At 42.4% G+C, this 142,727-nt stretch overlaps 6 protein-coding genes and 1 long non-coding RNA gene across 14 annotated transcripts; 4 read left to right on the plus strand and 3 right to left on the minus strand.

Annotated features, from left to right (window-relative positions):
• Positions 1-22,896: 22,896 nt before the first annotated feature.
• On the plus strand, positions 22,897-47,701 carry jag1 (jagged 1). Its single transcript, XM_011484700.3, has 26 exons — positions 22,897-23,388; positions 23,525-23,836; positions 29,538-29,589; positions 32,499-32,756; positions 33,325-33,385; positions 35,046-35,176; positions 35,247-35,366; positions 36,779-36,892; positions 36,978-37,091; positions 37,163-37,276; positions 37,605-37,651; positions 38,084-38,257; positions 38,564-38,714; positions 39,315-39,479; positions 39,568-39,681; positions 39,767-39,880; positions 40,002-40,115; positions 40,565-40,681; positions 41,280-41,307; positions 41,593-41,678; positions 42,189-42,302; positions 42,384-42,493; positions 43,915-44,157; positions 44,676-44,807; positions 44,981-45,122; positions 45,892-47,701. Exons 1-26 carry the CDS (start codon positions 23,332-23,334, stop codon positions 46,365-46,367), a joined length of 3,660 nt encoding a protein of 1,219 aa, XP_011483002.1. The 5' UTR covers positions 22,897-23,331; the 3' UTR covers positions 46,368-47,701.
• Positions 46,944-91,289, minus strand: slx4ip (SLX4 interacting protein). Of its 6 annotated transcripts, XM_020709746.2 has the most exons (9): positions 90,958-91,133; positions 90,777-90,831; positions 90,654-90,696; positions 81,736-81,825; positions 81,470-81,596; positions 67,738-67,806; positions 64,591-64,679; positions 50,067-50,170; positions 46,944-49,983 (listed from the first exon to the last, which is right to left on the minus strand). In XM_020709746.2, the coding sequence occupies exons 3-9, from the start codon at positions 90,678-90,680 to the stop codon at positions 49,242-49,244; spliced, it is 1,248 nt and encodes a 415-aa protein (XP_020565405.1). In that variant the 5' UTR covers positions 90,681-90,696; positions 90,777-90,831; positions 90,958-91,133; the 3' UTR covers positions 46,944-49,241. The 6 variants fall into 6 exon arrangements, with proteins under 6 accessions (XP_020565405.1, XP_011483001.1, XP_004077600.1 ...); XM_011484699.2 differs by lacking the exons at positions 90,777-90,831; positions 90,958-91,133 and adding an exon at positions 91,151-91,289; XM_004077552.4 differs by lacking the exon at positions 90,777-90,831.
• On the plus strand, positions 77,290-86,040 carry LOC110016548. The gene is made up of 4 exons (XR_002291878.2): positions 77,290-77,535; positions 80,270-80,335; positions 80,458-80,532; positions 85,662-86,040. It is a non-coding gene; the product is annotated as an uncharacterized LOC110016548 (long non-coding RNA).
• Positions 91,290-91,409: 120 nt separating the features above from the next.
• On the plus strand, positions 91,410-94,410 carry mkks (McKusick-Kaufman syndrome). Of its 3 annotated transcripts, XM_020709743.1 has the most exons (5): positions 91,414-91,576; positions 91,829-92,489; positions 92,558-92,739; positions 93,519-93,629; positions 93,703-94,410. In XM_020709743.1, exons 1-5 carry the CDS (start codon positions 91,514-91,516, stop codon positions 94,144-94,146), a joined length of 1,461 nt encoding a protein of 486 aa, XP_020565402.1. In that variant the 5' UTR covers positions 91,414-91,513; the 3' UTR covers positions 94,147-94,410. The 3 variants fall into 3 exon arrangements, with proteins under 3 accessions (XP_011483004.1, XP_004077601.1, XP_020565402.1); XM_011484702.2 differs by having other exon boundaries at positions 91,410-92,489; XM_004077553.3 differs by having other exon boundaries at positions 91,410-92,489; positions 93,721-94,410.
• Positions 94,411-94,762: 352 nt separating this feature from the next.
• On the minus strand, positions 94,763-97,407 carry LOC100125532 (3-oxo-5-alpha-steroid 4-dehydrogenase 2). Its single transcript, XM_011484703.3, has 5 exons — positions 96,424-97,407; positions 95,866-96,029; positions 95,683-95,784; positions 95,458-95,608; positions 94,763-95,372 (listed from the first exon to the last, which is right to left on the minus strand). The coding sequence occupies exons 1-5, from the start codon at positions 96,822-96,824 to the stop codon at positions 95,306-95,308; spliced, it is 885 nt and encodes a 294-aa protein (XP_011483005.2). The 5' UTR covers positions 96,825-97,407; the 3' UTR covers positions 94,763-95,305.
• A 2,356-nt stretch (positions 97,408-99,763) lies between these two features.
• Positions 99,764-110,418, minus strand: memo1 (mediator of cell motility 1). The gene is made up of 9 exons (XM_023963096.1): positions 109,939-110,418; positions 107,854-107,935; positions 107,713-107,781; positions 107,441-107,553; positions 107,097-107,208; positions 104,791-104,933; positions 104,628-104,704; positions 103,492-103,596; positions 99,764-102,426 (listed from the first exon to the last, which is right to left on the minus strand). Exons 1-9 carry the CDS (start codon positions 109,997-109,999, stop codon positions 102,295-102,297), a joined length of 894 nt encoding a protein of 297 aa, XP_023818864.1. The 5' UTR covers positions 110,000-110,418; the 3' UTR covers positions 99,764-102,294.
• A 1,220-nt stretch (positions 110,419-111,638) lies between these two features.
• Positions 111,639-117,383, plus strand: spast (spastin). Its single transcript, XM_011484704.3, has 16 exons — positions 111,639-111,950; positions 112,023-112,106; positions 112,196-112,279; positions 114,426-114,580; positions 114,666-114,796; positions 114,873-114,966; positions 115,041-115,115; positions 115,209-115,280; positions 115,358-115,433; positions 115,862-115,953; positions 116,028-116,107; positions 116,193-116,235; positions 116,317-116,396; positions 116,471-116,541; positions 116,618-116,658; positions 116,731-117,383. Exons 1-16 carry the CDS (start codon positions 111,830-111,832, stop codon positions 116,854-116,856), a joined length of 1,425 nt encoding a protein of 474 aa, XP_011483006.1. The 5' UTR covers positions 111,639-111,829; the 3' UTR covers positions 116,857-117,383.
• The last annotated feature ends 25,344 nt before the right edge of the window (positions 117,384-142,727 follow it).

Genomic DNA, 142,727 nt, shown 5'->3' on the forward strand with positions numbered 1-142,727 from the left:
CAGTGAAAAAGGCAAAACTTACATTTTTGGACCCTTTTTTTCATTCATTCACGAATCCTGCGCTAGAACCACGTCTGATAGAAAAAGCCTCTGAGGAAAATGTGCCGCCGTGAGCGGGTCTAAAAAAACGGTTTCAGCGCACGGAGCTGAGACAGATGAAAGCCTCTGATCTTCAGAATAAAGCTTCCATTCAGGTGAGACACAGCTGACTCACCAAAACAGTCTGCAAATGACAAGCTGCTCTGGAAAACATTTACATTCTATGATCCAGTAATCCCAGAAGGATTAGAACCAGACCGTAACATTTAGCACAGGTCGGTGGCGGCAGATGAGCTTCAAATTGACCCCAGTCAGATTAATATTTCAATAGATCCTCATTCATTCCAAAATTATGAAAAAATACTTTTTAATCACGGATAAATCGGATACTTTTAAGAAATAAACTTTATTCTCTTGTTCTGTAACATCTTCGAATTTTTTTGCAGGATTATCTTTATTCTATGGACACTAACTTTTATTTTTCCACGTGTTTGTGAAGCTCCTGGAAAGCCCTTTTATTTTATTTTAAAACGGAAGAAGATGAATGAATGAAAATGAATAAAGATACATCCAGACTAGATCTGTCCTGAGTGGACGTGATTTATGCTTTTGCAAAAACCAAAACCATCAAAGGTCTGTTGGAAATTGATGGGATTTTGACAGGGTGGTGGACACAAATTACATTTTAGCACAGCTCCCTTTCTGACTGTTGCAGTTATAATAAAAAAATAGGTTTATTTATAAATGTCTACTTTACATGAACACAAATGGGAAAACAACTTTCTTGCCTGCGTCGCGTTGTTTCAGAGCGATGTGGAGAACTGTATCGCCCACTGATGATTACATGGTTTTTTTAACATGTTTGTCTGCCTTTTTTTTTTTATCTCGACACTTAATTGTTGCTTATTTTGGAAAGTCTTCATCAAAACAAAATTAAAATTCAGTCAAAGCCTGAAAATAAACCTTTGATTTCATCGCTGAGGTCCATATTTCTCGTTTTCCCTCTGAAGCTATTAGAGCTCAGAGAGGAAAGGGGGCGGGGCCGTCACAAACTCAAAAACTCCTTAACCTATATTTGCACACACCTTGTACCTGATGAAAATTCATTTTTGACATAGTGACATAGCTTGGAAATTATTATGGGATAGCCACAGGACCTACAGCTTGTTTTGTGTTAAAGTGTGACATTTGGCAGTTTTCACATTTTCCCACAATGTGGGAAAAGAAAAAATAAAATGTTTCCCACACACCTAAAGTCTACAACCACGACCGAAGTTTTGTTGACCTTTGACCTCGGGAAGAGGCTGCCATCTTGAACTCCTCCTAGGTATTTCGATCTAACGCCTCTTAACTCCTCGTGCATCAAGGGAAGCTACTTGTGAAAAAAATAAATGTTGGAATCGGTGGTTGTAGAATTTAAAATGGCGTTAGCGGGGTGGTGTTTTCCCGCTGTTCGCACATTTTTCCTGGAATATTGTGAAAATTCAAAACAGGATTTGTTGGGTCAAGCTGAAAAAAACAGTAAAACACATTGACGTATTAGGAAAGTGGGCGCGGTTAACAAAAAAACCTCTGTTGCCAAGGAAATCCAAAAGTTTATTTTTGGTGATTTTTTTTAAAAATAACCTGTCTGTCATCCCCAGGCAATTAAAACATAAAATGGTTGCTATGGAGATAAAACCATGATTTTGTCTCATGCAGCTCTGAGTAGGGTTGCAGTCACAGCAATAACAGTCATCCTCAAACTGTATTACAACCACAGGACAGCGGAGGGATCGTCCCGTCACCTCGACCTGAACACTCCCACTTCCTCCTAGAAGAACTGAGTGTTTCCTTTTGTTCCAGTCCTCAAACCTTTAACCAAAACCACAGTCAAATTCAAAATTACACTAAAGTGAGCGCACATTTCCTCTCTAACCGTTGTCGCTCACAGCGGAGTGCCAGCGGTGAACCTTTCCTGGGTAAACTGTTGGGCCTCTGTGACTGAAGCCTTGTTCGTGTCACTAAATCTGCTTGATTAACCCCAGGCCCTCACAGGATATGGCATGAATTACGTGCACGCACCGCACCACTTAGATTGTAATCTTTTCATAATATCCAGCCGATTTCCACACGGACAGAGGCGGTGCAGCAGCCTGCATCTTCTGCAGGAGGCTCCGTGTTGCTGGATAAACAATCAGATAATGAAGCTTTTCATCAAGACGCTTCACAAACTAATCACTGTTTCTTTTTTAATTAGGCGAACACAGGCCTCTGTGTACACAACTGTGCAGCTGTAATTTAGAGTTTGATTAGATTTTCACGGAGATGCTGCTATGTTGCAGTGAACGGGAGGGAGGGAGGGAGAGGGGGTGGGGCTGTGGCATATTTGCTGCCGAAAATGAGGGGACTTCTCTGTCTCCGGCGGTCTGTGAAACCGCTGATATGATTGGATCGTTCATTAATTCTCATGCTGTCATGTCCCAGCGTTAATCACTTTTAAGAGTGCCTTTAAACCGCCTGCCTCAACATCTGTCTGATGATTTAGACATGCACGTGTTACGCAGCGACTTGTTTTGCTGCCGCTGATGCATTTCAAAGCTTTTACGCACTTATTTTTTGTCAATTTGATTAAATTTCGGTCATATTCCGGCAAAAACTTAAATAATGTACTATACATTTTTTATACCTCTTAATATATGAAAAAATGTAGGTTATTGTTTCTTTGATACAAAATGCCAAACTGCCTATTATGACCTCAGAATGTTGACTTTTGAAGACCACAAGTTTTATCATCATTATCATTAGTTCTCCACTTCCCCTGTCCCTACCCTGACACCCCATGCATTCACTGTTTGGCTGTCGTTTCACAACATTGTGGCCACGAACCTCAGTGACCAAAACCCAGCTGACTGCTGGTCACCACTCCTAGAAGAAACACACCCACAGGACATTGTTTGTACCTCAAAATATTACAAATATCACCCAAATTTATGCGTTGGGTAAATAAGTATTTCACAGGCTTCAAAACTAAACTTCCCACAATAAGTGTGGGATGTAGTGAAAAATACCGTGTTTGTTTCACCCTGCAGATTTTCAGGGTAAGGACGCTGTTGTATTGGGGTGATCGACACGCCACGTGTTTTCTCTGTGTTCACAAATTCTTTAAAAACACATTTCTAATGTGGCATTGATGTCAACATTCTGTAGATCAGAGGTTCTCAAAGTGCGGCCCGGGTACCAATGGCGGCCCGCGGGAAGATTTTTTGTGAAAGAGAGCCCAAGCAGGTTCCTTTGTGGAAAAAAAATGTTGCATTGGCGAGGAGAAAAGGCAGTTTCTAGCTAAGTGAACAAATGCCTACTTTATTGTACCTCATGGGCTGGATAAAGCCATGTGCCTTATTTGCAAGCAGGTAAATGTAACGCTCAAAGAATTCAATATAAATCGTCACTATGTTACAAATCATAAAAACTATTACAAATTTACCGCCGAGGAGCACAACAACAATCTCCAACAACTACAACGAGGCTATGCTGCACAGCAGATGTTTACAAAAAAGGTTAAATCCAGTGAAGCTGTGACAGAAGCTAGTAGCTACGGTGTGCCTCTGGAAACGGCCCGGCAAAGCAAACCCTTCAGTGACGGGGAGTTTGTAAAAACAATGTATGCTGAAAGTAGATGACATCGTTTGTCCTGAGCGAAAGAAAAAGTTTGAAGAATTAAGTCTATCAAATGATACAATTACTAGACGAGTAGAAGATCTGGGCAGCAACCTCCAACTGCAACTGGGAGAACATCTGGAGGGCCTGGTTAACTGTACAAATGACACTTGGTCGTTAAAGTTATTAAAAACAACTTTTTCTGTTTATCCGTTTTTTTTTCACCAAAATTGGCCCCCAGTCTAATGTGGAGTTCCTAATTTGGCCCTCCGCTACAAAAACTTTGAGAACCCCTGCTGTAGATAAAACATCTGATTTAGCCAGTAAGTCATTCCAAGTTCATCATTCAAACAACAATGGCAGCTCCTCCTGACCACAGCGCCTTCAGGTTGGTAGTAGACAGTCAGGTGTTGCAGGTGAACTTGTCTTAAAGTGTCGTCAGCGCCACCAGTGGCGGACTACAACCTAAGAACCTTTGACCTCAGACATGGTTTAGCAAACGCCACACAGCTGCAGAGCCGTTGACCAGATGTGAGGGGTTTCCAGACAAACTGTTCACAACCAACTCAACCGCCATGAACGTTTGCAGTAAAAGACCATGTGACCTGAGCAATTCGTCCAGTTCAACGATGAGTGTCGGGTCAATGGGCACAGAAATGATGGCCGTCAGTGTTGCTGGAGAAGTAAGTGATATGACCAAGTCAACATGACCTCCAGGGTTCACTTTGGTGGAGGAGGAGCAACAGTTTGGACAGGCATCACCAGTCAGAACAAAACCCATTTGGTTCTTGCAGATGGTTCAGTCACTTCTTACCTCAGAGAGGTCATAGAACCATCATCATCTCCCAATTCCACCTGAACACCCCCAACTTTCTGTTCATGAATGTTATTGCTCCACCATAAAGAGCTAGAATTGTCACCGCTGGATTTCAGGAAGTGGGCGTGGCCTCTTAGGGTACAACCAGCAATGACCCCTGACCCCATAGACCATGTCTGGGACCAGCTGAAGCAGAGACTGGATGATCGGACCCCCAGGCGACCTGGCAGAACTGCATGTAGCACTTGTGGAAGAGTGGAACGCCTCCGATCATGAGGATAGTGGGGAGTAGGAGACGCCTCTCTCAAGCTGTCATTGCAGCAAATGGTGAAAATACTTTCTATTGATCTCAAACTAAAGGAAATTGTGTTTCTTCTCTTTCATTATTAGTAATATCAAGGAAGTCATTAAATGTCAGACCAAATAGGAAAAGCATTCAAGTAAATAACATCACTAATTGATTGTGAGTAGTGGACATCAGCCAACTTAAGTCGAACCCTAAACAACTTTTTCACAAATAGTTTAAGACAAATTTACAGTCCTGCCTGAAAAGCGTCTCTTCAAAATCTCAAAAGTTCACAAAAGAAGTGCAACTGTACACATTTGAAAACGTTTTTTCATGGGTGGAAGAAGAGGTCGCAGACGCCTTCTCAGCCAAACTGATGCATGTTCTTCAGACATGACGAAAGCTCCGTCAGGAAAGATGTTCTCTGGCCACGAACGTGCATTGGATCCTTTTTTGTCCTTTAGTTTGCCAAATTCAATAAAAATAAAGTCCAGCTTGAGAAGAAGCAAAAGAATACCGCAACACCGTGGAGCATTGTGGGCCGGCTCTGATGTGTGGGTCCAGACACATCGGTGGAGGAGACTGCGCCGCTGCTGCGAGGCTGCTCCACCTAATCCCAGGCCGCATTACTCACCCGGTCCAGCCGAGCAGCACACAGACGCAGGGACTTCCCCGCTCCCTACAAAGATGCAGAAGGATACGCTATTGCCTCATGCGCCGCTGAGGTCATAGAATGACTTCAACCAAACAGGGCAAAGTCTGACCTGAGAGTTTTCTGAACTTCTTTTGTGAAGTTTGCAGGAACGTGTTAAGTTTTATTTTTAGAGAAGAAATAGATTGTTCTAAAAACCATTTCACAAAGTTTTTTTCTGAAGAGATAATCAAACAGTGCTTCCAGTTTTTTTCGCATTCCCTCGGTAAAGCCCAAATCCAGTCGTCTTCAAGGGGAAAAATCCATCATGTGGGAGTTGGAAACCTCTGCAGGTATTGTGTTTTGCACGCAAACTCCAGAATTACTGACATTTCTGGCCCTCCCTTCACACCTTCAGGGTGCTTAAAAGGTGTCATTTGAAAAAAGAGAAGGACAGAAAAACAGATCCAAACAATGCAGATAACCATCTTCTTAACAGTCTTCCTTTCTTTTTGAACAGGGCTCATAAAGTCCACCGCCTCTCATCTTATGCCTTTTACGCAGGTATAATTGTACGTATACTGCACCTCTTTTATGTTTAACACATGGGAAGGATTACATTCTCCTCTTCAGTAGCGTAATAATGAGAAGAGGCTGTGCAACAAGGACAAGTCAGACATATTTCCCATGATAGATAAATATGAAGTTGAAGCAAAGCGTTGGGTCTGTCTCTAAAAACAAACAGGGCCATATATTTCCCTTGGAATAACAGCCATCAGCTGTATCAACACTGATCCTCCTACTGCAGGCAACCACCTCAAGTGAGAACCGAGCGAGGCCGAAGCTGTGCTCGCAGTGCTTTGGAGCAAGCTTTCGTCTGAGCGCATCGATGTTTGGTTTTCATTTCTGCGGTGAATCCTTGCAGAATATTTCCCTGCCGGCCCTTCAAAATGCTCAAAAAGACGTGGTAAGGGACGCGGCTGAGAAGCAGTGTTGGTCTGCTACAGTTTGATGGCAGTGTTATGACAGCGAGGCCTGCCTGAGCTTTCCTCTGTCTGTTGTTTGCACTGGCACAGCTGTTTGCGTTGCCTTTGTTCAGCTGTCTGAGCTCTCCCTCCCCTCTCCCACTTTGATAATGTAATACTCAGAGCATGTTTCCAGAGGCTCATAAAACGAGAAGGAGCCGCTATTGGCTCCACGATTGAGCAACAGCTGATTTAAAGGCGTCACATGACCCTGGAACATCCAACCATCCACTGTTTTCTCTCCTTCTGACATCCTGGAGACGCAGCAGAGCTGAAGGACTCACAGAGTTATTGACTTTGAAAGCCTCAAAGAGATTTCTATTGGATTTGCCTTTGATCTTTAATATTTGTCATTGAATATAGGACTGGAAACAGTCTTAGGTATGTACGATACTTTCGGCCAATCTATTATTATTTGGTATAAACTGGTTGGAAAAAAACACCCAGTTACTTTTCTAATCTTTCAGACCTTCCCATGATTGTTTCTTTTCTTTCAGAGCGTTTCCCTCATCTGATACACATATTTTATATATTAAAGTGGTAATAACTCCAATGAATCTGGTAGATATAACTATGCAAATCAAAACATTTTGTTTTTAGTACAAAGTTTGTCATTAAATAGCATATTTGTTTGTGGTTTTCAGAAGAAAAGCTCGTTTTTAACTTTCTTTTAAAACAAAACCAATAAAAGAAAAAAAGCTGTTTCATTTTTTAATATATTATGAGAGGAAGCGCTAAAAGTTGAGCTCAGAAAATACCACAAAGCATAAGCATCTAAAAGAATGCAGTGAAGAACAGCCGGTAAGTGTGGTTATTGACAGTAAAAGCTGGAGTTTTGACACTATCGACCACAGTATTTTACTCCATAGACTAGAGCAGGACATAGGGATCAGAGGATCTGCTCTCCACTGGTTTAAATCCTATCTGTCCGATAGGTATCAGTTCGTTAGTGTAAATGGCCATTCCTCTCAGTGCACTCGAGTCAACTATGGAGTCCCACAGGGCTCAGTCTTGGGACCGATCCTGTTTACGCTTTATATGCTACCCCTAGGAAACATAATCAGGACACACAGCATTAATTTCCATTGTTATGCCGACGATATGCAGTTGTATTTATCCATGAAGCCTGACCAGAATGACCAAATAGAGAAACTGAACGCCTGCATCAGTGACATCAAGACCTGGATGACAATCAATTACCTCCTCTTGAACCCAGAAAAAACTGAGGTCATTATACTAGGTCCTAAAAACCTCAGAGATACTCTATCTGCTCAGATAGTCTCCTTGGATGGCATAAGTATAGCCCCCAGTTAGAAACCTTGGGGTTTTATTTGACCAGGATTTATCATTTAAGGCTCACATATCTCAGGCGTGCAGAACTGCCTTTTTTCACCTGCGGAATATTGCTAAGATCAGAAATATACTTTCTAAGAGTGATGCTGAAAAACTCATCCATGCATTTGTTACGTCGAGGCTGGATTACTGTAACTCCTTGTTAGCAGCGTGTCCTAAGAGTTCCTTAAGAAGTCTCCAGCTTGTTCAGAACGCAGCAGCTAGATTGTTAGCAGGAACTAGCAGAAGAGATCACATCACTCCTGTGTTAGTTTCACTCCATTGGCTCCCAGTTGATTCCAGAATCAAGTTCAAGATCCTCCTGTTAACCTATAAGGCCTTACATGGAATGGCCCCGTCCTATATTAAGGACCTCATAGTCCCTTACCATCCAATGAGAACACTTCGTTCGCAAAACGCAGGACTGCTTGTGGTTCCTAGAATTAGTAAAAGTACGGTTGGAGGTAGAGCGTTTAGCCACCAAGCCCCTGTCTTATGGAATAAACTCCCAGCTCATGTAAGAGAGGCCGACTCAGTTTCTACATTCAAAGTTAGACTGAAAACATTCCTCTGTGGACAGGCTTATTGTCAGACTACTTAGTATTCAGAGATTATTTAACTTAATGTTAGTTTGTTTAAATTAAACTTAATAACTATTTCTTTTAAAAGGCTGCTAGAAGTTGAAGCTGGGGTAACTATGGTGCACTGGGGTTCTGTCCTCTTTTCTCTTCTACTTCTACCCTTCCTCTCCTCTATTCTTGACCATAATTTATCATTTAGTTCTCCATGCCTCTGTTTGGTGCAGTGCAATTCATGTATTGTCCCTCTTTTCCTCTCCCCTCCGGGGGAGTGGGAGTGCTTCCAGACTCCTGTTGGTTCATCCGTGCTCCAGTTCCTGACCGTTTACCTCGCCTTTGCTCGTGCTCCTACACCTGGCTGTGGTTCCTGTCTCCGGCTCGACTCGCGCCTTTGACTGTCCCCCCAACCACGGCTGGATGAAGCTCGTCTGCTGGACTTTATATATGTAGTTGTAGAGTTAGATAAGTTAATTCTTCTCTAAGAGTTCTGGTAAATCGCCTGTCCGTCCTGGGGGAGGATCCCTCCTTCATGTGGGCACCCCTGAGGTTTCTTTGTTTTTCCGGAATCCGGTTTTTTGGGAGTTTTTCCTTACCGCGAAGGGGGGTCTAAGGGCAGGGATGCCAGTATAGCTTAGTCAGTTTGTTAGTTCATTTTAGTATTTTACTATTGAACTCTTTGAATTCACTTTTGAGTTCATGTTTCACTTCGAAGCCCATCGAAACGACTGTTGTTGTGATTTTGGGCTATACAAATAAAATTGAATTGAATTGAGTTACAGATAAATTCAGAGTCTGCATGATGAGGGGGTCAAAAATGGCTGGTCTGTACTTTCAGAGCCGACCCGCCACCTTTGAGTGGCGTTGGGGAAACCGAGAGGTCAGGAGCAGCTCTGATAACCTGGAAAAGGTATATTGGAAGTGTCAGCCTTATGAAAGTGGGCAGGAAGCACTGCTTTAAAGTCCCACGTTGATGAAAATGGTGTTTTTAACCTAGAATCGAAACTCAAATAGAATTAGAATTAACAGGCCACTGGGAACACTTTGAAAGCAGATCAAATGATGATCGGAGTGAGACTTTAAGATAAACGGACACACAGCATGAGGGTAGGCTAGTGTTCATTTGACACAAAAGCAAGATTTTAAAAATAAGAATGATGAATAATTTGACTTTTTTTTGTTTCAAATACCTGCCTGAACTCATAAAAAGTGATGAACTCTTTTTGCTTCAATTGGTAAATATGTTGAAGAGATTCTAGAGTAAGAAGACTTCACACAGACCCGTGCTACAGATAAAGTTCACAAACCAGCGTTGTTCCCTTTAAGCAACTAACACAGATGTTCCTAAACTGTATATTGACACCTTACTGGACAGTATAGACAAAAAAATGGACTAAACAAGCTTAGCAGAGCATGTGATTAGGAACCATCAACACTGCAAATGGATCTTCTTCCTGCAAACACTGTTCTTCTGGACCAACAAACCAAGTGCTTTTGGGGCATTACTAGGCTCATATACATGACAAAATAAACAAGTGGGATGTATTTTTTTTAATAGAATAAAGACAGTTAAGAAAATAGTCGTGTGTGAAACACAACTGACTCCGAGAACAAGATTTATTAGGGGCGTGTCTCTCTTCACACAGGATTTGATGCGCATCGTGCCGATACGATACAGATCTATTGTTTTACCTAGTAGGATCAAATCTGGATGTTTATTATTCATTTGGCGTTTAAAACTAGAATTTTCTTTTGTTCCTAAGAATTATTTTGCTTGATGTTTGGTTCAAAACCTTGAGATGAACCTGGTTGTGAACTTTTGTGCTTCATAAATCAAATGAACTGAATCTGAATTGAAACACAAATCTAAATCTGGAGAAGGTCACGGAGGTGGAACCCTGCCAACCACCTTTGACCTCGCCGAATCACTGTCATTGTCAGGACTGTCTGGTCTTCTCATCATCAGAAAAAATTCTGACTGATGACTTTTTGTTGACTTAAAAACCTCCTTTTTCTTTCCATTTTTGGCTTCAATCGTTGAGTAAAAATGTGTGCAAAGGGCAACATTTTGGGGGCTGGGACTCTCAGAGGGTGATAGCGTCACAGCCTTCCGTCTGCAGGACTTTGTGTTTTATTTCAATCATCAAAGCTATTGGGTGAAGGGTCTCCCCTCGCTGACTATCACTCAGCAACACTCATGGCCACTCGGACACTGAAATCTTACTCCCGGCTGCAGAGAGGAGAGGGCGGTGGGGCTGAAGAGCCGTCTCGCTGGCCTTGCTCGGCTCTGCTGGGGGTCACTCGACCATTCTTTCGTTACACAAAAGGCTTCTTTAAGTTCCTGTTTGACAATGGCCTTTAGATCAGCAGAGCGTAATGATTACTGCTTAACGTGAATGCACCCTGGATTAATTGAGCCAGAATTAATATGAAGTTTATAAAGTTTGTGTCTACAGAAAGTTCATGTTTTGTTTTGTTGTTTAAAGATATAGCGGATGTGGTGGACGATTGTTAGCCTGGTTCCAAAAGGGGTTCATGCTGAGGCTAAAAAACCAGCACTAGTTTTCACTTTTAACCTTGAGTTAACAAAATGACACTGTCACGTTCCTCATGAAGAAAGTGCACAAACCACACGTCCACAAAAGCAGCGGAGCATGATTTCATCAAACAAGCCTGTAACTTCACACAAAAGGAATGTCAGATGTGCTGACACAAAAGATCTGCTCCATTCTTCTCCTTGATTTACATAAAGCATCACAGGGGGAGATGGGACGCTCAAGAATGTGCTCACCACATTAAAATGCGTTCAGGAATTCAGATTAGGTCAGAACGAAAAAACATTATCAAATATGATAATTGAAACAAGGCTGTGAATCTGCAGGCTGCTTTTGTTGAGCAGTCGTAAACACAGTTAGCTAGCTAGCTGCGTCCGTCTGTCCGTTCATTCTGGGCCCCCTTCTGCTGCGCCGACCTTGATGCTGCCAGACTCGCCAGCGCTTTGCTCTCTTTCAGCACAACTGGACGTGGCCAGTGACAGACGGGCACCCTCGTGTCAAAACACCGTCTGCCTCTGCCAGCCTGCAGACTGCATGCAGAGAGGGACATTTCCCGCCTCCTTCCTCCATATTTATGTATACAGCACATTCTTCTACATATAGCCACATCTGTAAGACATTAGGATGTTTCTCTGCCTCAGTGTAACTCACAAAAGAGGCTAATCCTTTTCAAAAGTCCATCTATTTCAACTGTTCATTTCTCTGAATAATTGAGTACAGATCTGCTCTGTCATTCCATTGATCTGCTTTTCAGTGTCATAGGGTTCTACTTTTTCTGATTTATTTACCAAACTCCTAAATTTATGTTAACAGGAAAACTCAAACTGCTGTCAATAAACAGCTTTTTTGTAGCTTATAGTTGAAGTATATTCTGTTTGTAAACTTCCTGCTTATTTATTTAATGCTCACGGTTTTTAAGTTTTATTTCTATTCATGTATCTGTCACTCCGGGGTCTAGAGATGGAAATCAACCAAAAAGTAAAGTTGTCTAGTCCAGATATGTTTATTTCTTTGAACAGTCTCCTCCATTTGTAAAAAGACATTTGAGTTTTGCTATGGTTTGCCCGACAAAAAGGTCTTAGTTCACCTGCAAGTGAACTTTGATGTAATTTATTACAGTGTGAATGCAGAGAGAATGTTCAGTAAACAAAATTCCAGAAGAACTGCTGTAAGTAAAGTTTAATGACTAGAGCCTTAATCACATGCACCTGAATGGGAGGTTGACCCCTACAGGTGCTGCAGGTTTTTGGGTGTCTGGTCCGTGGAGCGTGGTAGAGAGGAGCGGCTGCATCTTAAGGGGGTGTGTCTTGTAGTACCTCTAAGGCTTGTAGGATCACCGTGATAGGGATGTCAGAAAAATGGAACGTACCATTGTTGTGGGAGTGGTAAGTCCATCGCAATTTGTTTTCAAGGCTAATGAAAGTTACACAGACTTATGATGTTATGGTGACGCCGTTGTATGGTGTCCTTTCACCACACTCTAGTTGTTAGTATGGTGTGAGTACTGAGTCCTTACTGACATCTTGAAGTGATGCTAAATGCCTGTCGGATGTTCGCAGGAAGCCCATTTAGCTCTAATCAGAGTCTCGGTTTGGTCAAAGTTTAACCGGTTTAACTTTCAACGTGCGCTCATTCGCCGCACAATTTGTAGATAGACCACAAACTTGTGAAGCTACATGTGAACGTGAGAGGTTTGAACACGGGTGTACATGGACTTTTCACTGGAAGCGGTAGGTTAAAAGCGCAATGTTGAGGGCAATGTGAACGTGGCTTAGGTGTTTATTATAACCTGTCGCCTGCAGCATATCTGTAGAATACAATGCACCTTTTTTTCTACAATTTCACCGAAACCGGACGGTTTGCCCATTTTTTGGCAGCAGAAAGCCCACATCCACCCGTAACAACAGTTGGGACTAAGGTTAAAGGGGTGTGTTGGATCGTCTGATGTGAAGAAATTACAGGAGGGCAGAACCATTCAGAGATCCCATTTTATAAACCGACACCTCTTCAGAGGACTGAGAGTCCAACCGTACAGAGAATTCCTCTCCACAGCCGTCATACATAAACTGACACTGCTCTTTCCTCATTTTTGACCAATAATTTCATTCATACCTGCACACGAGCCCCCTTTATTCCACCTTTGACTTCTGGAACAATCTGAGGTTATTGTGAGCCTAAAGAGTCTTGGAGGTCCTGCTCCTGTGATGAAGGGGAGGAAAGTTCTGCTGCACTTTTTACAGAACCTGGAAAGAAAAGAGAATTTGGGATCCTTGGATCACAACAGCCTGCATCTAGATTCGCTGACCGTACGACTGCAACTGCAGTCCCAGCGTGTTGTGTTGTCTCCTGCATGACGCCCACACATGACGCCCACAACCCATGGAAAGTTTTGCTCACACAGACAGTTTTACAACTGCTTCAAAGCATCCTGAAAGTCATGAAAAAGGACATGACCATAAAAACATTACTCTGTGGAGTCTTATTGAAATTTAACTTCTTTATCATCGAGTGTTGCTTAATGTCAAACGTCTTTGTGTGAATAAAAAACACATAAAAAGGTTTTTTTCTAAGAAATTCTTAACAAAATATTCCGAAAGTAGGTCAACAACAAAAAAATCATTGAGCTATTTAGCCTGAACTGAATACGAAACATTTCTTATTTGTTAAATCCCTCTTCTGTCTTTCAGTCAGAAATAAAAAGAAACAGGTTTCCTTGTAGACTTTGTGTCTCTGGTGGTATTTAAAGTGTTTCGTTTTCTGCTTTTGGAAAACTACAGAAAATGTGTGCATTGGTGTGTTTGCATTTAGTATTTCTGGAGTGACTGTCAGCTCATCTAAAGGGATGATGGGAGACCAAGACAATGAAGCATTACAGAACAGTGGGAGGAGCATCAAACCATCCAATGGACAAGATGCAGATCTTCAACCAAAGAATGCATGAGTACTTCCGTTACACTTCCTTCTCACTTTCGATTATGATTATGCCACATCTGGCCCAAATAAAAAAGTGGAGTCGTTTTTCAGGACATAGTTTCTGCAGAGCGGCATAGGAAGTTTGCTCTCTCTCTACGCTACAGCCCGTCACACCCCCAACCTAACATTACAATATCTGGGCAATCCACATGTAAAGTTCTGATCCAGATGTCAGCTCAGAGAAGGGAAACAAAGATTGATCAGAATGGAGCAGGTCGCCCAGGAAATTTCCTACGTCCCAAATACGATCTTTGAAGAAACGAAATTGTGAGCTTAATTTTCATTACATATGTCCTCCATCATCAGAAAAAAAAACACCCTTTTCATCAGAGTGGGTCTCTAAGGAAGTCTAGCATCCAACAAATCCCTCCCCTTTCATCCGCCCTGCTGTGGAAAACAACGCCTACTGCAACGATGTCATATTTGGGTCTCTGTTTCACCTCCGCAGGAGGGCACAAAGATGGAGAACAGGTGCTTAGATTCAACAGCATGAAACCAATGCTGCAGTGATATATATAAGGTATATGAGGAGGTTCTTAAAGGACTGAATGTTTACATGTTATGGATGATCAATTACATTTTCTTCTTCAAAGATATATTTTGAAATATTTCTAAAAGTCTATTGTGATACGCAAAGGACGTAAAACGTTTTTGTGTTTGGATTAGGAGGTTGTGAACTTGGAGCACATGCATATACTCCTTGGCTGTTTTTATTGCAGCGTCTGTAGAAATGCTTTTCCGTGACACATTTTAAAGCTTCAAGCTCTGCAAACAAGTGTATGCATGACTGTGATGAAACGATGGACGCGGTTTTTGTCTCCCGCCCTCAGTCTGTTTCAGCAGCAGCAGAAGGATTTATTTCTGGGATCTAGTGAGCTTCTCATGACGGTTCCTGACTGAAAACACGACCTGTCCCGCATGGGAGGTGTGAGGCGTGTCCTGCAGAGTCAGAGCCAGCAAAAACACTTGTTTTGGTGCCTCGAAGCCAAGATAATAATAAAAATCCAAACTTAAGACCAGAAAGAGGATCAGATTAAAAAATAAAAGGCTTCCCAAGAGTTTTTTAAAATGTTAAATTAACTAAAGATGATTCAGATGAGTTACTTATTAAAGCAGAGCACCGTGAATCGGTTGCATTGTAATTTACCAAGTGAGAAGCATTTTAAACTGGCAACACATTTACAAGAAGAATGGCTCATTAGTTTAACATTAACAGATGGCTGATATGCTCCACTGAAGTGGACCTGTCCAGGATTTTTTTAGCTTGAAAAGGAGCTTTTCCCACATATTTCTGTGCCCACGTCTGTGAAGAAACCGCCAAACTTGTTGGTTGACACTAGAGCCAAATCTGAGTGTATTTCCTCGCTTTGTGTCGGCTCCACGTCTCAGTCGAGGATTTAATGCTGCAAAAAAAGCAAAATGTCATAAAACATTAACAGGGCTCTTTCTTAGTATGTTCTGATGGATTGTAGTGAGGAAAGGTGAAAGGTAAACACTCTCCAGGTGGAGTCAAATCTCTTCTGGTTGCATATATGTCAGCTCCACGGCGGCCGGTGGACTCGGTTTTTTGAGCGACTTTTAGTGTACAAACGCAAAAATGGGTCCAAGCTGTTTCCCTCCCAGCTGAGACGATTGAACATAAAAACACCTATCAGCCCGAGAACGCCTGCTCCATCTCAAGAGCGATTGCCGGTGTGCGCTCACACATTGTGTGGATTTTGTTTACTTGGAGCAAAGTGAAACGCTTGAGTCAAGTAGATCGAATCTGACAGCCCCATTTGGAAGCAATCATCAAATGTGTCACGGAAAAACCGCTACGTCATGTTGCTGGGGACCTCAACAGGCTGCCAGCGTCAATATTTTCCCTCAAGACGGGCACCGCGTGTCTTTTTAATGGGTCTTATGTTCCCCTCTGCAGCTCTGCACATTGTTTCGCCAGTTTTGGGGTGAAAATAAGCATTTTCCTCAGTGACAGTCGCTCTCATAACCCAAAGGCCTGACAACACCGTGGACAAAAGAGAGGAAGGGCTTTATCAGTCACCTCCTCCAGATAGGAAGTTCAGGTAATTAGTTGCTCTGAGCTCAAGTCAGGACCAATATCCTGTTTGGAGAGAGCACTGTTCTAACCCAGTGATCCTGAAGGCATCACAGTCCCATCTAACTTGGGGGAGACCACCTTGAATGGATGTGTAATGGGTCAAATCTTCCTTTCCTGAACCGTTTGCATCCTCCCACCTGAAGCTGCAAAAACCCTCCCAGTGTCCTGGCCCGCTCAGACCAGCCCCCCTCCTCCTGCGGCGGGGTCAAATGTAATCACATCCATATGACTCCACAGCGCAGGAACTCCGCTTTGACAAACCCAAACGGCGTCCTCGCATGACGACGGGGTCGGCTCAGCTCTGCTGAGGTGAAAACGCTGGAGAGAAGGCCATCGGAGGAATCTTCCCACCTCCACTCGGAGATCCAACACTTCTGACTATTAGGGATGTTAAAGGACACGCAGACTGATGATCCATTCACCAGTTCTTAACCCTTGTGCCATCTTAGATGACCCCACCCTTACATTGACGTGTTCTCCCTACCATGACAAAGGTGGATAAAGGTGGAAAGATTTCATGTAATCCATGGACACCAGTGAAGATCACAAATCATTGAAGAAAAAAGGTTCAGAGCACTGTCTAGTGGGTCTAGATGACCCAACTCCCAATGGTAAAGTGCCTAGGATAGCACAAGGGTTAACCTGGCAGAAAACCACCATCTGAACGACAAAAAAAGAAGCTGGAATAAACAATCACCAGAGGGACGCCCACAGGATTACCACAGCAAATTAAGCGCAGTGTGAACCAATGAAAATCCAATCCCCAGCTCTCAACCAAACTCGACGGCGAAATCTGATTTCGCTCAACCTCAGCGGAGCATCTGGACTCTGTACCGCTCCGACCGCACTGGAGGTGCTCACCGCACATACACTCAAAACGCCATCAGCTCAAAGCGCAGCCTTTGAAATAAATGTTGATAAAAAGCAAAGTGGATGTCTTTAGGAGTGGAAAATAACATTTGTGCAAGTGCTGGACGCTGATAACCATCTGCAACACGTTTCCTAAAGCAGATCCCATAAACACACCGTGTAAACACTGAGATAGTTTTGAATGGAAAAGCATTAAACCACAGAGAGAATTCCCCCTTTAACTGAAACACAATCTCTCAACCAGACGGATTTTCTCACTTCACACATTTGTCTCTGGGATTCACCAAACAGTATCTGTCTGAGCTGGTACATTTCTGGCTTCTCCGTCACCAAACACTGCGGCACACATCAGGATGTTCATCTTTAATAAGACTGCATGCATGCCAAAATCACCACTTCATTGCATTTGGTGGCAGAAAGCAAAGAAATAGACCTGATAAAGGTAAAGGAGCTCCCATTTTGGAGTAAAACTGTCTGAACAGGAGTATTTAGAGCAAATCCTGTTAACAAAAGAAAACAGGCCGTTTCATAAGAGCTGTGTTTCCAGAAGAGTCAAAAATCTTTTAGAAGCAGCAAAAACATTTTCTTTTACTAAACAGAAACGAGACAAAACATCCGTCTTTAGTAAACAACTCAAGTGTTTCTCAGAGCTTGTTGGGATTAGTTTTGCCACTTTTCTTTCATCTTCTTCCTGTGTTCTATTCTGATAATCTCACTCTCAACAGATTAAAGCTCATAATTATCCCACAGTCATTTCAAGGCTTGGCCATGGAACAGTCTCTAATCTGTTCACAGTTTTGTTCCCTTTTGATAGAAAAAAAAAAGGTTTTCTTTAAGTTTAAAGCAACACGTTTTCATTTTGATTGTTTTTTTTATTATTTATTTATTTTTGATGAAAAAAATGTACCAAACTTTTATTTAAAAATCTGTGAAAACAAAACTTTTTAAGTGCAATGGTGTCGGGAACTGCTGTTGAAATTTTCAGAAAGTTTTCAGAAAATTCTGTAGTTTCTGTCAGAAAAGAAATCTCAAATTTGTTTCTTTAGTGTCGGTTAAACAAAGATTTAAACTGATTCAATTCCATTCCATTTTGTTTATACAGCCCACTATTACAACAACAGTCATCTCAACGGGCTTCAAACCGGTAGTTGTGTAATAAACATGAATCATAAAAGAACATGATGTCATATAATGCAACAGGTAATGACTAAACTAACTAAACAGACTAAACTAAACTAAACTAAACTGGGTATCCCTGCCTTTAGAGCCTGCTTCGTGGGAAAGATAAACTCCTAAAAAAAAAAAAAATACGGATTCCAGAAAAAAAAGGGAGAAACTCTAACTCTACGACTACATGCTTGATTAAAAAAAATAGCTACAACTTTTAAGTTCTTGTTTTTATTTATTTATTGTTTTTTCCATTTATTTATTTATTTTGACCACTGATAATTGATAATACCCCAAACAAACAATCACATTGTCAAATTAACATAAAAAGCCCAGAGGAAATTCGGTCTTGGGTTCTCCAAGGTCGAAATAAAACTTTATAAGCTACTTTCCCTAAAAGAAAAAGAAAAAAAATGAAATTTCTTGACTCTGACATCACATCACGTCCTTAAGCAGAATGTGTGTTTATTCTCCTGCCGCTGCTGTTACTCATTAGACCTGTTTTCCTTTACATAATAGATGGATCATCTTGTTGGGGCTAGACAGGAAGTCTGGGGTGTGGTGGGAACGAGTGAAATCGTAAAACTTTTCGAAGGAACTTTTATCCCGAACCGTCCATCAATTCAGTACCTTCTGCTAAGTCATATTCCAGTTGGAGGTCAACGCTTGATGAAGTAAACAGAACCACATGATTATCTAAAAGCAGAAATTCTGAAGGGCCCCAAACAAGGACCCCTCTGTCCTTGAGCTTAAGAGGAAGCTTAAGGAGAGTTTTGTTCCCGCTTCTTTATTGTAGGACTCTGTGGTGAAATGAAGAAGATCCTCAGAGGACCTGATGGAGGTCAACAAAGCATTGCCCTCCCCGCTTAAAGCTCTGGAACGGTTGCCAAAATCGCTGGGAAGATCAAAACTCAGCGCCACTGTGAACCAAAATCCTCCACGAGGATGTAAATCCTCATTGGCAGCTCTCCCTAAAGCGTGGTTGCTGTTGTTGCTATGGAAGGCAGCTAAACCAGTTATTAAGGTTAGGTAGCCATTACAATTTTACAGGGAGCCGAGCAGGTTTGTACGCTTCTTTTGTTCCCAAAAATCAAATTAAATGTCAATTTCGTTTTTTTAATTGAAGTGCTTTAATGAAGCAACAGAGTTTGGTTACAGATACAAAAAATAAAGTAGAAAAAGAAAACAGAGTGTAAAACTTGCTTTCAGTTATTTGGATATTGTCCAATGCTAAAAATCCCAAAGTTCTGGATTTTTGCCTGAATAAGAAAGTGTTGGGTAAAAATGCAGATTCTGTTCTGATTAAATATGTAAATAAAGCAGCTAAAAAGGTCAGAAAAGCAAACAAAATGAAAAGAAGCTTTGACACAATAAAAACGTACGAGTCGGAGTTGAGGGATTTCTATCTTTGTCGTTACTGTCAACAAACCTCCATTGGAGGTTAGAACACGCAGGTAGCTGTGCCGGATAGCGGTCAGGTGACCTGCAGAGCTTTAATGAGGGTTTACCTCCGACGAACGTGTCACTTCCTCCTGGAATGATGCAGAACGCCGTCACACAGGGCTTTCTCTGTTGACCGTCTGCTGTTAAGCTGCTGAATCATCCCAAACATCACTTTCACCAATTCTAGAAACAGGAACAGATCCTGTTCCTGGAATCTGGATGAATCTAAATGAAACTCTGATGCACGTCTTAAGAAAATGGTTTTTGGTCAACGTGGGGGAGGAGGGAGCGCTTTGGGCCGCTAATCCACCTCATTCATGTCAGGAGTCTGAATTCCAGCAGGCCTCAATGCCCTGTACTGTGATAGGAGGGGTCGCAAAAGACTAAGGTAATTGGATTGGAATACGGCAGTGATTGGCAGACAAGAAAAGAGATAGCCATCTTTCTCGTGGCTATTCAGCTTTTTTGCGGTTTGACTGGTTGTTTCTCAAACTCAGAGGGACGTAGGGACGGGAAAAGCCCCAGCAGGACTGGTGGAGAGGGGTAGTTTCCTCTGGTGGCACATTGACTGTGTGGTGGAAGCATCACGATGCATGCATGCCCCCCCCCCCCTCAAAGGCCCAGGGGTCATTTGTGTGATCATTACCATAATCACATTAAGGCTGCAGGAGATTAGCGCCAAGGCCTCAGAGGAGAAACCACGCAGACTAAATGCCCAGAGGGAGCGGCGAACATTATCGTCAGATAGCTATCAGCTACATGATCGATGGGAGGAGACGTGGTGAAGAGGAAGAGGTCGAAGTTTTCCAAAAAGGACACCAAAAAATATGAAGGAAAGATTTTTGAGTTCATCTGCAAACCCTGGATGGATTGTTTAAAAAAAATCCTGAAAATTTCTCTCCCATTCAGACAGAAGTCTAACCTCTGGGCAGCTCTTGAAGGCAGCAAACAGGATCTAGACCCCCCCACACACACACACACACACAAACAGTAAACTGTCTACCGTGTCTAGACTCAAGGAAAGAGAGTGAAAGGGCAACAAAAAAAAGAGAAACCTTGCAAAAGGTTAAAAACGACTCTTATTAACCCTAATTACCCAAAGGCTGCATTTCAACGAGGCCTGTAACCTGAGATGTCTATCAGCTCAGAGACTGGGGGGGGGGGGCATCCTTCGTCTTGAAGTTCAACCACAGGAAATGTGACATTTCAAAATCGACTGCACTGATTTAAGATGGAGGAAACAATCCGATTTCCCCTTTGAAAGTGAAGAATAATGATTTTACAGCAGAGAAGAAACAAAGACTGATTTGGATCCGCGTTGAGCTTCTGGCTCATATCTCGAATGCATCTGAAGATCTTTTGTGGCTTCACTGAAAACAACTGTCTTTATTGCATAGTTTCACAGAAAAACCTGAGACAAAATGTGAGCGCTCTCTGCTTATCAGGTGTGAAGGCATACATCTGAGAGGCACGGTACCCTCATAAAGAGCTGTAAAGGGTGGTGGCGAAACGTTGCGTTGTTACTGATTGATTCGCCGTTCACCGTGCAATGCCAAAGTTCCCAACTGGGTTCCGTGGCCGTGACCCACTGAATGACCTGTGTAATTGGTCTGGCACAAATCACCGTTGACAGGGCGTTGTGTGTGTGGAGCCTCAATCACTGATCTAGATCACAGATTACCGTCTCGCAAGTACACCTGGCCATAATTGTCCTTTGACACCAGAGGAGGCGTATCAGTGACCACATCAACATAAAATGAATATTAATGAGTTCTTTCAAAGAGACATCTTTTCTGGTGCGTTATTCGTTTGACTAGTTAATTGGAATATAGTGACTTTTTTTCAACCACCCTTAGCAATAAGTTTATTTTATGAAGTACACTTGAGTATAAGTATAGCAAGGATACTATAGTATAGACCAGTGGTCCCCAGACCCCTGGTTGCAGAACCGTACTGTACATGGGACGTTTGGTATTCGGCCGCAGATGGGAGGAAAAACAAAACCTACATTTTTTCCATTTTGTTTTCTAATCTGACTTGGAAGGAGGTTTTATTTTGAAAAACTACTGGTAACCACCACATCCAACTCATTCTTGACACATGTTAAGTCGCTCAGTCACGTTTCCGAGATCCTTGGGGCGGCTGCACCAGCCGTTAAATTGAAACCTTCAAGCTACCAAAGTCAACAAGAAACAAACATATTTGGAAAGTTTCTTTTAGCAGAAAAGATCCAGCGAGGAAACAGAAGAAGACTTTGATGCCTTCAACTTCCAAATAGAAGAAAACTGCATTTAACAGAAAAAACATTTAGAAAATTGTAGCTTCCACTTTGACGGTCATGGGCTAAGGGAAAATTGATCTCACATCTGAATGGTTTCTACATGAAATCTAGCGTACATTAAAACCAGCTGCAGATATTTTACAGAGGATGAAGATAAGCATTACCCTCAAAAGTTAAGAGAAACAGAGCGGGAACAAAAATTAGTCGACTACTTTTGCTTATATTAGACTGAATCATCTTTGGTCAAGAGAAATCTGGGTGTTAATTATTGACTTGAACTTTAACCTTCACATCTATACCATCATTAGCACTATAATGGGATAAAAGCATTGTCAAAATTAAAGAGAAACAGTCTAAACCAGAACTAGAAAGACTTAACTATGCTTCATCTCCAACAGGTTCAATTCCTGAAACGTAGCTGGACTGATGAGCTGATGCTGCCATCCAGAACCAGGAAGTAGGACCACATCAGTCCTGAACTCAGGTCTTCACACTCCTGTTGCTCAGGGAAAACATTTGGAAACATCTCTGCTTGTGTGGAAGTTTCTCCTTGGTTTAGCACAGAGGAACATCTGTGACATGACGCTCCCATTGGATTGTTTTAATTGTGGTCATTTTTATTTCATCATTATTCGGGCAAGATTAGTTAAGAAAAAAAGTTCTTATTTTCAACTGTGGCCTGGCGGAAAATTGCGATCTTTTAAGAAAGAAAAATAACGTTTTTCTCAGAAACAATTGGGATCATATGGCAATAACAGATGAGCATTTAAACAATTAAAGTAAGAACCTTAGGATCCTAAATTTTTGTTTTTTGTTCACTTTAGATTTATTGTGTATGAATTTTGCAGATTTTCCTCTGCAGAGCTGATTCCAAACATTGAAACTTCCCCTTTTGCATTCCTACATTTACTGCATTTTTCCACAAGGACCAAATGCCCAGAATTCCCACATTCAGCATTTTTCTTTTGATTAAGTTTCTTTTCTTTTTTTTTTTTCCATCCAAGGTCAGTTTTCACATGATTCTACGGTAAAATCCTTGATGGATGCAGATTTGAAACCGGATTATGTAGAGAATGTAAAATATAGATGTTCATACTTTAAAGTTTTTACAAGCTGTAAATGTTACAAAAATGTCAATAGAATTATGAATTTAGATTTGGTAAAATGAGGTTTTCCTAAACTATCTTTTCTCCTCAGCTTTTTTTTAAGTCTTCAGCCTTGGCTGTGATTGTCCTGATCAGAAAGGAGGGGCGGGTCTCATGAATATTAAGGCCCGGGGCCCTCCGTGATCCCTCCCTGAACTTGTGAAGCTGAACTCCAGCTCCGACCAGCAGTCAGTCAGTGAGCGGTGGGATCGGCAGCCGCATGGCTTCTGCGTAAACTTTCCTCAGCAACAAGTGGACACTGTCGGATAACCGGGAGAGCAGGCGCGCGGATCGGCCGTGGGGCGCACGAGGAACAGGTCTTCTATGACTCCCGTGCTCCGCTTCTTGTGAAAGTGTGGTTTCCCACTTGTGCATGCGTAAACCAGCGGGGAGCTGTGGTGCCGTGTCCCGGCCAGAAGACTAGTACAAACGAGTGGCGACAGCAGTCCGGAGGCATGGTTTGGAGACGGGGCTCGGTGGCTGCCGCCTTTCTCCTCTGCTTCCTCCTCAAGGTACGTGAATCTGCTGCCGTGAGCGGCGGAGGTCACCCGGTTCAGCCAGGCGCACGGATGAACCGCTGCCTGCGCGCGCCCCCATACCTGCACAGATCAAAGTTTCCGCTGCGCTCACCTCTGTGTCTCCCTGCAGGTGTCGGAGGGAACGGGCAAGTTCGAGATCCAGATCCTGTCGATGCACAACGCCAACGGGGAGCTGCAGAACGGCCTGTGCTGTGATGGCACGCGGAACGCCGCGGATAGGAAGTGCACGCGGGACGAGTGCGATACGTTTTTCAAAGTGTGTCTGAAGGAATACCAGTCGCGGGTTTCCGCCGCGGGGCCGTGCAGCTTCGGAGTGGGATCCACGCCGGTCCTCGGAGGGAATACGTTTTCTTTCAAGAGCGCAGTGGGGAATGACATCACGGAATCCTTGATAGTTTTGCCCTTCTCTTTTGCCTGGCCGGTGAGTGGAGACATAATATCCCCCCCACAAAAAAATTTTTTTTTTAAAGAAAATAAAAGCCTTTTTGTATGACAGTTAGCTGAGAAGACCTGCCAATCACCCTAATAAAAAAGGTGCATAGAAATCCCAACTACCTCAAACTATTCAGTCCTTGATGAGAAAGGCCCCATGGCTCCTCATTACCTGCGCTAATCCACCAGGTGCAGAAACGTTCCCATCAGGCCTAGACCTGTCCACATACAGGGTGTCAAACCTGCCTCTAAACCAGGCTGTGCTTTACTGAGACCATCAGGTCTAAAGTGGTAGAAACTTCCTTTATGCAAACTGCTTGTTTTAAACATGTCAGCATTGCTTGGCTCCATGCAATAAGTGAGATGAAAAGTTCTTGCAGACTTTTCCTCCTCCTCATCAGTCTCCCAGGCAGCTGGTGGTGTTGCACAGTGCAGCAACTCCAGTGCGCAAACCAACTTTCTGGTTTCTTTAACTGTCAGCTCTTCTTGTGGAGCTGAATAAATGGGCCTGACAGGCCTGTGGGAGTGTTGGAGCCCTGTGAGGGAGATGATTTGCCATGCTGGAGCACATTTCTGTGCAGTGAAAAAAAAAAGGACTGTTCACAGACTGACTGGCCCCACAACTTGGCCCACAAACTCCTCCACTGTGCCTGATAGCTGAAAGGCAGGGTCTGCTGGTATGTGTGTGTCCAATTACATCAAGGCTATTTTTACCCCCTATCTTGTGGATGTTGTTGATGCGACTTTGAGCATTGTACTGGGCTGAAAAACTCCTAAAAGTTTCTGATTTATCCTCCAGGTTCATTTTTCTGAAGGAAAAAATGACTTTTTGGGTTTTTTTGTGAGTAAACTGATATTGTCAGATGTGGTATTGTATTCCCATTAAATGGGATCGTCTCACACATTTTTTTTTTTTAAATAAGGGTTTCTGTTTATGTTCGTGCCATAGCAACATAAAGCCTACTTGAGCTGGAGCTGGCTGACTGGTTTCATCTTGGATTTTGGGAATTAGTCCCTCTGGAGAGGTTTTGAAATTGACAGGACACTTGCATTCTAACCCCAAGAGTCGAAATTGCTTAGCTGTTGAATTTCAACCTTCTAATTCAGTGAGCATGCTTAAACAAAAAATGAATTGGGACGAGATTTGGGGGAAAAGACCCGGATTCTATGATCCTTCACTTCAAGTGCTCTACTTCAGTGCACATTAACAATTGTCAGGTTAGGTATGATATCACTCTTTGTCCTTTTCATCAGTTGATTGGTTGTTGTGGACAGATGGCGGTGTGGTGCAATTGGGCTGTTGGGTCCTCAGAGTTCATGAAGCCCTCCCCCTCCTCTACCCTTCATCCTCTCTTGTGAGCTGCATGAAGTTGGCCTCTTGTCCAGGCAAAGGGCTTTGTTTAAGTCATGCTCGGTTGGACCCCAGGCATTTCATCGCTTTAACCTTGCCACCCACCGTAACTGCTGCACTTAATGAGGCTGCACACATGCGCTTAGATCAGGTAGGGCAAGAGCCAAGCGTCCAGCTGAACTGAATGGATGGACATCTTTGACAAAAGAAAGCTGGTGTTTTAGGGACTCTGCTTCAGGCTTTTATTCTACAGAGGAGTGAGGGTCCCGGCTCCAGTGGCCCTCACAGTGTATCAAGCGGGAACAATGGCGTGCCCTCTGTGACTACAGTGAGGATTATGGAGCATAATGGAGGCAGTGCAGCTGTAATGCCAGCGTAGGACGAGCAACAGGAAGCAGTTGTCGTAGACTCAGCAGTGATGAAGTTGACTTTGTGGCAGACTGTGACCTTGCCTCTTTGGCCACCTCAGCGTATTTTCCCACGTGTGAAATAAAAACGTTGACTGACCGTGTTCTGTCAAAGCTGGAGCGGTTCCTTTCATCACAAGACGAGTCCACCCTCCTCTAATTGTGTCTCAGTGACACTGCGTAGTTTCCTTCTGCGTATGTTTAATCATAAATAATGCTGTCAGGCTTCTCTGTGTCGGGACGTCCTGATTGATTTGTTGATGAGTCTGAGAACTCAAATCAGGTGTGTCGCAGAACAATAGTACGCTCAGCCTTCAGGAAAAGTGCCGCCGGCTTATAGTGGAGTAATGACATGTTTGTTTTATGTACTCCTCTGATGTGGCAGTTAAGTGCCGATTACCAATGTGAAAAGGAGACGGAGGAGTGTTTTGTTTTTTTCTTCCCTCCTCTCCCTTTTATTTTTATTTTTTATGGGATACTTGTAGTGCCTGCCAGTGCGACGCAACAGAACTGTTTGTGGCTGCTTCGCTGCTTATCAGACTGGTTTTCAGGTTGCATAAAAGCACATGCGTTCTAAAACCATTGAATTAAAATAACCTGTGCCGTGTTTTGGTTTCCGTTAATGGTTGGTGACCCCTGTGCAGGAGAGTATACCACTTGTGTTGATTAATGCTTGATCGGGCTTTCATCCTTGGTTTGCCTGCCAGAAATCTGTTTGCAGTGTCCTGATTTGGTTGGCAAAAGGTGAGATTCTTCCATCCAGGGTGAGATGCTGGTGTATCCTCGGCTGACTTGACCCAACAGGTTATTTGATGAGCTTCTGATTGTGCAGAACACTTTCTCAAATTCTTGTTGTGATGGAAATCTCTGGGGAAACGATGCGTTCCTTCCTTTCAGTGGCTTTGGACTCTGGTCACGAGAGTTGGCTTTTCGTGACTGATCCTTGGGATTTAAGGCAAAAAGCTTGCGACGCTTAGTAGCCTTTGGTTAGATTGCAGATGGATACCATTGAAGTGGTTGTCTCAGGAAAACTGATACAGAGGGTCAACATCTCTTTGACTGGAGTGTTTACATTTCCTCTGTGCTGAGTGAAGGCCTAGAGCGGTCTAATCTGCTGCGCCTCGCCTTCATTTCAACCTTTGGCTTCTCCCTGTTATTCCATGAGACACAGCTCGCCTTTTGTATTTTGTTAGATTTCTTACTAATGGTACATACGACGGCTCAGTTTTCAGTGGAGGACAGGATGGGAGTGTGTGCTAGGAAAATTCCCCTACTGAGAGGATTCAGAAGTGTTCTTTGGCAAGTGCGTGTGACTTGAACTGGAAGGATCTTTATCACTTATGTTGCTTGTCTGTAGGACAGGGTCTGCTTGGCCAGGAAAGATAAAAAGACATATGGTCACACTTACTTACACACACATACACAAGTGTGGTGTGTGTAAGAGCGAAAGGGAGTGTGCTCTCTATAGTTCAAAGCAAAGGAGTGAGTCAGCTGGGAGCCTGGGAAACGCGAACCTGGCAATGGCAGACGGTTGCAAGCTGATAAGAGCCAAGAAGTTATGGAGTGCTAGTGAATGAGGAGGCAGACTGGAGCAAGCTTTCATCAAGCAAATATTTAGGTTGAAGACGAATGTGTGCCATTAATGATGAATGACCCTGTGAGCTGTTCAGGGTCTTTATGAAATACTCAGATAAATGCTGACCTTTTAATTTAAGGCATCTTTTCTCTTTGCATTCACACCTTTAATCGTCTTAAGGGAAGAATAATGCGTGTTCCTGTTTGCGAAGATGATGGCGCTGCAACGGCTCCATTTCAAGGCAAGTCCAAATCGTGTGAGATGAGGGCGTGTTTTCCTGTTCCTGTGGATGTGCAATTGTATGTGTTGAGACCTTAAGTGCCCTCTGAATATGGGTACAATCACACTCTGGTTGTAGGGGATACCAGAATTGGCTGATAATCTTTTCAACTTAGAACCTACCGCAGAGCGGGGCTTCAGTTGCGTCAGTGCCAAAGGTGAATCAGTTGTTGACATTTTCAGTTGGCCGGGATCTATTGCTGCTGCGACTGACTGCCATGTTTCAGCAAAGCAAAAACAGGGTGTTAACCGTGTGCAGATCACTGAAGGGATGTCACCTGAAGGGGAAAACCAATTAAACATTTTTAACTCTGCTACAACTACATTTGCTTTTCCATGTTTAGAGTAACGTCACAACTTTTAGGAGGCGGTTATGGGTGGGAATTCTTCTTCCTTGTCATCCCAACCCTGCAGCAGTTTCGAGCTGAGTGGTAGAACCTATTGTGACGACACAGCTGCTGAGGCTTGAAAATGAATCCCCAAAATGGGGGGAAAAAGCTGTTTTGCAGCTGTGGTGAGGGTTGAACAAAGGAAGCCAACACCAACGCATTGGTATAATGTTACTTAACAGTGAAAGCCTACAGACTCTGCTGCTGAACTAAACTAGCTGTAGGTTAGACCTTTGCAGTTGGTGACCTGTTATCACATCTTTGCCGAATCACTCGTGTTATGTCAGGATTTTCAGTCAACTTTGGTGCAGAGAAAGGATGCATTCCAGTTCTGTGAAATACTGGCAGGTGTTGAGACAAATGTTTCTGGAAAGATTGAAAGTTGAATGTCTGAGAAAACAAGGTGAAGGCATGAGGAGGAGGAGGAGGAGTGAGTCATGCTCCTTTCTTCGTTTGAAAGGCGATCAGGGGGTTTTCCTTCAAGCGGGTTTGTTTACATGAACTCGTAGCAGCAACCAGGACTTTGGTGGCACAGCAGAAATCCTGTCTTTCTGTTGGGAACTGTTCCTGGACAGGTATCTGGAGGAGGTTTGAGCACCGCGGCTGGATTATCCCTTCCCTCTAGCTCTGTCCTGAGCTGTCGCAGTTGCTACTCCGAGCCCTCCGGGCTGCAGCACAAAGCAGGGTCAGTGTGTAAACCGATATTGGTGTGAGCGCTACTGGCTTTGAATCAGACGAGGCGTTTTTGGGAGCGCTGAAATCCAGATAGGCCGTTGACACTGAGGCACTCATTCACTCACTCTAGGCTCTCCTCCTTTGTTGTCATTTTTCTTCATGTCTTTCACACATATATGAATTATTTTTCTGCATAGCTTCAAAAAGAATCCTGAAGTACTTCCTCTTCTGCTACTTTCACACCGGAAATGTGGCGTGCGTTCAAGAATGTACGTTCTTTAACACTTTTTTTCTTTTGCTGCCGTTTACTAGCGCACGTCTGCCGCCTACAGTTGGCCTACAGAGGTTTGGTATTCCGATGTATGAAAAACCAATTCCAACCGGGCACAAACCCTTGGTGTCATCTATACGTCCCTACACAATCTGAGTCCCTGATTGCTCAAAGTTCAACCAGGTTTCCACTTTCAACGCATGTTCAGTAGCCATGTATTTTGTATGTAGAGCCCAAAAAAATGCATTTACGCGCTTACATACTTTTCATTGGACGCTTGAAGGCGTGTTGCAGAGGCGGTGTGAATGCAGCTTCAGGCCATCATCACCAGTTTTTCCTAAATGTATCATTTGATAAAATTCTTCCATGCTCTGAACGGATGGACGGAGTGTGTCTTTCTCAAAAGACTAGAACTTCCCTCACCACATTTGAATCAATATTTGTGAAAAACAAATGTATGATTATTTTGTAGACCTAAATCTCTCTCTTTAAGGTAAAATAAACCTTTGAATAAATTCCTATTGAATTTTTCTTGACCTTTTTATAAGATGGTTCGTGGAGATTTGGCTAAATCAGACAATCTCTTGTTGGGTGGATGAGCAGCTGAACTGAAACTCTTTAGTTTAGATCAGATTTGTCATTACTTTCTTAGCAGAGTTTGTTTTGTCTCATCCCTTTTTCGTGTTTTCTGCTGCAGAGACCTTGTTCCTCTCTAACTCCTTGTATCTCTTTTCTCCATCAGAGGTCCTACACTTTGATCGTGGAGGCCTGGGACTTCACCAATGAAACCAGCGGTGAGAAGTTCTTCCTGTCTGGCATCTCTATCTTCTCTCTCCTGTCTTCTCCTTGTACTCAAAGCAGCAGTTATGCTGAAGGTCAGGAAGGAAGTATGCTCCCCCTGAGCTGCCTCCACTCCTCCATACCAGGGATTCATGTTTGTATCTCTTTAAAATGTGCTGACAGGTGTCTTAGTGGGACTTTTCTTTTTTAAACGCAGGCGGGAAAGAGTCATCTCCGTTTTTTTTTAAGGTGGTATTGGAGAGGAGGGCAGGCCAGCCCCCCACTAGCTTTTGAAAATGTTTTCATTGGGACAGTGACGGATGGCAGGGGCTGCTAGCTGGGGTCGGGGTTACATCGTCCTGCTGTCACTGAGGCATGAAACTCAAGAGTTCATGCCGATTCCAGGAGCCTCTGGCTGTAACCAGCCTGCAGGCTGCATGCATGCAAGCATGCAAGGTGTGCTGTCTGGAAAAGTTCTCACTTTCTCTGATGTGCAACACGAGGCTTTCGCTGTTTTTCCTAAAATTCTGGTTTTGGATTCGGATGGGAACCTTCTGGCTGAGGGTGAAGGTGGAGGAGGATGTGTTTAGATCCCAGGACTTCGTCTGACATGTTTGTCTGCTTGAGCTCAACATGGTTTCAGTCATTTATGCTGTATTTGCCGGTTCCTGGAGAACCATTAGGGTGGTGGTGTGAAGAGTTCCCAGAATGGTTGTGTGGTGTAAGCTCCTCTGAGCTCATTATGGTGAACTCTCAGCTCTGTTGTCATCTTGGTTCTCGTATTCATGCCCTGCAGCCGTCCTGGACTGTATGGATCAGTTCGTCTTCACAATTCTTCTGTCTCATTGTGCCTTTGAGCAAATATTTCCCACCGCCAAATATTCAAACTCACCAAAATGTGCACATACCTGCTGAAAACAAATTTTGGGGCATAGTGAACGACCCCCCCCCCCTCCCTCAAAAATGATGACATCAGAGCAGGAGAAACAGTCAAAAAAATGCATCTCTTACCACTAATGAAACCAAAGCGCACGTCGGGATATTCAAAGGAAATTATGATGGGATGGCCACAGGATCTACGGCTTGGCGGTCACTTTTGTAGCAAATTGTGTTGTTTGTTTTTTTCGCACATTGTGGGAAAAGAAAACATTGGTACAAGCGATCGTCACCTTAAGTGTACAACCACAAACGGAGCTTTGTTGACCTTCGACCTTGGACATATGCTGTCATCTTTTTTTCCACCCTATTGATTTGAACCCCTCCTAGGGATTTTGATCTAACTCCTCAAGCCTCATTGGTAAAGCTACTCTGGGAAACGTGTTGTATTTAGAAGCTGTTGCTTTGGAACAGCAAAAACATGGCATTAGCGTGGCGAGCTCGCTAGCATGTCTTTTTTCTGGAATATCGTGCAAATCTAATGCATGAATCGTTGGCTCAAGCTGAATCAAATAATATAACATATGATATGAACATATTAGGAATACAAGCAAAGGGAAATCCAAAAGTTTAGTTTTGCAGATTCTACTAAAAATAAATAAAGACCTGTTCGTTGACCCCAGACGACCAAAAAATAAAATGGTTGCTATGGAAAAAAAACCAATAGAGAAGCCAGTGAGGGCAGGTCAGCATTGGAGGGCTTAGTAAATATTTTGACTAAAGATTTTTTGGCCTTTTGATTTAGATGAATGTTTGAAGATGTTTGTATTAATGTTCTCGGTGCCAGGCAGCAGGTAGCAAAGCGCTGCTACCCCTGGCCCTAAAGGTTAGCAGTGGTTGCAGAAATGCCGCACAGCTCGGCTCTGGATCCCGTCCCTTCGTGAAATATCGCCGGGCCCTGTGAGTTCAGAACGCCACACGAGCCTCCTTACGCCACTTTGCAGTAAATGAATGACAGGACCATCCCCCTCTTGGCTTCGTTGCATCACAGCGCAGAGAAGCCGTTGGCCTCGCGGTCGTCCACCTCTGCTCGTGTGAGCCTCGGTAAATAATGACTGTGACATCTTTTTCATTCACTCCCAGGTGGGAGATTTCGACGTGGAGTAGCGAGCGCGGCGTGTGCGAGTGAATTAGCGGTGCGAGTGTGTGTGTGTGGGGCTTGTAAGCAGACGGTGCGGTGTCTGGAGGTTGGTCTGAGCGTGTTTGCTCAGTTCCAGCGTGTTTGCTCTGCGTGTGAAGCTCATTAGAAGCCTTGGCTCCTGGCACAGTCCTTGCCCGTTTGACAGAGCTCTGACCCCGTCGTGTTTGACAAGAAAATAAGTCTGGTTCTGGGTCGAAGTCTGTGTGTACTTTACAATCACAACACAGGCTGCTCCTTTACCTCCGTTGCCATCACTACTCGCAGAGATTGGTACTTCAAACAGCTAACTTTATTCTGACTGCAGCTGACAAAAATGCATAAGGAAAAAAAAACAAAAAACTGCTGATGGCATGCTGGCAGGCCTCCCAGGAGTGACTGCGGCGTTGGTGTCCTCACACCATAATTTATGGAGACTGCGGTTCTTTCCTCGCCTGAGCAGATGCAGGGAGCAACATTACAGTCCAGTATTTATCCTCAGCCTGTAAAGCTCGGAATCAGAAACCAACGGGAGGGTGGGACGGGGAGCGTGAGAAAAAAGGCAGATAAAAGTGCTCATTACAGGCATCTTCTTACTTTTCGCTGCACTTCCTCCTTGTATTTTTCTCCTGTTGCACACATAGTTGCCTTAATTACATATAATCTGCAATCTCGGAGATCTTCTGCAATTTGTGTCAGAATTTTTGGGGCATTTTTGGTTTTCAGTGTATGATCAGGAAAAAAAAAAAAACGTTTAAACTCCCAAAGGCAGAGTGTAGGATGCTGCACTCCACCTTTCCATACAAACATGGAAACTTGTGTTTAGGGGAGGGGAAAAGGTGGAAAGATGACTGTTGTTTTTATGTTCAGGTGCTGAAGGGAAGCTGATAGAGAAAGCCTCTCTGTCGGGCATGATCAACCCCAGCCAGATCTGGCAGCGGCGCACCCACAACGGCCCCATTGCTCAGTTCGAGTACCAAATCAGGGTTCGCTGCGACGACCATTACTTTGGCTTTGGTTGCAACAAGTTCTGTCGGCCCAGGGACGAGTTCTTTGGGCATTACACGTGTGACGGAAATGGAAACAAAACGTGTCTGGAAGGCTGGTCTGGACCTGACTGCAACACAGGTAAGCCCTGCTGATGGTGGAACACTCATGAACACAACAGCCAGTGATTCATGCTGATGCAGTGTCTGAAACAACACTCCATCAGTTCAAGGGTTTGGAAAAAGCTAGTTTTGGGGTTTCTATTGGACAAGGTTGATGTTAACAAAAACTGACATTTAACCCCTTGACGCATAAATTGTTTTCAAACTATGGGGGAAAAAAGTCACTCCTGATTTGCATTTAAGTAGACGCTAAATTATGGTAAAAGTACAAAGTAGGTACAAACATATTTTTATCTTCGCACAGTTTACCTTAGATTGGACACATTTTCCAAGATTTCCGTCTGAAAATGTTCATTCGGTGCGGGGCGATCTTTGTACACCGGATGGTGTTTGGTTTCTGACCTTTCTTTGGAGAAACTTTGGCAAATGTTCCTTTGCTTATTGGAAGTGAATCAACTGAGGAACAAGGATGGCATTTTGGGCACATTTAGAGCGGAAGCAGCTTGCAAAAACCAATCAATTGGCGTCAAAGGGGTTAAAATGTTTGTGTGTTTTCTGGCAATAAAACATATTTTCTTTACATCTAGCTATTTGCCGCCAGGGCTGCAGCACTGAGCATGGATTGTGCAAGGAGCCAGGTGGATGCGAGTAAGTCATCAATGTCTCCTCCTTTCCATGATGAAAACTACCCTTTCAGATTCTTCTGCCTTTTTTTCTTTTCCTTGGATTTTTTTTGGCCAACACATTTGGACCAAGACTTGAGCACAAATACAAATGTAGATTCTTCTAAATCTTCTGCCGTGCTTTGGAGATGATAAAATGGGAGAAGAACCCTATCTGCTCTGATTCGTTGCAGAAAATGAGCTGTGTGCATCGTTTAGATGAACCTCAAAGTGTGTTGTTTGTGTAGCTAATGGCTTCCTAATGCTGTTTGTCCACACAGCCTAAAGAAAATCCAGCACAGATGGTTATCAGAGCCGGAGCTTTATGTATCGCAGCGTCTGTGTGTCTTCCTCGTCCCCCTGACTGTCCAACTCCTCCCACAGCGACGGCCTCTGTGGGTTTCTTAGTTGTCTGATTTGGCTGTGTATCGAGCACAGGGCTGATCAGGTTTGCTCCCTTTGTGGAGCAGCTTTGTTTTGTTCTCAAGCTTCCACTTGGTTGGGTTTCTTGTGGGCGCTTGCATGGCCACAAGAAGAGATCGTCTTGTTTCTGCACAGGTGTGGCCCTGATAAAGCTCCAGGTTTAACAGAGCTTCTAAAAAAGCTCCTCTGCAGTTTCTATTGTGTTCCCTGAGCCGTTTCCCACCATTAGCATCTTGTCCAACAACAGCACTACATCGCTAGTTGCAGAGCAACATCTCTGTCATTAATTAATGATTTTTTAGTTTGTTTTTTTTAAGCCAATTGAATTGTTGCCTCTTAAGTAGAACCTCAGACTTTTGTGTATTGTTTTTTGAGCTTCAGCTGGGCTGCGTCTGAGGTCACATTCCTTGATAATTTGGATGTGAAACAACAGTGGGATCACGCCACTTATTCCTGCTGCATTTTTTAAAAATCAGAAACTGAGGTTCGCTTAAGTGCTGCGTTTATTTTTTCAGTCCATCCGTTCCTGCGGGCTAATCAGCGCGCCGTTCCACCAAAGGGACGCGGCGTTTCCTGTAGCCGAGCTCTAAGGCGGCATCTGCATCACCACCTTGCCACCTTTTTTTTTAAAGAGCAGACTTATCAGCCAGGCTGAACTGCAGAGGAAGAACAAGGCGCCGTTATCAGTAATTATGGGCCGGGATGTTTCAGTGGTCAGCAGGCTGTTTCTCCGCCTCCACCTTGGGGCACGAGCCTGACTTCTGACTCATGGGAACGAGGACGAGCCGCCGCGGAGCAGCCGGGAGGAGGGCTGGGCTTCCTCCCTGCCAAGCCACAGGCACAGTGGGAGCATCTGGCTGCATACTAATGTTAGCTGTGCTAAAGGTCCCAATGGAGCCGTAATTTAGTGTGCTCCCTTGTTTTTTCCAAGTTTGTTCAAATGCCCACGTATTGTTGCAAAGCTGTTGCATAAACATGCTGCTGCTTAAAATTCATTTGCGGTCTTTAAAGATTCAGGCCCGTTGTGAGAATACTGCCTCTTTGTTCGGTCCGTACCGCAGCGCAGCTCGTTAAGCTCAGATTATCAGCAACATTTTTGTGAAGGAATAAGTGTGAGATTAGGATAATAGGGTTTCAGATCCCACAGGGATTACCAAACCCGACTGCTGTGAAGTTGCTGGGGCTTCGCCGGATCCCGCTGACCGCCTGGTTTTGTGTTGCAGTTGTCTGTACGGCTGGCAGGGCCAGTACTGCGATAAGTGCATCCCTCATCCCGGCTGCGTGCACGGCACCTGCGTGGAGCCGTGGCAGTGCCTGTGTGAGACCAACTGGGGAGGACACCTCTGCGATAAAGGTCTTTTTTTCTGTCTTGGTTTCAGCTAAAGTGACCGAGGTAAATCCTAAAACATATCTCATTTCCTCAGATCTGAACTACTGCGGAACTCGCCAACCGTGTCTAAACGGGGGGACGTGCATCAACACGGGACCTGATAAGTACCAGTGCACCTGTGCGGAGGGCTACTCGGGTGCAAACTGTGAGAGAGGTGAGTTGGATGCTTCATTTCCAGAGCATGTTGGGTTTCTTCTCAGAAACGGGTTTGCGGTTACAATTGGGGGAGAATTCTGGGCTGACTGAGTCTGCAGACTGAAGGTCAGAGGTGACCAGAGTTTGTAATCAGAGGAGGTGGTAACTCGCAATAATCTGTTTCCACTTGAGTATAAGTGGCCCCCCAAGTCAGGTAATCCACGGGTTTGATCTTTGGAGGCCGGTCATCCCTTAGCTGCTTTGGACAGATGTGTGTGGAGCTGAGCCAACACGTACCATGGAGATGATGGTCTTTGCTCATTAAATCTGAGGCGCGCCGGGCGCTGACAGCTTAACTGCGGGGATGTCAGAAAACCGTGCCCCTTCGTAGCAGCGGGTCTGCCGGCCAGGAGGAATGCCGGGCTCCGTGGTAACGGAGGCTGCATCTTTCCCGCTCCCAGCCCCCCACCCCCCACAGAGGCATTCACTGATCACCCTTAACTGCCTTCTTAAGTGAATCATTCATTTTAGATTAATTTGAGACCCGCTCTTCCTGAAGTGGGCTGCTGCAGGGCCGGGGCTGTCCCGATCCCGCCACTCTCTCATCGTGTGCCGCCTCTGTGGAGAAGAACTGGGGGGGGGGGGGGGGGGGTCACGGTGCATTGGTCAGGTCAACATAGCATGAAAGATGATTTCCTGGTGGTGTGGTCTGCTGGGTAATGACAGGGAGATGGGGGGGAGGGTTTCTTAGCGGGTTTTTTGACCGGGAAGGGGGGGGGGGGTAAACCCCTGGATCTATCGTGGTAACAAAGAGAAATAGACTTTAGATCCAAGGAGAAAAGGCTCAAACACTTTTTCATTTTATTTTTCTTCATAACCAATGACTATAAATGAGAATTGGAGTAAGTGTGACATCACTGATAGAAAATGGTTAACTTCTGGTTCCAATCAAATAAGGTCAGTTCAGTTGCCATTTTCTTTCGTGCTATTGGATCCAGCGTGTCAGACTCCGACGTGGTCAGTAAGCAGTTATTCGCCCAAAGAGTCATTGTTTCTATGGCAATCAATCTCGCCAATCAGAAGTGTGCTTGTTGGAAGGCCACACCCTTACCACTTTAAAGCGGGCTACAGGAAATATGTCAAACCTCTTGGATGTTGGATGTGGGGGCCAGCAGGCTCTCCCTACTTTACCTGAGGCATCCAATAAACCAGTTTATGAGTTGAACCACAGAAAAAATATTGTTTAAAAAAAAAACAAAAAAAAAACAGGATTATCAAGAACATTTCTAAAAAAGAAAAAAAACAAAGGTATCAGAGCCAGGTTGGTTATTGTCATTTCCCTCAGGTCTATAGGATTTTGGCTTCTTGGGGCCACTTCTTGTTTGGAACGCCAGGTTTATAATGTCCAGGCTTTTTTCTTCTTTCATTCAGCGGAACGGGCTTGTCTCTCCAATCCCTGCTCCAATGGGGGGAGCTGCTCGGAAACCAGTCAAGGGTACGAGTGTCGGTGCGCTCCAGGTTGGAGTGGCCCCTCCTGCTCCATGAGTAAGATCAATTGGTCCAATCAAACCTGAGGAATCCTGCAGGGAAGAGTCGCTGGTTCCAACCAGGTGTCCTTTCTCATGTACAGATGTGGACGACTGCTCCCCCAACCCCTGTAGTCACGGAGGGACCTGCCAGGATCTGGTCAACGGCTACAAGTGTCACTGTCCTTCACAGTGGACAGGAAAGACCTGCCTGATAGGTGAGAAACCCGGCCTCCTCGTGTTCGTCAACGGCACGTGTGCACACCACCAAACCCTTCTGTCCTTCCAGATGCCAATGAATGTGACAGCAAGCCGTGTGTCAACGCCAACTCCTGCCGCAACCTGATTGGTGGATACTTCTGCGAATGCCTCCCGGGTTGGATGGGGCAGAACTGTGACATCAGTGAGTTGCAGCGCAGCACACGCCTGCTTCACATGAATTTATTTCCATTTGCCGTGTGCATGCGGCGTACATCAGGGTTTTTCCTGGAGTGTAAATTGGTGCATTAGAGACGGCTCAGAACAATCCCAGCTCTACTTTCACTTGGCAGCAGATGCGATTGCTCAATACTCTGTTTTGCAGGGCTGCATTATCCAGCTCTGGCGCTGCATTCTCCTGCGTCGTTTTTAAACTGATGGAAACGTGAAGCACAGACCTGTTTTACAAAGAAAAGCCGCGCCGCGCCGCCGGGCTGCACTGAAGTAATCCGCTGTTGTTTTCCCTCCTGCAGACATCAACGACTGCAAGGATCAGTGCCAAAATGGAGGAACTTGTAAGGTGGGTGAAGGATTTTCCAAAAAGACCCGACCTTTATCATGCATCACTACATCTTGTTTGCCAGCTTGCTTTTCTTTATTGTGTCTTGCAGTCAATGCCGGAGCTGTTTACAGCGGTTATATAAATAGCTGGTGTAAACTGTTTGCTTCAAACCAGCAGTGGAATTTCTCTGAAATCAAATCTAAGAAAGGAGTTCACAGAGGTTTCTCAGGCTAGGACAGAGATTTCTTGACCAAACTAGATTAAATTACCATAAACATTATTGAGTTGAACCTGTGCCAGGAAAATATGTTGAAATTATTGCCAAGTACCCCCCCGAAAATGTTTTTTATTGTGCCCCTTGGTTTGACAGTTATAGTTTGGACTCCACCCTTGCAAAGCCATTCATCAAACGTGCGGTCATGAGGTTGCTTCCACTCTTGTCTCCCTCAGGACTTGGTAAACGGCTATCGCTGCCTCTGCCCGCCTGGCTTTACCGGCGAGCTCTGCGAAAGGGACGTCGACGAGTGTGCGAGCTCGCCGTGTCTGAACGGGGGGCGGTGTCAGGATGAGGTGAACGGCTTCCAGTGTCTGTGTCTGACCGGCTTCTCTGGAAACCTCTGTCAGGTGAGACCAGACTTTGAAGCCTTTGCTGCATCCTTGGCTCGACTGGAAGCCTAAAGAAGTTTCTCCTTAAACTTCCGTAGAACGAGCTCTAAAGTTGGCCTGCATCGCTGACGCGCCTCTTGGCCGTGGAGCGATGCATTCCTCAGTGCTGAAGCCCAGACAGCTCCTGCATCGCTGCCTTAGTTTTTCCCCCTCCCTGTCCTAAGCGGGTGGTGCTCACTGGCACAGCCTGCAGGGAGGGTTTTCCTCTAGCTGAAGCTCGGTAGAGGCTCATCCCTCTCTCTTTTCTATACCTCTTGTTCTCAGCTGGACATCGACTACTGCTCCCAGAACCCGTGTCAGAATGGAGCGCCTTGCTTCAACCGGGCCAATGACTACGTCTGCGCTTGTCCAGAAGACTACGAGGGCAGGAACTGCTCCCACCTGAAAGACCACTGTCGGACCACCACATGTACAGGTGCATATTTTCCAGAGGTTCCCCCCCCCCCGAGAAGAAATCTGAAAGAATATCGGCGTAGCGTGTTCCAGAAAAATGCTGAGCAGAGCCAAGCTTTCACGGTTTCCCCCAGAGAGCCATACTTTGTATTTAAGCTTCTTGCATTGAGGTTTCTTGGCTGAGGTGAACACATTTGTGCCGGGTCTCTCCCACTTGAGCTCAGTTTTGTCTGTCATTTCCCCCACCTTCTGAGTTTGCTAAAAAATTGGGTAAAAGGATGATGGCGCCGTGTGTGTTCTCAGTAATGTGTTCTTTTCCCCTTCAATTACTGAGTGCCCTTTTCTAAGTTTGTGTGTGAGATTGCATGAGTCGACCAACTGCAGTTAGACAGTACGATTCTCGTCCTCCTAGATGAACGATTCACCTAGTTCATATAGTATGATCAGACGTGGGCGAGGGGGGAAGAGAGCATAGAAACCATTGCACAGTTATTCCTCCCTACAGGTACTTCTCAATTTTTTAGCATTTCATTTGATTTTGTTTCCAAAAGTAGCCCAAAAAAGGATAAAAAGTAAAAAAAATTGTTTGAGATTGTCTGACTTTTGAGTGTTTTCTCTGCAGTGATTGACAGCTGCACGGTCGCCGTGGCATCCAACAGCACACCGGGAGGAGAGCGCTACATCTCGTCAAATGTGTGTGGACCTCACGGTCGCTGCCGGAGCCAAGCCGGAGGACAGTTCACGTGCGAGTGCCAGGAGGGCTTCAGGGGCACCTATTGCCATGAAAGTAAGTCCAGGACCACCTAGCAGTTTCAAAAAACCAGATGCAGGCTTGCTGACGCATCATCGATCGCCTTTTTTGGCGTGAATCGCAGATATCAACGACTGCGAGAGCAACCCCTGCCACAACGGAGGCACCTGCATCGACAAAGTCAGCGTGTACCAGTGCATCTGCGCCGACGGCTGGGAAGGCGAGCACTGCGAAATAAGTACGTTTGAGGAATTTCCCTCTGCCCAAGATGCAGTTTTTTCATTCGCATGAATAACACTCCGGTGTGAACGCTCTGTCTGCAGACATCGATGACTGCAGCACCAGCCCCTGTCATAACGGAGGAACATGTCGGGACCTGGTGACTGATTTCTTCTGCGAGTGTAAAAACGGCTGGAAGGGAAAAACCTGCCACTCCCGTAAGAACCTCGCCCGCCTTCGTCTTTTTTCTGTGTAGTCCGCACTTGCAGGCTGGTATGAGCTCAGCATTTAATGAACCGCTCACCTGAGAAACCCTTGGATTTTCAATGCTGCCTGCAGGTGAAAGTCAGTGTGATGAAGCAACGTGCAACAACGGGGGGACCTGCCATGACGAGGGCGACACATTCCAGTGCAGGTGTTCCCCGGGCTGGGAGGGGACAACGTGCAACATAGGTGTGTCTCCTTGTTCACAGCAGCTTGATTTTCTCACTAAGACACATGGAGGTTGTTTTCCTGGAAGATCACAGTCGTGTCATCAGATTCGATCAAAACTCTGCAGTTTACCAGCACTTCTTATCGCCAGTCGGCTCTCCACAGATGCGTGTCGGCAGATCTTTAAAGTCCCGCCCCGATTTATTTCCAAAGCATTCCCAGTGGTCTTTCATTATGATTTCATTACGTTAATGCTGTCTGCTCCTAACTCACAAGGATTTGAATGAAGAAATACTCAGATAATTTTAATCTGAATTTTCTTTCTACATGTCCCCCGTCATCAGAATAATGCCACAAGAATGTGTTAAAAACACCATTTTCTTTTTAACTTGACTAGATGAAAGTTTGTAGAATTTAACGGCGGTTTTGGACATGATTGCTTTTGAACCGTTTCCGTTTCCTTCCTTCAGCTAAAAACTCCAGTTGTCTTCCCAACCCATGTGAGAATGGAGGGACCTGCGTGGTGAAGGGAGAATCCTTCACCTGTGTCTGCAAGGAAGGCTGGGAGGGTCCCACATGCACTCAGAGTAAGTGGAAAGGCCGACCGGACGGTCCAAGAAAGAAACGCCTCTCTATCCTCTTTACCTCAAATTATCCATTCCTTCTCCCAGGCTGTTGCTAGCAATACGTAAAAAGTATTGGGGGGGGGGGCTGTTCATGAAAGTGGAGCCAGATGTTTCTCACCGTTCCTCAGAGTCCAACACACCCCCCTCTCCTCCCCGCTAGTCATTGTATTCCAGTCCAAATAGTGACATGGCTGCTTGTTCTACAGCCCTCCTCCAGTTCCCCAACTTTCCTGGGATCCTTGCCCTGCACACGTGTGCTCCCAAACCTAAATTCCTCTGTAACTATTGCATGTCAAGGAGGAACGGCAGGGGGTGGGAATTTGGGTGTGGACGATGGCGAGGGGAGCTGGAATTCGGTTTTTAAGGGTGCGAGTCGACTCTGTCGCCAGTAAAGCGGAGTAATGGGGTGGTGCGGCGCTCACCACACCTCTGCGCACTCAAGCTCAGACGTGCTCTCTGCTGTCATGTTCACTGAACACTCCTACAACAGGGAGGAAAGGAAAAACAACACACTCACTGCTTTTCTTTTGTCTCCCTCCCTTTCTGTTTTCGTTTGCAGATACCAACGACTGCAGTCCACACCCTTGGTAAGTGGAAGCCAAACATTTCCTGTAGATTTCAACAGATGTAAACAAGCTGCACCTCGTGTTGGTCCTCACCTGCATGCTCGCTTGCTGCTGGGAGCTGAACGTCTTCCCCTCTTTCATTCCTGGGATGCAATCGGCTTAACCCTGTTTTGTGAAATCTTGTGTAGAATTCCAAAACACACCTGAGACTCCAGTCAAAAACGATCAGGATCCCAGCTTCATCGTCTTTTGGAACAACACTTTTTCAAATCCAAATAAAACTGTCCCGTCTGTTCTTCTGTGCAGCTATAATAGTGGAACCTGTGTGGATGGGGACAACTGGTACCGCTGCGAGTGTGCTCCAGGCTTCGCGGGTCCAGACTGTCGCATTAGTGAGTATTATTCCTTCCCCTCCGGTCCCGGGTTGAGCCCTTCAGGTTGCCGGAGCGTCACAGTTTTGAAATTGACCGTCTAGGGCTCAATGGGCTCCAGGCCAAGCTGAACCATTTTGGTGTCACTCCACCAGGCCGTGATGCTGTCCCAGGGGTAAACCGGCTTAGCAGGCCAGCAGCTAATCAGCCATGCTCTCCGACACTGATTACACAGATTGTTTTCCCTCTTAAAGGCTTTCAGATGGCCACATTCTTTCCCATTGCAACGCCTTTGTTCTGCAGAGTCCAGCCTTCAGCTCCTGCATACCAGCTAATTCAGCGCTTTTTTTCTGATCGCTGCAAGGGGCAAAAATGTCCAAGATGGATTTAAAGCAGGGTTTTTGTTTGCATTTTTTTTTTCAAATAACATGATTTCAGAGAGCAAAGCAGTGGAATTGGATTTATTTAAATCCTGTTTGTTGAAACTTGCAGAAACCGGTTCCATTCTCTGGTTGTTCTCCTCTCTGACAGATATCAATGAATGCCAGTCCTCTCCCTGTGCTCTGGGTTCCACCTGTGTGGATGAGATCAACGGATATCGCTGCCTGTGTCCCCCAGACAGGACCGGGTCCCACTGTCAAAAACGTAGGACTTCAGAAAAGAAAAAGTCATTTTTTTAGCTTCATATAAAGTCCTTAAGTGTAAATTTTTGTCTTTTCAACACAGTCACAAAGAAACATTGCTCTGTTAACGGACACGTTGCTGCTGATGGAACCAAATGGGAAGAAGACTGCAACAGTTGCCAGTGCTCCAATGGAAAAGTTGTGTGCACGAAGGTTGGTATAAACAAAACGTCAACGCTCATCCATGAACATTCAAATATTTGGTTTTGATTTTGGGCAAAAAGGACTAATTTAAAGCAAAAGTGTTGTGGGAAACATTGAGACTCTGTCGTCCTCCAGTGAAACCCTGCCTTCGTTTTTGGGTGGGGCCTCAACACTAGATCTGGGTGGAGTTCAGCGTCAAACTCGAAATTCAGATGGTTTAGGGAAAAAAAAGACAATGGTACTGCTAAGACTGTGTTGGATGCCGTTTCAGTGTCCTACAGCTCAAGAACAGAGAAACAAAGGTTTTTTACGCGTGCAGCTCATGGGCAGAACATGATCGGAACTGTAAGATATACTCTGTGATATCATTTGATTCCACCCACATGTTCCCATGCTTTTGCACATTACAGCCAGGTTTGGTGAATCCTTCTTAAAAAAAAAAACTACAGAAAATCTGGCATGAAGGGTGAAAATCCATCTCTATTACATGAAAATCCTCCTTGGGGGGCGCAGCAGCGACACCCGTCTAAAATGTCCATTGTTTAGCTTTTGAAAGGTGTCCATTTGGCCAACAGGTGGAATAAAACAACCCTATTTTATGGCGAGACAAGCATCATTAGGGATGTCCCGATCCGATCACGTAATCAGAAATCCGGACTGATCACTTTATTTCCGACCCGATTGCAATTGGGACACTAAATCCTGATCTGGGGTCGGATATTTATTCTATCATTATGATCAGCGCTGTATATTTCAAGCTTATTGTTACATACAAACACTCTACTAGAAGTCTGCAAATGGTAAACGGAACATTTATCATTGTGAAGCCCAGCAGAATACGCCACTAGATTGAGAGCTCAATAAGACTTTTAATAAACATTTACAACTGACAGCATGTGTCTCTATGGGTTTGTCTCTACGCAAAGACCCACTAAGGCAATTTAAATCAAAAAAGATGGTGTTTTTGTTCATTTTTACTGAGAACGGCTCTCTCCGTGAGGCGGCCGTCAAGGGACCGTCTACAAAGTGCAAGCTCTGGGAAAGTCATAAAAATAAATACTTGAATGTCGTAAATAACCAAAAGAATGGTTAATTGGTATGAGCTAGTCATTAAAACTCATTATTATTACTTTTGAGAAATTTTAATGGAGATCTAAATCACGTCCGATAAACTGTTCAATAGTTCTGAAGATCCTAAAGCGACAGTCACCAAACCTTCTCTCATAACTAATTATTGCCTATTTTTACTAGTTCATGGTTGACGTTTTCTTTCTAAGTGATGGTTTTGGTTGGTTGTTGAAGCTGCTTCCCAGACGTACATCGTTTAAGTGTTAATTAACGAAAGAAGGTTAATAAAATACTAAACAGGGAAAACCTGAACGGGACATCCCTTATATGACAGAACGTTTTTTTTTCTTTTTTCTTTACAGATGTGGTGCGGCCCAAGACCTTGCACACCGGGTGGTAAAGGTCGAGGTGGGTGTCCACTGGGCCAGAGCTGCCTCCCTATTAGGGACGGCCATTGCTTTGTGAAGCCTTGCCTGGACGTTGGAGAGTGCTGGCACTCCAACGTCAAGGCACAGCCCCCCATCAAGTGCCACCCCAGCTCCTCTTACCAGGACAGCAGCTGCGCCAACATCACCTTCACCTTCAACAAGGACATCATGCCATCGGTGAGTTTTGCTGAGGCTCAAAGAGAAAAAAACAAACAGCCTATGGGTCAGTTTTCCTCCTTTTCTTCCACCTTCACTCATTACCAAATAGAGCAGAAAATTGTGAGAGATTAGGTTTTCGAGAGGTCTCCTCCACAACAAGAGGAATTTGGCCACAAAGAATTGTGGGAAGCTTTCTTATTGGTTTTCTCTGAAATTCATCATGACTACAACTCCTACCAGTCTGCCTCTAACCCAACCGCACTGTCGGCTTCATTTCAGTACATATGGATTGTTGCTAAACAAGACCACTGGCGGCTAAGTGACCAAAAAGGATGATCAATTGCCAGTTTCCTATTAGCATGGAAGCCAATAGCAACAAGCCTAGTCAAGTTGTGGTCTTAATCTAAATTAGACACATTTCAACTAGATAGTATATTCAGCCTACAGCCAAAATGCAAGCATAGCTCCCCATTCTTCAGCTTGGATTCCCTTACTTCTCCATTTGCTGACGTGTTTTCTTTGATTTCTTTGTGCAGGGCTTGACTGTGGAAGGAGTGTGCAACCAGCTGAGGCATTTAAATGTAGTCAAGAATTTCTCCTTGGAGCAATCCCTCTTCATAACATGTGACCCGTCCTTTTCGGCCAGCAATGAGATCCACGTCTGCATTGTGAGTTCAGCCTTCGGTTCTCGGTTTTCCATGTTTCACCTTATATAAAAAAAAAAGATATGGATTCCTCGTTGAGGTGCATCATGTCGGCCTAAAAATATGTTTTTAATGGTTCAACTTTTGGATCAAAGAGTAGGGATGTTGAGATTTGAAAGCCTTTTCTTTGTGTGAAGTCGACAGAAGACCACAGCTTGGACCGCAGCCCCATAAAAGAGATCACAGATATGATCATCGACCTGGTTAGCAAGCGGAATGGGAACAACACAATCATATCTGCCATTGTGGAAGTACGCGTGCCAAGCCCCAGCAAAACGGGTATGTATAAGTAAATCTGTTTCAGACTTGAACCCACGAGTAAGGAAGGAATAAGTGGGTGAAGCTTAGATGGAAGTTGAACTAATAAATGGCAGCAGCGGTGGAGTAATGGGGGGAAAAATGTTTGGAGGAGAATATATTTTTGTTTGAACACCTTCTCGGATGAAAAAGGTGTCTTTGGAGTTTATAACACGTTCTTGTGATGTTTTTCTGATGATGGAGCTTTCAGCCATGGGTGATGGGAAAGGGGGGATGGGTGACCAGTGGTCCCGCCCACAACTTGGAGGCAAATTTTTAATGAACTCCTGCTGCTCTGCAGCAACTACATCCTAGAAAAAGAGACAGGCTTTTCAATTCTAGCTAAAAAAAAAAACAAAACAGAATAATAATAATGAAAAGACCACTGGGAACGCTTTGACAATAGATCATAAGATGATGGGAGTGGGACTTTAAAAAGTCTGTAGTGATCAGCAGTATAAATATACATGCTGTCTCCAATGGCTACAACAGAATCTTGTAGATATTTATGGGAAAAATAGCACTACTTCACTGTTACACGACTTGCGCTGCAGCTATTTGGACTCCCCTCCCTGTTTACCATTTATTAACACGCTGACTGTTGGCTGCAGCCCTGGCCAAGTTAGCGCATCCTCCTTCCTTGTTGCGGCTTCAATCTTGGTTTGTTTTGGCCCTCTTGAAGCTGCAGTACAGCACAGCGTTCTGCTTTCTATCAGGAGTCAAAACTGACTCGTCTTTCTTCTTTCTTTAGATTACCTTGTGCCTCTCCTGAGCTCCATCTTCATCGTCATCTGGGTGCTCGTGCTGGTCTCCGTTTTGCTTTGGTGCATGCGACGCAGGCGGAAGCAGAGCAACCACAACGGGACATCTGCAAACGGCTCCGAGGACAACACGACCAACAATGTGCGAGAGCAGCTCAACCAGATCAAGAACCCTATAGAAAAGCACGTCGGCCTGACGGTGGCCATCAAAGACTACGAAAACAAGAACTCCATCATTGCCAAAATAAGGACAAACCATCCGGAAGGGGATGAGGACGACAAGGAGAGGCACTTGCATAAGAGCCGCTTTGCCAAACAGCCGGCCTACACACTGGTGGAGAAGGACGAGAAGGCGCCCATCTCCAACCCCAATTCCACATCCAAGCATCCTAATTGGACTAATAAACAGGATAACAGAGACTTGGAGACAGCAAACAGCATAAACAGGATGGACTACATTGTATAGCAGACAGCTGTGTTGCTGAGCAACCAAGCCTTATGCCTTCACACCCAGGTGGTGGGTAAAACCGGGGAACGTTGACATGTGTAGTTAGAAAACGCTCGTGTCTGTTGTGACCCCACAGTATTTTCCGATATTCCCCGTGTTAATTTAAGTTCTGACAAGCTGGCTTACACTGGCAGTGACGGTTGCTTTGGTTGGCTGGAATTATAAGGCACTGGTCTACATTTCACTGCAGAACAACGTGCAAAAGTGTTCTGTTGTGCATTTCATTTCCCGTTCTTAAAAAGACTCGACGGACACGTGGAAGGGCGCCCTGGTGTCAGGGTCGCCCGGTGGTTAAAACTGACATGTCCAGCACTAGATCCAGTCATTATTCTTCGTAAATGTTTTAGTTCCGTTTTGGAGAAAGTGCCTTCTCCGCTTTAAACTTCAGCAATTGTCAAATGAGAAAAAAGAAATCCACTTTATTATTTATTTTTATTTTTGGATGGGCGGGGAGGGACAAGAGTTGGTTCAATGTCAGCAGTTGCTGCAACAAAATGAATATATGTGACAATTTAGAACCTGTAGATATGTACATTTTTTTTATTAATCATTGTGTATATTTGATTTATTAACTTAATAATCAAGAGCCTTATCATTCCTTTTATTTATGTTTTGTATAGATTGAAGGTTTTGATAGTTTAAAGCCTACATTTCTGTCATTGAATTTTTATTTTCAATGAATTCAATAAAAAAAAAAAAAAACGTAAAATTTGTCAGATGACAAAAGTTGGGCACTTTGGGCCTGAAAACTTTTTATTTTTAGTTTTTGACATTTCATTATTTGTTGCCAGGACCTTAAGTGAGTTCAACTAAGGTTAGGACAACGAAAGTTCACAGATGCTGAGAGAGCTGGACGTGGTGGCAGACATATTGCTTGCCACTAATGGATATTATACTTAAGGGAACAAAAACTCTTCTGCAGCTTAAGTTTAACCCATTAATATATTTCAAAGGCTGTCAAAAGCCACCAGCTTGCAAGGCAAGTCAATCCATGACACGCCAAAAATTCCCATCTGCTTTAGTCAGCGTAATGCCATAAGCTAGGCCGTGAGTACTTGAACAGTAAAGGGGCAATGGGACTCATTCACAAACACCGCCTTGCATTGCCTTTCTGATTTGTTTGTGCACACTTTCTATAACAGAAATTAGGCTCTTAATGTTTAACCCCTTTGAAATCATGGCAACATTTGTCCTTTTTTTGAATATTGTGTTATGAACTTGAGAATTGTGTGATGAGCTGGCAATATATTTTTGAAAGTCATATTTATTAAATATTTTGTATGAAAAGAGAATTAAAGTCGTCTTTCTTCTGGAAGAATGAGTGCAGAGTCTGTCTGTGACTCATCAGGCCCAATGGTGGAGCGTCTGCCACGGATGGCAACCTGCATCCACAGCAGGTTTCTAGCTATACGTCTCTGTTTGTGGCTACTTGCATTGGTTCGAGTCTCTTCTATGCCGGAGACAATCTGAGCTGGGATCTGGATCAAGACTGTACGGCTGGACAGCTCCGACATTGCTGGCCAAGTTTGTTGCACTGCTAATGTTGGGTTGTGGCTGGCAGGAGAGTGTGTTAACAGATGGGTGATGGGAAGTGGGGACGGGGTTGCTCTGTGCCAACAATCCCGCCCCCAACTCGGAGGTGAATTTCTAATGAACTCCTGCTGCTCTGCAAAATTTATGTCCCAGGAAATGACAGGTTCTTTCATTTTGGCTAAAAACGGCATCATCAAAAGCACCACTGGGAACGCTTTCAAAATAGATCAAAAGACGATTGAGTGGGACTTTAAAACCGGTCCAACTACCAGTCTTGAGAGGCAAACTGATATTAACACAAACTCTGCGTCTGACAGGACTAAAGTAAAGCAGGGAATTAGCAACTGCAATTAAAAAAGACTCCAAAAAAAAGTTCCTGGTATGGCTCATCTCCTCTTACAGCTCCTGTGCAGACCTTGCAGTCCAAACTGCCATAAACATCATCCCGTCTGGGCTCTGAGTGAGGAAAACTCCAAGAGATTTTGTGGTATTTCAGCCAAATGTGTTGGCAAACATTCACAGCTTTGCAGCAGTTTAGCGACTTTTCTTTACCTCTTGGCAAAAAAGGAATTTATTTCAGTTACAATGTTAAAATAGAAAAAAAAACAAAAAACCTACTAGTCATACGTCTTTAAACAAGCCAACAGACTGAAAGGTTGTCAACAGCAGCCATATTTTTACTGGTGATACTTAAGCCGTCCTGCCGTTTCTGAATACCACCCATATGTTCAGACCGTCGCACATATTAGATTTAGACGGGATGCTGCGTAAGCAAACAGTTTAAGAATAAAACCTTAGGGGAAAAAAATATCCATATTCATAAGAAAAGTGTAATGACAGAAATCTGGAATTTACTATCAATCAAATCAGAGCTCCAGCACGGATGCTGGACTGCATTCAGACGCCGAGGAGCCAGCGTTTCAGACTGCAAGCCATGACGTACTGCACGGCTCCTGCCTGTCTGAAATTCCCATTCTTCAGCAGAAAACCAAATCTAAACTCCAATTTAAGGTTTTTGACTTTCATTTGCGAGCCTCTCTTGACCACTGCTATTTAAGGGTGGAGGCAAAGTCTGTTTCAAGTATCTGACAAAGCGAAACCCAAATGGTCATGTATCAATCGACAAAGTATTCACACTCTGATGTGTGTGTCTGTGTGTGTGTGTGTGTGTGTGAAAGGTATGACCAGAGCATGGCGCGTATCAGCAGTCATCTGAGGAGATCACGTGGACCGCAGACATGCAGAGTATCATCTCTATCTGTGTGGCGTCAGGGTTCTTTGCCCCGGTTCCTCTCCCCCTCAGAACCTCTTCTGTCGCCGTAATCTGGAGGCTCTGGGCACATTTTCACTTCCCTTCTCTTTAAGCATGGATCTGGAACCAATAGAGGCGTCTGTGGATGCAGGCTTGACAGATAGGCCCCTCAGACTTGTGGCAAGCATGTTTTGGTTTCTCTGCGCTGTGTTTTTGCTAGAGGGGGGGGCGATCTGGGTCCGTTTCTCCGGAGTAAGCAGCTCCACTTCCACTGTGGTTTCTCTGCTCTCCGATTCGAGGAAAGCCGTGGACTCTGCCTTGGCTTGGGCTGGAGGAGCAGGCAGCAGAGGAGTACGCTCCTCCAGCCTGGATGTTTGTGAGGAGCACTTAGTGGAGTGGGGCTGAGTTGTGGCTCGTGATCTTTCAAGGCATGTTCTCTTGGCCTGCTGTGAGGGGTGGTCTTCCCCTGAATCGCTTGGCTTGCACCTCTTACTGTTCTTGTGTCTCGATTGGTGTTGGCAGGAACCTGACGAGGCCTTGTTTACATGAATGCCGTCAGTCTGACTATTGTCAGCCTCTGGTTTCTGCTCATGAATGGCCCATATCGGAGCCTCAGATTCAGCTGCAGAGCCACCATAAAGCACTTTGTGGCTTGCTTCTGGGAGGGCTTTCTCAGCAGATTGGGGCACAGATTCTGGATGTATTTCTGCTCCCTGATCCTTTTCTGGAGGTTCTCTCTGGTGAGTTTGCCCAGTTAGGGACTGCTGCTGGAATGTCGTTTGTTTGACTCTGAAAGAGTTTAAAAAAAATTGAACAAATCTTTGAGCGACCATGTGGAATGGTTGGGTTGGAGGGGGTTACATCACCCTTACATCTTTTGAAGGACGGACTTCTTGGTGTCTGAGCTGCTCAAAAGCTCTTGTGTTTCTTTACCTCTTGAGAAATATTCTGATCTGCTTTGTTCTCCCACTTCATTCTGGAAAAGACAAACAAAATGGTCAATAATTAAAACATACATTTCTGTCTGGCCTTTTTGTTTACCACTCCTAAATATTTACATGACATTTATCATAGTTTATCCCATTTTCATACGTTAAGCATGAACTCCGACGCACTAGGAGACAAATGTTTTAAATAAAACCTTCAAAAGGCACAAAATACCAACATGGACTAAAAAAAAAAAAAGAGAAGTTGTTTGAAGTTTCCACCTTATGGGGTCAGAAAATAATTAGTGTCATCAGTTAGACGAATGTTCTGCCGTCTGAGGCTGAAGTGAGGCCTGCAGCCCTGGGGCAGAGCTGCTGACAGTAACCATGCCGGCAAGTTCAGGACAGAAAAAACTGAAATAAAACGACCCAGAAATGAGATTTTTTTTAAAAGAGATACAACATGAAACACATCTTTACAACAGCTGTCAGTCACAATGACAGAACTTATTTTAACCCATAAGAACCCAGACCCAATTGACCTGAAAAATTAAGCAATGTAAAATACGCCACAAACCAAGTGGACCATTAAACCGATATTTTTCTGTTACACCGATGTCACCATGGGTTCTTCTGGGTTAAGGCTGTTTGACACTACAAGATCAAATGTGTGTCGTTCCTTCCCCACATGGTTAACTTGGATGAAAGATAAAAACATCCAATGATTGAGTTAATAGGCAGAAAAAGGAACAAGTCTAATATTGAATCTCACCATGAAAAGCCCCAGCGAGCCACTAATGAAGGTTAATAACAGATCTTTCCTCGGCTGACCGAGAACAGACTCCAGTTTTATGAGAGAACAAGAGGCTCTGGAGCTAAATTAGGCAGAACAGCAAAATTCAGTCTCTTTTTTTTATTGTAAGTGAATTAAAATGGCAACATAACACTCGAGCGCCCCTCCTTTGGACCATGAGCCCTTGAAGGTAATTAATTTGAAAAATACATTAACCTCTTTGCTTTAAAGCTCCACTCCGATCATCTTCGGATCTATTTTCAAAGCGTTCCCAGTGATCATTTAATGATGATTATGCAGTTTTTAGCCCAAATCTAAAAATCTGTGTCGTTTTCTAGGACATAGTTTCTCCAGAGCGGCAGGAGTTCATCCAAAATTCCCTTCTCAGTCGTGGGCGGGAACGTTGGCACGGAGCAACCCCGCCATCCCTTTTCCTCCCTGTTGCTGAAAGCTTTCTGTTTACACGCTCTCCCTCTAGCTTACAGCCCCTCACACCCCCAAATTAACATTAGCAGTGCAACAAAAACAGGGATTTTAAACCAAATCTTCTTGCCATATGTGTCCTCCATCATTAGAATATTGCCAGAAAAGAAACAAACACATTTAGTCCTTCTGGTCCATCAATCTCTGATATAAAGAAAAAAAGGTAACACAGCTTATCCCATAGCATGTGTGTGTGAAACTTTTGCTTATGGTTTCATGTTTGTTACTTTCCTAAGAAATACTGCTTCATAAATATAATAATAAATTCAAAATAGAGAAAAGAAAAGATGAGAATAAAGATTGCAGGCAGTGGCTTTTGCAAACCAAAGTCTCCTTTTCTACAAGCTGCCATTCTAATTTTTTAAAGACGTCTTTTCAGTTTACGTTTTAAGAATCTGCAGTGACAGGATGCCCATTAAATTACATTTTTGTGATAAATAACTTTATAGAACAGAGAATTTGGTTGGTTATTTTTGCATTTAGCTCTCAGACCGTTATTGATTCTGTATTTAATTAATATTTATAGTAGTAAATTCATTTTCCAATAGAAATAAGAAATAAATGGATGTAACTATTAGCTCAGATGAATTGATAACAATAGTTCAGCTCATCTTTTTGGAAGAAAATTCAGAACTATTGAATGGATTAAATTTAAACAAAAGGTCACAAAGTGGTTCAAGCTTCAATTCCATCTACATATTTGTCAAATTTTCATTCTCTTTAAATGAGTTATCAACTGGCTAGTGATTCCAACTGAACAGAAGTGAAGCCTTTGTTAATAAAATGATCAATTCTTATGTTAAAAATTTACAAAGTTGTTTTTCTAATAAAAACAAAAAACTATTTTAAATTAGCTTTTTTAAAGAAGAAATGTGATTATTTGATTTAGGTAGACCCAGTCCTTCCTTTCAGAAATATTTAGAAGTTCATCAAATAATGAATTCTTTTGTTTCGTTTTATCAAATTTACTGTTTTATTATATTTATTTGTTACATTTATATGGAAATGTTGTGACTTGAGTGATTTTACCGTGTGAATTTGCCTATCGGTGGGCTTCAGCCTGTTGGCAAAATGTTAAAAATAAACAAATAAATAAATATTTCTTTACAGATTGTCTTGACATTAAGGTCATTTGTGTAAAATTTGACGTGGCGATAAATCAGTTCTGGTGGATTTTATGACGGCTCATCCAGTTACTTCAGTCTTCAGCAAAGTGAAGGAGCAGATGAAAGTGCAGCTCACAGTCTCATGCCCTTTGCATGACTGAAAACTCTATAGACTGTTGCAGTGGGAAACTACAACCACACAGAAGTTCACTCTTGGAAAATTCAACATTGCGGCCACTCTGTTTATTTAATATCAGCCATTTTTCAGATCATTACCATCCTATAAACTGGTTTGTGAAATGATCAATGGGGACTCTGAGATGGGGAAAGCCAATGTGGCAAGCTCTGGCGTCAACCAGCTGTTTTTAAAACGGAGCCAGGAATAAAAAAAATCATTAAACATCTTCCCTCATCTCATCACAGAACATAACCTGCCACAAAAGGTCAGAGGAGTGTCGCCTCATGCCGTTGGGCAGCTGGGGCCTTGTGGCTTTACAATGGGATAAAGACCTTGAGAACTGCACTGTGGTGAGGTAAGGGGGGGGGGGGGGGGACCAGGAAATGGGAGGAGGAGCAGCCAAAGAGGCTTGGCAACAAGGAAGTTAACGAGAGACAAGACAGGACCAAATGAACAAGGATGTTTGAAGGGGAGCACAACAAAAGCACAGGCACCACCCAGAGTCAGACCGGCTGACCTTAAGCGTCTCTGACATGCCCACAAGTGTAAGAATCCTCACACAGGAAGTTCTCCACAAGCAGCTCTTTGTGTGGTGATGGAGTCATGCTGCAGAGTGGGCAGAGGTTCAGCTCTCTCTGAGTCTCCGCCACTTGGACTTGGACTCGGGACAGTGACACACGTGCAACTTGCATTCGCGCCCACCATCACAGGCTCAAGCCAACAGCAACAATTCTGGGAAAAATGTGGGAGCCATTACTTTGCATGGAATTGCCTTGATATGTATTATCATCTTTTAATATGAATGAACCACTGTTTAAAAACCGACTTGAAAGAAAAATCAACATAAAGTCAAAGGGCGGCTCTCTGGGAAAGTTCAGCGTCCTTCTGTTTGTTCCGGCTCCACTTCAAAAGAACAAGAAAGTGAAAGAATCGAGCCGCCGGGAGGAAGAAGCATGAAGAAAAGAGGGCCGATCCAAACAGACGGTAAAAGATTTAAGAGATGGACTCATGCGACTTAAAGACAAGGGTTCAAAGTATACAATAGAAGCTCATTGAACATGAATTCGGTGCAAAAAACGCTGTAGATCAATTTCACAAATCTGATCAAGACTTTTTCCTTTTGTGTTTTTCACTTTAGCTTTAAAAGTAATATTGTAGAAGTGTGAATATTTGCTTTATTTTTTAGTTTTATTGAGGGGAAAAAAGAAAAAAAATGGTTAGTCTTCAGCCCTGTTCAGCTGGGAAAGACACACCTCTGCCTTCATCTGTTTAATGGAAGAGGAAAACCCGACTGACAGAAATGTACTGCACTTATTATGGGAAAGGAGGGATAATACTATTATGAATAGGGGTGTGTATCTTGACCATTTCAATTGACTGGACACACCTCTCTATACATGGTTGACAAAATGCTACATAAAAGATTCAACAAACCTTTTGGCGATATATACAGTCCAATGCTTTTAAATGTATACAATCTAGATATTTTTTGTACATTTGATGTTTAAAACTATAAATAAGTGGATTATAGTTTAACCTTTCTACTCGCACTTTATATTTTAAGAAACAAAAACAAAATGTCAATAAAACAGTACAGCTTCAAGCATTCAAACCTGATTTTGGGTCTTTAAGACTTTGGAGTAAATAAAAGTGTGTCATTGATTTATTTAGGTGTTGCTTTCAGTTCGTTTTTCCCTTTCGGCTTTTCCCTACAGGAGTCGCCACAGCAAATTAACTTCCTCCATTTGACCCTGTCCTCTGCATCCTCTCTTGTGACACCAGCTACCTTCATGTCTTCACTGTCTCTCCTCTGGACATGTCCAAACCATCTCAGTCTGGCCTCTCTGACTTTATGTCCAAAACCTCTAATGTGCTGTTCCACTGATGTCCTCATCCCTGATGCATCCTGGTCCCTCCCAAAGAAAACCTCAGCATCTTCATCTCTGCTATCTCCAACTCTGCTTCCTGTCTTCTTCTCAGAGCCACTGTCTCTAAGCCCAACAATATGTCTGATCTTATCCCAGTTTTGTACATTTTTCCTTTCATTTCAGCTGAAACTCTTCTGTCATTCAAATCACAATGTCGTCTGCAAACATAGTCAGGGTTATAATACGTTTAGTGCACACAACACACATCCCTCACTGAACCGATTATTTAATTCCTGATGGATTTTACACTTTTTTAGTAACGGGATCTTGCTTTTGTCTGTGGTTTTCAACCAATACTGCTGATACTCTCAGTACTAGATCATTTTTTAATACGTACCTGCATCCATTACATACGTAGCCTAGTTCTATGTTTGTTTGTTTTGCATTTTCTGTTTAAATCATGAATCCTTTTTGACACAAAACACAGTAAAGATTCAATGTTTTTATTGATTTAAATTTGATGTCTTTATTTGGCTTTGGCAAAATAAGTACTTCATACTACTACAATTATTAGGTCTACTATTGCTACTAATAAATTGAAAATGAGGCTGTTTTTTGTCAACTTTATCAATATATAAAGAGAATTACATAGAATCCATGCAAAAACAAGAACAGCAGGTACAAAACCCTAGCATGTGATTGTATCAACACAGTTTACTTGGTAAAAAAAAGTCTGAGAAATGTGTGCATGAAATATATTTACATAATACATTGAATTAGGGTTTTTGTTTTTTGGTTCCAGTCATACATGCTGCCTGCAAAGTCTGCTATTCTCCCCCTTAAAGTATGAAAACAAAAGTATATTTTAGTTAACAAAGTTTACCAATACATGGGTTTATCAATACTTTTAGAGTATAGTTAAAAGTTGGTCTGGGCGTACTATTTTGAGTCATCTGCCACAGCGTAAGTCTACCAAAACAAAGACTAGAACACTATTCTAGTTTTAACAAACCTGGTGGTCACATCACCTTCTCAAAGATCAAACTAACATTACAGGAACAGACGCTTTTAAAAGATTACCCCCCCCCCCCAAAAAAAAACAACTAGTTCTGCATATTTTTTCTCCATGTTCACATATGGAACATTTTTCTGGTTAAAAACAAATTAAGATGCATTTTACCACTCAGAAATATTTTCCATGCAAAACTTGTCAAAAACAAAAGAGGGAAAAATATTTAGCCTGAGCTTATAAATGGATTTGCCAATTTTTTTTCCCCTACTTGCCTTTCAGAAAGTTTAAAGACTTTTTTTTTTGGGGCAAAAAAACCAGAAAAAGAAATTAAGTTTTAGAAGAGAACAGACAGCGTATGAACATTATACTTATCATAAGTGATGTGGACAAAACAGTAAGTATGGTATGTGAACCCAAGCAGCCTAATCTTGCTAGGAATGTTCCAAACTGCCAATGACCTGAGAGAGAGCTTCGCGACAAAGCTCCCAAACAGAGGTGCTGCTAAGAAGGAACTTCACATTACTTCTATCTGAAAGGATTAAACCACCAGTGAGCCCCCACACAAAGCTGCACAATATTCCTTGTGATCCAACTTTTAGTAGGCCTACAGTGCCCTCCCTCTCTCCACCCCACCCCAAGCCTCCGAAACAACAGAGCGCCGCCGCAGGAGCTGCAACAAGACTGCACATCTGGATGTCAGGTTTTAAAGATAAACCTGGCAAAAGGGCAGCACGGAGAATGAATCATTGGGTTTTAAAGGGATACCAGTAAACGCTCACATAGTTTGTGCCCCCGAACTCTGAGCGGCTCCTGGAAACAACTTCAAAAAGATAATCAACATGAGACCCCATAAAATACATGTTTCTCCCCTGTCACCTCAGATAAGGTAGGACTAAAGGCAATGAGATTATGCTGGTTATCTGCTAATGCAGCTGCACTTGAAAGTAATGCACTGATACAGAAAAATGGTCTCTGACTGATCTAAACTATGCCACTGATGTACAGGATGACGAGTCTTTTTTAGGCATTTGGCATCGATTAAAGCAACTCTGGTTTTACTCCGTTTTCCAAAAAACAGCCACCCCGAATTTAGTTTATAACTTAAAAATATTTCATACCAACTCCAATCATCTTTTGATCTATTTCTTAAAACGTTCGCATTGGTCCTTTTAGTTATGAGTTATTATTAGTTGTTATATTATTAGTTATTATATTATTAGTTGTTATCTAGGACATAGTTTCTGCAGAGCAGCTACATTGTAGGCGGGACTATTGGTGTGGAGCAACTCCGCTCCCCTTCCCATCCTTGTGGCTGAGAGCTCTCTGTTTACATGCTCTCCCACTGGCTTGAAGCCCCAACCTAACTTAACTGGTGCAATAAAAATGCTGAGCGGGATTAGAGCTATCCAGACGTCCAGTTTAGATCCAGATTCCGGCTCAGACGGGGAAAACAAAGACGTTCATGGACCCGTTTGTCTGTAAGTGGATGCATCAGAATGGAGCGGAGTGGAATGGAGCCTGTCCAACGTATTATCTATGTCGCAGATACGAGCTTTTTCAAACGCTAGAAATACTGCCATTTGTAGCTAAATGTTCTTTAAATATGTCCTCCATCATCCTAAAACTGGCACAAGAACATGATAAAAACACAATTTCTTGTTGGAGTGGGTCTTTAGAAAGAAAATTTACCTGAGATTTTTACACACTTTCATTGTAGAATGTAAGTCATGATATTGCAAACCTTGCTCCATCATAACGTAGACGCCATTTCTGCAGGATAGGCTCCCATCATGTCAGTTTTTTCATGCATTCCTCTAACGTCCTCATATTGGCCTTTACATGTATAGGAACATTTGGATGTCATCATATAAACCAAATTACTCACTCATTTCTAACCAGACAGTAATTTCTGCCATTACTCAAATGCCTGAGCACTTTAAACCACTTAAATGAAACAAATGCAGTAATTCTCTCTGAATGTGGAGGGAATCAAGTGGCATCAACAAACAAAAACAGAAACAAAAAGAAATACCTCCTGCTGAGATGTTCGTGAATGCAGTCCACATTTTCCACCCATCAACTTCCACCCACCCTGCTCCCACTGAGAAAGCATGCCCTGTTTGTCAGAGCTCACCACATCTTCCTTGCAACAAAGTCAACAAACATGCATGGGCATAGACTTGTCTTAAGCAGAGGACAACATTTCTCCCTAAACAATGACAAAAGCTTTTGGATCCACCCATGAAGAAAGATCAAGACAAGCTGTGAACTCTTGGAAGGGCAGTGAAAACTCAACGGAAGCGGTTTCAATGATGGTACCTGTGCATTCGTTCTAGGTGTTGAGATAAACACCAGACACAGAGCGGGTGAAGAAAGGACCGCCGCTCGCTGATATGAGCTGTGCAGAGCAGAGGCCTGCTGAGGTCATGAATAAACACCGGCCCGTTCAGAGCTCAGAGCAGGGGAGGGGGACTGGAAACACATCTGCACTCCCTTTGATCCAAACTTCTGCTGCACAGCACGCCACTCACCTCAACTGCCCACTCTTTGCCTGACCAGAAAACAAAAGCCGCAATCCCAAACACGAGCTCTCCCTTCCCATGCTGCCCTCCTCACAGAGGATGCAGTTTCACAAGCAGCTTTTAGTGCAAGACAGATCTTCCCAGGACAAATAAAATGTTAGAAAACCGCTCCATATTACTGAGATCGAAACACAGTGGCATCATGGGACAACATCTACTAAGTTAGTGTCACTCTATCCCAGAAAACTCTGTTAAAGAGTCAGAAACAAGCATTGTTCGGAGATGCCCACACACAGGTTCATTCCCTGACCAACACACTATTATAAGCCACAATACAACGTAAAGCGAGTTTGGGAAATATTAAATAACATTATTAAAAATGGGACAAAAAAGCGAACTTATCCAGATTACTTTACAGATGAGAAGGGTCAAAGCTATGACATCAATGTAGCAGCAAACGGTCTCAATAACTACTTTGTAAACGTGGGTCCAGAGTTGGCAGCGGAAATTCCACAATGCAAAACTAGCAAAGACAATAATCCACCATGGAAAGGATCCCACACTCAATCTTTCTCTCTGATGTGAACGAAAATGAACTGATATCAATTGTGAATAATTTCAAGAGTAAAAACTCAAAAGATTGTGAGGATACAGATATGAAGGTGGTGAAAAAGGTCATTTATAGTTTATCTAAGCCTCTGACATACATATGTAACTCATCATTACAAACTGGGAGATTCCCAAACCAAATGAAAATAGCCAAAGTGATTCCTATCTATAAAAGTGGAGACAAACACCAATTTACAAACTATAGACCTGTTTCTCTTCTTCCACAATTCTCAAAAATTTTAGAAAAAAATATTCAATGATATGATTATTATTACATATCGGTATCGTTACTGTTTACTGAAATCATGAATGAATGTTTTCTGAAGATCATCAATCATTTCTAGGCACTGGATTTTGTTACTTGAAGAGAATCTATATGATCAGAACCGGATTTAAAAACACTGTTAAACTATCAAATGAATGAACTCAGTAGGGGTGGGATTATATAAGCTTGCTTCTTCCCACTCCTTTTCAAGCAATAAATCAAACTCTACTAATACCTCAGTTAATTATCACTGTATTTATTTAAGCATATATGATTTAAGTGACATTTTTGTTTTGTTTTCTGTCTTTTTAATCTATGCATTTCATCATTTCTGTAATGAGTTTGATAAATATGTGTAAATTCTTTATTGCTTTGACTACAATGCTTGAAATAAATCAATAAATTCAAATCAAAAATCAAATCAAACAATAATCATCAGTATCAATGCAAGTCATCACTTGGACACTAGTTAGCCTGAGCTGCTTATTACCCACCATTTCTTGAAGGGTCAAACCTGTTCATGAATTTCTGACCTTGGTTAACAGGAATCTGCATCATTTCTAGGAGCTTTTCGTTTGGAAAAAGGTTTGTCTTTGCTTTCCTCATCTGAGCTGGAATCTGGATCAGAACTGTATAGCTGGATAGCTCCCATATTGCTCGCCATTTTTGTTGCACCGGTAATGTTAGGATGGCGGTGTGAGGGTCTGTAAGCTAGCAGAAGAGAGTGTAAACAGATGGATGATGGGAAATGGGGGCAGTCTTACTCCACCGACAACTCAAGAGGCCTATTTCAAATGAATTCCTGCTGCGCTGCAGAAGTTATGTCCTAGACAATGACGGCCACCTCAAGGAACGTCATGAAAATGGAACGTACCATTGTGTCGCGTGTGTTGAGTGTATCGTTAAGTATTTTTAAGGCTAATGGAATTTGAACACATTTTTGACGTACGAGTGATGCTGTTGTATGGTGTCATCACGCCACACTCTAGTCGTTAGTAAGGTGCGAGTACTGGCACCTTACTGCCAGATTGCACAGGAGGTGTGCACGTGATACGCAGGTGCCCGCAGGATGCCAACAGACACGACACACTGACTGTCTAATCTCATTGAAAAATCATGATTGAGTGTCTTAAGGAAGAAGTGTCACCATTCTTGGATAACTTGCAATTTGCATGCAAACAGGGCAGCAGCACTGCGGATGCTGTGATTAGTGCATCTCACCTCATTCTAAAGCACTTAGAGGGACCTACCACTTATGCTAGAGTGTTAATTGCAGACTTCAGTTCTGCCTTTGATACTGTACAACCAGCCATACTGGTCAAAAAGATGATGGAAATGAACTTAAATCCAGACATGGTTAAATTTTTTTTTTCCTGACTGATAGAACACAACAGGTAAAGCTCAACGGCACACTTTCAAAAGTGTTAAGTTGTAACACCGGGATACCACAAGGGGCAGTGAGTTCACCTTTGCTCTTTACACTAACAGCTGCCAAAGCAGGCACACCCAAAACAATATTATAAAGTTCTCTGATGACACAATTATTGTCAGTCTCCTTTCTGTTGCAGATAACCCTTCAATTTGAGGTCAAACACTTCAATAAATGGTGTGAGGATCAAAATTTACTCTTGAACACAACAAAAAGCAAAGAGATCATATTTGATCCAAAATGTGTCACTTCCCATAGACCTTAGGCAATTGGAAGCAGTCAGATTGAAGGAGTAAACTCTATCAAATATTTGGGTGTCTGGATTGATATCCAACTGAAATGGACTGTTCATGTAGATTATTTTTGTGGAAAACTCCCCCAAAGACTCTACTTTTTGAGAAGGCTGAGGATGTTTGGTGTCAGCTCTAAGATACTGATCCCCTTTTACAATGCAGTATTGGAAAGCCTAGCGAGATACACAATGGCTGCATGGTTTGGGGCACTTAGTGTCAAAGATAAAAATAAACTTTACAAGCTACTCAACGTAAGGATCATCAAACATTGCAAGTCACATATGAGGAAACAACAGTTAGGCTAGCAAAGAAAATAATAAACGACCCGGGTCACTTTCTGTTCCAGGAATTGGAGCTTTTACCTTCAGGCAGACGATTCAGAGCAGTCAAATACAAAACAAATCGATTCAGATCTTCATTTATTCCAGCAGCGGTCACCCTGCTAAACAAGAACTGATTAGTTCCATTTGCAGAGGGAAATCTTTGTAGAGCAGTTGTCCTAGAAATAACAAAATTATGTCCTTCTAACTTGTTGAAAGGAGCTTTGTATTTATTATGTTGGGCACCAGTCTCTAGTTTTAATAGTTTAGCAAATTGTTAATGCATTTTTACAAAAAAATAACTTTTAGCAAAGTGGTTTAAAGGGTTCAAATGAGATATTTTACAATATTTTACTTTTTACTATTCATGTTCTCTACTGTGAAGGTCAGGCCTGGGGTAAAAATCTATTTACTCTATTTTTTTATTTATTATGTAACCGCTTTATGCTCTTTTATCATGTATGTGATGTGTGAATGATGAAGGATGTTGTACAGTTTGTAGCTCTGTGGCCCAGAATAAACTTCCTCTTTGAGGACAGTAGAGTTTACCTTGACCTTTAATCTCGTAATTTCTAGCCATCAGGCTTCCCGCAGTGAGTGCACACATATCACGTGAACAGCACTAATGGGGTCCTTGCGCAGTGTGCAGGATTTAGGGGCGTAGAGAAAAAAAACAAAAAACAAAAAAAGAGTAAAATCTGTCCCACACGTCTGCCTCCAACCTACGTCCTGACTGATAGAACACAACAGGTAAAGCTCAACGGCACACTTTCAAAAGTGTTAAGTTGTAACACCGGGATACCACAAGGGGCAGTGAGTTCACCTTTGCTCTTTACACTAACAGCTGCCAAAGCAGGCACACCCAAAACAATATTATAAAGTTCTCTGATGACACAATTATTGTCAGTCTCCTTTCTGTTGCAGATAACCCTTCAATTTGAGGTCAAACACTTCAATAAATGGTGTGAGGATCAAAATTTACTCTTGAACACAACAAAAAGCAAAGAGATCATATTTGATCCAAAATGTGTCACTTCCCATAGACCTTAGGCAATTGGAAGCAGTCAGATTGAAGGAGTAAACTCTATCAAATATTTGGGTGTCTGGATTGATATCCAACTGAAATGGACTGTTCATGTAGATTATTTTTGTGGAAAACTCCCCCAAAGACTCTACTTTTTGAGAAGGCTGAGGATGTTTGGTGTCAGCTCTAAGATACTGATCCCCTTTTACAATGCAGTATTGGAAAGCCTAGCGAGATACACAATGGCTGCATGGTTTGGGGCACTTAGTGTCAAAGATAAAAATAAACTTTACAAGCTACTCAACGTAAGGATCATCAAACATTGCAAGTCACATATGAGGAAACAACAGTTAGGCTAGCAAAGAAAATAATAAACGACCCGGGTCACTTTCTGTTCCAGGAATTGGAGCTTTTACCTTCAGGCAGACGATTCAGAGCAGTCAAATACAAAACAAATCGATTCAGATCTTCATTTATTCCAGCAGCGGTCACCCTGCTAAACAAGAACTGATTAGTTCCATTTGCAGAGGGAAATCTTTGTAGAGCAGTTGTCCTAGAAATAACAAAATTATGTCCTTCTAACTTGTTGAAAGGAGCTTTGTATTTATTATGTTGGGCACCAGTCTCTAGTTTTAATAGTTTAGCAAATTGTTAATGCATTTTTACAAAAAAATAACTTTTAGCAAAGTGGTTTAAAGGGTTCAAATGAGATATTTTACAATATTTTACTTTTTACTATTCATGTTCTCTACTGTGAAGGTCAGGCCTGGGGTAAAAATCTATTTACTCTATTTTTTTATTTATTATGTAACCGCTTTATGCTCTTTTATCATGTATGTGATGTGTGAATGATGAAGGATGTTGTACAGTTTGTAGCTCTGTGGCCCAGAATAAACTTCCTCTTTGAGGACAGTAGAGTTTACCTTGACCTTTAATCTCGTAATTTCTAGCCATCAGGCTTCCCGCAGTGAGTGCACACATATCACGTGAACAGCACTAATGGGGTCCTTGCGCAGTGTGCAGGATTTAGGGGCGTAGAGAAAAAAAACAAAAAACAAAAAAAGAGTAAAATCTGTCCCACACGTCTGCCTCCAACCTACGTCATCCTCATTTTGGTTCAATGGGCTCATCGAGTGGTCTACAACCTTGATATCGTGCGGTCTACCTACATGTCCCGTGCGGGTTTGATCTTTTTTCACCCACAGAAATCCCGTATCCACCCCGAAGGGCATTTGCAACTAAGGCAGGACTATCTGGTAAAACAGACGCTTCACGTTTTTACATCTAACCATCTATTTATCCAAACCAAATGCAGCTGCAGGAAAAACCACACAAGCTTTCAAATCCAAACGCCTTCAACGGCGTGAGGGTGAAAGTGGCTTTTATGAGTCAAAAGCCCATTCACGATGGTACCTGAGATGACTCCCAACATGACCCGCTTGACCCAATGAGATGTTTTTTCATTGGACAAATATACATTTCCACTGCGGTTGCAGATTTTTGTTCAACAAGTCACACAAACTGAATCCTAACAAACCTGAAACCTCAGTAAACATGGAAACATGGCATTTTGGGGGGATTATTGTGCCCCTGCTGTCAAAAACTGTGGAATTAAAGACCGCTGTCTTAAACCCGGGATTAACTCTGACAAGATACTCAAACGACCAAATCATTTTTAAGCTGCAACATTAATACACACTACATCAATTGTGCCTAACAGCAGAAACTGTTTTATTCTGATTTTGGCAGCATTAAAAGGGGAAAAAAAGAACACTGATGCATCTGGACAGAGGGAAGGTTGTAAACAAATTTTCTTTTGTAAAAGAAGAAAAAACTTTCAGTGAGTGTGTCTGGTATCTTTCCCTCACAAACCAGGCTCAAGGCTGAGCTAGGGCGAGCTCCACCACAAGACTCCCACCCTCCAATTCCCTCTGCATGTTCTGTATGAGCCTGGAGAACCACATCCTGGGCAGAGGAACGCAATCGACAGCAACTGGAAACTGGAAAATTGGTTACACAATTTGAACTTTTCACTGACGACTGTGTCGCTCCGCTGAAAATATTACAATTACTGCTTTCATCAGAAGGCTACGTGTTCAAAAGATACAGAAAAGGGAAAGAAAAACAGCAAAAGTGGCACTGATGTGATGGCAGAAACAACTGCTTTAATTCAAATGAGAAGCTTCATTTCCCAGAATGCTCTGAGGAGTTTAGGAGACCAATATCAATAAAAGAATGTGAAGACAACAAATCTAGAGTTTCCTCTTTGAGACCCAAAGAGCATGTTTACATGCATCAAAAAGACACAAACATTCACTGGAGTTCTCATTTTCAAAAAAATGATCAAGTTTAATGGAAAATTTTGGACCCCATTTCTTCAGCTCCACTCGCATTTCTTGTTTTCTAGCCCTCAAAGAAGCCCCCACACCCTAAAAAAAAATGAAAAATACTGGCATGTATAAGTGAGAACACAATTTGGCAACACAGCCTAAAATAACACGCAGGCTAATGCAGGAGTTTTTGCCAAGCGACTGGAAGAGGAAATAGAGGCATATAAACAGCACTCACCGCCACCAGGCTTGGGTTTCCATGGTGCAGCAAGGCATCTTCCGGAGCGCTCACACACACAACGTATCGCTCAGGAAACAAACGCAGATCTGGAGGCAGGCAGAGAAACAACACAGACCCTGCTGCTTAATAACTGAGCTTTACCTCTAATTGTGAGTAGAAAATCAGACAGAGGGGACTGTGGTGCACGGATGAAAAATGTTTACAACTTAAATACTACTAAGACTAACTATTCGAAGTAAACGGACCAATACAAGGACTCAAAAACAGATTATGAGGGAACTGACAGTTTTAACCATTGAAACAAGCTGTTACAAAACAACAAATTAACGCGTGAATATTCAAATTGGAAACCAGCCTAAATTATATGTAGGGGTTATAATCCAGCATCTTGACAATGACAGCCTGTAATCTGCAGCATGCCTGATGGTTATGAGTGGAAATAACTTACAGAATGATTTCTGCTTTCAAACGTATTAAATATGTTTAACTTCCCACACTGGCCATTGACTGAATATGAGAACTTTATATAAGTGGTGATTGGTCCGAGTCACTCAACGTTTCTCTCATTTCGACTCTCGCCAATCAGGAGTGAGCTTGTTGGAAGGCCACACCCATAACACTTAAAGCGGGCTACCCAATTTCTGTCAATCAAACCATTTCAATATTAGACGAGAGGGCCAGCAGGCTCCACCTACTTTTATTCTGATTGGTCAGTATATATTTCGAATAAGTTGAACTACAGAAAAAATATGAGAAAAATTTGGATTATCAAGAACATGTTAAAAAAAAGTATCAGAGTAAACAAAGAATGGATAGAAGTATTTTTAGGTACTTCATGTTAGGAATACCGGGGGAAGGGGTCACTCAGTCCAGTTGTCATATACGGTCAATGGTACCGACCCATTTTTTGTCCAAACACCTAATATAAAAATAACTGTTTTATGTGCATAGTGTCATTGTTTACATGCACCTCATACTCCAAAATAAATTAAAAGAGAGTAAGAATATTTCTTAATAACAAGTGTTGCAGCATTGGGAATATTCCCATCTTATTATTTCTGAGCGTATTCCTATCAAAACCGAAACAGCGGCCACAGATGTCATGACAAGGACCTTCTTTTCTGGCTGCAAATGTTTTTCTAAATCCGGAAATCATAATCATTTTCGTTCAAGTCATGAAGTTTTACAATATTTTTAGTTCAAACAAAAACATGGGAAGTTATTCTCCAAGTGGAACAGTGAGGTTTGTAAACCTGCCATTCTTTGTCTGGATTGACCAACAGAGTTTGGATGAAAAACATACAGAGCCCGAAATTTAGACTGAGCGCTGAACTTCTGCAATACTTTTATCCAGAAAAAAAAGAGCCACTGAAAAGTGCTGTGTAAATGCTAAACCTGCATTTTTATAGTAAACCTTGTTTACCCCAAAAATGAGTCGTGCCCAGCTGATCCACCAAGTGGATTTAAATGGCAGTTTCTCATTCTACATGGAACAAAAATACGAATATTGGCCTCAATACAAAGCCTTTGGTAAATGATAAATATCTACATTTAAAAAATATATTTTCTAAATAAAATCTCTATTTTTGGGGGGTGTTCAAATCTACAATTCCATAATCCAGTCCCCTAGAAATTTCCCAGAAGTCTCAGTGAAAAACCAGCGCGCACCGATGCTCACTAGATTGGCGAACATCCCTTTACCTGCCTGCTCAACCAAATTTTAGAGCACATTCAGAAAACACATTTATTGTGTGAGTTTGTCCCAAGAAGCAGCAGAAAAACAAATAAAACACTCACATTTTTTAGTTAATTAAGTCTTTGTTGGGTAGTTAAATAGACCAAAATGCATTAAACAGTTTGTCATTTGAAGAAATGTATGTACTTTTATTTATTTATTTATTTTTACAAATCCTTCAAGCTTTCATCATCATCAGAACACAGTGGATTCACAGTCTTTTTAAAATTCTCGTATATTTGTGAGGTTTTTGTTTCGGCAAGTGAGTAACATTTAATTTTATGTCTAATAATCCAAAGTTTGATACATCTTTGTATGAATGAATAACTGATGATTGTAATGTTTTTTGATTCTTATTCTTATTTGATTGCTTGAAATAAACCATTTCAAATCAAATCTGATGTTTAAAAAAAGAATAATAGAATAAGCAAATGTCCGATTTACATTAAATTCCGGGGCACTAGATAGTCCACGCTATATAATCTTTAAGGGGTTAAGGAGTAGTGAGTGAATAGGACACGCTGGTCTCTGGTTGAGAAAAATTCCTATTTTTCGGGGATAACGTTTTGCTTTAAACTGTAAACAAACATTTAAAAAACACAAAAAGGCAGCAACATGTGCTATTCTGTGAAAACGGAAATATTTGCGCTAAACGAAGTGAAGTGATTTTAATTTCTAGGGACATTTTTGAGGTTCTTCTTTAGTTCTTGCTTTAACTCTCTGACATGAAAGTCTCAGCTCTGACAGACTAAAATGATTTAAGAGCAGTTTTGATTTCATCACTTCTTGTTGTCTTCATTATCAAGGTTAAATTGGACTATTTAGGATATTTATTATTCTTCATGTGAGCTTTTTTAAAATTCTTTACATAGTTTAAACACATATGAGGACTACAATGGGCCCAGTGGAGCAAAATTCACAACCTCTGACCTCCCAAGACTGGGGCTAATTTGATGTGTAATGGACGTGCTGAGAGAAGCCGTCATCTCTCTCCGCACAGGTCAGAGCTTCTTTAACATCCAGGCCTCGGCCCGGAGGGAGCAGATATTAACTTTACTGACAGGAAGGGAATCATGTTGGTCCCATGAAAAGGTGACCAGGGGTCAGAGGCACTAGATGAGCCATGGAGATAGATTCTCACTGCCTTCCACAAACTACTACTATGGTCCCACTCTCTCCCGCTCTAAGTAGCCTCTCCAGGGAACTGCTTAATGGCTGGCCGGGTCCGGCAGCACCCATTGCAGGTAGGAACATGACATAAAAACAAGTGAGGGGGAGAAAAACCAACATGCGGACCACAGACGACTTGCTGTTTCTGTGGGAAATTTGGTGGAATATTTACTGTTGAAGTGTCTATTTCTGATTCTCTACATGGACTGGCGTGTGTGAAAAACATGTGGGTCACAAACCCTGCTTGACAACGCATCTGAGATTGGAGTGCCGCTTCAGGAAATTGGCCACGAGGTTGAAGTTTTCCCCTATAAAACAGACCAGACAGAGACAGTTAGCATGTTAGCTCCCACTGAGACAAACTCGGATGGTCAAGTGTAATGCTACGACCACAGCAACGCACTTTCAAGACCACTTTCAATTAAGTCTATGTAAACGTGCGCTTTAGTGCGTCTTGGGCTTCAGTGATCAAAATTCTCACGTTGACACTTCGTTATACAAGTGTTTAAGTCCGTTTTCGGGCTCTACGTACAAAATGCACAGCCAATGAACACGTGTTAGAAGTTAAAGCAGTTCAACTTTGACCAATCAGGGACTCGGATATGGTAGTGACGTATGGATAGCGTCCTTTATAAAACACGGAAGTGCCAACTGTTTGAAAACTGATCCTGAAGGAAAAAATAAATTGTGGTTTGTGTTCAGTCGAAATTCAATGACACCAAGTCTTATATAAATCGGAACAGAGCTGTAAAGGAAAAAGCCTGGACCAAGATTCATTACGTTTGCACTGCTTTGACATTTTGCACCAAGCCTCTTCCAACTGTAAGTACATCTGCTAGTATCAGGTAGTAACAGTCCAGTGTGAACGCTGTACGCTAAACGTGCATTCAAGGATGTTCAGCGACATCTTGAATGCGTGCCACATGTCAGGCGTGAACGTAGTTTAATTCAACAGGAAAACTCAACAGTTTTGTCAACACACCAAGCCCTTAAACAACTTAGATTGTGTCAAAGGGCCTTAATAATGCCAAATCAAGTTATTTGAGATTTTAAGTGCATTTAAAATAATAAAAAGAGATTCACGCATATTTGAGTATTCCTCTAAAAACCTGCACTCTGAGCACCAGCCCCTCCCAAACCACAGAAACAAGTGGGTTCTCACATTGTGACATCACAAAGTGAGGAACTGCCCCTTTAAGGAAGAGTCTATGCTGCCAGCCCCGCCCCCAGGCTAACACACACACACTTTCCCCGTGGAGATAGTGGTGATAAATGCTTTAATTTTATATGCATAGACATCCATCTTTGCAAAAGTCCGGATGTGTTTTTGAAACACAGACACACTGCCGAGGCCGACTCTAGGTTAACATCATGAAACGGGCGGCACCCACACGGGGAGATGGGCGGAGCCTCAGCGATCGAGTTTTCTTACTTCCAGGTGATGGAAAATTTCATTAAAAGATCGTTCTTTGATTTGATGTCTTGATTTATGTCAAGCATTGTAGTCAAAGCAATAAAGAATGTACACAGATTTATCCAACTCATTACAGAAATGATGAAGTTCATAGATTAAAAAAACAGAAAGACACTTAAATCACATTTGGTTAGTTAAATAAAGTGATCATTAACTAAAGTCACGTAGAGCTTGATTTATTGCTTGAAAAGGATCGGGATAAGCAAGCTTATATAATCCCACCCCTACTGAGTTTATACATTTTCTAGTTTTTCATAGATATTGTAATGCGGTTGTGATTTGATAAATATTTTACAAGTTACAAAATCCAGTGCCTAGTAACGATTGAATTTATTTTAGAAAACATTCATTCATGATTTCAGTAAACAGCAACGGTAACTGATACGTAATAATCATTGATAAATCATTAATAATCATTGTTTATAATCATTGTTCTTTATTTTGCCAAAGTATTAACATATAAATGCATCTAGTTTACCCTAAAAGGCTTAAGAAAAGTACGATATAGCCCGTTAAGGAAAAAAAATGCTCGTCTTTAGTGTCAAATTTAACATTCTCATTATTCGAAAGCTTTGCAAAACAAGAGAAGTTTTATTGGTTGTTATGTAATTGATTTTTAAAAACTGCACGCTTGGAGAAGGTAGAAAAGCCTACAGGTCTCTGCTCTATTTTCTCATGAAATCTTTGCTGCAGCCTGTTGCCTAATCTGGCAGGAATTTGTTGACTAAAACAGGTCTGGTTAACAGGCTTTCCATTTGCTCTAAGGAGAAAAATGGGCAAGACAGCAGTCTGAAATCTTTTGCTACTTTATAAAGAACCTGTCTGACCATCAATCCTTAACTGTTAAACAAAACTATCTTTACAACCTTTGCTTGGGGTTGTACCTCACTCCTGTGGGCACAAACTAACTGACAATCTAACTTTTAGGCTTTGTAGAGGATTTAAATATTTTAGCAGCAATTAAAGGATTACATGTCCTCCATAATTTGAGAAAAGCCTGACCTTCTGCTCCCAGACACTCTTTCAGAAATCCCAGGATAATGTCAAAGCAGTGCCGCCTCATGAGGCTGCTTACATTTCTGAAAAGCTGACAGTTTGAAGCAGGGAGGTTCTCAGCCGTCGGCATCAACAACTTTCCTCCTGAAGTTGGGCCACAATGACAAAACTTGTCTTACATAGGGAATCGGTGACACCAACAGCACGAGATCAAACGGAGACATGAAGGGGTCATTATGAACCGTTCTAGATGATGAAATCTCAGGACAGCTCACAGCGTTTAATAACTCTCTTCAAAAAGATGCCGTCTTCGAGAAAAAACATGCAATTGCAGCGACATACAAGTGCTGCATGCATGTGCTTAGACTGACAGGCCGGTGATTTATTGCACCCATTTAGCTTTGTTTTTATTAGTTCTAGCACGAAAGTAAAACAACAAAAATCAATGAAACACAAATATTCTTTACTGTTCATAAATTAAAAGAATCAACTGCTTTAGGATAGCTTATATCATCATTTTATACAAAATAGACAGAAAATGTACATTTATCAGCTTTAATTCCTCCAATAATACACAAAAATCATTTTAGGCATATTTATAATTAAGGAAATATTAATTTATTTGATTTCAGTTCCATCTTTCAAACGTGGTACAGCCATTATTTTTCAGGGTTGGATGAGTTTTTTTTGGGTTTATGATTGTAACCTTTGCTCATCTGTCAAAATTATGTTACACTAACTCTCTAATCCAAGGCTGACTAATGTCTGAGAGAAAAGCTCTAAATTATTTGTACAGGCTGGAAACAGTAAGGCTCCAGTTCTGATTCCTTTTCATTACAGTTCCCTCCCTTAAGGCTAAAGGTCAGAGAAATAAAGCAGTCAGATGAACATTCTTTGAAGAAAAAAATGGGATTTATAATAATTATTTTACAAACTGTTTCACCAGCCATAATCCAGTGAATCTACAGTTACAGCACTTCTAATGTGTGCCACATTTGACGTTTTATTGGATGTGTGCAACACAAATTTGCAAGAAGTCAAACTGCAAATTTTCAGCTGTAATTAGTGGGTTACCATCCATGATTAATTCTGTCTTGTAAATACAGGCCATTCTGTCTGTAATGAACACCAGAAAATTGCAGAAATTCATGTTAGGTGGAAACATCTTTGTAGTCAATGAATTCTGAAGGGTTTTAGCCAGTAATAAACGTGGCATATTCAATGACGGTGCTTCTTCAGTCGTGTAGTAAAGCCTTTTTAAATTGGTGAGCTTTTGGGACCTCAGTCTAATCTTTTCAACGTTGTACTTGATTGTTGTTAAGTGGCTTTCACATTGACTGTATATGAGGAATGGACTGAATGACTCCTCCCCTCTGACATTCCAAACAGGAAGTACCTGCTGGTTCCAAGAAGCCAAGATCTCATAGACTTCTATAAAGTAGTTCAAGTTGTTCAAGTTATAAACTGACCAATTAGATGCTTCAATAAAAGTAGGTGGGGTTTGCTGGCCCCCCACCTTCAACATTCAAAACAGATTTCATGCAGCCTGCTTTCAAGTGGTAGGGGTGTGGCCTTCCAATAGCTTATTCCTGATTGGCACAGTGGTTGCCATAGAAACATCGACTGGATAGACTCAAACCAGTCACTGCTTACCATTGACCATCGTGTCCGACAACCGGACTGATTGAGTTTGATGTTGAAGCCAGAAATTGGCTTTCTATCATTTTTAACCAAGTTAAGTAAATTCAGTCGACATTTTTTCGAAGTACAGGAACACGAAATTCTCAATAAGCAGTGATTGGTCTTAGTTGGTCACCACTTCTATGGCAGTCTTGCCAATCAGGAGTGGGCTTGTTGGAAGGCCACACCCCTACCACTTGAAAGGGGGCTTGGGATAATGTGTCAAATGTTTTGAATGCTTGACTCAAGACCACCTACTTTTGTTGAGGCATCCGATTGGTCATTTTTATAACTTGAAAAACTTCAACTACAGAAAAAATATGAAAAAAAATTAGGATTATCAAGAACATGTCAAAATAAAAGGTATCAGAGCAAGAATGGTTATGCTGTCCAATAGAATTAATGAGTAACAGCTGTTTTTCTCTTCATAGTAGTCTATGGGATTTTTGGCTGTTTTGGACCAGCGGGTACTTCCTGTTTGGGATGCTGGCCGGGGGTGGGTGGGGGGGGTGTCACTTAGTCCAATTCTCACATACAGTCACTGCTGCTTACTGACAATGGCTACAACATGGCAATGTCCATATTGTGAAACAATGGTGACTGAACTGACTACTTTGGTTGGAACCAGGAGTAAACCATTTTCAATGGGCGGTGTCACACCCCCGGTCCAGATCTCATAAAATCTCACAGACCAGTGGCTGATGTGATCGTTTAAAAAGAATCCACTGCACTGTTCTATGTAGTGGACAACATTAAAAATAGTCAACATTCAACAGAACTTTAGAATTTATTGAAGCATATATCATCTAGGTTATAGTGTTTAACAGATTAGTCATAAAAATAAGATCGCATTGCAGTTTAGAATATTGCTTTTATTAGGAACTGTATTTTGTTACTCCTTACATAGCAACGATTGGTTCATCTATCATCTTTTCCGGGTTTCTACACAGAGAGGAATGAAAAGTTCCCTCCACGTTGTTTTCTCTGTCCATTCTGGGTCCAGGAAAGATCAGGACCCGAGCATTTTTCATTGCACACTCATGACTGATGTTTTTAAAGGGCTCTGATTCAGTCTCTAAAATGTTAGTCTCTTGTCTATCTTTACAACTGTTCTGACTTCTCTCCCTTGGTGAGCTGAGCTTGCCAATTCCCAGGACAAAGTTAAGAGGGATGTCTGGACACAGAGGTGGGAACCAGTGCAACGCCATGGCCTGAGACATCAGCTGTTGCTCCAACTTTATAACGTCCTGCACAGAGCAGAGTTGCTTTTGGCGCTCTGCCTGGGTTCACATTCATGCTTCTCTCTCACAAACAGCCTGCTGGTGTGTCCTCTGGGAACGAGTGGCCCCTTTCTGCGGCAACTGCAGCCCACAATGGTGGAAGACCCAAACCTACGAGGACAGACCTAAAAGGCCTTCAGTTGTACTTTCTTAGAAAGAACGTGTCTTTTTTTTTTAGTCATTGCATATGCAAGGCCAAATTCAAACGGTCAACCAGGCAGGCTGGTGAGCTTTTAGAAAAGTGCTACTTCATGTTTGTTTGAAAAAAAAAAAAAAACTTGCTGACTTGTACAAAACCAGGAGATAACTACAGAAAAATCTACATGGTTGGTGTCAAGATGAAAATATTCACACACAGCCACACACTGCAGCTTTCACTGCTTCCTGGAAAAACAAAGAGAGGAAAGAAAAGACAACAAACCAGAGTGACCAGGACTGTAAACGGGGACAGAACAGGGCGAAAGACATTCACTTCAGGGTCAAAGGTACACCGCCATGGAACACTCTTCATTAACTTCAATTATGTCCTGAGAAGATCATTAAAACAGCCACAAAGAGTTGCCTTCTTCCCATCATCTGATTCCTGGCAGAGAGCGGTTCTGCAGCTCATGCAGAGATCCAGAGGAATCTCCAACGCTGTTACGCAGAATTCTTCTAAGAGGATCTGGTTGACCACAGCCGTTCCAAGACCAACAGCTCCTAGACCAGATAATCCTTCTGTTCTCAAGTTCTCTGTATGCATTAACTGTACGGACTCTTAAGCTGTCTCACCATCTGACTAATATTTTAAAAGGAAAATGCTAAAAACAAGCCTCAAACCACTTTTAAACTGTCAAAGAAAACCTGTTGTAGCAACAAATATGCAAGAGACAGTTTCTTGGCATTACTCAGCGATTGTGTTGTTTTTAATAATATTTCAAACAGAAAAAAGACAATTGTTATCCCTCTATGTTTCCACCGGCCCGTTCAAACGACCACTTCCAATAAAACGTACATGTAAACATGCATTTCAGACTTCTGGTTCTACAAGCATTCTCAGGCTCTATGTACAAAACACGCAGCCACTAAATGTGCGTTGAAAGTTAAACCCGTTGAACTTTGACCAGTCAGGGACTTGGTTTTGGCACTGACGTATGGAAGGAGTCCTTTTTAATTAATAGAAGTGCCAAGAAGTGTTCATGAAGGAAAAAATAATAATTGCAATTTCTGTCCGACCAGATTTCTATCAGTCTTTCAAATATTGGAATTTAGATGTGAAAGAAAAAGTCTGGAGCAAGATTCGGCAGATTTGCTCCGCTTCAACGTTTCGCACCAAACCTCTTCCAACGGTAGGAGCCGGACACGCGCTAGCAAACAGCAGGAAAAACAAAAAAACATGACTAATCCCCTCCCTGCTTATCCAGCATGAACACACTGTAAACGTAGCATTACAGTGAACAGAGATGCAAAAACTGTTAGAATTTGTGACTTTTCTGCAGATTAATTTAGGCAAAATCATTATAACCATCTTAAACTGTTTTGCTGGTGTGTGCACGCTGTGTATGTACCTATGTATATGTGTACTTATTTAAATATGCATTCATTTATTTAATTTCAATCTCTCTTTTTTTTTAATTGACATTAATGGCTTTTATTTTAATATTTTTTTCTGCAATATACAGTTTTGTTTAACTACAGCATGCTCATAACTATAAGTTACTGGATATTACCACTGATATGGTAATAAATTTACTCTCACTGTGGACAGGGGCAACAATGGCCTTCTGATTTGGATTTTCTAATAACGTACATTATAGACAAAACAATACATTCTTCATCAGTGTGTGTGCTAAAACGGTTTTAAGCAAAACTATTAAAAAACTCTTTAGCTTGTAGTTTTATGGATCATAATACACTATAAAAACCCCAGAAAGACAGAGAGCTGATGACCCAACAGCTGCGTGTAGAGACATTATTTTAGTTTGAGCATGTGACTCCTGTTCTGGCCGGTCATGTATGTGCCACATAAATTCAGGAGAATCCTAATTCCCACGCGAGCGCTTCATGAACAGGAGTACAAATCTGCAGGACAGTCAGACATCACCGCCCAAGAATTTCTGCTCTTTTGACATCTCCACTTTGATGTGGACCCCCTTCCTCTGTCCTCAAGGGTGGAGGGGGGGAGAGATGGGGCTCAGCGCAAGAGAGACGGGTGGAGCGCCGAAGGATGAGACGGCCCGAGGAAGTTACCCATATGCAAGTGGGGGCTTTCCTGGAAGGACATCATGCTCTGTGTGCAACTGTAACTAGGGCTGTAGCAGCACACTGTGCCTCATCATCCTGCACAACGTCCACCTGAAACAATATTTAGACATGAGTGTTCAATTTAACATTTGGGTGACCCCTTCATCGCAGTTACAAAATACGCCACAGCATGGTAGCTCAGTCCAACCCATCATCCAGCATGTGACCAAAGTGGTAGGGAGCGTTCGGAGCACACAATTATAAAAGGGAATTTTTTATATCTTCTTTTATAATTACCATTTTTTTCAACCTGCAACACATAGATCACAATATGCTCACAATGCAGAAGTCACTTTCAATCATAATTAAATTTTTTATCAGCTAATGAGGCCACAAATCTCCTGAAGGGCAGCCACAGTTTATGAGTATGAGTGCTCAGAGGAAGAAGGAAACTATTTTACATTAAGACTTTTGGTTTAGTGGTATGTACAGTACAGTTGCACAGGAAAGCAGCAGCACTGTGTAAGTCTTTTAGAAAGTTAAATAAAGTCCCAACATGACTATTTACTGGCTACTCTGTAAAGCCTGTAAATGTTAGTGATGTAGAGAAAAATCCATTCTGTGAAATATCCCAATATTTGATTTAACAAAACTGAAATCAACTTAAAATGCTGCCGAAACATTTTCCAATCAATTATTTATAAGCAGAAATTTAGTTCAGGGTCTTACTTTTGTGTTTTACACTGAGCTTTTTTCAGCTAAACAACAACAAAATTTTACAAGACAAGAGGGTTGTTGTTGCACAGCTCAAAGACACCTTTGCAACTCAGCTTAAGTGAAGTTAGATTGTCATGTTGGAGATTGTTGATTGTTTCTTTGGTTGTTTAACTCGGTAGCCATTTGCTACCACATAAAATACATTTAACCTCTCAACAGCGGAGCTTTAGCTCCAGTGTTTACATTCTACCCTAACTCTTAACCGCTGATGCAATTAACATAATTTCACCTCATTCTGAAGCTGAGAAAAGCAGTCTTGAGCTGTTGACTGTATACGAGAACTGGACTGAGTGGCCCTCCTCCCCTTGGGTTTCGAATAGGAAGTAAGCGCTGGTTCCAAGAAGCCAAAAAGACTATAGAGATATAAACAGCTGTAACTCAGTCATTTTTGTAGTCAGACAAACCATTCTTGCTCTGATATCCTCTTTATTTAAACATGTTTTTGATAATCCTCATTTTTTCATATTTCTTTCTTTATTGAAAGTTATTCAAGTCATAAACTGACCAATCAGATGCCTCAATAAAAGTTTGTCTTGCCTCCTGGCCCTCACGTCTAGCATGGAGGCCATCAGGCATTGGACATTAGTTGACATTTTTTCTGATCAATTTGTTTGGTTGATAGATTCTCCTTAGCCCGCTTTCAGTGGAAGGGGTCTGAACGTCCAACAACCTGATTGACCAGAGTGGGCGCCACTGAGGAGTGCGTGCTGCATATCCTAAAGTGTTGCATATCGGTGCAAAGCAGATATGAAAAGCTGGTTAAAGAGCAGTAATGCGTCAAAGAGCACATGTTAATTCGGTGAACTGTGGTGTTAAAGGGTAAAGCAGGGTTGGAAATACAAAGCACTTTAGTTTCTTTATCACACTTTAAGAACTTCATTGATTAAACTGTTTTTTTATACCGAAAAACATTTTCTTGTGGAAACTGGACAACATTAGGTGTTGAATAAATATTTCATAATTTATTAAAAGAAAATCATTTGGATTTTATTTTGGTAATAGCAACTTGTATGTGACATACAGTTGCAGTGCTCAAATAATTTGATATTTGAATGAAATGTATTGTATTGTATTCATGTAAAAAATGTATTTGTATTCAGACAAATGATTTTAAAGCCATATCCTTAAAATGTGTGATCCATTGTTACAGTCTTGGGATATATTGAGATATTTCCATCGTATCATGATATGGGCATCATGATTCATATCACCAGACCCTTGCTAACGCACAGCCCTTGTAAATAGTAATGCAAATGTTTTAATGTAAAGGTTTTATTTTTTCAGCTTTGAAGTAATAACACACAATAATATAAATACAGTCTAACTAGTACAATTGTCAAACAGCTCTTACATCATGTTTTTCACTGCAGGGCATTTGGTTAACTGTCCTAAAGTGACACATGATGTTAATAAAAATGATAATGTGGTCACAGTCAGTGAATTCCTGAAGCAGGGCACTCTGGTCAGTCAGCACTTCACTTTAAAAGTGGTCAGAACGTGGTCACATGAAAGTGATCCACGCTCAGACTTATTATATGAGAAAAGAGCGGTGTGACCACAATGCTGGGCCCTGCCGTTGTGTAGTCTGCAGCCGAAGAAAAAGTATGGTATGTTTTATACTCAGAAATATTCATATTTATACTGATTTAATGCTAAGAGTTCACATTAGAAGGGCCCTGAAAAGGTAGATGATAAATCAGACAAAATATGTAAGTGCATGAATGCATGTGTGATAATCGAAAGTGGGGTTAGCGGTGGAGTCAAACTGTCCAACGTGTTGCTGCGGAGTAAGACCAGGGGCTTTAAGGAAGGATTTAAAGAACCACGGCAACACAACAAAGCACCAGGGGGAAGGGGGTTGCCCAGCAGGGGCCAGGGGGGGGGGGGTGAAGAGGGGCAGGCTGGAGTGGCTAGTCTGATCGGGATCCATTTCCAGCCCGGGCCTTGGAATTCCTTTGTTCCGCTCACAGGTCTCCATTTCCCTCCTGCCTTAATCCTGCCTGCCTTGCGCCCAGTGCAGGTAACTGCCACCAGCGTGCCTGAACCCAGCAGACTCCTCATAAAAGCCACTCGCACTTATTTTGTGGGTTTGATATTACTAGAGGTACCTAACCCCTTTTAACTGCTAAAGCAGTTTGAAAGATTGCTGAATGAACTACATCAGTGAACAGAAAAATCCCAGTTTGACAGAGGAGTTTACATCAGTCAAGCCAGCCAGACCCCACGTCTATAGCTGAATCCCTTTCGCCTCCATCCTCTGCATTCTTCGTTGGGAGGGAGCTGGTCAGCGGTAAACACATTCTCCAAAAGTAAAGCTATCCAGCAACACTTGTGTTTTTCCTACAATGGCCATGGTCTGGCTGCCTTAAGCCCTCTTCATAGGTCTGCCAAGAGGAGTCAGCGGTTCGCTGTGCAGCACTTGCAAAGCCTTCTCCCACGGCTATTAGTGACCATTCATGTGGGGAGCCTGGGAAACTGCCTCTGCAGCCTGCTGTGGCCACAGGGATTCAGGCTGGCAGGTGTTCCCTCCCCCTAGACCCTGGCACCTGTGCGGAGGGAGGGATAAGAAGCCAGCTCTGCTATGGACATAGTCCAGGTTCTGTGATGTCCAAACGCACCCTTGACAGGTAGAAAGACAATAAAACACCAGGCTAAAGCAACAGCTAACCTCAGACCGATTTGGTCTATAAGCATATACTAACAGCCGATGCAAGACATCTGGAAATGTGCTTTGGCAATTTGAAATGGCATGTTAACAGAATCCTTGCAAAATCGGGCTTCTCGGTTTTCAATTGACCAGTAAACTCAAACAGTGAGACACCAAAAAGTCTGCAGGTCTATCTCCTTGCACTTGGATACAACTCCAGAACAATGTGGGTTGAGTAAACATTCAAGAAGGTAAAAACACACCTACGGACAAACGTTTAGGTTGAGCCTGTAACTTTGACCAAAACAGCTTAAACTGGAACTCTGCAGGGGAAAATTGTCACGCTCCTTCAGTCTTTCAGCGCTGCGACAACCTGTTTTTCTCAAATATCATCCTGAAAAACAAAAATGTCTTCCTCAAGGCACAAAGAAGCTATTATCCTCTCATTTTCAATGTCTAATTACTCTGAGAAATGTGGGTGTGCTCAACACGGTTTACCATCGAGAATGCGTGAAGCCCCACCCAGGATCTCCTTCGCCGAGCTCCGAAGGTCCAACAATGCATGGAGATAAGACTGAAGCAAACACTTGGGAGTGAATGGCCTGGAATGCTAAAAGCTGTTGATAGCTCATTTGAAGTGCCAACAGCTGAGCCTGAGGCGGTGACGCTGAAGCCGTCTGTTGGCAGGAGCCTTTGTGATTTCACACTGGCAACGGCTCAAACGCCACCTCACACAAGACCCTCGATATCACCACACACCGAGCATCAATTCATCTGCCTATTCTTAGACTGGACACAAGCGCTGCCCCACCTGACGCCCCACTCCTTACAGTTCATGTTTCTGCGCCAACATGTCCCACTACGCCCCCTTCGCCGCCCTGCCAACCAACAACATGCAAATGGAGCGGGTTGGAAAAAGAAAAACCCGCTTTCGGCCAATGCTTTGGAGATTAACAGGTTTGCAAGTGAGTCACTTGCAGAGCAGACAAGCAGTGGTTAAGACCCTCCTTTAGCTGCGAGTGCCGTCCCCCTTTTTATGGCTCCTGCAGGCTGGCTCACCTCTGTGCCACCTCCCTCACATGTGACCATGAATGTCATGACACTGACTTCAGATCTTTAATTAAAATAGAGCGCATTAACCGCAACTGGTCCTGCTTGGTTCATGCCGGAGTTCTGGCAGAGAGCCGACAAGGAACCTAATCACTTTTACACGCCGTTCCACTGCGAAAGTGTTAGTTCCCTTGTTCACATGCTGAAGTGAGCTGATGCATTATCGGTGTCAGTCTGTGATCTCCATCATCAGATACGTCTGTCTCTGCACCGTTTTTTTCATGGGGACTATGAGTCAAGCATTGCAGTAACTGTACACTGTCAGCCTGTTCACACCTATCCTGGGGGAGGATATCGTTCTCAAACAGCCTTGTTCTGCTGACTCCATAGCTGGGACACTAATGCGCATGAACGCCATGCAAAGTTCAGTTATTAATAGTTATACAGGTCTACGTAAACAAAACAATATCAAAACACAGAGACTATAGGAATGTCTGGAGCAGGACAGTCAGCAAAAACTGCAGCCACAGGAGAAACTTTATGAGATGAGCTCCCCTGTAATCCCACTCTCAGTCAGGACTGCTGAGTGAGTCCACTTTAACTGTCCTTAACTGCTACCTGTCACACACCTGTCTGTCTTCCAGCACACTGCTGGAGCTTCTTTAGACTCTGGGTTTGAAGTGATTCCAAGTCAAACATGAGTAACTGAGGTAATGGACAATATGGGAGTTGGGGTTATTCAGGCTTTTTCTGCAGTAATTCTTTTTAATAAAGGCCACCTGAATACAATACAACTGTGGGAAGCATTTTAAATCTAACTTTTCCTGCACAGGTAACACCCTGTGTGTGGGATGGCACCGTGCCCCAACTGGTTCGGTCTCTACCCGCCCACGCTGGCCTCCCAAACGTAGGTTAAATTGTTTTTTCCTCATTGTTTTGTTTGTCTGTTTTCACAATTCTGGAACTTGGTTTCCATCCAGTCACTTTGATCCCAAAGTATTCCAAGTCAGTTAGACAGTGTGAATAGAACCGAGATAAATTAAACAAATATGACTTCACTCAAGAGGTATGAACTGAACACTTCTATGGAAAAATGAATAGTGCAGTAACTGAAGATGACTAAGGCCTTAGTCATGTGAACTCGTTTGGGGGGGGGGGGGCTGACCCGTTTGGGTGCTGCAGGTTTTTGGGTTGTCCGGGCCCTTTGGAGGGGAGGAGCGGCTGCATCTTAAAGGGAGCGTAGGTGTGTCTTGCAGTTCCCCCAAGGCTCATACGGCCACCTAAAGGCATGTCACGAAAATGGAACGTACCTTTGTGGTGCGTGTTGTAAGTGTATCGTGAATTATTCGTAGGTGTTAATGAAAGTTGCATGCACTTATGATATTCGGGTGCCGCATGGTGCCCTTACGCCACACTCTAATTGGTAGTAAGGCCTTAGTCACATGTAGACAGTATTCGTGGCTTGACCGGTAAAGGTGCTGCAGGTTTTTGGGTTGTCCACGTCTGGGGGGGGGTCATTAAAGGGGAAAGGCTGCTTCTTAAGTTCCCTTGAGGTTTGCATGATTACCTCAAGAGACATCATGAAAATGGAACGTTCCATTGTCGTGCGTGTGAAGTATTTGTAAGGCTAATGTACGTTGCACTTATGATGTACAGGTGATGCTGTCGTACGGTGTCCTTACGGCACACTCTATATGTTAGCAAGGTGCAAGTCCTGGCCCCTTACAGACCACACGCAAATGCACACATGAGTGCACACATGCATTTTTCTTTTGGCCCACAAATGGCCCAGTTGTGACTGAGGCTTTAAGGAGTCTAAAGGGCATTTTGGGATGGTGTGTTACCTCTCACAGAGAACCCTGACGGGGGGGTCATCTCCCTTCTCTGCTTGCATCCTTTTTTGCTGTGCAGGAATTCGGTGTACTGTCTGATCCTCTGGTCCAAAGCATCTTGAACCAAGGTTGTGACTTCCTGCAAACAGCATGGTTCAAGTATGCATGAACAGAACTTTTGCTCTTGTGCACAACCCATAAGCTGACGTTGATTTTACGTTTTAATGACAAAGTGATATTCTACCAAATGCCTTCACATTCACATCTTCTGCCCCTACCTCAACATGGGCCACAGTGAACCAGCTGGCGTCTTTTTGGCTCCCCAAGGGCAAAACATGGAGATCCACCAGCACAGCAAAGTTCCCACACTGTAACACAAAGAGCACGCAAAGCCACAGGTTTGCTGAGGGGCGCTGAGTGCACATGCAACAAAGGAAACCTAAGTGTGGTTGATTGACAGCGAGACAAACCACACCGACCCCCTGTGTCCATACGTGTCACCCCCATCCCTCACACAGGAGTCCCCTCCCTGCCACCGTCCGTTAGGTCATCTCTGACCAAACTCTTTATGAAAAATAAGATCCTGAACGTCTTCTAGTCACTTAAAGCTAAGAAAAAAATGACTGAAGTTTTGCAAAATAAATTGCATGAGTATTGAAAAAAAGAAGATTGCATTCACGGATCAACACACAAGAAGTTCAGAGTAAGTTAAAAAAAAACTCTGATGGAAGAAGACGCCAGCGCTGTTTCTGTTGGTGAAGCTGCTGTTGAACGTTACATCAAGATGGTTTACAAACAGCAGCAAAGACTGACCAGTGCAGACAGCAGATGGATATGGGTCTCGTGTGAACTTTGTCTGCCTGTGTACAAGGAAGTAATGAATGGTCTGAGACCACACACGACCCAGGGCACGATACGCAAGAGCAACAGGCGCTGCTCAAAAAACCCAGAGTGATGAAGCAGCAGAGACACTGGGCTGCACGGGGGTGGAACAACAATAGCGTTCAAATGTCAGAAACAGACTTTCAAGTTGGAAAAGAGCAGAAGGTATTTATTTAGGAACAGGGGGAAAAATCCACAGCAAATGCTTTGTTCTGATCCGGGCCGGTCCCTCGGTATCACAGACAGGATGGATAAACTTTGGAGCCCAGACCTGAGGGATGTTCTCTGATCTTCCTTGCAGGATGACACGAGGGAATGAATTAAGAGGAGCGGCAGAGGAAGCTCTTAATTCTGGTCACGACATCGCAAAAAAAACATCTTTTCTACAAAAGTTGTGTCCTTGGTTCAGAAACAAATGGAGATGGCTAAACTATTACTGATTTTTTTTTTAAAAAAAAGCAGTTTAGCCATGAAATTTAACACAGAATGCTACAAAAAAGCATTGTAGCTCAGAGGAAAACAAGCTGCCAAATGTTTAGAAGCCCTTTTTCTCTTTGCTCCTCGTCTCACTGTCAAACATTAATACATTGAAATTCTTCATTTGGAGCTCAAATAGAGGAAAAGGCCCCCCTAAAAGACTGACAAAACAATCTGATTACATTTCCAAGGATAGATTTACTCCCAAAGCTCCAATGCAAATGCATGTAAGAATACAAATGCTGCATAATCGAAGCAGGTTTCAGATGAAAAGAATGCCACGGAGCCGAGCAGAGGCTCGTCCCGACACATCAGCATTCTCCTCACTGTGTGACCTTTGTCTCAAAAGGGTTCACAGATCACTGCCGGCCTCTTACCAGTGCATGAAAAAGCCTAGCAACACAGGGTCAGACCTTGTCAATCAAAACACAGAGCCTCCGGAGTTGACATGACACATGCAGAAAGAGTTTTTGATAGACTGGCTTTGGACCCCTAAATCCTGATTTGCAGAATACTCTGCTGACGTCCACACATGACTAGATGTTAGAACCATCATCTGCCTTTGCCGTCATGGATGTTAAATTAGCATCAAAAGAAGGCACGGGTGTCAAAAAAGGTCCCAAGCTTTTTGGAGTGTCAATCAGATAAATGTCGTTACATGAAAAAGGTGGAGTTTAACACAGACTTATCGTGAATTTGGTTTCTGGTCGAGTGTTTGGGGCCTGTAATCCAAACACCTAACGCCTTTTTATCACATTAGAATGGCAGACGAGGCCAAACTTAAGCTGCATTCAGATAACAAAACAGCTTGTGATTCCATAGACCTCTTAGAAGAGAAAAAGACCATGAGGAATGCAAACTAATGCAATCATCCCAACCAGAGCCTAATTAATTTGCCAGGCAAAAAACAGTGCCAGTTTGGTGAAAGGGGGGTGAGTAGGCTGGTCTTGGTTGTGCTGACATTTGTGTTAGATAAAACAAAATCCAATTGAGGACGGAGAATCTCCGAACAATTGGGTCATGTGGTCTAAATTTGTCAGTTTTATGTAGGAGTGAGCAGTGATCTTGCTTCTGACCTATGACCTCTCTGTATCCATGCTAATAACCAGTATCGGCCCTTTGGCGGGTTAGATTCTTCACAAACAGCCTAGTGGGACAGTGTTACGGCCTGAACGTGCCTCACATGCATTCAGAAACATGATCTGAAAGTCATAAAACAGAAAATCTGTCCAACGTGTTGAAACAAACTTTTAAATACATATAAAAACGAGTTTTGTTGTGTTGAATTTCACAAAAATTGTTCAACTTTTAAAATTTGTTTTGCAGATTTTAAGGATTACTCTAAGACCCACTCTGAAGAAAATTGTATTTTTGAAGCTTTTTCTGATGATGGAAGACAAACGCGTAGAAACTTAAGCTCAAAATAAAAAATTTCTAAGTATTTCTTTATTCAAATCATTGGCTGTGTCTGAATTCACACCCTAACCCTTAATTACTTAAAATCATTATAGTGCAGCACTATGTAGTGCCCTGAATTTTGAAACCAATTCGGGCACCAAGCTCATCACTTTTTCTTTTTTTTTTACGGTGTATAGAAAGTAATCGAAATCAGGATGTTAAAATCTAATTCATATGAGCATTTTGCGATGATTATTTATGTGCCCACTTTCCTCAGAAGATAAAAATGGTGATTGTTTATTTAAAAAAATACATTTAAATACATTTTTTTGGTAAAAATTGTTCAAACGCAATGCATTGTGGTCTATATTCGCCGATCTAGTGAGCATCAATGCAGTGGTTTTTCGCGGAGACTTCTGGGAAATTTCTTGGGCACTGGATTTTAAAATTGTAGATTCGGACGTCACTACGAAATGGCAAACATGCTATTGAGTGAGTAGGGAAGGATAGATAACCTTTGTGAATCAGGAGCAGATGAAAAAAATGCTGTTTGACAAAAGACCGTATTTGTGACATAGAAAATAAGCTGGGTGGGGCCATAAGCTCCCTGCTCTGCTCCATTCTGATCATCCCTGCCGACAAATAGATCCATGAAAGTCTTTGTTTTCCTGGTCTGAGCTGGAATCTGGATCAGAACTGGACGACCGGATAGCTCCTCAACTGTTAGATTAGGGTTGTGAGTGGCTGTAAGCTAGTGGAAGAGCGTGGAAACAGAGAGCTTTCAGCAACAGAGATGGGAAGGGTGGTGCGGTATCTCCGTGCCAATTGTCCCGCCTACAACTCAAGAGGTGAATTTCTGATTCTCTCCTCCTGCCGCTCTGCAGAAACTAGGTCATAGAAAACAACAGATTCTTTTGGGACTTTGGCTGAAAATGGCACAATCATCAGAATTAAAAGATCCTTGGGAACGCTTTTACATTAGATCAAAAGATGATCTCAGTGGGACTTTAAGGGAAGTGTCTCTGTTGAAAAACTGTTTTGAAAGTTCTGGAGGAAGTAAGTCTTTGTATGTGTTCTAAAATGGGCTGGTGCTGCTTTGTTCTGGCCCCCTCCGCAGACATCAAGAGGCATCAGAGGCAGTGAGAAGCGCTACTTAATACCAAATCTTTTATCGAGCCATCTTTTGTGCGCTGCCACAGAGTGGATGAATGGAGCAGAGTCTTCCTGCAGGCTAAGCTCAACTTCTCTACCCTAAGTGTTCTAGCTGCCGACGTGAAAGATATCACCTGAGAGGCAAACTTAACAAAACAGAGCATTTGAAAAAGAGGCTAAAGGGGCTTTCAGCTCACAGGAGAACCTAAGAAAAGTCATCTTTAGTTCTGTCTGTAAATAAACAGGTCCTGACTTAAACCTCTAACATGCCCTTTTTCTTCTCTGCTCCTCACAGCTCTGGACTACATCACTCTCAGTTCCCAAAACACTCTCCACCTTCCCTTATCTCTCTCCCAAACCCGGCTTTCCAACCTCCCGCCTGTGCTTCTCCAAGCTGGGCACGGAGCCCAGACTCCATGAGCGGCTTCACCCGCCTCCCCACCTCCGTGCCCTTTGCCTCTGCTATCGCACAGTATAAGATCCAGACCTTCTCGGACTGCACTTAGCTCAGAGGCTAACACTAACCAGCCGCAGATGTTTACACTGGGGGAGAGGGGGCAGCAGATGAGCTCTCACTCAATAAAACTTGCATCTCTGCCTTTGTGTCGCTCCTTTTCGGACTCTTTCAGAACCCGGGCGGCTCTTCAGACCTCAGTTTATTCTCTGCTTGGTCACCCAGGTTTCCCATAAAAACAAAATAAAAATAAAAATACTTTTTTTGTTTTATTGTTTAAGAACCTAATACCAAACAGTCAAAATGCAGATCTGAATATTACAGATTTAAACTTTACATATTAGTGGATGGAAGGTAATCCGTGTACAAACCTCCTTTTATTCAGGTGAATGTTAGCACACCTGAATCCTCTTTATTTGATGACAAAAAGAGACACAACCCAGGAGTGGAATTTTAGCAGCAAGAACAGACAGGAATATCTCCAGGTTACACTCAGCAAACAAAGCTCAGGCAGAACCATCATGCAGAAATTGGTAGATGGACAGAAATAACAAGCAGAGAAGTGCTTTTCTTCTCATTAGGGTGGGTAGATTCTTTACAGCAATGTAGGGCAGCGCTGAGATAACAGATGTTTGTGTCGAGCTCTGTCTTATGGCGGTGGAAAGCATTACACTTGGAGGATTGTGGGACGAGAGTGTCAACGCTACGTACGACATGAACCTCTGACAGAACGTTTCATTTCTACTTTTTGACCTGTGAAAGCTTGACTGGTTAAAAAGCTGCTTTTTGCTGACAGAAGGCAGATTGCAGAAATGTGCTGGCAGACACAGAGCACGTCGGTGGATCAACGTCTAAGCCTGCAGGCCCTTTTTTCGGGAGGTCTGAGAAGTGGCAGGTCACTAAGCATTAAGAAGGAGCATTCCAGCACCTCCTGCAGCTCCGCGGGCCGAGAAGGGCTGGAAACACTTCAGCGGGGAGGACCATAAAACACACAGCCGAACAGCTCAGGACAAACAAACTGCAACCAAAACAAGGTCAAAATGATGTCCTCTAATTATCTAAAAGATAAATGAATTGGTGATAAACAACACGGTTGATTCTTGTTTGGCAAAGAGGAAGTCATGTGGAATGCCATTGTTTTGACTAATCCTCTCTAACATACTTGTTTGTGGTTAGTTGGTTGTGCATGGTAAAGCCACACACATTTTCTCAGGCAGGGCAACAGAAGAGTATCATTACATGACCAATGGGAAGGAAGCTTCAGTGAACCTTCAGCATTCTTCTCTCCCACCGCCAGCCGAGGGAGGAGGTGGGCCGGCCTGTTTGCAGCACATGAAAGAAATAAAAAGCAATATCTGCTCCGCTAGGTATACATGGTCTTATGGAGACTGTGAGAGATCAGTGTAAATGTCTACAGGCCTCAGCCAAAGCTCTCAATAAATGAAACATCAACAAACGTGAGGGCTGCAGCTTCCCCAGCACTTAACAAAAACATCTGATGTTCATTATTTCTTCCAAAGCGGCAGACTGAGGATGAACCGTTGGGCCTTTTAATAGAGCCAGTTTCCTCTGCTGTGTGGAGCTCAGTCCATTAACAAAAGGCTCTCTGGGGTGGGGGAAGTCAACCAAGGTTTTCAAACCATCCACTCCAGCTTTTGTTTTTCTTTTTTTAAAGAATATCCACAAACATGAGTGTGTAGATCTAAAACGTGTGTCTGTACTCCCCTCTAGTGGACGATTCAGGGGAAGAAAAGGTTTCCAGAAAGTTTGGCTGTTGGAAGAATGAAAAGCCCTCCAAAGTTAGCTTGGAGGACGGTTAAGCATCCAGTTCACTGGATACTTAGAATACTTTAACTTTTGTCTTCCTTTCTTACACCTCTCTACGCTGTCACACAGGTACAGTTTCAGTTTTTTTTACCAAGAGTTGATCCAACTATGACAGAAACTTATTTAATGAGTGTACCAACATGTAGTGGAAAAGACAAGATCCTGTGAGAAATGACCACTCCCACGTAAGACTCTGCTTTTATTTATCTTTGATTTCTAATTTCTAGTCACATCTGTTAAGCTTGCAGAGAAAAATGCTAACAGGCTAATTTCCTTTTAATTTTTTTGTAAACACAAAATACTGAGCATTTTGTTCTTTGCATGTTTGCACTCTTCCCACCCCCCTTAAGCTGACGTCATACTGGTAACATGTAAAATTAAATAATAATAATACAGTAATAGTTATTACATAAATAGATAGAAAGGGAAGTAGATGTGTTTTTTCCTTTCCCTCCATAATGTGGAAATGTGAGCATCTAGTGGTAGTGTTGTGTAATAATAAGGTAAGGGGTTCCACCTGTTATAAATGTGTTCTTTTGAGTTTAAATTAGAGTGTTATTTACTTTAATTAAAAAAATGATGTTGTAGAGCCGAGAGACTGGGGATGGTGGAGCAGCAATATCTGTCGTTGTGCAATAAGAAAGGTAAATTAACTTAGTTTTTCCTTTTTTGCTTGACAGACGTCTTTTCCTTGGGATCGTGAATATCGAATTTTCCCATGTGGCAACAGGGATTGGTATCGGAGTATGTTTAAATCTGCCCCAAGGCTTGAACACAAGGCTACAGGGAGTTTGTGAGGGATCTACCACACCTGTCTGTTGTATTTTTGCAAGTCTGGGTTTACTGTAGTGTAGTCTGTGGACCACCTTCAACTGTGTTGGTTGGAATTTGCTCTACTGTTCTTTCATGGAAAATGTTTACTACAAACTACAAAATTTGCTGAATTGCTTAACGAGCATTAAAACATGGCTGAACAGTAATCATTTAGTCCTTAATACTCAGAAAACCGAGACACTTATTTTTGCCCCTGAACATAAAATCCCGTCCATCAGTCAACGCCTTGGGTGTCTGAGCTCTTCTGTCCAGTCAAGCCTCAGAAATCTTGGGGTGTTGTTTGACAAGTTTATGTCTCTGGAAAGTCACTCAAAACAGATAGTGAAAAACTGTTTTTATCATCTGAGGAACGTGGCAAAATTAAAAAGTATCTTGTCTCGATCAGACCTGGAAACAATTATCCACGCTTTTATTTCCTCTCGTTTAGATTACTGCAACTCTCTTTTTACCTGTTTTAACAAACGTTCCCTAAACCGTCTTCAGCTTGTCCAAAACTCTGCAGCGAGGCTTTTAACAGGAACAAGTAAACGGACACACATCACTCCTCTCTTGTCTGCTTTACATTGGTTACCTGTCAAATTTCGAATTGATTTTAAAATTCTACTTTTAGTTTTTAGAGCCTTGCATGGTCAAGCTCCGACATACTTATCTGATCTTTTAACCCCATACTCTTCGGCCCGATCATTGAGGTCTTCCAACCAGAATCTTTTAAGCGTTCCAAAAACCCGCTATAAGACCAGAGGAGATCTGTCATTTCAAGCTGTTGCGCCTCGTCTTTGGAACTCCCTCCCATTGTCGTTGCGTCAGATCGATTCCTTTGAGTGTTTTAAATCTCAGGTCAAGACGTTTTTATTTAGGAGAGCTTTTAGTTGATTAAGTCCTAGTTTTACCACGTTTTACTGTGTTTTATTTTACTATTATTATTATTGTATTTTATTACTTTTTTGTGTGTTGATATGCTTTTATGCTCTTTCTAAAGCACTTTGTGACTTGCTCTGTTAAAAGTGCTATAGAAATAAAGATTCTATTCTATTCTTTTCTATTCTAATTTGGAACAGGAAGAACATGTAGCTACAGACCACCAGTCATCACAGAAAACAACCCCCAACTACGACTCCCATTTGGTTTTTATCATGATAAACCCAGGAGGTGAGTTTGTTGCAGACAGGTTATGTAAAGAAGATGTGTGTCGTTTCTGCATTTTTGAATTAGGGAGAAGAAGTCATGAAGAAGGAAGAGAAATTCAAGAATGAAGAGGTGTTTGCAAGTTACAAACGTGTAAATATCTAAAAAGGGTTTTGTAGATTTAACTACAAATAATTCCATCCATATAAAAGCCATTAATTGTCTTTAGACCCTATCTCTGTCAAATGGCACATGTAACATCACTTTAGGTAGGTTGAAATAACAGATTGTTGCAAACAGGAGAGCTTGTATAATAATCATTAATCTGTTGCCAAATTCTTGGAGCAACTATAACCTTCCAGGGCAACAGATTAAAGTCCTTAGTGGAAAGCGACAGGAACCACATTCAAAATGCTCTTTTCTGACCAACACTAATTATACAGCATATCTCAAATGTAGAGCATTCTGCCTCAAAACCGCAAAAGTTTGCCGTGAAATCTGCTATTTTTTAGGGCATCTGAGACACATGAAAACAAAAAACTCTCACATTTTTAAAAATGGAAATAAGTATTTTAATCACGTTTGACACCAACACAGATTTCTCACAGGACTAATAGTGAACTTGATTAAGTCACAGAAATATTGCTGGACGATTCAGTCATGTGTTTCAAAGTGTACTTTTTTATATGAGTTACAGCATAACGGCCATAAATAGGCTTCTCCACTGACCCAAAAATAATTTTGTTTAACTGTTAAAATACCTGTTAAATATAAATTAGTTTTAATGTCCTCCTGTGAGCAGCTGAAATGGTATAATTAAACAATCACATCATTTTTAGAAATACCTGGTTGTTACTTAGAAAAGTGCTTATTCTACCAAATGGAAAGATGTATACATTTTTACTTAAAAGAATAGACATGATTGACCTTTATGTAAATAATGTGTAATTTGTTATTGTTTTACCAATATCATTATTTGCTCCATGAATCCAACTCTATCTGCTAAAGCAAAAGATTTGAGTGCATAGTAGAAAAGAATTAGCTTACCTTAATGACAATTTTTCTGGACGCCATCACTCCCAGCTTTCACCTGAAAGTGAATAAAACAAACTGATAAATGTGTTGTGGTTTTTTTAATGGATATGGTTACAAAATTCTCCAAAACTTAACTTATGTTGGTTTGGGAGTTAGTGTACTACTGTAAACCATGCAGTACCAGTCCAACCTAAAATATATACAGTGAACCGCCCACTTTTTCTTAAGTTTGTTAAGTAAAAGACACGACAGTGAAACATTAAGTTAGAGAGCCGTGAAATGATAAAGTCGTACATTGACAACAAAAATTACCTACCGCCAACAATTTAAACAAATAGGACTCCGAGTGATGACGTCACTCGAAATTAGCGCTTAACGTTTTGTAGTCCGATATACAGTATATTACAAAAAATTATATTTAATCTTTTAGCCAGAAACAGTTAAAAATTTCTTAAATTTAAAATAAAGTGAGTTCTTGTTTAATTGTAGTGATTCAGAAAAAAACTTACATAAAATATGAATCCGAAACGAGTTCAAAAAATTGTGGGGCCTAGTCCAAAAACTATCGTTACGGACGGGACTTAGGTATGCCTTAAAAACGCCTGTTTCATTTCACACATTTGTTTAATCATTTTTGTCCACGTAATGGTGTTCAATTTTTTTTCTTGAACAAAATGTACGGGTTTTAAAAAGATTGTTAGTTTTTTTTAATGATACGCAGAGTATGAAGAGGAACCATGATTGTTTTTGATCAGGCACAACTACCGCTATCCGAGTTGCGATCAGCGTCGCTCCTGGATTTAATACTGTTGTGATTACGGTTTTAATTCTTCCAGTTTTTATTTTTTATGTGTTAAAATTGGGTTGCATTTATGTCTCGGGTGGAGAAAAAAGCTCCATCTGTATGTACGGATTTACCGCTGAACAACGCGGAGGTTTGTGAAAAGCTTCATCTGATGAAGGAACTTTTGAAATCTTGTTATGGTCCGAGAGGTAGATTAAAACACGTTCGTAATAACATCGGTGGGCGCGTGACCACCTCCTCAGCCTCGTCGGTTATTCTTCCCGCCCTTTATTCCTCTCAACCTCTTCTTAATCTGATAAAAACCTCCGTCCTGAATCACATCTCTCGCTTTAGCGACTGTGGCTTGTTCGCCGGTGTTTTCTGCTTGTCTCTCCTTGAACAGGCGAGGCGGCATGAACTGAGAGAAAGCCTAGCTATCAAAGTGAACAAACACTGCCTGAGTCTGTGCACCAGTTACCTCCAGAGGGACGACTGCGCATGTCGAGTGAAGATCGACTTCAGCAGCAGCCAGAACTTGATGACTCTTGCTGGAAGCATCATCTCCAGTAAACCAGCCTGTCTCCTCACAGAGGCGGAGAAGCTCCACATCAGCACCATGGCTGTGCGGGCTTTCCTGCAGACCATCCCCTGCAGCTCTCCAGGCCCAGTCACTCTGGGTCAGACTGTCACTGTCACTGTTAGAGGTCTGCCTGTTTTGGACTCCGCAATGTTTCCAGGCTTGCTTGTGGAAACGCACGACGACTTCAACCAGACGGACAGCTCCTCCGAACTTCTGCGCACGGTTCTGTTCAGCACATCGCTGGCTGGAGATCTAGCTGAACTGGGAGATGGAACAATTGAGGCGGACCCAAATCTGGACACTGACTTGCAGATTCTGGATCAGCTTCTAGAGCTTGGCAAACAGCTGGTTGAAGATGAGGTGAGGCTGTGTGTCTGCCAGAAGGTCATCCACCCCGTCCTGCAGCAGTACCTGAGGAGCCACGGTGTCGTGGTGATGGAGAGACTTGGAATGGCCCTAATGGAGCCACTTGGCACTCTGGCAGGTGAGACGGCAACCGCTTCGTCCCATATGTGTGCTAACTAATTATTCTGCTTGTGTGTTTCTTCACAGGTACTCAGCCCGTGGCGACACTACATGCCAGGATCCCAAGTACGGCCTATGGAAGGGTGAAGAACCTCAGCACCAAGCAGTTTGGATTCAAGACGATGCTGCATCTACAGGCGGATGGGGAGGCAGCCGTCTGCACCGCGGTCCTCTGCCACAGGAATGAGACCATGCTGGATGAACTGAAGGTAAATCAGGTGATGAAGATGAGCTGATGGGTTTTGCCTTCCCCTTGCCAGGAAAACAAAATAAAGAGTAGCTGTTTTTCAGAAACTACATCCTTCTGGGGATGCATCCAAAATCTGTTCCCAAGTATGAGTACCTTTACTTTAAAATAATGCTACTCCAACTGAAGTCTTAGAGAAACATTACCAAGAATTAGTCTTCTTTTTTTAAATATTGTATAAATTTTAAATATTTTTTTTTATGTTGAAATAAAAAATTAGAAATGTTTTGAACAAATATAATCCCCCCCCTCTGTAAGAAAAAAGCTTTGATGTCTAGAACAAATATGTGTTGCTCAGTATTTCAATCGACTGTGTTGATTAAGCAAAGACTAAGTATTGTTTTTTTTAACTTTGTTGAGTTAACTTAGCAAACAGCACTTTTTTTAGTCTAAACTAAGTTGTGACGGCGAGATTAGCTGTTGGAAATCTTCAATGTTTAGTGATGACAGTTCCCCTCTTATTTTACCTTCCATGCCTACAATAAACTCATTTTACAAAAAAAAGAGCAACTAAATGGAAACAGTCAATTGTAACTGAGTAAAAGTACAGGTTTTTCATCAATTTAAGTAAAAAGTACGATGCTGTAAAACTACTTTAAAGGAAATTTTACAAAAACGTACTCAAAAAATGTATCTGAGTAAATGGAACTAACTTATTACTCACCTCTGTAAATAAGCACATGTAGGAGAAAATATCAGCTTACAATAAATCTTGAAACTCTTTGGTTTTTATGCTTTGAGGTGGTGTGGAGGAAGACGGAGGATGTGCTGAGGCTGACCCTGAAAGAACCATCCGCTTTACTTGGAGGAGGATGCACAGAAACCCATTTGTCTGCCTATGTCAAACATAAGGTGAGATCCAACGTTTGGCTTTCAAACTGGTTGATTTGAGCATTGTTTTAACCTCACGACGACATTATGGCAGCTGTCTCTGTTATTGCAGGGCCAACAGGAAGCATCAGAGACCGCAGCCGGATTGCGGTGCTCACCGGCAGAGTTCCTTCTTGGCGTAAAGGTGTTCTGCCGCTCCTTAGACATGGTAGCAAGATCGCTGGAGCACGACGGTGGGAGCTCTGCGATGGATCTGAACCACGCCCACCACTGGACCGTTTCTGCAAACGCCTCTGAAGAAGACATGGCGGGTGGTCTGGGCCTGTGTGGTTGTGGACTGGTGGAGAACTCAAGTACTGAGTGGACCTTTCTGAACACGGAATATGCAGAGTTCTGTCCTGCACCTTTGCTTGGTGACTCTTGCAGGAAGCCCACAGTGTTGGACTCGTTCACCGCTAAAGTCAATGCATTGCAAGTTGCTGTAGAGACTGCAAATCTTGCATTGGATGTGAGATATGTCATTAAAGATGTAAACTGACTTGTGTTTTAGAGTGTGTGGATTTTACCGATTACCTTGTGTAGACATATGTTCGTCCTGTCTCAGTATTTACTTCCTCATTACGACACTAATTCCTGGTGTTCCGTTTTTGCTCGTCTTGCAGAGCGAAACCAGTTTTGAAACGTGCATTCGGTTCTTGCTTTCTATAAACTAGGCCTTTATCTGGTGTTCATAGAAAGAAATGCAACATAATCCCCGTGGTTTCAAAATAAAAGCTTTTAATTTAAACATTTTTAAAGTAAATATGCATGTTTCTGTATATTTTTTTATGGTTAAATGAAAAACTTTAATAGAATTCTCAATAAATGCTATGAATATACAACTTAGAAGATACTAATTTGGCCACATTCAATAGCAAAAGTGTTTTAAAAAGTCGTGCCTTTGATCGTGGTATACCCATGGATTGTATATGAGAACTGGACTGAGTGACCCCTCCCCCAGAGTTCCAAACAGGAAGTACCTGTTGGCTCCAGGGAGCCAAAATCCCGTAGACTTCTATAGAAAAACACACAGCTGTTACTCAGTCATTCTATTGGTCAGAATAACTCTTATTCCTTTATTTCTTTGTTTTTTTACATCTTTTCAATAATCCTCATTTTTTATTAAATTTCTTTAGTTCAAGTTATTGAAGCTATAAACTGACCAATCAGATGCCTTAAGAAATGTAGGTGGAGCCTGTTGGCCCCCATGCCTAACATTCAAAACCTTTGATAAACAGATTTTGTGCATCCCTCTTTCAGGTGGAAGGGGTGTGGCCTTTCAACAAGTTTTCTCCTGATTGGTGAGACTGGTTGCCATAGAAACGACGAGTCGGGCCGATCGCTGCTTACTGACGTTGTCTGGCTCCAACACGGCGGCGTCTGTATCACACACAAAAAATGGCGACTAAACTGACCTTTTGATTGGAGTAAACCACCTTCTCTGGATGACATCACACTCACTCCAGTTCCCAGATATAGGCGATGGTAAAGCTAACATCCACTATCCGGATGCCGCCGATTTCCACACTTAAGCGTCTTCTCAGAGTCTGAAAATGTGTTTAATTTCCATGTAAAACAGGAACAGGTGAGCCCATTTCCCCACATGATGAGTTCACTTGCGTCTGCATCGACCGTGTGAAAGGAAAGCGTCTTTTCTCTCACAAGAGGAACGGGATCAAAGCCTTTCGAGACTTGGGGTACTCCTTAAACTTTTCCTGGTAAAACCTGTAGGAGGGAAAGCAGACCATTTACAGACAGAGATGGTTGTTTGCTGTTTTCGGTTGGAGCGAAACTAGATGTTTCTGTGCACCTGTGGTGGTAATGAGCTCTCGGACCGATGAAGGAGAGAGAAAACACGGCGAAGGAAAGTGTCGGAAGGGACCAGGTTGCTACGGCATAGCCAAACCACTCCACAATCTCTCCAAAGTAGTTGGCACCAGACACATATTGAAAAAGTCCTCCTGTAGTTGATCGGGAGGGCCACATGTCACTACAAGCACCGACTGGAAAAAGGATTACGTCACCTGTTCCAGACCTGTAGGAATCTTGTAAACCACTTCACTGGGTTTCCTCAGGTTTCGCAGGATGTAGTCACTGTGGACATTGATGGCCATTCCAGTGTAAAACATCAGCAAACCTAAAAAACATTGTGTAATAATAATAAAAATCACATTTCAGATTTAGTAAAAATGTAAATTTAATACAAAAGTGTGTTTACCAATTTTACAAGGATAACCAGAGAGCCATGCATCATCTAAGTGGGCGCAATGCAGCAGGTAGTGGGCCTGCAGGAAGCCATTTATGCTGCAGAAGAACGCCGCTGCCATCATCACGCTCAGGGGGAAAGGCTGTCCTCGCGTCAGCAAAGCATAGACAAACGTCCTGTTGAGGAGGAGGAGGAGGAGGAGGAAGAGGAGGAGGCGGCGGCAGATGCAAAAGGAGGAACACAAGAAGCTTCATGCACTAACTTACAATATTTGTGGATAAAATAGTTAAGCTTCAATTACAAACTTTTGTTTCAGATTCAAAGTTTTAATAATATCTGCAGCTAGATGAATATATTTGATAATATTTATGTAAAAATGTGGCATCTGAGGGGATTCTCCGCGTTTTTAGAACCAACTGATGCTGGTTCTGCTTCAGAATGTCAGCATGAAAACGATTAATGTTTTTAATGAACAGCGTTGTTACACTTCCTTATGAATGAATAAACTACATTAAACGATGGCAAAAATGGCTTTTAATGTACTGACACATTTACATCTTCTGTTCTTACCTCTGAAAGTAGTGCAAGCAAAAGGTCTTCAGCAGCAGATGTTTCCCCACAGCGGAGGATTCGTGCATCAGGAACATCAGCAGCAGAGGGATCAGGAGAGCAGGAATCTCCTGGAGGAACCAGGCCGGTCTTGCAGGTACTTTTCGGCCTGGACACGAGGGCGCCATGTGTCGTCCGTAGGAGCTCTGAGCCTTCCTGTGAAGCACCAGGTGGGCCAGGCCTACCAGGATGAAGCCGTAGCTGAGCCCGCTGACCGCGCTCTGGTAGCAGTGCATCTTGTGCTCTGGTTGGTGAGCGGCGCAGACCTCCTTTATCTTGAGCATCTGCATGAAGCTGATGTAAGGAGTGTTCTCTGACTCCTCCCAAAGTCGAGGAAAAGGTGTTTCAGCCTGCTGGGACATGAAAATGTTCCCTCTTCCACAGCGTTTGTACAAATATTTGTGAAGGGTGACCTACTGACTTGATATTTGGTGTTTTTTTCAGCACCATTAAATTGGTTTAACTGCAGATTAGACGACTTAAAACAAGCTATTTATAAAAGTCCGTTGTTTGTGGTGTGAAATTTTAAATTGTTTGTTTTGTTCTGGGCTCAATTAGAGGAAAGAATTAAAGCGTGTAATCTTGGTTTACATAAGAACACAGTGGAAAACAATGCAAACAGCAGAACAACTCCTGTTCCTGATCCGAGCAAAGCTTCCACTCAATCTGCATTCATCAGAGTATTTCAGGGATTCTGCAGTTGGACTGTTGACTACATCCCAGATCCAGCAGAGCACAGATCCATGAAAGCATGGCTGTTTTGCTGTTAAAAGAACATTTAGCTGTTTTGATGACTGCAGACATGTTTAGTAGAAGTGTAGAAGTATTGACGCCGCCCTGTTTCATAGATCCTATGTATAAATCCTAATTAAATTCAATCTGAAGAGTTAACTTCAGAATATAAATCCTTTATGTATATTAAATAAAACACATTTCAGCATTTAAATACTAAAATGGTTTCAAAAGTGATAATTTTTGTGAAAAATTGGTGCAACATTTTTTTTTAGCTATGATTGTCAAAAAAAAAGTCTTTGTTTCTAATAAGTGAACAGCAGATAAAAGCCGTTTGTTCTCGGTTTACTTTACAGTCAGTACTTTGCTGCAAACTTGAAATACAGGTTTCCCCGTTTTTGTTCTGGAAAAATACATCCATCACATTTTACTCAACACATATAGCTCCCCCTACTCCCTCCTGTGGGTTAAATTAAGTTCTGACACGCTGCAGGGGGGGAGGTGAAGGCTGCTGTCATCATGGGACACCCCCCCCAAACCCTTTCTCTGACATCTTTGTCTGACCCCCAACTCCATCTGGATGAAGTCCATCTGCTGGACTATTCAAACATGTAGTTGTAGAGTCAGATAAGCTGATTCTTCTCTACAAGTTCTGGTCCATCGCCTGTCCGTCCTGGGGGAGGATCCCTCCTTTTTTCTTCTTTTTTTTTTTAATCCATTTTTTAAGGGGTTTTGCCTCACTGTGACGGAGGGTCTAAGTCCAGTTTAGTTTAGCCTTTACCGATTGAATTCTATGAATTCACGTTCTTTATGATTTTCTGTTTCCAATTACCGGTATGAAGCCCGTTGAGACGACGGTTGCTGTGACATTGTCCTATTAAAATGAAATAGAATTGACCCGACGGTGGATTGAAACGCTTCGTCTTTTGTGTTTTCATCACTTTTCCAAAGTTTTAGATATTAAACCTAAACGTTTCGGTGATTTCGGGCAGCAGAATGCTGGAGCTACCAAAAAATGAAAAAAAAAAATGAAAAATGAAAAAAATATTGCTAAAATGTTTTTTATCAATATTATATGAAATGCAAACTCCATTTGAAAACTATTATATTTAATGGATTCAATGGGATCTACTCACTGAGTTTGGGCTATGGTTATTTAGATTTTTTCTGTTTGGTCTGAATGTAAAGGAAGTTCCCTTTGATATTACTAATAATAAATGAGAAGAAACACCATTTGAATTATTTATTGCCCCATAAATGAGGACAATAATAAAGATCGGCCCATATAGCAAACATTGAGCGTGTCCATAACAGCTATTTCCACCATTTGCTTCAATGACTGCGTGACTGAAGCGTCTCATCCTCCTCACTATCCTCATGATGTTGTTGTGAGGTGGTCCACTATTCCACCACTGCCACAAGTCCTACATGCCGACTCAGCGGTCTGATCATCCAGCCCCCGTTTCAGCGGGTCCCAGACATGGTCAATGGGGTTCAGGTCAGGGGGTCATTGCTGGCCATCCTATATAAGCCACTCCCGCGTCCTGAAGTCCAGCTGTGACACATCAGGCACCATGTGGTGGAGCGTTATCCTCCATGAACAGGAAGTTGGGCTGGTGGACTTGGGAGATGATTTTATGGCGTCTCTGAGGTCAGAACATGCAGCGACCGCACCATCTACAAGAACCAAATGGGTTTAGCTCGGAACGCTGACGCCCGTCCAAACGTATTGACCTCGGCGTTACGCTCAGGACGGGGGAGGATCCCTCCTTCATGTGGGCACCCCTGAGGTTTCTTCGTTTTTCCAGAATCCGTTTTTTTGGGAGTTTTTCCTTACCGTGAAGGGGGGTCTAAGGGCAGGGATGCCAGTATAGCTTAGTCAGTTTGTTAGTTCATTTTAGTATTTTACTATTGCACTCTTTGTATTCACGATCCTTTTGAGTTCATGTTTCACTTCGAACCCCATCGAGACGACTGTTGTTGTGATTTTGGGCTATACAAATAAAGTTGAATTGAAATTGAATCTCGCCTTCTCCAGAAACACCGACGAAACTCATCAATGAAAAAACTGGTAAAAATCAGCTTTTTATCCCCACTGTATGTTGACATTAATGAAACTTGAGATTTTTTTGGTTTTGGTCCCGGTAAGACCGACACATTGAACACCGTGAGACCATCATGTGGAAAACACTAAATCAGGTCCGTTGATCGCCCCAATAAAACATCCACCAAGTTTTTCACTAAATTATTGTGAGTGTGTGCATTGTGTGCAAATATGTTTAGGATTATCAGCAGTTATGTCACGTAGACAGCATATTTTTTCTTTGTAATCATTTTATTAATTAATATCTTTGATATACCAGTGTATTTTTATTTTTTATTGTTTTGTTGTTTATAGAAATAAACCCATCAATCACTCAATAATAACTAACAGCTGCTTGAGATTTTCCTGCTGTGGGATGGAGACGGTTCTGAACTGCTAACAGGTTGTTTTCACTCAAATGTGACGCACAAACTGACAGTTATGGTTTTTCTCAGTGAAAGCAGACAAACGACACCGGAGAAGAGATGCTTTTCAGTACATTTTACTTCATTTGTAACATGAATCCTCGGCCTTTTCTGAAGAGCCTTTGGGGATGCTTTGTCAGTGGAACCTGAGATCAAAACTCCTTTGAGGGAGGAGTTAAGCACTGTATGTTCAGATTTATGATGTGCAACGGTCCAATTCATACAACGAGAAGGAAATCAACAGAAAACAACAGACATTTTGGAGGTTGAGCCTTCGCCTCTCCACGTGAACGAGGTGGAGCAGAACAGCACTCCCTGCTGGAGGGAGGAGAGAAGAGCTGGTTCCATTTTAGACCAGCAGACGGAGCACGCAGCCTGGCTGCGCAGAGCAGACGGAGCACACAGCCCGGCTGCGCGGAGCAGACGGAGCTGGACTGTCTGCTAACGGGAGGGGTAGAGACAAACAACCGGGGGTGGAGAACACATTCTAAAATAAGACTGGTTTGTGAGTCGATGTGCAATAGTGATAAAAGGCACAGTAGCACAGTGTGTCATGCTTTGCTAGTTTCCTTAAAATGAGCCTGGAGCTTCAGGCGCCTTTGGACTTTTAGTCTGTGCCCATTTGCTGAGAGGAAGGATGCAACGGCGATGGTAGAAACCCGCTTCGCTGAAGATGCAGCTTTGGGGGCATGGATCGGGACTCATGGAAGTCTTTCAATGGACCGCCGTGCATAAATCCCGTTTTTGTTGCCTTTTACCAAATATCAAGAGAAAGGATCGAATGCAACCAGAACCATTAGCTGCGCTTCCATTGACAATAAAATTGTGACTACTGGATTTGCAATAATAAATTCGCTAAATGACAACAGGTCAATTTTGGGGGGGAAACTCGCGATACAAAGCCCATCGAGACGACTGTTGTTGTGAATCTGGGCTATACAAATAAAACAAAATTGAATTGAATTATCAAATAATAGTTGTTGCACTTGTGTTTTTTTTAGGCGCATGTACATATTTCACAAAACTGCCATGGAAACGCCTTTTTTTTTAAATTAAATGAGTCACATGACCAACAACCAGATAACCCTGGCGGCCTTGGGCGCTGAACGGCGGGCGCCACCAGAGGTCCCAGACGTCACTCAGCTCATCAACAGTTGAGCGACTCATGTGGAATTTACAGATCCTCTGGAAAATCACCAACTACCATTTCCCAAAACGGCTTCATCCGTAGCCCCTCCCACCTGTAAGGAGCTCGCCGCTCACGGCCTGAAGAAGACGCCAACGTCTCCTTTGACAGGTGACGATGAGCGCTAGTGCCATGGCGGAAATGTGAACGTATGCGGTGGAATTCAAAGTATTGTTCACGTCTGTCGCCGTGTTTCTCATTACATGAGTTGGTTTGTTTAATGGAAGCAGTGAAATTGTGAAAATAAGTTTTTTTTAAATCAAGTTTTGCATCTATGTACAATGGAAACGTAGCTATTGTTGGTTCCCCTAAATTTAGGTCCATTTTTGTCTAACCCGACTCCCACTGGTCACATGGTTCGATCAATCTGTCAAAACGACCATCAACAGCAAACTGTAGGCTTTGTGCTTCCCTTCATACTCATGGCTGTTTCTGTCAGAGAGCCCCCTCCTGCAGTCATTCCTCAAACTGGAAACAAAAGCCAGAATAGAACATTTCCACCTTTTCTTTTAGGGATCTTTATATCCACGGGAGCAGAAGGAGCTCCGAACCAGAGCACGGATGCAGGTTTTATCGACGCAGAAGCTCCGATTGTAACGTTTCTTCTGCTTTTTGACTTCATTCAGGCCTAAACTGAAGATCTGCCTCTTTTAGGGGAGTGAGTTTCTAACAGAAGACATTGTCTAGAACAGAAGAATAGAAAAAGATTGATTTGGATCTACTGGGAAAACCATGTTCAAAGCTTCTGAGCTGGAGGTGTTTTTCATATCTACACAATAGTTGAGTAAATGAAAGTACTACTAATAAAGATACGAATATGAAAAATAACAAAAAAGAATAAAATTAGCATATATGTCTTAAGCCTGGTCTCTAACATCATGTTTTTGGTTTTGTACAGAAGGGAATCGGCTAACTATGTTGGGTGCAGCCCTTAAGTTTACATCTGATCACAGCAAAACCCGTGGCTGTTTTCAAAGCTCACGTTAAATGTTCACTTCAAGCGTCGGACTCGTTTTCATCTGCCGACATTTGACCATTGTCTATTCAGATCTGCTGTTTATTTCAACACACAAGGAAACAGGAAAACGTTGCGGCGTGATGACCGAACCTCGATGCTGTCAGAATGATCAGAAGATGGAAACCTCTGCGGCGTCTCGTTTAAAGCGTCGAGCCGAAGGAAAACCGGCCCGTCCTCCCTTAAAACTGAACTTCAACCGGACGCTTTGGGAGAAAACTGATGGAGGAAATGGTTTTTATTGGCTTTCAGTATCTGGGTCTTTCCCGCAAATAGAGGGGGTACCTGGGGGTAAAGGAGGGGGGTGTGGGCCGCGTTATGGCGATAGATATTGAGGGCGGGGGGATGGGGGGGGGGGGGGGGGCTGCGGTGGCTCCCATGGGAGTTGACCTCAATGGACGATGAGCGCCCCGGCGGCGTAACTCACGGAGCTGTCCTGCCAGTTCCTGCACTGACTGGACTGGGCGTAGTTCAGGAAAGAGAAGTTCATTTCTAAACCGGCCTTCCGGAGCTCCGCCACGGCCTGCAAAACAGCAACACGCCGCCGTCAAAACCAGCACGTTTTATATGGCGTGGGGGCAGAAGACATTGGAAAGGGCGGCAACACACCAGAATGGAAGGTCATTACAGATGAAAGGGTCAAAAATACGCTGGTGGCTTTTGCAAAGCTTAGTGAAAGCTTGCAGTGAGGATTTCTTCATCTTTGTCAATAATGTGATCACATTGACTAAACAAAGTAGGCCGGAGCGTTCTGCTGGAGGGGCAGCTGTACCGCCCCCCCCCCCCCCCCCCCCCCCCCCCGTATCTCCACCCCCGGTCAAAACACAGGAAACATGACGAGAGAGTCTAAGAGCGGCATCCATCTGCGGTGGCCCTGAAGTCCAAACCACACCAACAAATCACAAAAACAAGCAAAATCATGATGACAATTAAAACAGCAAAGCAGATAATGAAAGATTATATTTTAGAAAGTAAATTGTAAAATACAAATAAAAGGATTTTCCAAAAATCGAAACGAGACAAAATCAGAGACTGGAAAGGGTGGGCACTGTGGCACGTCGCTGATTAGATGATGGCGTTTTTTTCACCTTTCAACAAGAAGTTTGACATATTTTATTCTTTTATTTAACCTTTATTTCATCAGGAAATCCCACAAGATCTCTTTTTTAAGGGAGACCTGGGCCATTAGACAACTTCACAAGAGAACAATATCCTAGTCTTCCTCAAAACTCATCGTCCAACCAGCGATTTCCCATAATACCTCCTTTTTCCGCTTTCTTATTCTGTTTTATTTTCACCATGTTTGGATTTCTGGAGATCACTTTTGTTTCCTGAAAAGTTTGAGAATTTTTGTTTTCATTTCTAAAACGTAATTTTGTTTATTTCTTTTTTTTTTTTAATTGTCACTCTGATCTTTAGTGTGAGGGATTTGCTTTTGTGATTTGAGCTTCAGGGCCACCGTAGCCGTGCGATGAACAGGTTTGTTTTTAATTGAGACACAGAATTCCAGTCCTCCTCCTGTTCACACTAGAGCGGGTTGGGGTGAGATTTGTCGCGACTTTAGAAACTCCGCCTTCCTGCCACTTACGTTTAGCAGGACTCCGATGGGGTGACGCCCGCAGATGGTGTTCCGGTACTTCTTTAGGTAGTTGGTGAAAGACATGGGATCCAACTGCTCTATAATGCTCATCCCCTAAACAATAAAAGCAGAGAAGAAACTCAACAATAAGAACAATGGAACCCATATTGATCATAGCAATAAATGAGCTCAATTCGCTGTAACTGGCACAGAATAACTTTTCGCGTGATCTTTAGTGCGGTAAACTAAACTCCTAAGTTGAACACAACTGTTCTTTGTGATCAAAGCTCCGTCGCTTTCATTTGAAATTTCTGAAAAGATTTAAAGAAAAGAACATTGCTAACTGTTAAACCTATTTTTCCACAGTTCAGTCATAATTAGTGCTGCCAGGCCGTTAATGAATCGTCACCTGTAATCGATTAAACTAATTTATTTTCTATTGGAATTATTTTTAACCTGATAATTGCTGTAAAAAGCCTCATTTTGAGATCCTTTTATTTTAAATCCTGGCATTATGGCGCAATTAAAGAAAATTACTTTATGAAGTTTTCCTTATATAACAGACTTCCAACCCTTACTTTTAATATCCATTTTTTAATGTTTTTATCGGTATTGTTGAAAAAGAAGATGGAGTATGTTTTATGAAATAAAAGCACAGAATCCTTTTATTATTATTATCATTATCAACAATCTTTGGGGTCTATTCTCATGAATAAAATAATTATTTATTATTTGAACATGTGATTGTTTACAACAGACTTATTTTAAATACTCTTACAGTTTATTTCAAATGTTATTTTAACGGTGGGATATATTTTCATGCTAAATTATAAAAAATAGTTTTGTTTTGACTTAAATCATATTAAATATGTGTCTCAGCATTTCCATACATCACTTTTCATTCTTATTTTTTCTGTTCTGTTTGTTGTTTGAATACATTTTATTGGAGCATTTGAGACATGAATATTGGTATAAAAATAAAGTTGATTGAAAATAAAACATAAATCCAAATGACAATAAAACCGATCACGCTACACGTGTGCTGGTCCAAACGCTGTCTGTAGCAGAAAAAGACCACCGTCCTTTTAACCTCTACAGCCATGTGTGTGTAAATCCAAAGTGAGGCGGCGTCTTGGTGGATTTACCATCTTATCCAGGTTCTCGATGGACCTGTAGATCTCCCCTTGAGATTCATCGTAGTACGTGTAGCGGAACCGCTGACCTTCAAAGAAACACGGCAGCACAAGCCCAAGCTCAGGCGTCATGATCACAAACACAGCTTTCCCTCCCAACGCTGAACGTCTGTACCCCAGTGGCAGAAGTCCGATGAGATGATGAAGAGGTTGGTGGGGTCTGCCAGGTACTTGCTGAGCAGCTTCCCGTACTCCTGTTCTTTGGACTCGCTGAGAGCGCCCACGAGCACAGGAACGATGCTGAACTCGTCTTTGTGGCTGCAACATCACATCACCTTTTATGCTGAGGTTTCACTCCCCAGTAGAAAACAATCTCAGTGCCGATCGATGTGTTTATGTTCAGTGGAATAGCGTGCAGACTCCAGCATCAACACATGCTCCCGCCGCCCACTTTTCCCGTTTATCAAGTGATATTTCTGCCACCACATTGCCAACAAAAAAACATAGTTTTTAGATAGAAATTTCCTAAACTGAAAACAAAATATTAAGTTTTCTAAAAACAAAACTTTCAAATATTGTTTCCAAAATGTGTTTTTGCGACACTAAAGTTTTCTGATGCATTGTCGCTCATCTCGCTTGCCCCCCCATCTTTGATATCTGTGACAATTCTGCCACCAAACAGCCAATCACAAACAAGAGGGTTCATGCTGATTTGTCTAGATTCCATCCAATCAAATCGCTCCATTGATCTATCGTGGTGTCTCAGAAGCTGAACCAAATATCTTAAATTCGGCATCTTTTTGCAGAAAAATTTTGAATTATTTTTAAAATAATTCATACTTTCTTTTAGTATTGATTAGATTTTATGTGGTATGAATTTATGGTTGAAAATCTCCTGAAACCGTAAAAAACTTCAAAGTTTATCTGCTGACATGACGCTAAACAGGCCGGTGTGATGGAGAAATCCCCCTGAGCAAAATATTGCTAAGAAGTTGGATTTTCCTTAAGATCTGTTTGTTATAAAAATTAAAAAGTAAAACATTTACAGCACATGTTATCTTATGCTGCACAAAAGTGTTTTAGATTCGATTAGCAGCAGTAGTAAGTAAAGAAAGGAATGATGGCTCACCAAAGTAGACTTAATGTATTCAGCAGAATAAATGGCATTTTTCACTTTTAATGTTTCTTTTTTTGTCAAACTGAAACGTATCAAAAACAAAATCAACGATGGAGAAAAAGTGAGACGAGTGACAAGACATCAGAAAACTTTTATGTCGCAAGAATGTATTTTGAAAGCAAACATTTAGTATTTCTATTTGCAACATTGAAAGTTCTGTTTCTAAAACTGAGCATTTTGTTTGCAATTGAGGACGCTTTGATTTCAAAAGTGCGATTTTTGTTCGTAATGTGGTGGCAAAAATTTTACTATTTATTTTTCTCTTTTACGCCTCGCTGTGTTCTGCAGCCTGATTGGCTGTAAATTGTGTCGATCTCCTCTGAGCCGTTTCTCCTGTACAGACGGTTTTCAGTTAACCAGAGTTTAAAACATTCTCTATCGCGATCAGATCTTTGTTTTAAATCTATAAAACAAAAAAATTACTTTTCATTGAAAGTTTGAACTTTGTGACTTTAAAGATGAGAGAAATGAGTGAAAATGTTATTGTAAAGTTAAAAAGACAGAGAAAATGTGTTCAGAAGAGAAGATATAAGGTAGATTAAGAAAAAAAAAACGCTATGGGTTAGAGACGGTAGCAGTGAGACAGAGACAAGAGGCTGAGATGGAGGTAGCAGAGATGAAGATGTTGAGGTTCTCCTTAGGAGTGACCAGGTTAGACAGGATAAGGAACGAGTACATCAGAGGGACGGCTCATGTTGCCTGTGTTAGCGACAAAGTCAGAGAAGCCAGACTGAGATGGTTTGGACATGTTCAGAGGAGGGATAGTGGATATATTGGTAGAAGGATGTTGGAGATGGAGCTGCCTGGCCGGAGGGCGAGAGGACGGCCAAAGAGGAGATATATGGATGTCTTAACAGAGGACATGAAGTTGGCTAACGTTAGGGTAGAAGATGTTCATGATAGAGTGAGGTGGAAAACGATGATTCGCTGTGGCGACCCCTGATGGGAAAAGCCGAAAGAGAAAGAAAGAAGAAAAAAAAAACGCAAATAAAAAAAAACAGGGCACTCTGTTTGTATTCATCTGAAAAAGGTCAACAAAAAAAGATAAAAATAATTCATTTGATCAAAAATATTGGCCTGTTGTAAACAAAATGGCTGTATTTACATTAAGTTGTGATATATTATCATTAATGTTTGTTATATTTTACTACACAGGGATGTTTTAATGAAGTTTTTAAAAATTGTGATTATTCTATTTTAGAGTTTCAGCTTTATCTCATATTGTATCAGATATAAATCATGATCAATATTCCTTTATTTCAAATAAAAAAAGGGTTTTTATTTGTTTTCTGGGTGGACATTACCTCTCCATGGCTTTAGCAGTGTAAGGCAAATGCATTTCAATACTGTGCTCATCTTCGTCGATCTGCATACTTATTCTTTCAAACAGTCCAGTTTTCCAGAGGTCCGCATAAACTAAGAGAGAAAACAAAGCAGTCAGTAAATCATTCTTAATGTTTACTTATTTAACTTAGAAACTGTGATAATTAATACCAGAGAAAAAAGAAAAACAAGTTTATTCAGGAAAGTCACAAACACATTTTGTTATAGAAAATGAATACCATTAAAAATGATGGAATACCATACGAATTGTGGATTCTTTTCTCACTAAAATGCTACAAAAATGGAGTCATAGAGGAGTAAATACCCTTCTGGTCGATCCTCAGGTCATACAGAGGAGTTCTATAGATGTCTGCAGGTGACAGGGCACAGCGGGAGAGCGGCACATGGTGTGAAGGTCCCAGGATGAACACCCTACGACTGAAAGAACCAGCAATCAATCTCACTCATTTCAGACAAAAAAGCCCCTCCACCCTCGCTGCAGTCTACATGAGCACATGCTCCGTGGAGGACGAATGCAATGGAGTCTGCAAAAACACGGAAAGATGAAGAATTGGTGCACAAAGCTACGCCACTTACGTAATAGAGGGATCAACCTGCTTGTAGGCATGTGCTGCACAAGCACCACAGTAGGTGTAGCCAGCATGACTGCAGACAAACACGTGTCAGTATAGAATGAAAACATAGAAGGAAGTCGAGAGCGTTTTATGATGCTCTTACGGCGCTATGATGGCTCTGGCGGGTCTGATGGTCGACTGCGCTTGGGACAGCCAGCCTTCTAACTGTGCATTCAGCTGGGATCCTGCAAACATTTAACAACAAGCATGCAAATTCATTATTTACGGTCTCTAGAATAAGTAGTAATTGTTGAGGGTAAACGAGAAAATACAATGCATTTCTGATTAACGACTGAATACCAGTACGTTTACATCCAAAGTATAGAGTTGTGCTAGACTTAAGAAGAATTATTGTTTTATTACATCACACAAGGCTTAGCATAAGCCAAGTGAAAGGTTTTCCTGATTGTGACTTGAACCGCAACAAATTTTTTTTTTTTTTTTAGATTTTTTGTAAAATCAAATCATATTTTGAACCAAAACAAAACTGTGACTAAAAAAAAAAAAAAATCAAAGATTGAACCAAATCAAGGGGGAAGTAAATAGTTGGATCCATAGTTGAAACCATTAATAAAAAGCTATTAATCCATTTATATATACAATTTAATCATTATATTCCGCAGACAAAAGATCCCTCCAAATCAATAACTAATCATAACACAATGAATTAGAATTTTGCATTCTCGTTCAGTAAATTAGATGTAAACTACTTCTCTTTTGTATGTAAAAAAGTAACTGCACTAAAATAATATTTACTGATGTTAATAATTGTTGGGTCATGTCAATAACATACGCATGTAGTCAAATAACAGGTATTCAGTCGTGACTACAGTTATGCTGTGTGACAATTTAACCACGCTTTTCATTTTAACGTGATTTATATATTTACAGTCCCACTCCGATCATCATTTTCAAAGTGTTCCCAGTGGTCTATTAATTAGGATTATGGCGTTTTTACCCAACATCCTGTGTTGTTTTCACAGCGGTAGGAGTTCATTAGAAATTCGCCTCTGATTTGTGGGCGGGACCGTTGCCGTGGAGGACCTCCCATCCCCATTGCTGAGAGCTCTCTGTTTACACGTTCTCCCGCTAGCTAGCAGCCCCTCACGCACATGACCTAACATTACCGGTCCAACAAAAGGGAAGCAGTGTCTCGCCCAGAGTACTTTGTCACAAATATTTTGTTTTTCAAACGACATTTTTTGGCCTGATCCTGATTCATATAATGATTTGAAGAAATAAAACAATCAGAAATGCAATTTCGAGCTTGATTTTCTACTTATATGTCCTCTATCATTTAAAAAAGATCACAAGAACACGTAACAATAAAAAATGATTTTCATCGGAGCGGGTCTTTAAGTTGGAAAAAGGCTTTTATTATGTGAAGCATTTTGTGTTGCCTCTGTCTGAAAGTGCTTTATAAATAAAGTTTGATTTGAAGCATGCGCTTACAATAAGATGTTTTTTTTTAAGTCGCAATAAACTGTTGTGCTTCGTCTTTGACGGAGCAGCAAACTGGTTTTTGGAAAAGGAAATGGGCTGACATGAGGGGTAAAAAACAGGGCTTCAAAAAATGGGGGAAGGGATGAAGCAGCAACAACCAAAACAATCATATTTTAGTTTTGTTTTGGTTTTTGTCAGTGTCAAGTGTTTTGCTTTGCAAGAACATGAACTTTTACACAAAACAACTGGAGTGGAATAAACTCAAAACTACTCCAGTGGAGTGAATAAAAGTCGTTTAGCAAGCTCTGTGGACGGTTTTTTTGGTGTAGCAAAACTGTTAGCATGCTAGGCCAGGAAGGTTTTAGCTTCATAGCTAGCTAACTAAAGGTCTTCTAATCGAGAATTACGTTCGTTTTTATAGTGACATGTCAGCCTTAGAGTTCACCTAGCGACATGGATTCAGTTAGCGAATATTTTGGGAGAATTGAGGTGAAGATTGTCGGATAAATGCTAACCGGGCGACTTTTTTTTTAAAAACCATCTGCTGGATCATGGATTAGTGTTCACCACACTGCGGACTATTGTCATCTTTGCTCTAGATCACCTATTAATTCGTAAATGTTGTAGACTGGGAAAGCCATAAAAGCGACAATATTAATGCTTCACAAATCGTGTCAAGGAAAGAAATGTACATGATGATCAGATAGCATTATGCTAACGCGGACCGTGCTGTTTTGACAGTTACCCGAAGCGGAGTACCAGCTCCCGGCGTGACTTGCTTCTCTGCACACCACTCGATTCGACATCTTGGTTCCCAAGCTGCCTATCTTGGTTCGCTGAAGATGTTTATAAGAAAATAAAAATAATAAAACTAAACCGATACGTTCTGCTCAGTTGTCCCAGAGAGGGCAAAAACGCTCCTGCTAGCTAACTTGCCTACTAAAAAGACAAAGGGCAGTTTCACTGTAAGGCAGTGTAGCTTGCTAGCTAACGAGCTTAATGTACTGGCAGCCGGCCCGTTTAGATGCCGGTTTTTTAGGTTAGGTCAACAACTTAACTGTCTCGCTGTTTTTATCAGCAAATATGAAAAGATATAAATCAAAAATAGATTGTTGTCCAACCCAGACCAACACGGACCAAATGTATTAAAGCTAGACTGTTGTCACTGCCAGAATCAGAAGATTACTGAACGCTGTGAAGAACCAGGTAAAAGAAAACTGTAATCAAAGTGACGTCCTGCGTTTTGATTGGTGGTTTCACTGCAGGAGGCGGAGCCAGTCCCGGGAGGGTTGCCATACAATTTCTTGAACGAGAAGAAAAATACATTTATATTTATTACAATATTTAAATATACATATATATTAATTTTATTTATTAAAAAATAATTTATCTATCACATTTTATTTATTTATTACAGAAACATTTTTTTCATTACAGATTTCTTAGACAAAAAACACTACTCATTACAAATTTGTACTTATTACATATGTTTTAATAAAAAAAATATTACTCACTTTTTGATCATTACAAAAACATTTAAAAGATAAAAAACAACACTGAATTTATATCTACCATGATGTTTTTTTTGTTAAACAAAAAAACTACAACAATAAGTTTCTTTACTTTTAGAAAGAAAATGTTCACATTATTCAAATTACGTATTATTTAATTTTGCCTTTAACTGCTTTTTTCCCCACATACTCTTTAAATCAATTAACTTTTCTTCCCTATCTGTAACTTAAAATACAGACTATTAAAGCTCTACTTCATCTAAGCTGTCTTTAACATTTTTATTCTTACTTTTATTTGGAGGTTGTTCAACATTTTTTCAGACCCTGAACAGAAATGTTTTAGTGTAATGTTAATTCAAACATTTTTATAGCAATACTTGTCAAATATAATAAAAAAAATTGTTAAATTCAATTTTATTGGTTTATTATGAGCATTAAAATTAAAGGTATAAGATAATAAAAATCACAAAACATGTCCAACCTGTTTCAGATATAAAGTCATACATTGATTGGAAAATGAAAAATATTAACAAAGATGAAAGAAAATGATGCCATCTTCTTAACAGGTTAAATTCCCTTAATTATAAATGGACTTAATTGCAATAATTTTTGCAGTACACAAAATAAATATTTGATCAAATAAATTTAATGATTGTCAAATAGTTTTATTTGTTGTCTTTCAATGGAGTTAAAATTAAACCGGCAATATTCCGTATCTTTTTTTGGTTGTATATTGGCTGTAGGGTGTTTATATTTAAAGTCGCCTTGAACTTCAAAAATGACATTTTGACATTTCCAAAAATTCTAGGATTTCTAGAAGGGAATTTGTGTGTTATCAATCAAATAGTTAAAAAGAGAATAAAGTTGCTGCAATCTTACGCCGCTCCAGCAGGGGGCGGTGTGGTCAGCGGCAGTGCCTTGAAAACACTTCTCAGAACGAGGGGGCGGAGCTTTCTCCCAGACAGGCGGAAGCTAGCGATGTTTCGGTTTTGTTGTTACCGGATTCGAGTTACAAAAACAAACAGTACCGTGTAAAGTTGAGCTTTTGGGTTAGATGCGGCCCTGTTAGCGCAAACCAACTGCGTTTGAACGGAGAGCAGGGGAGCAGCCGGAACAGTCAGAGTCATGTCTGCTAAAATACAACAACAAGCCAGGGGTAAAGACAGCGGCGAACTGATCAAAAACCACCACAAGCAGGCGTTTGAGTTTATATCGAAGGCACTGAGGATCGACGAAGACGACACAGGTTTGTTTACGGTGGTCGTGTCTCGACAACGACTCTTGTCGACCGTCTGTGACCCGCCTTGTGTGACGACAGGAGAGAAGGGAGATGCTGTGCCGTGGTACAAGAAGGGGATTGCTGAGCTAGAAAGGGGCATTGCTGTGGAGATAACTGTCCAAGGTATCCGTCCGTGTAGCAACCGGAAGGAGGATAGACGTGAACTTAAAACCACTTTACAGCTTTTTTGTGTGCTTTTTTTCTCTCTCCAGGAGAACAGTATGATCGAGCTAAGAGACTACAGGATAAAATGGTAGCCAATCTTACCATGGCTAGAGACAGGCTGGCTTTGTTGGGTAAGTTGCCCTGAGGTCCGAAGTTTACAGTTTAAGTGCAGATAAGAAAAAAAGTCCACTTTGTTCTGAAGCCTGGCTCATTTCAGGTCACATACTAAGGTCAAAATAGTCATTAGACTAATATGTCTCCTGTATTTGATGGATTTGTACAAAATGCAATAGTACTTTCCATGTAAACAAATACAGAGACACAATGGAGAAAAACAAAAATAAAATAAAAGCAACACAAAGAGAACCAGGGGGGTATTCCAGAATGCAGGTTATGCTAGTTACCACGGTAAGTTTGAGGCTAAGGAAGCGTAAAACCTCAGCTTTCGGTTCCAGAAATGGAGGTATGTTTCAGAGTATGTCAAGTTGCCATAGCAACTTATGCTCTGAACATAACCTGGTGTGGAGCAGGTTAAGTTGAAGGTTAGTTTGTTTTCACAGAGGTGAAGCAGCATGGCATTCTTTCTGCACCAGGAGTGAGAGGATGATGAGGTTATTTACCAGCCCTACTGCCAACTGGTGTAGTAAAGTTGGAGAAATGGCAAATAATTTAATGCTATATAGCTATTTTCTTTTTTTTAAAAATGAGTATATCTGTCGGCTCAAACTTAGACATATGAGATATCAAGAAGTATAATAAATTAAGATGGAAAAACAATTAATTGAATTGGAGTAAAATTACATTTAGTTAGATAAATATGTACATTTGAGTTTTATAAAATTGAGCTTGATAGATGTAAAAAATTAGGTTGAATAATTTTAACTTAATTACTTGTTACCAATTGAAGTAATTCATTTAAGTTGGATAAGTTATATATATATTTGCGTCACAATGAAAATAGAAATGAGATAGAAACTTGTGTGTTTACTTTGTCCGTTCTTTTTCTCCAAGCAGAATCTCTCTATTACTTTTTTGATGGACGTATAATCTTCATACGCCGTCATTAAAATCTCAGACTCCGTTTCACTGAAGTGTAGCGCTCTCTTTTTTTTCTCCACGCGTTTCCATGGTGACTCCGTAAATCGGCGATCCATTGAGAATGTCTTTATGTACCTCCATTAACCCAGGGTTACCAATTCCAGCGTAATTATGCTAACTCATATCCACTCTTTTGGAACCGACATACCCAGAGTAAGCAAGTTCAGGTGGATTTCAGCCAGAGTTCAGGCTTAAAGTCAGGGTAGTTTAAACATGCTTCCTGGAATACCCCCCTGTTAGATATGTGTTAATACACTATTATCTATTGTTGTTGTGTGAAAATCACAACAGAACAAAAAAAAAAGAATCAATAAGGCTGAAAAAAGACATATTCATGTTTTGCTGAGAGCTCAGACCAGGAAGCTTGTGGCCCCGCCCAGCGCATTTTCTACGTCACAAATACGATCGTTTGCTTACAGGATTTTTTTCGTCTGCTGCTGCTTCGCAACAATTTGCATAAAGAAATTCTTAACTTTCTTTAGAAAAATGCCACCAGAACATGTTCAAAACCCCAAAAAGTCTTGTTGCTCTAGTTGGGTGACGATGCTTCTGGTCAAACACCAGACATTTGCACTTTGCACACACCTATTATCATGATTTCATTCACTTCTTTGGGATTGGCTTCAGGTTAACCTCTGTCTGACTTCCATTCTCTGAACAGAAATGTTCCTTCAATAATATGTTGTGTTTGTTTTTCTCAAAAACCGTCCTAAACATTAATAAACGTTTTATTGTCCTTCTCAGAGTAACGGCGAACATTCAGCAGATAAATGGATAAAAAATGAAATTCAATCAGGATTTTACCAATAAATATCTCACAATGAACCAAATGTCCCCATCAATGCTTTTGCAGCAAAAGTTGATGATTATTTATCAGTTTTAACCAACACTGCAATTTTATAGATCCTTTCTTTTTTCCACACAGTGAATTGTGTTTTTTGCAGGAATAAATGAGCGACCGCTACTTTTCATCCACTCAGTTCAGCTTTTCTTTCACACTTTCTACACGTTTTTACATAAATGTTTTTGTCAGTTTCCCCCCCAATTATTTCCCTTCCATGCCAATAATTACTTGATCGATACGTTTTTTAATTGGGTGTCATTTAATGGTATTTTGCTTGTTTGGATTCTCTGCTGTTAACAAATCCTCGCTAACTTCTGTTGGGTTTTTGTTTCCAGAGAAGACGTTGGCTTCTAAAAAGAAGAGCAGTCCACCTCCAGCCACTGGTTTGTCTCAAACTAAACCCAAAAGCAGCACTTCATCAGCAGGAGGATCCACAAACTTCAAGCCCTCTTCTGTCGCTAGACCCCAATCCAGAACCACTGACTCAAAGGTGACCTATATTGTAGATTTTATTTATTCACATTAATGTTTTGTAGTGTTGTGTAATACTTGCTGTCTGATTCGATCGCCTGTAGGATGTTTCCCGAACAGGAAGAACTCAGAACGGAAGACCCACTGTGAAACAGCAGCCAAAGAGGGACATGAAGAACTTCAAGAACGTGGACAGCAAACTGGCCAATTTGATCATGAATGAAATAGTGGATCGGTATTCAAACGCAGGTTGTTTTAAACACGTTTTATTCCAGTGACACGCGGCTACATCTTCCTTCTGCTCACCCCAGGGGCTCGTCGGTTTGTTTCGATGACATCGCAGGTCAGGCTCGGGCTAAACAAGCTCTCCAGGAAATTGTCATCCTTCCCGCCTTGAGGCCAGAGGTGATCGTATGAAACCGCCTTCACCCGCTCTGTCTGAATGCCGAGTCTGACACTTTCTCATGAACTCCCTTCAGCTGTTTACTGGCCTGAGAGCGCCCGCCCGGGGTCTGCTTTTGTTTGGCCCACCGGGGAATGGGAAAACCATGCTGGTAGGTGGAGTCTTTCCTCCACCACAACAAACAGGAGAATTCGGAGTCAACTTAGTCTATCTGCTGCTTTCACGACTTTCTGCTTCTTACCAGGCCAAAGCGGTCGCTGCAGAGTCGAACGCCACATTCTTCAATATAAGTGCCGCCAGTTTAACATCGAAATATGTAAGAGATTGTTTTTTATCTTCTGCATTTTCTCATAAAACTCTTTCAGCCATGGTTGAACCTTTCTGTCATCTCAGGTGGGAGAAGGAGAGAAGCTTGTACGAGCGCTTTTTGCAGTTGCCAGAGAACTACAGCCTTCTGTCATATTTATCGGTTCGTACTGCTCTTCTTTAAAGGAAATGGTGTTTTTAACGTGTTCTTGAGGGCACACATTAAGAAAATTAAGATAAAAATTGCATTTCTGAGTATTTTTTTTTATTCAATTTGTTGTAAATCGGGACCAGGGGTTAAAATGTATTTTGACAAAGATCGGAGAAAAAAAAACAAGCTCCCTGTTCTGAGTTATCAGGAACACGGGTGGGAAGTGGGGCGGGGTTGCCCAGCACCTCTGATCCTGCCCCTAAGTCGGAGGCAAATTTCTAATGAACTCCTGTCGCTCTGCAGAAACTATATCCTGGTTTTGGCTAATTAAAAGACCACAGGGAACACTTTGACAATAGATCAGAAGATGATCAGTGGAACTTTTAGCTCTTCTGTCATTTTTAGCCCAAAACTTAATTAACTTTGTGTTTGACTGGCAGATGAAGTAGACAGCTTGCTCTGTGAGAGGAGGGAAGGGGAGCACGACGCCTCCCGCCGCTTAAAAACCGAGTTCCTGATCGAGTTTGATGGGGTAAGAAAGGCAGGGACACTTGACCACGGCGCTATCTGTCACCGCTCTGATGCAACGCCATCTGCGGGTTTCAGGTTCAGTCCGGGGGGGACGACAGGGTTCTGGTGATGGGAGCAACCAACAGGCCGCAGGAGCTGGACGAAGCAATTTTAAGGTCTAAACGCAGATTTTGAGCTTTGCTTTTTATTTATTTTTTACAAATTGCCAATATTTTCAATATTTGCTGTTTGTCCCGACAGGCGTTTTGCAAAAAGGATTTATGTGTCTTTACCAGATGAAAAGGTAATTATTTGTGATCCATTGTTGGTTCATGTGACAGATGGGAGATGGGATTGTGTTTTTGTCAAACTTGCATTTTCTCAGACGAGATTCACGCTGCTCAAAAACCTTCTGGGGAAACACGGGAATCCGTTGGGAACCAACGACATCACTTACCTTTCAAAGTAAGAGTCAAACTGCCAGCGTTTACCGCTCTGAGCGCCGCTTCTGTGCGTGAATCCCTGAATGTTCTCCGCAGAGTGACGGCGGGATTTTCAGGAAGCGACCTGACATCGTTGGCGAAGGACGCGGCGCTCGGCCCCATCAGAGGTACGCGCTTAAACTCCACTGGTTCACACTTTTCACCAACGGCTGTTGATTGTTCTGTCAAATCTGTGATCGGCAGAATTGGGCCCAGACCAAGTACGAAACATGTCTGCTAGCGAGGTAAGCTGACGCCGTCGCAGGTCTTTCCTCATCTCTGCGCTTCTCCACTCTGTGTTTTTTGCTGTTTTCCAGGTGAGAAACATTCAGAAGAAAGACTTTGAAGATTCTCTGAAGAGAATCAAGCCCACCGTTAGCCCTGCCACTCTGGACATGTACGCCAAATGGAATAAAGAGTTCGGCGATACGTCATCTTTGTGAGCCGGAGACGACGCAGCATGAATATTTCTGGGAGAAATATTCTTCTTAGGCCGTGTGAATAATGTGAAAACAGCACTATAAAAATAATTTCCCCCTTCCTATGGAAAGATTTTTTTCTAGTTCTCCTATTCTTTTTTTTTTTGCCTGACTTCTCTTTTGTTCTGTGAAAAACGATTGTTCATCCTGTCATTCCTGCTTTTCCCAAAAGAGGGAAGCACGTTTCTGTAGGTCCCTGCCTTTCTGTAGCTAAGGGCACATTGATGGGAATGTTCAACAAGTGCTTTCTAAAACTGGGGCTGGCTAAAAAGTGATAATTGGGAGAATTGTTTCCAAAGTTTGTGTGTTTGTTTTTAATTTATTTTTCCTAATGAGTGAGGAAAAGGTTTTCATTTGCAAAAGTAGATCTAGGTGCCCAGAACAGACACTTGAATGCATTTCTATTGAAAGTTTGGAGTTTTATTTTCCTTTTTAGAGTTGACGACTTTTCATGAAACCAATAAAGGTTCTGAGGGCGTCATTGTTCATCACCTTGGTCTCTGCAATCTGCTCCAAATATCCGTAAACAGCACAACACAAGCAGTTGAAGCATGGGAGCGCTCCAAGACGGCAAAATTCAACCAGAAATCCTCTTTTGCTCCAGTTTGAAAGGTTAAAGCTGGAAGTCAGAACCTGCTGGGGAAAACGTCTGTCATTCACCCAGATAATCGAAACAAATAAAAAATGCAGATGGATTTACGATCCGATGAGATCGCAGAGGGACAGACGGTAGCACTCACAGTCCTCATTCATTCTGAACTAGTAAATGAAAATAAAAACACCATTTTCATTAATTTGATATTGATTTCCCCAGAAATTAAAGACAATAACGTTTGCCCCAAATAGCAAACATTAACTGTGTCTATGCCAGGTATTTCCACCATTTGGTGCAATGACAACTTGTTGCTGTGGAGTCACCTGCCGTTGAAATCGGTTGTGAATGGTTGGTCTGGAAACCCCCTTTTTCTTTTTAAAAACCTTTTTGTCCTTGAGAGCATAAGTCACTAGAGTCCTTGTGCACTCATATTTGGCCAGTTAACTGATTCTGATGAGGCACTAAAAGCACAAATTTGATATTTAATTATAAAAAAAACAATGCCTAGCTGTTGCTGGGGCTAATGTTTCTCACCTGTCTGTCAATAAAACTTAAAATACATTATTATTTTTGTCTAAAACCACCTGTTTTTACACCGTTTTTCAATTTTTATGCTGAAATATTCTTTCTGTTCAGCCACAACTGAGCTTTTTCTTTATCAGTCCGAAGCACAAAGACGTCCATGTTCATGTATGCACCATACGAGCTGTACACCCTAGTTATATGTCCCCATACTGAGACCGCATTCTCAGCAACCAGCTACAAATATGCAGTAAGAAAAGTAAAAATATTCCTATTTGCTTATAAAAGACAGATGTTGCCACTGGGCTGGAGGTTGGTCTTGGTTTGGCTCCCAGGAGACAGAAAGATAACACCCTCGGGGTGAATGAAGTTATGTGGCGGCTGGAGGAACAGTAGCAGCCAGTCCTGAACAGAACTCTACAATTGAGGGCTTTTACTGTAAAAGCTCAGAACCGACAGTTTTAATGCTGGGGCCAAACTTAGAAAAAGCCACGGAAAAGCGTGAAGGGAGATGCCTGCCTCTCCTGCTCTCCTCATTGGAGAAACAATCACCAAGTGTTGGCTCGGTCTCTGCAAAGCCGACTATTATTCTACCGTCGACGGGGTGGGCTGTCCCACCGGGGGTATCAAATGATGTCCTATTCTGCTTTCCCGGGAGTGGATCACTTCATCAATGAGCCACTGTGGAGGTGCAGGACTCCAACACGCAACCCCCCAAAAAAAGGAGGCTGTCAGTCACCTCCTCAATAATGCTCCGTCTTGTGAGCCTGCTCGCTCGATTGGCTCTTTCTGAACTCGTTGTGGTTTTCCTCTTTTTCAACGCAGACTTCCACGCTGAGAAGTGTGAACATGTGGCACCTCGTGGAGTTAACAGGACTGAGAGAAAAGGTGGTGACTAAACCGGCCTTCACTCCTGTCTGGCGACATGAAAGGAGCTCTTCAGTCCTGACAAGTGAAAGACACGCAACACCTCCTTCCCGAGGTGCTCTGAAGACTTTAATCGCCTCCAGAAATGAAGAATGAGATGTTTGAATTAGAAACAGCAGCAGAAAAGCTGGTGAAGCACCTCCACCCGATCGCAGGACATGAGCAGTCAAAGCCGGGTGTAACCCCTGCAGCAGATGCCCTCTGGACGAGCCGAGGTCTCAAGACGTGCTTTGACTTTACGGACATATATACGGTCCCTGCAACACCTGCAAGTTTGTGCACAAGCAGAGAGCTGTCAGATAAACCCAAACTCAGCCCATCGATCATTCAATATGACAGTCAGCAAAGCTGAACATGTGCTTTTGCTCCATCAAGGGTAATTAAGTGAATTCCAGGACGTCACGCCCGTCTCCGTTTACAGCCGGAATTTTCTGTGAAGGATGCAAACTCGGCCTCGGGATTTCATCGCAATTTATGGTGGGAAAGACCAAATCCTAATACAATTAAAATGACTCATAAACCCTTTACAATAAGCTCAGAGTGTAAAAACTGTCTGAAGAGGATAAACTTGTAAGAGAGCCGCTCACACGACGCAACAGATATTTCAATGGAACTGAATGCGTCAGTGCAGCTCTTTCAGAAGATGCATGACCTCATGACCTAATGTCCGTCTGTCCTCATGAAAACGATGTTTCTTCTCAGCCATTAGTAATGTCAAAGGGAACTTTTACACGTTTCATTAAAATTTCGCTCCAATCAACTTTCAAATGTTCACAGTAGTGTTTCATTTCTGTTTATCCTTTTTAGACAAGATTAAAAAAAAAATCTGAGTCATAATTTCTGCAGAGTGGCAGTAGTTTTTAGAAGTTTGACTCTGAGTTGTGACCTGCCTCCACTTCCCATGATCCCTTTGTTTACACTCTCTCCCACTAGCTCACAGCTCTCACACCCCCAACCTAACATTACTGGTTCAACAAAAATAGCGAGCAATATCAGATCCATCCATCCATCCAGTTCTGATCCAGATTCCAGCTCAGACCAGGAAAACAGAGACGTCCATGGATCTGTTGGTCTGCAGGTGGATGATCAGAAAGGGGCGGAGCTTGGAGAAACTGTGTTTTCCTTTTTGTCTGCTCCTGCTCACAGCAATTTAAATAAGAAAAAGAAATCAGAAATGCAAGTTATAGCTTAATTTCCTCCATCATCAGAAAAATGGTACAAGAGAATATTAAAAACACAATTTTCATTGGAGTGGGTGTTTAAAATGCAGATGAAATGAGGAAAGCAGCAAATCCCTAACTTATTGCGAGTCTGGTATTTTACATTTAAACGGCTTAAAAGTTTTCATGTGTGGTTTTGTACTCTGTGCCTGTCATCACAGCGAATGCTCGGGGGACGAAGCCGTCCTTGTGGCGAGTGGTTTTGGCGCGCAGAGCTCTGAAATGGGAGGAGTCTAAACAGGTAGAGTCCAGGGTCTGTTTTTTTTAATTTTTTTTATTTATTTGAATAGGGGGGACAACGCATATAAATAAACATTTCTGTCAATATGCCAGAGTTAGCCAAAGGGCTATTTTTCATCTGCAGTCCCTGGGAAGATGTTAAAAATCACCCTAAAAGATCAAAGTAAAATTACATATTTACATAACATTACATATATATATTAAACAATGCATTCAATAAAATAAGCAGTTAACCTAAAATCAGTGGAGGTTTGACCAGCCCGCTGTTTTAACCCTGGACCGGTCCAGGTCTTGGATGGAGGGAAGGTTAGAACCCATAATCCTCTCTGCAGACCTGAGCTGCAGTCTGTCCCTGTTGTGTCTGGTTGCAGACCGGGATGGGTGTAGTCCGGACAGACTGGATCATCGCAGGTGAGAGTACGGTCCGCAGCTCCCGAAGGTAAACGGAAGTAGAGTCTCTGCTACGCCTTCTTCCGGATAGAGTCTATAGGGGAGATCTGTGTAACTGAAATTCTCTTATGGTGCATGAGCAGACCAGTGAGGCCCCCTCACATCAGAGGATTTCCCTCTTAAACTACACTCTTTAAACATAATGCAATGAAATGCAATTCTGCAGGCTGTTGTTGAGGGGTGGGGCTACATGTCAAACAAGATTCCTGTTTGGAAAAATCTACCAAAATGAAAAGATCGAAGCGCATTTTTACGTTTAAAACCATGAATGTAGATGGAAACGAACCGGCTGTCCCTCGTGCCCGCACATGACCACCATTAATCGCACAGTAACCTCAGGAGCCCCACCCTTGTCAGAAATAGCTGTATCTCGCCTCACATCGGCTCGTCCTTTCTAAAAGGATCCATGTTCAGTCTCATCTGCAGGTGACCAAAAAGAAACATCCCAGGATTTTTGGGAAATTTAGGAAATGTTTGTTGACAGTTTAGGAAAAGTGAACCTTTGAGGTGATGATGATGATGATGAGGAGGAGGAGGAAGAGGATTCATGCTGGACTGACATGGACATGTCAGCACCTGGACCTGGGGAGGGAGGGGAGTCAGAGCGGGGAGCTGCCCCGCGGTGCATTCCTTCAAAGTCAGCCAAAACACTTGATGAAAAGTGAAAGTGCGGTGAAGACGGAGCGCGTTCACAAGAGTGAGTCTCTGACTGTCAGTTTGGCTTTCACACTTTCTGACCCCCACCCCTCCTTAAGAGCCCCTTGCTTCGGGATATTCATGTGAGGACAGGAGTGAAGGTTCAACGCCGCCTCTGAAATGGATCAGGTTCGCTGAGCAGCACATTACCGGATCTCCTCTTCAGGATTAGACAATTTGAGGTTTTTACCAGCAACCATGATTATAACAGGAAATATTTGTGTCTTTTAGTTTAAGGCTTTAGAAATTCACCTGATCTTCCAAAATCCTGCGTCCAGAAAGTTTTCAACCATTTTGGAAACACTGACATGTGAATACAAAGATTTTTACAAACTTTAGGACTTAATCAAAAAGACTAAATTACCAGTCTAAACCCATGAGAAGTTAGTTTGCACAAGACCAAAAACAAATCTAGATCTTGGCATCAAACCTGGGATGACTGCAACTAAAATTTCACTTCTGCAGATTCTAAACGAGTCAATCAACTATTACAAAATAAAAGATGCACAAATTATTTGAAATAAATCAATAAACAAAACAAGTTAAGCTAGTGATGTCTAAGATTTTAACTAGCTAATGGCTTTTTTTACATTATAATGTAATATAAAGCCGTGAGCGATGTTTGGCCGGCAGGTGCTACCTGCCCTTGCCCTCCCATTACCACCTTTTGACCCGTCCTCACGGGCTGAGGGGCTACGACACGCCCTTCACTCTCCACTTCTGCCCCTGCCACCCTGGTTAGAGCTGCATGCGACAAATTCATGCTTTTCTGTTTTGTTCTCCATAGCAACCATTTTATTCTTTGGTCTCCTGGGGGTGACGAACAGGTCGATGTAACTTTTAGAAGAATCGGCAAAAGTAAATTTTTGGAGTTCCCTGGCAACTGAGGTTTTTTGTAAACCACGCCCACATTCCTAACATCGTATACTATATTGTTTTGTTCATGTAAACCCAAGGATTCATGTATTACATTTTAACAGTATTTTATTAAAACAAAATGTGCTAGCAACAGGGGAACGCCACGTTTGCGAGCTCGCCACGCTAACGCAGTTCAAAATCTACATACTTTACAAAATTCTTTACATTTTTTCCAAAGTAGCTTTCTGTTGATAATCGATGAGTTAGGAAGAGTTAAAATTTATAGGAAGTACTACAGGGCATTTATTTGGAAAATTCAAGGTCGCGACCTCTTCTAAAAGGTCAAAGGTCAACAAAAATTGGGTAGTGATTGTAGACTTAACCTGGTGTGTGAAATTTCACTCAAAAGAAAAGTTTTCTTTTTTTATATTGCAAAATTTCACACAAAAAGCCGTATGTCTTATAGCCATCCCATAATAATTTCAAAACTACCTTTGGATTTCCCCGATCCGCGTATTTTGGTTTTGTTTTGGATTTTGATTATTTATTTATTTTGTTTAGCCCCCTAAGAGGTCCCGTGAATTATTTTTGACCTTTTTCCGGTTGTGATGTCATCTTTTTTTGTTAGTAGGTGCATGCCGTTTTTGGCGAGTTTTGTAGTTTGTGGTGGGGGGGGGTCAGATTTTAAGCCAAACACACAGAAAGAGAGAATTGCTAAGAGAATCTGGTCCTTCAGTCCAGGACGGCTGCGGGACAGAATCTGTGTCCTGCTGGTGGTGCTAGAGTCAAAAAGTTAGTTTGATTATTTTGTTCATTCCACCAAATGAGGCATTGCCATAAAACCCTCAAACTCACAACACTAGAGGTGGAATCATTAAACTCCTTTCAGTGTGAATCTACTGAACTACTTTCACAATCTTTGGCAAGTTAATTTGAATCTTAAATCCATCGTTTTGCATGAGAAAGCGGCATCTTCATCCCAGTTTTGGGGCTCTGTGAAATCCCACTCCCAGAGTGCAACCATCTGCCGGCTGCGGCTCTTTTGTGAGAGCTGGAGTAGGTATGTGGAGATTAAACCAAGGTCTTTTGAATGTGATCTGCTTTGGCAGCTATTGAGAGAGTTAAGCAAACAGTTAAAACACACATTCCTGCTTCGGCTTCAGCAACGTCCCTGAAAGAACCGAGGCGCTTTGCAGAGCTGCGTGCTTGCAGATCACGACATGTTGCATTGCACACACCAGCAGCTCCCTTCTCTGACTTTCTAAACACGCAGCGTTTATTCATGATCACCGAGTTTGACCCGTGACGCTGCTCGGATCCAGCACGATGCGTGAGTTTTGTTGACCCGGCATTTCGCGTTGGACTCCAGTTCCAGGACGTCGCGTCTGTCAAAGGAGTCCTGCTGGTGCCGGCCCGCTGTGAGACTCGGGTTCAGTAGAGGATTTCAAAGAGGACTTTCCTGGCTCTCCGCCCGAGACGAAGGCCGGAGCTCTTTGATCTGGATGTGTCCGACACGAGCTCACAGGGTTTTACAGCATCACTAAAGACGAGACACTTCACACGAGCAGGTCTTCACCCCGTCTCACAGGAAGTCAAAGCTTCTTCAGACAACTATAGTTTGGTACAAAGGCAAGCAGAACTGGGTTTCAGCTGCCGTGATAGAAAATCCCACCGTTGGATCAGCAGATTTTTTTTTTTTCATTTTTCTAACCCTGATAAAACTGTCAGGGTCACGGGGTTGCTGGAGCCTATCCCAGCTACTGTCAGTGAGGGCGGGTGTCACCCTGGATGGTTTGACAGTCTGTCACACGAGAACACAACCACAAACACTCACCCAAAGGGCAATTCAGAGTCCTCAAATGAACCTCTGGAGCATGTTTTGCACAAAGAAAACATGCAAACTCAACGCAGGAAGACCCACTAAGCCCTCACTGACAGTGGCTGGGATAGGCTCCAGCAACCCAGTGACCCTGACAGAGATTTGTCAGGGTTAGAAAAATGACTGGAAGTTTTTTTTAGCAGTAACTTGTTTTAAGCCACGACAGATTCAGATTAGTTTCTTTGATAAATCTTTTTCTGTTTGCAAAAAAATGAAATGTATTGACACGAATGGAAAAGGGAAACAGTTTAACCTTAAAGACAGAAGACGAAAGGTCAAGAATTTGATCTGATGGGTCTCCCTGACGAGCCTGAAAGAGCCTCCAGGGCAGACGTTGAAGAGAAGTGATGCTGTGTCTGGATGGTAACGATTCTCTTCTTCTGTTTTCAACGTGATTGATGAAGAGGTTAAAAACTCAAACATGCATCACTTTCAGTTGTGCGGATGGACTCCTACTGTTATCTGTTGACTGGTGTCTGGAAAACTCAATGTTGAAGCCTCATGGTTGGTTTCATCATTGACACGCTTTCCCGGCACTAAAACGCTTGAGGAATCTGATGAAAACGGCGTTCTGTAACATGTTTCTGATGATGGAGGACATCTATAAAGAGAATTTAGCTTGAAATTACATTTCTGAGTCGTTCTTTATTCAAACTGTTGTGAATCAGAAGCAGATGACTTGGATTGTAGTTATGACATAGAAAATATGTCACTAGCTCTCTGCTCCATTCTGATTCATCCAATTACAGACAAATAGATCCATGAACGTCTTTGTTTTCCTGACTGAGCTGGAATCTGGATAAACTGCACACCTGGATAGATCTGCCATTTTTGTTTTACTGCTAATGTTAGGTTGAAGGTGTATGGGACTGCAAACTAACAGGAGAGCATGTAAACAGAGAGCTCTCAGCAATGACAAATGGAAAGGGGGGAGGCGGGCTTGCTCCGTGTTAATGGTCCCGCCCAAAACTCGGTGGTCCTGCCGCTTTGCAAAAACTATTTCCAAGAAAACTACATCTTTAGATTTTGCCTAAAAACGTCAAATTGCATTTTCTGCCGTATCAGGCGCACTCAAAAGCAGCATTTAAAAAAACAAAACAACACTGCGATTTATAATCCGGACCCCCTTTATATTATATATGGAGGAATTCTTGTTGTGTTTACTGACTGTGAAGGGATTTTGACTGGTAATTGGCGCTCCGTCAACATGCTTGGTTGGGTGTTTTTGTGAATTCGGTGATGCAGCTAACATGAATTAGGATCTGACTTTTCTTTTTTATGTGTTACTAACTAGTTTGGTAGTTAGCGTAGTCACCATAACGTTTGCTTTAGCCGTATTGGTCTGTGTTTTTACGTGTTGCAAATAATGTTGGGAGTTCTAGGAAAAGTGAATAGTCTAAGATGACTAACAATTCTAGGGGGGCTAACGTGTAGCGTAGTGTTATTTATATTAAAACAGCCATTCTTTTCCTTGAAGCTGAGGTGCTATTATTAATGCTTTAAGAAGCTTGTAATGATGGGATTCTTGTCAATAATCTTTGTCACTGATGATACTAATGTTGATTAAAAATTGGAGAGGACCAAGCTTTTTGCTGGGAGGGCAGATGCCCCCCTTTCCCCCCTATAGCTCCGCCCCCTGAGTTACTGAACAGTTAATAAAGACTGACCAACTTTACTCAATGCACCTTATAGTTTGGAGTGCCTTGTTTTTGACATAAATTTGGAAATAGACCATTTACTGACAGTGCGCCTTATAATCTGGTATCTTGTAGTGCATAGATTCAAAATAGATCAAAAGATGATCAGAGTGGCTCTTTTGTACAGTGACCCAGAAGGGTCACAACACTACACTTTAGGTTTTGTTACACGACACAAAAAAAACACTACAATTCGTCACAACACTAAAAAAATAACTCACAACACGAAACAATAATAAAACTTTGGTGTGTTTACAAGTGGCATCTAAATATCTGAAAACTGTGTTCCAAAAATGTAAAATGAAGATCCAAAGGCATGAAAGCAGCGTTTGAGGCCTTCCCGCCTGACAGTCGTCGGGTCATCATCAGAGCTGTGTTGTTCTGTCTCATTTAAGCCTAAACACAGATCTGTCACGGCTCATCAGCTGCAGAAAGCTCGTCATCTTCAAGGTAAACAAGATTTGTTGAAAGAGAGGATTACGCCGATCGACCTGTCACACACAGGTCAACTGGTTGACCCCGATCGGGCTTCACCTCAGCCAAAAACATCTCTGCCGCTTATAGAGTCACACCCTGCCTGTTCTGTTACTTTGATCTCAAGCGACAGCATCTTTTCACTTTGTAAAAAAGGCATGGAAGTGTCATGGCACATCAGGCTGACGGACGGCCCGACTCCCCTCTAGGTGTCCATGGAGACCTGCAGCTGCACCTCTGATGTGCAGCATCGCTGATAATCTCATTTCCCAGAGAAGCTCAAGAAGGGCTTGGGTGTCAGAACAAAGGACTTGCAGACGGAGGAACGGGGTGCACATGTACTGTTTCCACTGTGGCTGCACGGCTGCGAGGTTTCCCAGGGGCTGTTTAGGGAGTTCAAAGCCAGACCCAACCGGGCTGGTCATGGCCCAGTTGCAGGACGAGTAAACGTTTAAAGGAGTTGGTAAACGTGTTGTCAGAAGCGTGCATGTCTCACCAGCAACCCTTCACACACAAATCTTTTCTTTTTTCAGTCCCATGTCTCTGAGGATGTTTGCTAGAAGTGCTGTTTTGATGAGGTATTTGTTGCTATTTTAAACTCTTGGAACAACAACAAACGACTTCAGACCTGTGGCTCTCACTTCTGTGGCCATGAAATGTCTGGAGAAGCTGGTCCTGAGACACATCAACTCAATCATTCCAGCGTCTGTCGACCCCTACCAGTTTTCCTACTGCCCGAACAGATCAACAGACCATGCAGTGGCACTCACGCCGCACTACGTCCTTCAACAGCTGGAAGACCCCAACACCTATGCCCGGCTCCTGTTCCTGGACTACAGCTCAGCCTTCAACACCATCAGGCCAATGACGGTCATAGAAAAGCTGGCTGGCCTCGGGATACCAACACCCACCCGCAACTGGATTCTGGACTTTCTTACGGACAGACCACAGGTTGAGAGAATTGGGCAGAAGCTGTCTGCTGAGCTCACCGTGAGCACAAGAACTCTTCGCACCATCAAAGGGACCCTGGTGGAGCGGAATGACAGCCGCAAGTTCCTGGGCCGGCACATCCCTGAGAACCTCAGCTGGGCCACAAACACCACACTAACAGCGAGGAACGCCCAGCAGAGGCTTCGCTTCGTCAGAGTTCTGAGGACCTGGACGACAGCCGCTCATCCGTGCCTACAGAGGACTTATTAAAAATCATTCTCATCAGTGCCATCACAGTATGGTACAGCAACACCACGCAGGGTGGGAGAAAACTACTTTAACGAGTCATAAAAGCTGCCGAGGGGGTCACAGGCTGCAGCCTTCCAACCATGGACTCCATCTACGCCGATAGCTGCAGACGCAAGTCATCATTAGGGACAGGAACCACCCAGCTCGTGCTTGGTTCCAGTGGGTGGAGTCAGGCCACAACCTGAGGCACCGCAGGCCGGTGAGCATCAGCGCCCGCAGAACCCGTATCTACAACAGCTTCATCCCCGCCGCTGTCAGAACAGTGGCACAGGACATTAAGGAGGGAAAAGGCTGCTATTCGTCACAGCCCGTCAGTAGCTGCATTTACATGGACAAAAGTAATCAGAATGAACGACTGATCGGAAGAAAAACGAGTCATGTGATCACCACGGGAAAAGTCTGCCCCGATCAGACTTGTTCAGATCAAAATTTCTTCCCGATCGAGATAGGTGGGTTATGCCGATTGTTGATCCGATCATGTTGCATGTAAACAGTTTATTCCTATCGTGTGTCACTACTGCGCTGGGTTTAGGTCACTGTGTGAGCTTTTCAAAGCATAAATGCCGCTCAGTCCTTAGAAACCGTTTAAACAATCATCATGGATTTGTGTTTCCAGTCGTGTCCCGACAAAATAAAGGCTGATGTTATGCCCACATATTTACATGTAGCCAGGATGCAGGTTGCAGCATTTCCTGCATGGATTTATGTTCATCCAAGGCTAAATGTTGTTAGCCTTCATCCGGCTCCGTCCCTCCACAAAAAAAGCACTGACCACACGGATTAAAAATAAAATGATGAGCGAACAGGCGCTTCATAAAAACCATAACAATAATATAAGCACATTTAGAAGTTCACCTTGTATATTATCGGCTTGTTAACAGCGGAACTCATTTCCTCTTACGGTATTTTAGAGAGTTCTGCACATTTCTAAATGATTTATTCCTACTGAAAATGTGGCGCATGTAAACATTTGTTATAACGTGAAATGTTTTTATGGCCCCATGCACACGGCCGAATTCCGATCCACAGATTGCCTGAGTGGAGAGTCGTCCAAAACCCCCCAGGCCCTATACCTATGGGACACCCCCCTCTCATAGACAGCCCCTCCATGAGGGGGCCAGCCCCCCCCCCCCGACCCTGCAGCCATGCAGGGTTGCCACCCCCGTCCCAAGGTCAGAGAAGGGGTGATGCCAGCCCCAGATGCAAAGATGCAGGTGAGGAACCCATCCAGTTTGCTTTACACAAACCACACAGGAACTAAGGTGGTCTAGGGTGGGACCCAGTAACGCCAATCCGGGTGACACAACTGATCTTTGATGAAGCCAACTATGAATAAAGTTCAGAACCGCTCTTAGTCCGGCTCTTCTCCTAGGATCTGTCTACCATAGGAGACCCCACCAGGGGTATTAGCCCATGACAGCTTAGCTCCTAGGAGAACCTGAGCCCTCAAACCCCTCCACCACGGTAAGGTGGCGGTTCATGGAGGGGGAATGTTTTTAAATTATTTTTTTTATTTATTTTTAAAGACTGAAAACTGATTTCTTTACATTTTAAAATTAAACTTCAAAGTTCTTTATTTACAATAAGTGAATGAACAATTTCTTTCTTTCAGATTCCTGGTTACTGAATTGGGGCTTCCAGATTTGTGAACGTGTGTTTTCTTAATTCTTAATTCTGAGTAATTACCCCTCATGAATTCAGCATTGTTTTGAGAGCTGAGTTTTTTAGCTTTTGCTGCATTGACCTTGACCTTTAAATTACTATTTCTAATTACAATTTTAACCAAATCCTATAATTATAACAAAATCCTACAAATAAAACTAAATCCTACAAATTTAACTAAATCCTGTAATTATAACTAAATCCTAAAATTTTAACTAAATTTACATTTGTTCTAACAAATGTAACTAAATCCTACAATTTTTTTGCTTAACTAAAAAGACTAAGAATCGCTCTCAACCACACCTCTGCATGGACAAAATAGATTGCGCATGCAGGTTGCAAAGCGAGACAGTCCTCTTCTGAAGCGACTCTTCTTGCAGGGTTCTTTCCTTATTCCCAGGTGCTCCTTTACACAGACCATAACTACTTCAACAACCGAGTCAGGTGATGTCAAAGCAGCTTTAAGGAACTTTTCTGAGTTGCCAAACTTTTCCTGGAGGTCTGTGATTAGAACTGTCTTTATGTTGTTCAGAGTCTCAGGTACTACAAGGCTTTTGTAGATTTCAGATGCTTTTTTGGGTAGCACCTGGACTGACAGACTTTTAATTAAGGTCTTGATTTCAGCCGCCTCCTTAGAGTTCTTCTTTTTCTCTTTAAGGTGGTTTGATAAAATCATGACCAGGAAGCCTGTCAAAACTGTGTCGTTCCAAGTTTCATCTGTAGGTGATGACGCTTTGGCTGACTTAGAAGAGACAGGTTCTGCACTTGATGTATTCACTGTTGTCTTATCTTCATCAGACAAGAGGGATGGTTCATCACCTTCGTCATCATCGTCATCATCAGATGAGAAGGATGATTCATCACTGTCATCATCATCTTCTCCATCAGATGATTCTTCTGAAGACTCTTCCTTGTTAGAGTCCTCTGCTGTCCGTGGCAGCTCATTAAAGAGGTCCTCAATGTCTGTCAGAACTTTTTTGACTTTATCACTTGAAGACAAGTCACTTGTTAGCTCTTCTGTTGTCCACAGCAACACCTCATGCATAAATTCTTTTACGGCGTCTCTGGTGTTGGACTGGAGAACCTTCACTGCCGCTGACCTGGACTCCTCAGTTTGGTCAAGATGATGTTCGTATTTTTTCATCATGTACTCAAACAGAGCCTTGTTCAAATTTTGTGACACCTGTGAGATTCCCTCTTTGCTTGAGACGGTTTCCATGTTCAGAAGATGTGGTTCTGTTTCTTGGATCACGTCAAGCAAGCTGAGCAGGTCATTTAGGATCAATTCCCAGTCCAGCAGTGCACAAGCTTCTCTTTGTTGGGCTTCCACTGTGTGCTCGGATTGTCCAGGTAATGTCCCAGGGGATTTGGATGCCTCAATCAAAAGGAACTTCTGGCATTTGAATTTGAACTCTTCGTTCAGGTATCTCAACATTTGGTCGAAGAGTTTCCTTGCAAATGCAGCAAAGCGTTCCTTTGGATCATCTGATGGTGAGTGTGAGGCAAGAAAGTCTTTGACAAGGCCCATCACTACACTGACACAGGGATGAGCCCTGGTGGAAGTCCTGGACTCTTCCTCCATGTCATTCATTATGGTAGTGGTGATCTCAATTGCCTGATCCACACACGCATCTTCTGAACAGTTGGTCCACTTTCTGAGGATCTTGATCACACCCTCCACAGCCTCACGAAAATCAATTTTATTCTCCTGAGAGCTGTCTGGAAATGAGTAAACTGATTCCTCAGTGAAATCTGAGTCAGTTGAACTCCTGTGTGTCCAGTCCTTTGTGATCCTTACCCTCTGTAAAAAGCTTTGCAGAAGATTGCCAGTGTTTTTCACCATGAGACGAAGACGTTTAAGGTTTGACACACATCCAGAGACATAAAGAGACGCTGTTTGGGACATTTCCAGTGCTTTCTTCAATGCCTTGTTCACCTTTTGTTGAATTTCATGCTCAATCATTTCTGTCAGTTCCTTGGTCTTTCTACAAATTTTCGTTTTTAATCCAAGGACAAGAGCGATGCTTTTGGAGAGGGCATTTCCCAGCACGGTTTTTATGGATGGGAGCTTTTGACGGGGAGAAACTTTCTTCTGGACCATTGGAATCAGAACCTTCAGAACATCAGTTGCTGATGTGTGTATGATTTCTGTAACCAATTCAGCCAGAATGATTAAGGTTTCCCCATCAATGTGTCCCTCCTTCAGCAAAGCCCACTGCACAGAAGAGATCTTGTTTAGGTGTCTCTCCACAACTGGAACAAGGGCATTGACTCCAATTAGCACAGTTTTGCCTTTTATTTGGACCCTTTCTTGGAAGACCCCGTCCGCCTCGTCTTGTGAGGGATCAGATTTGGGGGTTTCCAACTCGTGAACCTCAGAGGTTTCAACAGATGCCATTGTTGGGCTCTGTTGTTGGTGTGTTTTCTGTCTTTCCCCAGGTTTACTTGTGGGGCGTTTTTTCTCTGGATTCATTTCCTCTGATCTTCCCCGCTTGCGTTCACTTCAACAGAGTTGAATTTACAGGGGTCTATAAGTAAACTTTTGTATCTTATCTTATGATGTCTTATGATGTCATATGATGTCATACAATGTCTTTTAAAGATCACATGACATGGTTGCATAAATGACAAACTGCATCATTATGTGACATAATGATGCCATCATGCATAATTGTGTGACATCATGCTCATCATTTTATGATGTCATAAAAAGTCATCAATATTCACATGTCATGTGACAGTTTCAATTCATCCTTTGTCTGCAAGGGGTTGCATCAGAAGTGGGCGGAGCAGGGAGTTTGTAGCGTTTTTTCTACGACACAAATATGATCTTTTTCTAAAAGAATTTTTTTTCGTTTGCGCCTTAATCCCCACTATTTGAATACAGATATTGTTTGGAATCCACATACACACCATGTGCTTTGTCTCTGGGTGAGCTGCTGGACTCAGGAGAACCGTGTCTCCCGGTATAACTGTGTCTTCGAGCAGGGCTTGGACTGCCAGCTCACACAGGGATTTCATCAACCGTTTTGTTTTCATGTACTTGGACGACATTATTATATATTCTAAAGATCCCACTCAACATGAAAACCATGTCCGTCAAGTTCTGGCAAGGCCACTCGAAAACCAACTCTTTGTCAAAGCTGAAAAATGTGAATTCCATGTTTCCACCATCCCCTTCTTGGGTTACATTTTTTAAGCTGGAAATATTCGGCCTGATCCTGCCAAAATTGAAGCAGTCTCTCAGTGGGAACCTCTTACCTCACGCAAAAAATTACAACAATTTTTAGGGTTAGCTAATTTCTACCAGCGGTCCATAAGAAACTATAGCAGTATCGCCTCGCCCTTGACTCAACTTACTTCTATCTCCAAGCCTTTCAACTGGAACCCTGAAGCCCAGACTGCCTTTGACACTCTCAAAAGACTTTCTGTATCAGCTCCTACACTTATACAAGATCCCACTAGACAGTTCATTGTAGAGGTAGACGCCTCTGATTCCGGGGTTGGAGCTGTTCTCTCCCAAAGGGAGGAGTTATCTGGCAAGTTAAAACCATGTGCATTTTTCTCCCGTAAACTCTCCCCTGCAGAGCGCAATTGTGATGAGGCCAACCGTGAACTTTTAGCCATCAAACTAGCCCTGGAAGAGTGGCGTCATTGGCTGGAGGGAGCGGCTCATCCTTTCATCGTCTGCACCGATCATAAGAACTTTGCTTATCTTCGAACTGCAAAAAGACTTAACTCACGCCAAGCACTTTGGTGTACGGAGCCCGTGTCCTGACATTAAGATATAAAAATATATCTTGTTCCCACAGATTAATATCTTGTTCCCACAGGTTATTATGTCGTTCGCACGAAATACTATTCCGTTCCCACAAGATACTATTCCGTTCCCACAAGATACTATTCCGTTCCCTCAAAATACTATTCCGTTCCCTCGAAATGATTAACTCGTGCGAACGCAATAATTATGTCGTTCGAACGCAATAATTAATCCGTTCGAACGCAATAATTATTCACGTCATAAGTCATTCACGCGGATATGCTCTCTGTACGCCGGCAAAAGCCGCTTTCAGCGGTAACTTCCGTGTCTCTGTGACCCATATTCGTTCAAAAAAGGAACATGAAAAACAAAAATGATCACTTTATTACCGTCTCAATGAATATAAGAAAAATATCAAAAGATTTATGATAACTAGGCTGCTTTGTCATACGATAGCTCCTGCTAGGCTACTACTAGCGCCGCCGCAGAGCTCTCTGATCATGTATGCCAGCATTTGGGCAACTGGCTGGTCTGTTGTCAGACAGCTGATATTGTAGTTTAGGGTCGAATAGGAATAATAATATTCAGGACTTGTCTTTTATTAACTTTAGCAGTCAGTATCTTTACATTCGAAGGCTATTAGGCTACATGCTAACTGACTAGCCAATCATTTCCTGTTATTAATTTACGTCATAGATTTACAGCAGATACCTTCACATTTCTCTCTGTGTGTGTCTCATTACATTGCATTAAAGACACGGAGGATGTTTAGAGAACAGATTTATTTATTTCAAAAAGCACAAAAGCATCCATCGTATTCACGTTCATTCACATGATGATCTGGTACGCCCTCAGTCATCTTGCTGCAAAAGCCGCTTCCTGCCGCTACTTCCGTGTCTCTGTGAGCATTCAATAGGGGTAAAAATAAAAGCAAGAATGGTCGATCTGCTATTTTCTCGATGAAAATCTGAAAAATATCATATTAAGCTGGATGCTTCGCCTAAAGCACTTACCTTTCGCTTGTAGCATAACAACAATAGCAGTACGTCCCGTTTCCCAGCGTGCTTTGCTGCCAATCACTGGCCAATCATTGGTCTTGTTGTTAGACCTTGGTCACAGGGACACGGTGATTGGCCAGTGATTGGCAGCAAAGCACGCTGGGAAACGGGACGTACTGCTATTGTTGTTATGCTACAAGCGAAAGGTAAGTGCTTTAGGCGAAGCATCCAGCTTAATATGATATTTTTCAGATTTTCATCGAGAAAATAACAGATCGACCATTCTTGCTTTTAGTTTTACCCCTATTGAATGCTCACAGAGACACGGAAGTAGCGGCAGGGAGCGGCTTTTGCAGCAAGATGACTGAGGGCGTACCAGATGTGAACGTGAATACGATGGATGCTTCTGTGCTTTTTGAAATAAATAAATCTGTTCTCTAAACATCCTCCGTGTCTTTAATGCAATGTAATGAGACACACACAGAGAGAAATGTGAAGGTATCTGCTGTAAATCTATGACGTAAATTAATAACAGGAAATGATCGGCTAGTCAGTTAGCATGTAGCCTAATAGCCTTCGAATGTATAGATACTGACTGCTAAAGTTAATAAAAGACAAGTCCTGAATATTATTATTCCTATTCGACCCTAAACTACAATATCAGCTGTCTGACAACAGACCAGCCAGTTGCCCAAATGCCGGCATACATGATCAGAGAGCTCTGCGGCGGAGCTAGTAGTAGCCTAGCAGGAGCTATCGTATGACAAAGCAGCCTAGTTATCATAAATCTTTTGATATTTTTCTTATATTCATTGAGACGGTAATAAAGTGATCATTTTTGTTTTTCATGTTCCTTTTTTGAACGAATATGGGTCACAGAGACACAGAAGTTACCGCTGAAAGCGGCTTTTGCCGGCGTACAGAGAGCATATCCGCGTGAATGACTTATGACGTGAATAATTATTGCGTTCGAACGGATTAATTATTGCGTTCGAACGACATAATTATTGCGTTCGCACGAGTTAATCATTTTGAGGGAACGCAATAGTATCTTGTGGGAACGGAATAGTATCTTGTGGGAACGGAATAGTATCTTGTGGGAACGGAATAGTATTTCGTGCGAACGACATAATAACCTGTGGGAACAAGATATTAATCTGTGGGAACAAGATATATTTTTATATCTTAATGTCAGGACACGGGCTCCGTATTGGTGTCTCTTTTTTGACTGTTAAATTTCTCCATAACTCACAGACCAGGCAGTCTCAACGTCAAACCTGATGCACTCTCCCGCAAATATAGCACCACGGATACTCCATCCTCTACCACCATCCTGCCACCCACTTGCATTGTGGGGTAATCTCACATGGGACATTGAGACTTGTGTCCTACAGGCCCAAGGTGAGGAACCTAAACACGTACCGTGTTCTGATGGAACACTTTTTGTGCCATCCTCCCTCAGATCAGACGTCCAATCCAATCCAATCCACTTTATTTATATAGCACATTTCTCAAACTGGCAGTTTCCAAAGTGCTGTACAGTGACCAAAAACCAGACAAATGATTGCCAAACAAATTAAAAACAAAGTACACCAGTAAAATGGATAAAAAATTAAATTAAAATAAAAACAAGATAAAAAACACAGATAAATATAGATTAAAAAAGAATACAGATAAAAATACAGATAAAAATACATGAAAAACACAGAGGACCACACAACTCATGCGGTGTAAAAAGCTAGAGAGTAAAAATGCGTTTTAAGACGGAATTTAAAACACTCCACAGAGGGCGCTGTTCTGACATGCAATGGCAGAGCGTTCCACAGCTTTGGGCCAACAACAGAGAACGCTCTGTCTCCCCTAGTTTTGAGCCTCATCATGGGCTCCACAAGCTGGAGTTGGCCGTCTGACCTCAGAGCACGAGCTGGTTTATAAATCTGAATGAGGTCAGAGATGTATTTTGGAGCCAGTCCATGTAGAGCTTTAAAAACAAACAATACAATTTTAAAATTAATCCTAAAATTAACAGGAAGCCAGTGCAACGACGCAAGAATAGGAATGATGTGTTCATATTTTTTGGTTCCTGTTAAAAGTCGTGCAGCAGAGTTCTGGACTAACTGCAACGAGGAAAGTGCCTCATGAGAAACCCCAGTGTAAAGTACATTGCAGTAGTCCAGTTGTGAAGAGATAAAAGCGTTCACGACCTGCTCAAAAATATTAAAAGATAAAAAAGGGTTTAACTTTAGATAAAAGTGAATGATAAAAACTTGATTTTAAAACGCCATTTATCTGTTTATCAAATTTAAAATCACCGTCCATGATGACGCCAAGGTTGGTGACTGTGGGCCTCACATGATGATGAATGGGCTCCAAGTCAAGATTGGCTTTGGGTCCAAATATTATGACCTCTGTTTTGTCCTCATTAAGTTTTAAAAAGTTCTGGGCCAACCAATCTTTGACGTCCCCCAGACAGTTAAGTAAGGGCGTCAGGGGGCTGCTTCCATTATTTTTAAGAATGGGCATGTACAGTTGACAGTCATCTGCATAAAAATGATATGACAAGCTATGTTTCTTAAAAATTTCAGCTAAAGGAAGCAGGTATAAAGAAAAGAGTACAGGTCCTAAAATTGAACCCTGGGGAACTCCAGAAAGTAGTGGAGTAGAGGAAGAAGCGGAGTCCCCCAACCTAACCGTAAAGGACCGCCCTGACAGGTAAGATTTAAACCAGTTCAGGGCAGTTCCCCTAACACCCACACAATATTGAAGGCGGTTTAAAAGAGTTGTGTGATCCACTGTGTCAAAAGCAGCAGTCAAGTCTAAAAGCACTAAAATAGCAGAATTACCAGAGTCTGTGATTAAATATAGATCATTAAAAACTTTCAAAAGAGCAGACTCTGTGCTATGAAATGCCTTGTAGCCCGACTGAAAGGTGTCTAAAATCCCACTATCATCCAAAAAAGGTTGCAGCTGTGCCATTACACACTTCTCCAAGATTTTAGACACCAATGGCAGCTTTGAAATTGGTCCATAGTTGGCCAAGCATGTTGGATCCAGACCCGGCTTTTTAAGTAGAGGTTCAACAACAGCTTTTTTGCAGAAGGTTGGGACAAGACCTGATGACAGGCTGCTATTGATGATCTCTGTGACTGAAGTGCTAAGAGTGGCCCAAACCTGTTTAAAAAAGTGAGGTGGGACTGGATCCAAGGGAGAAGAAGATGCTTTTAATTTACTAACAATCCCAGTCAATTCAGACACTGACACTGACTTAAATCGGGTAAAACCAACAGAGTCCTGCACCAGAGCAGATTTTAAGAAGGAAGTGCATGGGGACACATTTGCCCCATGACACATTTGTCATCTGTAGAGTGGAAGATGGATTGGGGTTACAAACAGAACCAATAGTTTTAAAAAGAATGTGTGGCTTGTTTACATTTTCTAAAACCAAGCTGGATAAATACTTTGTTTTTCGGCCTTAACGGTATCTTGGTATTTCCTCCAACTGTCTTTAAGAATATCATGCAAGACCTGCAGGTGATCCTGTTTCCATTTGCGCTCTGCTCTACGGCACAGACGCCGAGCGTCCCGCATAATTCCATTGAGCCATGGCTCCTGCTTCAGTTTCTGGCAAATGGCCTTAATGGAGCAACGCAGTCTAAGACTTTGCTGCAGGTTGAAATAAAAGAATTCATCAACTCTTCTGTGCCTCTGACTGCATGAGGACAATCGTGAGACAGCATTGATGCATTGAAGACAGGAGGGAAAGTAGAAGCGGTCTCAGTCCTAATGGAGCGACTCAGACGAACGGGACCCGAGACTTTTACATTATGGTGCATATTAAAAGTAAACATAACGGGACTATGGTCCGACAATACATTGGCACCCACCGAGACATTGTCTACCGGAAAACCATATGATAGCACAAGGTCCAAAGTATGTCCAGGTATGTGAGTGGGAGCAGTGACATGCTGTGTTAAATTAAAAGCCTCGACTAAGTTTTGAAAGTCCTTCACCATTGGCTTCAAAGGGCAAAAAACATGTACATTCAAGTCCCCAATGACCAACAGTTTGTCATATTGAGTCAGCATATGAGCCAAGAAGTTTGAAAATTCCTCAATAAAGTTCATGTTGGGTTTGGGTGGCCTGTACACGACAGCACATAATATTGGGTCTGCCTGCCGTGGCTCAAAACAGCTCAGTTCAAATGAGGAGAAAGATGCAGGGGATAAAATCTTGAGATCAAAACCGTTCTTCAGGACCGTGGCTAGGCCTCCGCCACGACCTGTGGTCCGTGGAGCATTAATAAAAGTACAGTCAGTGGATAAAAGCTCAGAAAAGGCGGCTGACTCACCGGCGTTGATCCACGTTTCCGTCAAAAACAACAAATCAAGTCCCTCGGACTTGAAAAAATCTTGCAAAGCAAAAGTCTTATTTCCAATAGACCTTACATTCAGAAGAGCACAGTTAATTGAAATCACCCCCGTCGCTGAAGCTGCCTGGCTGAGCAAACGGAGGTTACCCGGGATGACTCGACCTGAAGCCCGGAAGGAGCGGCTCGGGTGCAACGCGCAGACCGCCTCCAGCTGTCCAACTATGGGTTGCAGCCAAACGCCGACAGGAAAAGACTTGCGCCGAGAGAGATACCGCTTGTAGCAGTTCAAATATCCAAGGGAATTGAGGAGGGACACTATATGCCCACTGAACGTGACAGCCAGGCTTTCAGTTTCACAAGTCGACCAGATCGTACTCCATGGCGTTTGCGCTTTTTGGGGATCAGCGCCTTGACGCGGAGGAAACAGTCTGGCACATCTGCCGACAGGTAGAATGAGTCTGACGTGGGCTTGGTGTTGTGAAGTATGCATGAGTCAAAGTTTCTTCTAATGTTTAACAACTCCTCGCAATTATACACCAGAAGAGAGTCGATGGTCCTCGTGAAAATAGTAAAAAACAAAATATTATACAATAAATTGAGCAGAGCCAAACGGCGAACCAGCCACCCCCTTATCTGGGGACATACATCTCGTATTGCATGCCATGGTGGTGTCCACAGAACTCTCAACCTCATCTGCAGACGTTTTTTCTGGCCCTCTATGGACAAAGATGTGCGGGAGTACGTAGCCGCTTGCACTACTTGTGCTCGCTCCAAATCCTTTAATTTGCCTCCCTCTGGTTTCCTCCATCCTCTACCCACGCCAAGCCGACCATGGTCCCACATAGCCGTGGATTTTGTTACCGGATTACCTCCTTCACAAGGCAAGGGCTGTCATTTTTACTGTCATTGATCGGTTCTCTAAATCAGCTCATTTCATTTCCACATCTTCAGTTGCCCACGGCTACGGAAATTGCAGACATCCTGGTTCGTCATGTGTTCCGTCATCATGGCATCCCAGCTGATATTGTGTCTGACCGCGGTCCACAATTCATATGTCAAGTCTGGAAAGCCTTTTGTTCAGCCTTAGGAGACACGGTTAGCCTCTCCTCTGGTTATCACCCCCAGTCTAACCGGCAAGCTGAGCAGGCTAATCAAGAGTTGGAGGCGGTTCTCCGTTGTTTGGCTGCTCAAAACACCACTGTCTGGTCCGACTGCCTTGTGTGGATTGAATATGCCCACAATACTCACCCGTCTTCCACTACATGGATATCTCCGTTCGAGGCCTCCCTCGGGTTCTCACCACCTCTGTTTCCGTCCCAGGAATTCGATTTGGTCGTGCCCTCGGTCCAGCACCACCTCCAACGGTGCCAAAGCATTTGGCACCAGACCAGGGCTGCTCTCCTGCATACCAAGGAGAGTAATTATTGTACTGCCAATCACCACAGGGTGGTGGGGCCCGATAACCAACCCAGCCAGACAGTGTGGCTCTCCTCCAGGAACATCCCGATCCAGTCCACGTCCCGCAAACTCGCTCCTCGTTTCATCGGACCATACGCCATTGAAAAAAATAAACCCCTCATGTGTCCGTCTCCGGCTGCCTGCAGCTCTTAAGGTACATCCGTCGTTCCATGTTTCCCAAATTAAGCCTGCCTTCCGCTTATCCAAGGTAGTGAACGCCAGACCAGGTGTACAAGGTCCAGGAAGATTCATCTCAACCTCAAAACCAAAAATAGCGGACACTGTGTTAGGCAGCAACGTCGTTCCATATGCCTGGCTCAGCGTGTTAAAAAGATGTGTCCGGAAACTTCTTAATCTGGAACAGGCCTTATTTGAAGTGGGCTGTGGGTCAACCTCTAATAAGTAATAAGTGTCGGGGGGGCGGTTATACCTGGCTGAATATACCTCCTGAGAGGAAATGGAGGTGATAGGGTGTTCTTTGTCCGAACTGATGCCATTGGAGACGAGTAAAGCATGCTCCTCCCCCTGCAAAAGAGTGCAGACGCTTTTTTCCCTGCTCCTGCTGCTTCCTGCTTTATTTGCTTTTTAATCATTTAATTAATCATTTTCAATCATTTTACTTCTTCCACACATCCTGGAATATCAGACTGGTCATCCTTTTTTGTGACTTCTACCTATACAAATCAATATTTTTGACAAGCCAGCGACATGTCCGGAAGAGGAAGAAAAACAAACTCCCACTGTGAACGCTGTCGGATCTACCAACAAGAAATAAAAGAGCTACAAACACGGATATTTACTTTGGAAACTGAAAATGGACTTCACAAGACCCTTCCAGTAACATCGGGTGGTCAGAAGCCTGCTCTTACCACAAACGAGAAGAATAACAGTGACATAGACCTGAGTGATGTTGTGTCCTTTCCAAAACTTTGTGCGGAGGAACTCTGTGTTAAGCCAAAGCGTAAAGATGACAGAACATCCGAAATAAAGCTCACAAACAGATTTTTACCCCTAACACAATGTGATATTGAAGAACACAGTGAAATTGGACCACAGAGAAGGAGTCATAATGTTGGAAACAAAGCACAGGCAGAAAGAAAATCTGTGCCAAACGTCAAGGTCAGAGATACGCTGCTGCTTGGAGATGGCGCTATCAGTGGAGTCAGCCACAGAAGAATGCAAACTTTATGTTGCCCAAGTTCTACTGTTCCAGTGATTACAGGACTCTTATCTAAAGTCTTGTACCAAGGAGTTAAACGAATAATCATCCATGTAGGTGCTGTCGATATCAGAAAAGAACAATCTGAACGTTTGAAAAAAGACTTCATCAAGTTATTTGAAGAGATTGACAAAGTAGAGGTTGAAGCATTCATCAGCGGACCTCTTCCTAACATCGATGGGGTGTCACTCAAGTTCAGCCGTCTGTTTCAGCTGAACAATTGGCTCTCCAGAGAGTGTGCTTCCAGAGGATTGCATTACATTGAGAACTTCAATACATTCTGGAAGCGAAAAGACCTTTTCATGGGAAGAGGCCCACACCTGAACAGAGGTGGAGCAAGAGAGTTAGTGAAGAACCTCCTCCACGCTCTGGGGCATAGAGGCCAAGGCCCTGAAAAGGCAGCAAGGAAGGACCGAGCCAGTGTCCCAGGAACCACAGCACAACGGCAACAACAACTACCTCCACCAACACCGGTCAATGACTTGGATCCGGCAGCACCAGCACCACAACCACCTCCACCTAAGGACTCAGCTCCACCAGCATTACAGCAACCACCTCCATCTAAGGACTCACCTGCACCAGCACCACAACAACTACCGCCAGCTAAGGACCCAGCTGCAGAACCACAACAACAACCACCAGATTTGGCCCCAGAAATTCCACCATCTGACCAGCTGTGGGCGCCCCCTGCTACATCTACTCCCAGTGAAGACTCACTTTCCTTTTCGTCCCCCCCACTTTCCCCCATGGCCCTACCTAGCCATTTTGATAGCCTCATTAAGTCAGGAATTAAGATGGCTCCCCTAACACCTGTGAGCCTCACACCACACAGGAGCTCTCCTACCCCTCCAGCGCCCCCTCCTCATCCTTCACCCAAAGTCCCTCCAACACGGCCTTCATCCAAACCCCCTCCAACACGCCCCCTCCGTCGTTCACCCAAATCCCGTCCAGCTCCCACTCCTCCCGGTCCATCACCCAAACTACCCTCAACTCAACCTCTCCTGCGCGCCTCTAGACGTACTATTCCCCGGAGCTAGGATGAAACGGGCCCCCAGTGTCCTAGGAAAGGTTATGTCAAACTGGGGCCCTGTGATGAACAGCTTCCTTCTGGTGCTATACCTGTAGTTGCACCACGTAGAATGCAAAAAAGGGCAGTTAGACTGTCCAATCAAAGAAATCTAGTTCACATCCCTTGCAAGAAGGTTTTGACCAGTCCCAAGGAAACTAATCTCAAACTTGCTGCACTCAATGTCAGATCTTTATGCAACAAATCATTTTTAATCAATAATCTTATCTCTTCTTTTAATCTTGATTTTATGTTTTTAACTGAAACATGGCTTGACAAAAACACAGGAAACATAGTTCTAGTCGAATCAACTCCCCCCAACTACAAACATGAATCGGAAATACGAGAAAATAAAAAGGGTGGAGGCGTTTCTGCACTGTTTAGAGATAATATTGCAACCCGCAGACTATCATTTGGTGTGTTTTCATCATTTGAGTATGTGTCCTTTAAGATTGAGTTAAAACAAACTCCTCCCTTACTCTGCATAGTAATGTACAAACCTCCTC

Source organism: Oryzias latipes, chromosome 15, assembly GCF_002234675.1.
Source record: "Oryzias latipes chromosome 15, ASM223467v1".
Taxonomy (NCBI): domain Eukaryota; kingdom Metazoa; phylum Chordata; class Actinopteri; order Beloniformes; family Adrianichthyidae; genus Oryzias; species Oryzias latipes.

Excerpts from the sequence above, each read along its gene's own strand:
- memo1 (XM_023963096.1), bottom strand. The coding sequence starts at position 109,999 with ATGTCGAATCGAGTGGTGTGCAGAGAAGCAAGTCACGCCGGGAGCTGG. Across the intron at positions 107,936-109,938 it reads GAGCTGGTACTCCGCTTCGG|GATCCCAGCTGAATGCACAG; the intron begins GTAACTGTCAAA and ends AAATGTTTGCAG. Across the intron at positions 107,554-107,712 it reads CAGGTTGATCCCTCTATTAC|TCGTAGGGTGTTCATCCTGG; the intron begins GTAAGTGGCGTA and ends TGGTTCTTTCAG.
- mkks (XM_011484702.2), top strand. The coding sequence starts at position 91,514 with ATGTCTCGGGTGGAGAAAAAAGCTCCATCTGTATGTACGGATTTACCG. Across the intron at positions 92,490-92,557 it reads GCCACTTGGCACTCTGGCAG|GTACTCAGCCCGTGGCGACA; the intron begins GTGAGACGGCAA and ends GTTTCTTCACAG. Across the intron at positions 92,740-93,518 it reads CCATGCTGGATGAACTGAAG|GTGGTGTGGAGGAAGACGGA; the intron begins GTAAATCAGGTG and ends TTATGCTTTGAG.
- jag1 (XM_011484700.3), top strand. The coding sequence starts at position 23,332 with ATGGTTTGGAGACGGGGCTCGGTGGCTGCCGCCTTTCTCCTCTGCTTC. Across the intron at positions 38,258-38,563 it reads TCTCTGGAAACCTCTGTCAG|CTGGACATCGACTACTGCTC; the intron begins GTGAGACCAGAC and ends TCTTGTTCTCAG. Across the intron at positions 40,116-40,564 it reads GGGGACAACGTGCAACATAG|CTAAAAACTCCAGTTGTCTT; the intron begins GTGTGTCTCCTT and ends TCCTTCCTTCAG.
- spast (XM_011484704.3), top strand. The coding sequence starts at position 111,830 with ATGTCTGCTAAAATACAACAACAAGCCAGGGGTAAAGACAGCGGCGAA. Across the intron at positions 115,954-116,027 it reads TCCTGATCGAGTTTGATGGG|GTTCAGTCCGGGGGGGACGA; the intron begins GTAAGAAAGGCA and ends TGCGGGTTTCAG. Across the intron at positions 116,108-116,192 it reads CTGGACGAAGCAATTTTAAG|GCGTTTTGCAAAAAGGATTT; the intron begins GTCTAAACGCAG and ends TTGTCCCGACAG.
- slx4ip (XM_011484699.2), bottom strand. The coding sequence starts at position 90,680 with ATGGCGTCCAGAAAAATTGTCATTAAG. Across the intron at positions 81,826-90,653 it reads CCAGAAAAATTGTCATTAAG|TGTGGGAACTTTGCTGTGCT; the intron begins GTAAGCTAATTC and ends TTTGTGTTACAG. Across the intron at positions 67,807-81,469 it reads GTCAGGGTTCTCTGTGAGAG|GGGAAAACTTCAACCTCGTG; the intron begins GTAACACACCAT and ends TCTGTTTTATAG.
- LOC100125532 (XM_011484703.3), bottom strand. The coding sequence starts at position 96,824 with ATGTCCCAGCAGGCTGAAACACCTTTTCCTCGACTTTGGGAGGAGTCA. Across the intron at positions 96,030-96,423 it reads TGCTTGCACTACTTTCAGAG|GACGTTTGTCTATGCTTTGC; the intron begins GTAAGAACAGAA and ends CCTCCTCAACAG. Across the intron at positions 95,609-95,682 it reads GGTTTACAAGATTCCTACAG|GAGGACTTTTTCAATATGTG; the intron begins GTCTGGAACAGG and ends GATCAACTACAG.